Genomic DNA, 107,098 nt, shown 5'->3' on the forward strand with positions numbered 1-107,098 from the left:
TAACCAAGGAGACATTTTAATGAGGGACAAACAGCTGAAAAAGGTTCTTGTAATAGATGTAGCGATCACAACAAGAATAATAAAGTCCATGAAAACCTGAAGCTCTATCATAGGTTGATAGAGAAAAGAAGGAAAAGTTGAAGGAAAGGGTTGATTGTAGTAATTTTAACATTTGAGGCCGTTACTCCTGAACAGGTAGAGCGAAACAGCACTAGTGATCACTGTTTAACAGAACACGTTACTATCAAAGAGCTGAGACACTAAGCAAGACAATCAAGTCACCAAGCCTCTGTAGAAGATACAAATGCGTGTATTTTTTTCCTGTTGATGGATTCAAACAAAACTGTTTTTGATTGCAATCTACTCACGTACCTTGATGGTCAAACTTTGGTCTGCAGTTCAATTGTGAATTTTCTTCCCTTGTGGCAAGGACAGGCAGCCATCAGGACTCAGGCTGTCACGTAATATAAGGCCACTACGGTGTCCAAACGGTTCTGGTAATGGAAAGAGCATACAATTAAGAAGCTAATCCTATAAAAGTGTTTCACCTCTCTTGAAGTCCTATTAATAGTTTGTATGATCCATCAGCTCTTTTAACCCTTGTGCTATCTTGGATGACCCCACCCTTACATTGACGTGTTCTCCCTACCATGACAAAGGTGGATAAAGGTGAAAAGATTTCATGTAATCCATGGACACCAGTGAAGATCACAAATCATTGAAGAATAGAGGTTCAGAACACTGTCTAGTGGGTCTAGATGACCCAACTCCCAATCTTAAAGTGCCAAGGATAGCACAAGGGTTTCGCATCTTTTCTGCTGTCTCTTTCATTTAGTGGGGAAAAAGATCATTCTTTTCCCAAAGTTACTTAAATTTTACAGTTTTGTTTCGTTCAAATTCTGGTATCAGTTTTTTCCCTGTCATTTTTCCTTCACATTGGGGATGATCAATGAAGGCTACATCTGTGTTGGCCTATGTGGAGACACATGTCCCTTCATCTTTGCCAAGAAGACACTGTGCGGGGGTGATGGTGATTAAAATTTAAACTTGGAATCATTTGTTGCCACGGTAACTCATTCACCTTGTAGGATTAGCAAGATAAATGACTGCCTGTGGGGCAAGGAAGAGTGCTTGGATAGATGCAAAAAAAGGGGGATTGCCTATATTGTGTGCATGAAATGCATCACAGGAAAAGGACTTTACTACTTTGTGAAATGTTTAGCAACATTTGTCCTCCAAGATGAGAAAAAATTGTGGCTTTACATGTCAGGAACATTTTAACTCTTCAGACAAGAGTTAGATTCGGCAGATGCTTCAGTTTATAGAGTCCAAATGAACCAGTTAAACTTTATAGTATTTTATTAGGTCACTCTGGAGTATAAGTTGCAGCAGCAAAAAAATCCACAATAAAGAAGAGAAAAAATCATATATAAGTTGCACTTTTGGGAGAAAATAATTGTAAAAAATACGGGAAAAAGAATTTACATTTTATCTTGAAAGGCAAATCGTTACGGAATAACAGTAAACTGAACATGTGCACGCTTCACTTTCGTAGCCATAATTGGTTTCATGAAAACACAGATGGAAACTATCATATTAGCTCATACTATAAGCAATGATCCAAATAGCATAGCATAAAAAACATGCTAACAAATCAGTTAAACTCTTTTTATCACAATCTGTTGAATTCCTCTTCTTCTGCGTTGCTGCCAGTGGCAAATAGTGACACACAAACCTACAGCGCCCTCTAGCAGTTGTTGCAATTAATTTTATTTTTTTTATTACATGAAAACTATACTCTAAAAAATACTTTATTTGAAAGTTCATGCAAAAGGTTTATTTAATAAATTAATACTTTATCTTCACAAGAACAATATAATTTTTGTTTTAAAATTGATTTTAAAAAACCTTCTCCTTGGCTGTAAAAAGGCTAATTTGATTTTAAAAAATGTTTTAAACTATTTTTCTAGGTGTTGATATTTTCCCATCATGTTTCCCTCTGCAGCAAACACAAGCATGTATTATATTTTGTCACTAGTTGGAGAAACAGCAGTCTTGCGAGAAATCAGAGAGAAGACAGCCACTGGGTTGCCAGGCAACAGCAGTCAGGCTATTCCCCGGACAGGTGGGTGGGGTCCATGGCTGAACATGGAGGGCCACACCTGATGCTTGACACACACACAAATACAGATATTCAATTATACCCTTAAGCAGACAGCACTGCCACTCCACCAAACACGCAAATACACTTATTTCAGCTCTGGTCCTGATGTGACCTACAGCAAACTATAGTTTTATGAATGGTTTTGAGGAAAAGGAAATGAAACTATATTCTAGACAACATGCAACATTTGAAACACTCTGGAAAGCTAATTTTATATAAATGTATCTCTTTGGCATGGGACAAAAAAATATTGCTAGGGGCTAAGAGCTTGTGGCTGTGAGTGAAACCTCAATGAAATCAGGGGATCTCTTCATCCGTTGTTAGCACAAAGGAAACGCAGCAGCTGCAAAGATGGCCTCCCACATAAGAACACCATTAGGAATCTGATCATTTGTGAAAACGGGATGTATTTAGTCAAACTGAATTAGCTATTTTGAGCTTTCAATGAAATGACTAATCCCTGTGAAAATCCCTACATAATCCCTTTTAGAGTTGCATTTGCCTTCTGTTTTCAGATTCATACATAAGAATGTTTTCTTGTTGGAAACACAAGAATCCTTTTTTATTTATTTCATTTTAGGTGGATATGGGTTTTAATAATTATGATTTTGAACGTGAAAACCTTTAACCTCTGTGTAAACTTTTTAACATCTCCCTGTATGGTTGACAGTCTATTTTAAGCTGCAGCTCCTCATAACTGTTGCTCTGTAAATACACTCTTCGAACCTACCCCCCACCCCCACCCCAACTCCATCCCTGCCTGGGAAGAGGTCCCAGCAGATCCACTTTAATGACTTACAGCAAAACCTGAGTCAGGGCACATAAACAGCCATTTGACCAATTGTGCTATTTGTGTGATTCACATAATTGTAAGTGAGCAGCACTTTGTCTTGCGTCCCCTCTGCAGCCCTCATTAGCGGCTGCACACATCTCTGCTTACATGAGCCTAAACAGACAAACAGGAAGTTCTTCTTAGGGATTTAGCTTTAACTGATGAGTTTTTGAGGAAACTAGCATTTTAGAAGAAGCTTTGAAAGTGAAACGGCTTTCTCTTGTGGTATTTACCTTGATTTCCAACGAATGGCAATGTCACTTCATATTCAGTTTGATTTTAACCTTGCAGCAAACAGAATTGGTTATAACGTTTCTGTATGAATGGAGACACGACCGTTGAAAATGAAAGAAAAACTCACTACAGGAACCAGAATAAAGAGCAATCCATAATAAAATAGGAATTTTGGAGCTTTCTTCAGGCTTGACTGGATAGGATACAAAGAGCTGTTATGGTCGACAAATGCTTTCAAGCAGCACTTGTGACCAGACATACCTGAACCTGATTCATCCAAGTTGCGCTCTGTTCTCTTTGTCAGGGATGCTAAATATGTCCTTACATAACTTCTTTGAACTGCTGCTTAGAAGAAAACATCTTTTATTTCCCTCTAAGACATTGTGTTTCCATGATCATATAAGTTAAAACCTAAGTTTGAATCTGTTGTCCCTCAGAATCAAATTGAACATTATAATTCTGATTTTATGTGTTCCAAAACCAATTTACATAATGTTAAGCAGTTTTTTTGTGTAGACTGTCACTTTTCTTCCTGGGAATGCAACTAACAAAAGGAGGTTCTAGGCCCCACTCCGTCTCTTAAAACGCCTTGAAAACTTTCCTCTTTGGACTAATGTGCTTTGTTTTAGAAAAAGAAGGTTTTGATTATTAATTGAGCAAGAAGTCTTACATCCTTCCATATTCTGCTGCTTTTCTGAAACTGTGTTGGAGGGTTATAGCAGTCTGAGCAAAGATACCCAGACCTCCCTCTCCACAGAGATTTCCTCCAGTTCAGCTAGCGGAACTCTAAAGTTCTTCCAGGTGAACCGAAGGACATTGTCCCAGGGTCTTCCCCAGAGCCTCTTCCTACTGAGACATTCTGCTTGATTCCTAAGTTCCTCACCCTAGTACCAAGCCACCCTGCAGGAGTAGATCATTTCAGCAGCTTGTAACTGAAATTGTATCCTGTCAGCTATGACCCAAATATCATGACCAAGGTGAAGGTGGGAACAAGGATTGGTCAGTAAATTGAGAGCTTTGCCTTCTGGCTCAGCTTCTTCTTCATTATGACAGATCGATAGCTGCTATCCACCTGTCAATCTCATGTTCTACTCTTTAAATCATGAAATTTAAACTCTTCCACTTGAACAGGAGCACTCCACCTATACAGATGGTGCACATGACCTTTTTTGGCCAAATTGGCCAAATCTCAAAACTGGACTTTCTCCGCCCCCTGAAGAGAGTATAAACCACAATGTTTACTAATGAAGTAGAAATGTGGTAATCAGTTAAATCAATAAAAGATCTAATGGTTTGTAGTTTTTTCCCAAAAAAAAAGTTCTACTTTGGAGGAAGTCCAACTGTAAAAGAGTTGGCCTAATTGTTGCTGGCTGGAGAGAGGAGAGTGCCGGAAACTGATTTTCAAGTAGAACATGAAAATACACGCTGTAAAAAATGTCAACACAAAAAGATTTTTTAATGCAATTGAGCAATTAAAAACAATTTAACTTTAATGATAATTTCAAGAAAAAAAATCTATTGAAATTGTTTAATTGTCTTGGAAAAAACACTTGGGTAAAACATTTTTCCTGGTTAAAAAAAACAATATGGAAGCCAAATGACCCCCCCTCCTTTTTTTTTTTGTTTTTTGCAGTGTGCGGATCGGCATTCCTGCTGGCGGAGGGAAACATAAACGCGCCCTCCTTCCCTCCCCTTCCTCCGGTTGTTTGTGTGACACGCCGTAGATCTGCTCTAATAGCCTATCGCAGTTCCACAACCTTGACAGTTCCACGCAACACGCACACCCACACCAAAAAAAGCACACTCCCCAACTCCACCGGTTGGGGTGGGGAGGGGGACAGCAGCTGGATGAGATCTGTTTCCAAACGCGCACCGATGGCGGTGTGAGGCGGAGAAGTAGAGAGAAGTACGCTGTGGATTTCGTGGGCAGGTTTTTTTAGGGGGGTGGGGGACATCTTCTCCCATCCAGGACCGAGTTTTAGGGGACTTTTAACAATATGGATTACTCGGTCTGTGTGCTCCTTCTCTTGACAACCATCTCGTGTGCGTCGGCCGGACCATTCCCCACTGAGCAGACGTGAGTCCGTCTCCCAAACAGCCTGTTGGCTTCTGAAAGTCCTGACTGATGTTTCCAATCTGTGGTTCTTATGCTCACTTAAACAGTTAGTTCTAATTTTAGTGTTGAGTTGGAGACTTTTTGTGCGCACTTCTTCTAAGTGATGATGTTGGGCTGTCCTTTTGTTGTCCTGTCTGTCTGTCTGCAGCTGTGACATGTGGCTACAGTAAAGAATCACCTCTAAGGAACAAAAATAATAAAAAAAAAACTTTCTGAAAACTAAAGTGATCGAATTTGTGCCCCCCCCCCCCCCCCCCCCAATATTCCTAATAATAAGACAGCGCATTGAAGTTTAGAAGTGGCTCAGATGAATTATATTGGAACGTGATCCCTTATTTATTTATTTCATCATGGCATTACAACATGGCATTAACAGGAGTTTAAATATATATGGCAAGCCGAAAACAACGAAAACCCAGTTGAAGACCCACTCTAATGGAAGCCTGTTTTGGGTGTTTTTTTAACATGTTGTGACATTTTTTTCATGATGGAGGACATATGTATTAGGGAAAACATTTTTAATTTGAAGTTCTTAGTATTTCTTTATTGGAATTGTTGTGAATGAGGAACTGACACACATTTGATAATGGAAACACCTTAAATGTGTGACATACAAGTTCGGCAAGCCACAAGCTCACAGCTCCTCTCCATTCTTATGTATGTATCCACTTGTAGATGACTAGATTCATGTATGCCTTGTACTCTACAGACATTGGTTTATATTTTTTGGATTAGTAGACTAATCATAAATCCAGACTGGCAGTAGAGTGCCAGTTGAGACTTATTTTGTGTGTTACATGTTGTTAAAACATAAAAACTAAACTAAAAAAAAACTTTTTTGAAAGTGTGCCATAATATGATGTTTTTGTAATCTTTAACATGCAACAAAGCAGTTAAGCTTCACTCTGTCACTTATTCCAGGGGTCTTTGTAGGGCGTTTGCTTGCGCTGCAATGTTAATTTGGGACATGAGCCCCTCTCTAAAGTAGGGCTGTCACTGGTGCAGTTGCTCTGTCTAATTTTGACTCAAGTCCTCTCATATCTGCAGTGCAATATTAGCAGAGGTACAAATGACACACCCAGAGCTGCAGGATTGCCTTTCTCCAAATGAAATAAATGTTCCTGTTGATTCTAATTAACAAGTTTGAAATACTTATTCAGAATCCAACAGAGCCAAGGCTGGAGGGGTTTAAATTTGAATGCAGCCCAAGTCTGGTTCCTAGAGAAGTGGTGAGCCACGATGGCACTTAGCCTAATGGCCGAGCACAATGATGTCAGACTAGCAGAAAGGCCTGCCCACTGCCTATATTTCATGGGCATTAAGTGGATTGATCTGTGGGTTGTGTACATGTTATTCACACAGCAGGCGGCACACCCTGAGGCTTTTTAGTGTCTAGAAATAATTTTAAAGAGAGTTTTGTTCTTGTGCTGATTCATCCAGGAAACAATAATTATTATTATTTTTCTTTTGTTTTATTTATGTGCTGTTTTAGCAATCCTCTTTGACTAATTGTGATCTTGTGTGACAAGATCGGCATCGACCCCTCAAGGTGAATGTCATTGAAAAGAGAAACTAAGGAGAGAGGCCAAAGAGGCTGACCTGTACTTTTCTTTCTTTCCCTTCCCCAATCTCAATGCTTGAAGAGTGATTGGATCTGCAGACCTCTCTCATGCCAGCTCTTTACATCCTGGTCTTAGACCTCTTCCCCATCCCCCTTCTCCGCCTTAGCCTCTCCCTCATCCGCCTGTCCATCTTATTTCCATCCCGCTTCCATGTGTCTCTTTATCTCTCTTCTTCTTTGTTGCCCAAAGGCAGATGATTAACATCATCAAATCCAAAATCCGAAGTCTGATGTCAGAGACCTCTCTAGAGATCTCTGCACCATCTAGCACTCGCAAAGATCAGAGGAGATAAAAAAAAAAACATGATAGAGAAGAATAAAGAGACGGCATAAATGTCGGCCCCTCTCCGTCTAAATTGTGTGACCTTTATCAAAAACTGTCCTTTTCTTACTTTATACTATCACATTGGGGCTAAATTCAGCCACCTGAGCCATTTCCTTGACCTGGATCAATCACAGATTTACATTGCATCTGACGGTTTCCTTGTCCCTCAGTTCCTGCCACTCTGCTCTGTTTCTCCCACTCCCACTTGCTCTTTTTAGCTAACTAGATTTCATGCTTAACCAGCTTGAGGGTTGTGCTTCTTGTGTCTGCAGCATCATCTCTGGCAGCAAGTGGGCATAATGTGGGGAAGTTCTTCCCCAGGACAGAGCTTACCATGTGTGGCTAAAAATGCTGGGGAGGTGGTTCTTGATGATAAAAAACAAAATAAACAAGGATATGTTCTCTGAAGTTCAACTTAGAGGATAAAATAAATATTTTGGTGTGAATGAACAAAATGGCAAATCAAAAGAAAAATACTAATGTAATTTCAGCAAACATTTGATTTTAAGATACTTTCTGACTAAATGACATCCATTGTCGGAGCTTTTAGATAAATGCTCTATTGACTTTACTTTTTAATGATGTAGCACTTCAGCAACTAGTATAAAGTCAGGCTTTTTAAAAACCTGTGTTGTTTTTAAGGAAATAGTTTCTGAAGAGCGGCAGGCGTTCAACAGAAATTCACCTCTGATTTGTGGGCAGGACCGTTGGCTGAGAGCTCTCTGTTTACACTTTCTCCCACTAGCTTGCAGCCCCTCACAGCCCCCAACCTAACATTAGTGGTGCAGCAAAAATGGCTGAGCTATCCAGCCATAAAGTATTGGGGCAGATGGTAGCTCGGACGAGTCAAAACAAAGGTTCAAGTCGTCTACAAGTGGATGCATCAGAATGGACCTGAGTAGGGAGGTTGTGGCCTGCACAGTGTATTTTCTACATAATAAATATGCTTGCCTTCAAACGACATTTTCACGTCTGCTCCTAATTCACAACAATTTGAATAAAGAAATCTTCAAAAATGGAATTTTGAGCTTAATTTTCCATTGTTAGAAAAATGTTAAAAAAGACGAACCGTTTTCATCTGAGTGGATCTTTAATGGAAAATCCACCAATGACCAATACTTTGTTTTATGTTTTTTGGTGTCTAAGGATGTTTCTAAATGATCCGTCGTATAGCAAAGTGATCCCACGCCATCTCTCACTTGTATTTTTTCACTTGTTTTTTGGCGGCAACTTCCTTCATTATGTTCCAGCTCATATTTGTAACTACGTAGAGGATTCCAGCGACCTCCTGACACAGCATCTTCATAAATTGTTCTTGAACTTCTTTTTAAGCATGCTTTTTGTAATGTGTACACTTTTTCTTTTCTTATTTTATGGTCAGATTTTGTCTAGATCCAACATAATTGGTCTAACCACAACTGAATTGTTTCATCATAAAACGTGAGATGATGTAACAAATAGAAATTCAAATGCGCAGACTTTAATCTGCTATGGGGCAGTTTCAGAACTAAGTGCCCGAGTCATTATTATAAACTTGTTAATGCTTTCACATTTGCATTTGTTTTGTGTAATCATTGTAAGGAAGATTTGATCCAGAAAAATTGTCCACATTCCTGGAAAACAATGCTTGCTCCTCTTTCTGTGCAGCAAATTTATTCTTTTCGTAAATGTGTATTTATCTTTGGTAAATACACTAGTAGTTCATGGGTGAATACCAGATTCTGAAGCTGTGTGTTTGGCAGAGAATGAGGGATGTTTCTCATAAAAACAAACAAAAGGTTTCTGTAAATTGGATTTCCCTTGTGCTTCATGTCCATAGAAAAATGTAACCCAGAGAGTAGTGCCGCTAATGCAGGCAGATTTGGGCTGAATGACTCAAATATTACAAGAAACAGATGGAAATCATCACCCCACGGCTGATTAGGGTTTCCCTGGCTGCGATTTGTAACCTTCGGCTATAAGAAAGTTGAGGCAAGCAGGTACAGTATGTTATAGAAAGCGTCCCTTGGATTGGAGCAGCTGACAGGTTGTACAGGATCTGTTTCATAAACCAGTGACCCTGGAATACAATTTGGCCATAATCACTCCTTATTTACTTTCATCCACTCTGTTTACGCCCCCCCCCTCCCCCCCACAACCACACACACACACACACACACATGAATTTCCTTCTACTATTTCTGCAGAATCCTTTTTACTCCTTTTTATTTATTTCCTCCAACTCTTTCCCCTTTTCCCAAGTCTTAGCTGGCTATTTTTAGACCTCTGTCTTTGGGAAAGAGCATCAAGTGTCCTGAGTCACATGCAGGAAAGGCTACATGACAGAGGAATGTTGCATGGCAAACGGCTTCTATAAATCCCCCCTCCGCTCAGTCATAATTGGTCTGTTTCTTGCTAGTCAGGGTAGTTTTAGTCTTCAGTTTAGGTTTCCCATCAAGGTCTTTAGGTGAAAAAGAAGCTACACATGCAGGGGTGGCATTTTTGCTCCCTAAGTCGTTTGCCACATGGAAGTTGTCAAGAATTTTCCATTGCACTGTTTTCCTGGAATTCTTGTGAATAGTTACCAGCTGTTTAGTTGGGACACAGAAAAACACGGAACACAACCTCTGAACAAAAAAAGCCATGAGTATTAAAAAACAGGAAGAAAACAAGAAAAAGGATGAAAAGGTGTGTTTTGAAGTGGTCTACGGTTGCTCTTTAAAAATATTTCTTGCTACTTGATAAAAATCATTGCTGGCTGTAAAGATATGTTTATTTGTTTTTTAAAAAAAGATATACAATACAATCAAAAAGCATTAAAGTAGTTATAGTAAAAAGCCTTGAATGGAAGCCAGTTTGGAGCTCTGCACGCAGTCCCCACAAACAAAGTTAAAACAAAGCTTGTTGCTGTGCAGTAATGAGCACACACTGCTAGTACACAGCTGGGGTGCTTTCTATACACTGAGTGTTGTACCAGTTGGTTATTAAGTAGCTCAAATCATGTGGTTGAAGTGGTTCCTGTATGCTCACCTCCAGCTAAGCAGACAGAAAAGGGTCGTCTATGGCAGGCACACAATGTCAGAAACTTGCTTTAAATATTCGTTGAGTCATAAATCCCTATTGGTTTCATTGATCACTGCTCTTTTAGGGTCATGGCTTCTAAAACACTTTTCTTCCCTTTAAACTAAACTGCTGTACATTACTCTGAGAGATATTTTTGTCAGGGGAGAAAAAGGACAGAACTGAATATATGGCTTTGTTTAAAAATGTTATTCAAAGGGTAACCATTTCACCTTCCATTTTTTTGTAAAACAGTAATTTCATTCATGGGACTTAAGATATTATTACATAGAAGGAAATAAAAATGCAAATATATTGCAATTCATGTATACCGCTTTTTCCGCACTATAGGGCCCACAAAATTATAAGGCTCACCATCAATGCTTTAGAAACCTAGGGGTTTAATTTAACCAGGATTTATCATGTAACCCTTCTGCTATCCTAGGCATTTTGACATTGGGAGTGGGGTCATCCACCCCCAGTGCGTTATAAACCTTTTTTCTTCAATGATTTGTGATCTTCACTGGTGTCCATGGATTACATAAGATCCTCTTCACTTTTGTCCACCTGTGTCATGCTACACTGTAAACCCAAACAAGTTACCAAAACCTAAGACAAATTAAGGCAATACGTTTTTTTGAGTTGATCAACTTCTGTTTATTAAAGTCTGAGTTTTCCACAACATAAAATATTTAATTGTGTGCTACTTGTATTTTCTTGATAACAGTTAATTTGAAAGCGTTAATTTGTGCAGTCAAATATTGGCAGTAAATATAACTTATATTTTCCTGTTAGGACAACTTGATTGTCATCAGTTACTAGGACTCACCAGTTTCGAGTATTAAAGCCACAGGAATAAGTTTGCATAACTTAAAAAAATAAGTACACAACAACATAGTTTTATCTTAACAGAAATCAATATTTATTAATTACCTTATTTTCCTCAAAACCATGCATTTCAAAACGTTTTTTTCCGTAATCCGTTTTCAGCCTAGTGTTTTTAGCTTATTTTAGCCATTACCTTTTTAATTCTATGATTTCATGTTCTTTATGATTTCATGTTTATCAGACAACTACCGGTATGAAACCCATTGAGACGACTATTATGGTAATATTGGGTTAAATTTATATTTTATTTTATTAATATTGGGTTTAATTATAGTAGTATGGAGAATACGGCAACCAAATTTTTGCAAAATAAAAACAGTAAAAGCTGTAAATGTTTCTTTAAAATCAAAATCAATAGTCTGAAAGATGCAATCAGACTAATACTTGCACAACACAGATTTATAAAATACACAAACATTGAGGTTTTCCTTTTGATATGAGTGTGGTTCTAATTTTGAAGTTTTAAGGCCAGACAGTTTCTCTTCTGGGAGACCACATGACCTCTTTTGTGGTATATTTTGAAAGATGCTCATGAAAAAAAGGGATCTATAATAGCCTTTAATTACATCTCTTGTGTCCAATAATGGATAACACCGAGACATAACAGCTGTTAATGCCAGTGTTGAGACTACACTGGACATGGTGTGAAGCACTCCTCTGTGGAGGATGGACAGAAGTTTGCTTGAATTGGCGACTAGATCAACGTTAATTGGGTATTTTGTCTGACAGTGGGGTGTGTTGGGTGGGAGGTTGTACTTTTACAGTATACATGGAGGGGAGCAGTGATGTATGGCTGGTTTGTTTGTGTCGAGGTGAGAAGGATGAGAGGGTTTATTCACTATAAAAGATGATGTGGGCACTTGAAAGGGTCACAATGAAGTGAGAGTAAACGGTGAAACCGTTGTGTTACGATCGGTTGGTTTTGTACATTTCCGCTGGTCATGTCAAATTTCCCTTTACCTCTTAACTTTGAATTTCTAAAGGCTTGTTTGTTGGAGCTGGCTCTTTAAAGTCAATCTGTCACACTTTTGAAATCCGAAAATGCACAATTTCTGAGTAATCGTTGTCAGTCGGTTGCTTTAGTGTAGACCAGGAATATTGTCAACCAGAAGGACCACAGACTGCTGTAGGTTTTGTTCCGTTTCATTCCATTTCGTTCTGTTTCATCTGTTCAGACTCCTGCAGGGAGAGGTGAGACACCAGGAGCTGTTAGTTCTGCAAGGACATGTATGTCATTTTAAATGAATGCAGACTGGGTGTTAGAGGGACAGTGAGTCTGTCCCAGTTAATCGTTGGGCCAGAGTGTGAGGTCAAACGTGGCAACAGAGAGACAAATAAATCCAAGTTCACAGCATCTGTGATGTTCCCATGGAGATTTCCACACTGTAGAGATGCTCTGTCGGTGAATAAACAAATAAAATGACAGTAAACTGACAACAGGTTAAAGGAATCACAAATTTTGATGATTGCCAAGATGGCCGCCAAGGTGCAAACACACAGGCTGGCAGGTCCTGTGTGTTTGTCACAAAAAAGGCCTAAAAAAATCAAAACGCCCTGGAGTCTCCCATTAATACGTCTATCTATAGTTTTTATGGCATTTTATCTTTTCTGGAATCTGGTGTGTCCACGAAAAATGGATAATAACACAACTCTTTATTCAACAAAAAGGAGTCAACAGCTTCTGTTTGAAAGGGTTCTGGATTTTGGACATGCAAGGCCACCCCCAGGTAAACATGAACAAGTAAAATCAACAAGGCCCCTCCAGGGGCTCATCAACCTTCTGATGATACTCATTTTGGCTGGTGATATTGAGATAAATCCTGGACCTGTTCTGAGCTCTGACTTGGATGGACTACAGCCAGCAACACAGCTAACCAGGCTACCACTACATCAGGCTTGGCTATCACCCCAACAACACAGATTCCCTCATCAGCCACAGCTAAGTGGGCTCTCACCTCGGCTCCCTGGGCTGCAGCTGCAGCTAACCAGGCCTCCTCCACCTCAGCTCCCTGGGCTACAGCTGCACCTAACCAGGCCTCCTCCACCTCAGCTCCCTGGGCTACAGCTGCAGCCAACCAGGCCTCCTCCACCTCAGCTCCCTGGGCTACAGCTGCAGCTAACCAGGCCTCCTCCACCTCAGCTCCCTGGGCTACAGCTGCAGCTAACCAGGCCTCCTCCACCTCAGCTCCCTGGGCTGCAGCTGCAGCTAACCAGGCCTCCTCCACCTCAGCTCCCTGGGCTACAGCTGCAGCTAACCAGGCCTCCTCCACCTCAGCTCCCTGGGCTACAGCTGCAGCTAACCAGGCCTCCTCCACCTCAGCTCCCTGGGCTACAGCTGCAGCTAACCAGGCCTCCTCCACCTCAGCTCCCTGGGCTACAGCTGCACCTAACCAGGCCTCCTCCACCTCAGTTACCTGGGCTACAGCTGCAGCTAACCAGGCCTCCTCCACCTCAGCTCCCTGGGCTACAGCTGCAGCTAACCAGGCCTCCTCCACCTCAGCTCCCTGGGCTACAGCTGCAGCTAACCAGGCCTCCTCCACCTCAGCTCCCTGGGCTACAGCTGCAGCTAACCAGGCCTCCTCCACCTCAGCTCCCTGGGCTACAGCTGCAGCTAACCAGGCCTCCTCCACCTCAGTTACCTGGGCTACAGTTGCAAGTAACCAGGCCTCCTCCACCTCAGCTCCCTGGGCTACAGCTGCAGCTAACCAGGCCTCCTCCACCTCAGCTCCCTGGGCTACAGCTGCAGCTAACCAGGCCTCCTCCACCTCAGCTCCCTGGGCTACAGCTGCAGCTAACCAGGCCTCCTCCACCTCAGCTCCCTGGGCTACAGCTGCAGCTAACCAGGCCTCCTCCACCTCAGCTCCCTGGGCTACAGCTGCAGCTAACCAGGCCTCCTCCACCTCAGCTCCCTGGGCTACAGCTGCACCTAACCAGGCCTCCTCCACCTCAGTTACCTGGGCTACAGTTGCAAGTAACCAGGCCTCCTCCACCTCAGCTCCCCAGGACACAATTATTGGATACAGGTATACCGCAATTAACAATGTTAAACACAAAGGAACATTGTTTCACAAGTTCTTCATTAATAACAGACGCAAAAACCTTTTCCTCAACTGCAAAGATCATCAATGCTGCAATAAAAAAACAACAGAAAATGCGATTTTTCCAAACACTCAATAATGCAAAAGTTATTTGGGATTCCAGGTCAAAACCAAAAGGAATTCTACTTGGCCACATCAATGTTCGCAGTATTGTTAATAAAAGCGAGCAAATTGAACATCTTCTAAGTGAATCCAATATTGATATGCTAGGAATATCTGAAAGTTGGCTGACTTCGACTTCACCTACAGCTGCCATCACTATCCCAGGATACAAATTATTCAGAAAAGATAGAGAAACAGGAAGAGGAGGGGGGGTTTTGATTTATATCAAAGATCATTTTAAATGTGAGTTAATTAGTTGGCCAGAGGAAACAGGAATTGAATGTATAGGTCTAAATGTAACACTTCATTCTACAATGTCTTTTACTGTGATTTGTGTGTACAGGCCTCCTTCTGCCAAGGACATCTTTTATGATCAGTTTGAGTCTATTTTAAATCACTGTAATCCTTCAAGAGAGATTATTGTTATGGGTGATCTAAACATCAATTGGGATAATATACCAGACAGGAAGAAATTAGAACAGCTTGTTGTTAAACACACATTGACACAGATCATAAATGGTCCAACAAGAGTAACAACTTTGTCCAAAACTAAAATTGATTTAATATTTACTAACAAACCCGATAGAATTACCAAGACATTTAATTTTCTGTCTGGTCTCTCTGACCACAACTTCATTTTCTGTGTGAGAAAAATCAGGAACCAGCGTTCAACACGATCAGTCAGAGGGATACCTTACACTTTTATTCCTAAAAATAGGCAACAGCATTTAAAAAATGATCTTGAACATCTCAATTGGACAAATGTAGTTGAAAACAATAACATCGAAGAAAGCTCTAATCTCTTTATACGAATGATCAATGACACACTGGCTCATTTCTCAAAGAAAGGAGTATCCAAACAATTTAAAGAAAACCTACCATGGATTAATAATGATATTAGAAAATTAATGAGAGAGAGAGACAGTGCATTGAAAAAATCCCTAAAAACCAAAACTACAAGTGACCGTCAGATATTTACATCTCTTAGAAACAAGGTTATTAACCACATGCGTAAAGCAAAGGCAAACTTTTTCATTAATTCAATTATTAAAGCAAATGGAAATGGAAAGATTGTATGGAAGCACCTAAATAAGCTATTAGGACGCATAAAAGAGCATAACACCAGAGAGCTCCAGCTTAAGATAAATGGTGCATTAACGGACAATTTGGATATTATTGTCAACAGTTTTAATAACTTTTTTATTAGTTCAATTGAAGATTTAACGCGACAACTAAAATGTCCAGATATCCCATGGAAATCTGTAGACAATAGTAAGCCAATATTTCATATTAAGGAAATTTCTGCTCCTGATGTTCTAAAAATAATCTCATCCCTCAAAAGCTCCAAAGCTAGAGATGCATATGGTTTCTCTAGTCATTTTATTAAGCAACATAAAGATGTTCTCGCACACCCAATAGTACATCTGATTAATCTGTCCATTAACCACAGCATAGTGCCAACAACATGGAAAATTGCTAGGATTATACCTGTTTTTAAGTCTGGGGACAAAACAAAACCTGAGAACTACCGTCCAATAAGCATTCTACCAATTATTTCAAAAATTTTAGAAAAATGGGTCACAACACAACTAACTATACATCTCAACAACAGTCAAACCTCTCTCCATCCAATGCAGTTTGGCTTCAGAAAATATCACTCCACTGATACAGCCACTTGTTATTTCCTTGAAAATGTGAAACAGCTGCTTGACAAGGGAGGCTTTGTGGGTGCTGTATTCCTTGATCTGAAACGTGCTTTTGATACTATTAATCATGATTTTCTCCTTGCAAAGTTATCATATTTTAATTTCTCGAACAGTGCCCTCTGCTGGATGAAATCATATCTCCATGACAGAAAACAAGCTGTACAAATTGAAAATTCACAGTCATCGTTTCTTAGTTGTTCAGATGGAGTTCCTCAAGGCTCAGTATTGGGGCCACTTTTATTCAGCTTGTATGTGAACAACCTGCCAGATGTATGCAACAAAACAAAAATACAATTATATGCAGACGATACAGTTCTATATGCTCATGCCAAAACAAAAGCTGAAGCAGCTGCAGTTCTGTCTGGAGCCATGGTTCCAATCTTTCAGTGGCTCCAAAGGTCAAGCTTACATCTCAATACTAAAAAGACTGTATGTATGTTTTTTTCACGTCAGCCAACGAGGGAAGAACAACCATCTGTAGTGGTCAATGGGGAGCGATTGGAAGTTGTAGAAAAATTTAAGTATCTTGGCGTAATCTTTGATTCAAATTTAACTTTTAAAGATCATGTAAAGAAAATATCCAATATTGTTAAATTTAATCTGTCAAATTTTAAACAAATAAGGTCTTCTCTAACTACTGAGGCTGCAAAGGTTTACATGCATTCATTGATTTTTAGTCATATAACTTATTGTCTTACTACATGGTCCCAGACAAACGAAAGCACTTTGAAACCCCTCAAGTCTCTGTTTAAGAGAACCCTGAAAGTTTTAGACAAAAAGCCTCTGCGTTATCATTACTGTGACATTCTAACCAAGTATGGCATGATGGACTTTGAAAGTTATAAAATGTACATGGATGCCTGTCTCATTTTTAAAGTTTTGAATGGGCTGGCCCCTCCCCCCTTGTTAGATTTTATAAGTAAAAAAACAAATGTTGGAATAGGCACCAGGGCTTTAACTCGAGGGGACTGTAATGTTCAAAGGCGCAGGACTAAATTCAGCCAAACAGTGGTCTCAATTAGAGGCACACAGCTATGGAATACGCTGCCACAGCACATTAGGAACTGGGAAAACTACCCTACCTTCCAAACAGCTCTTAAACGATGGTTAAAAACAAACCAGTCCTGCAAACATTAGTTATTGTTGTTTTTCTGTGACTGTCTTGGAATTTTTAGACTTGCTTTTTATTGTAATAACCTTTGTAAATATTTTTACCTCTAATATTGTGCTATTTCATTGTGTTGTAAATGTAAGTGTTGATATTTTTATCCTGTCCTAGGACAACAGATGAAATTTAGCTCCTGTGCTAACTCTGGCATATTTATGTTAAAGCAGCTGCTGAAACATTGTTTAATATGCATTGTCCTAATTCAAATAAATAAAATAAATAAATAAATAAAATTACATTGATAATCCTGGATAGAAAAAAAAAAGTTTATGATTATGGAATAATGCTACTTGCTCAACCCTTTTACACCGGAGCTTTAGCTGCAGAGACTACGTTCTTTGAATTACTAAACCCCAAGATGAGAAAAAGTGTTGACTGTGCACCTAAATAATCTGCATCCAATATAAGAAAACAGTCTGCACAGAGCCCATATGCAAACAAAATTATCCATCATAATACCTCTGCCCCCATGCTTAACAGTCTGTGAGCTGTTTCTGCCAGTTACCAAATGTGCTCCCATGCTTTTAAAAAATATATTTTTTGTTTGGACTAATCACTTTTTTGGGATTTTATCTCACTGAAGCTGTTTTTGTAAAAAATACATTTCTTTGTTGTTCCCAAGAAACTTCCTTAAATACTCACTAAGATGAAAATCCTCTTTTTAAGATGTTTGTGTGGCATTCTTCTGATGATGAACATATATAAAGAAAATTATGGGTAAAACTGCATTTGTGAGTATTTCCTAATTGTTGTGATTCGGGAGCAGAAGAAAACATGCTTTTTGAAAAAGAGTGTATTTATGACATAGAAAAAAATGACAGGTGTATTGATTTTGGATAAAAGTTGCATTATAATAATTAAAAAACCAATGGCAACTCATTTAAAATACCTCAAAAGATGATCGGAGTCGGTCTGTAAGTAAAATGAATTGAAACTAAAAAAATCTATCGATGATCAAGGTACTCAGATAAATAATAAAAATACTATCATCTAAGCTTTAGTTGGCTCTTTGTAATATTAAAGATGAAAGAGTGTGAAAAGGACAGCAGGTAGGAAAGGAGAAGGTAGCTGTTCACCTTTTTACAATCCTCAGCTCTTGGCTTCCGTTTCCTCACAGTCGGAGCTTCTATTTGCTTTTGTCAAGTCGATTATATCCATGCCAAAGTCCTCAAACATCCTTATCTTCTCTTTTTTTCCATCCCCGGTTCCTGATACTGGCGTCAGGCTTGTTTCTCTGTAGATCATATTAGAAGTGATTTACTGTAATTAGAGCAGAATTCCCATTTTTTTGTTACGTGAAAATGGCCCCCGGCTCTTGAGCTGCTTTGGGGATTTTACTTTTCACAGCTCAAACAAGAAACAACAGATTAAATGCATGAAAAGAAAACACAAGTTTTAAAAAAGATATTGTATTGATGAGAAAACTGTTTTTTTATATTGTATTCTTGTGTTTGCCTGCACATGTTGTCATAGGACAACATAACCCTGTCAGACAGTGTGACTATTAGACTGATTCTTCACTTAAGATGTTAGAAACAATTTAAGGGATATCCGAAGTGTTATCTGTGTTTACATGGTTTAGGGTTTATTTATCTTTTGTCCACTTAGGTCAAATAGTACATTAGTACATTTCCTCATTATCATTTCAGACACGCTGCAAAAAAATTATTCGATTAGCTTTAAACATACAATTGGAAGGCAGTGTGAGTTTGTTACACATTTTTTTTCCAATCTCTAGTCCTCTACATCCCAGATAGATTTGTTTTGAACCTTCTTTACTGCAGCGCATTTAGTCATATTTAAAGATTGTTTTGCGAATTTTTTTACATTTGTTTTACAAATCCTAAATAGTAATACATGAGTCGTAAAGAGCTTTTATGCAAGAATAAGAAAACAAGTGGATTTTTTTAAGCTAATGTAATAAAAAATATTAACCATGGTATTTAGCCGCATCTTTAGGGATGAAGCCAGACTGTTTTATATGGGGGTGGGCAGAAGACTTTGGAAGGGTGGCAATTGAGAACAACAGAATGGATCCGGACATTACTAATAAAAGGTTAAAAATAGATTTCAGACAGTATTATAGTTGCAGTTATATTATTGAACTTGGAAAATACGATCAATTTTGATTTTTAATTGGAGAAAAGTAAAGAAAGTGACTATGCGCACATCATTCACTAAATACGTGGAGCCACTGCTGAACTGTGTCGCCACCATAAACTTCCATCTGTTTTCTTTTTTTTTTTTTGCCTAGTTGCACGTAAATATGTGCAAATAACATAAACCAAAAGTAAAAGAAAAAAAGTTTACATTCTTGTAAAATTTTGTTACCTGTTTAATCAAATGCTTTAGTCTTTTATATACAGTTTTTTATTTTTAAAAATATGTATAAATCGTAAAAAAATTGAATAAATATTATTGTTTACCTTTTTGATTACTTGCATGGAATTGCCACTGTATTTTAGTTTATTTTGGGGACTGCATAGAACTTTAAGAACACCACTGAGGTTGTTTTAAATAACCTCAATACACTGAGCGATTGGTTTAAATACTTTAAGGGTTAAGTTTGTAAAATATAAAGAAGAGGACCTCTTTCTATATATAAATAAAATTATCTTTTTTTTTTACAGAAAGCATTTTGAACATCTCTACATTGATTTCAGTAAATCCTGTCCAAAGTGAACAAATGATAAACGAGAGCTTAAAGCACAAATGATGATACTTTATTCTGAAGAGCTTTGATAACACTTTATTATTGCAAAACTATCAACTAGTGCAAAATATTTTAGAATAAGACCGAATCATTGAAATAATAAATTTAGCTGTTGTTCAGAATAAAAGCAGGAACAAATAAAGATTAACCATATTTATTAAAAAGGTAAAGACATTTTTCTGATGGATATTGATTGAACAGCAATACAGGTGATTGCTTCAAAGTTTGGGGTTTAGAAACGTGGGGAAGGACTTCATGTGGTCAGAAATGAGACAGCAGTGCTCTTGTGCTGAGTCATAATCCCTATTCTGGGATTGTGTCCACTTTTCCTCGTTCACTCTTGGGAGCTTGATGGCTGAGCGAAATGATTTGGTCTTTTATTAAGTTTGTGTAAGGTGTGAGTCAGACCTTTGGGAATCACGATACAAGTTCAAAATTTTATAAAAAAAACAAAACAAGAAGTTGTAGAAAAACAAGTTCCACTGTTGCACAGACCATCTCTTTTTGAGATCAGAATTGATTTTCTGTCAACACTTTAATTACATGCTGGCAAGAAGCGAAGGACATAGCAACAGTTCATTTCTTGATTTACGGAGTTCAGTTTTGTATGTTTTGATAAGTTGTAGTTTAAAAATGCAACATCCGATAAAAAAAATGGGTTTCTCCATTACTCACAAAAAGCGTAAAACACCAAAAAAAAACTGTAGGACATAAAACATTAGTAAAAATTGGAGTAAGACATGCAGTTTTCACGGTCTTAAATCTATTTATTGCAATAATGAAAGTTGTCAATTACAACAATATGCAGTATTTTGGACCTGGAAAATGGAAAACAGCAACTGTTTGAAAGAGCTTCATGTTGTTATCATGTGGCAGTGGTTTTAACATGGCTAGTTGTGTTGATCTGTTTAGCCAGGATGGTGGTGTTGCTCTAACGTTTTATTCTCTGTGACTCATGTTGCATAAAACTGCTAAACGTGTAGAAACCTGTATGTTTCAGTGATGTATTGTGTTCTTTCTCTCATAATGTCAAAGGAAGTTTATTTATTTTTAAAGAAGAGAGACCACTCAACCTTAAACCATCATCTTTGTGGACTGGTATTGATTGGTTCTGCTTTGTCTCTTTGAGATGCTTTCAGCCCCAAATGAAGTTAAAAGTTTAACCGAGCTACATGGAGGATCATCAATGCAATCATGTTTTCTGTTGAGCGGAATTTGGGATTTAACGTTGTATTTTCAAAATCCACAATTTTAAAAAAGCAATCTGCATTGTCTATGCAGTTTTTTTTTTAAACTCTTTTCTTCAACAAATAACCTTCTGGATTGTATAATTGCTGTATTTGTTGGGAGCCTTTCGTGCAGCTTTCTGGGTGCATGACATCGTAGTCCATCTATGCCACACACTGTAATGATGATTTATGGACAGCAGCAAAATGCTTTAATATTGATCATTCCATTTTTCTCTATTGCTACAATCAACAGTATGACATTTATGACATTTTTTTATCTAAATATCCTTCAAGCAATGGTTTGTGGATTCCCCTGCTCTTATTTACTAAAGCAACAATATCAGACATCTGATAAAATGTTTGCATACATCACATTACTAAAACCTAGTAAAGCAATTATTTATTCTAGTAAAATAGTCACATTTTTATCATTAATCATTTTAGACCTATACAGCTCTAAATGCAACCTTTGACCTCTAACTTCCTCACCTTTAAAACCGCTACGATTTTGCATTAGGTTAATACTGGCTGTTGCAGAAAAGCAACACATTAGTGGTCAAGACAAAAAAACAACTCAAAGTAGACCAACTGAATTATGATCCACTTGAGGGGCATGCAAATTAAAGGGGAAAAAAAAGTAGAGCAGTATTGATTGTAGATTTCTGCATCTCCTTTGGGGCTTTTCAGCCAAATAAATTAATTATTCCATCAGAGAAAAAGTGGCTTTGGCTCTGAACTGCATGGCAAGAAATCATAATCCTGAACTGCCAAAGGAAGAGGAAAACTTGGACTACAATTTATACAGAAGGTCTATATCCGTGCTCCTTTTTCAGAATGTCGTCTCACTACTTAGTAAATTAAAGTTTCATGTTGCATTTAGACTTAAAAACCTTTGTGCACTTTATGGCTCATACACCAACCATTTGGCTGACTTTTTCTTTTAAGCTTATAAAAAAAAAAAGTAATCTGTCTGTCGATTAATTTAGTATTTTTTTCTGTTTCACACTTTCTTCTTGTGCACTTTGGTTCTCTTTAATATGGTGGCCTGAAGTGCAAATCACATCAACAAACCACACAATGCAAAATAAACCTGAAACATCACATCAATGAAAAAAAAAAGCTAAGAAAATGCATTTAAAGACATCAAAGCAAAATTCCATACACCAAAACATAACCATAAGAAAAAAAAATAAAAGGGAAATGTTTTTAAAAAAAAAAGTGATTTTAGTAAAGAAATCAAGCTGAAATAATAAAAAATGAAATTGGAAAAGGTAGGAAATAATGGGAAATTACTGATTGCATGGCAAAACAACCTTCTACTTTCCCTCTTCTTCAAATTTCAAACGTCATCATACATTAGCAATATCTCATAGTTACAACCTCTTCTGGTTCATTATTTTGGTTCCTTTTTTTTTACATTTAATGCTGATTTTGTTAAATTAATGTTTTCGGCATTTTCTATTATATTCTGGGTTCTGGAATTCTTTGATTCCTAAAATGTATTGCTTTTTATTATTTATTTCACGTTAAATTGTCATTTTGAACTTTATTATGTTTTTTTTCATTGAGTGATTTGGAGATGGTATTTGCACTTCAGGGCCACGGTCTTTATACTTAAAAAAACAACATAAAAATGTAGCTTTTGTGCTAAGTTGCTTAAAGAGGGTAGCAGTAGCTGTGAATCATTTGCTCTTCCACTCTGTTTTTTTTTTACTTTTAAATAGTAAAACAATGCACTTTAGGAGACAGAATAAACAATAAAAACACGTTTTTCTGTTACTCGCACAGCTATTGAACCTACCACTCAACTTTTGGAAAACATTCGTGAACAACCAAATACTGCTAATAATTATTAATGTGTATTTTTAGTGTTATTTATTATATATCTGCTGTTTTTAATAGCGCTATGGTAACAAGGCAATTTCCCCCTTATGGGATCGAAAAAGTTTTATTCTACTCTATTTTAGCTGGCGGGTTGATTGACATTTCAGATAAATCATGCATTTTGTGTTACAAGCACCAAATTTGGTGTGGATGTACCCTGTACAAGAATTATTTTTGTTAGCCATAAGAAAAATAAAAAAGTGTAGCCATTTTTAAATATGGGCTGTACATGCACAAAACGCATGCATATACCGTATTTTCCGGACTATAAGTCGCACCGGAGTATAAGTCGCACCAGCCCAAAAATGCATTATAAAGTAGAAAAAAACACAGATAAGTCGCACTGGACTATAAGTCGCATTTTAACTTTCACAACCTTATATGACACAATCAAAGCAGACTGTTTATCTAATAATTTCACAGTAATTCTTTCTCAAACTTATTTATTTATTCTTTTCATGAAGCATCATTGGCTAACTAATACTCTGTTTTCATCCTGTATTTGTAGAAACAGTTTTCACTTTTATTGCATTTCTGAATCTATGAAATCATTGGAAAATAGAATATTATGTTGTTAGCCTTCAAGATCTTAGTGTAAAAAAAAGTTTGCTGATTCTCTGAGTCACTTAACATCCTCTTAACACTTAACATACCTCATACATCAAATTGACCCAGGAACATCATCTCTGTTCCTCACAAATGAACATAACAGGAGGGTTAACAATGTATTTATTTCAATTTATTTCTAATATAAGTCGCTGCGGAGTATAAGTCGCACCCCTTGCCAAACTATGAAAAAAAGGGCGACTTATAGTCCGGAAAATACGGTATTATTGTTATTTTGTATTTTCTTAAAGGGGTTTCTAAAGTACATTCATGTCAAATTTGGTGCTTGTACCACAAAATGCACGATCATTTTTAACTACCTGCTCCACTATTTAGGCTATGGCTTCAGTCATTGGCCCCAAAAAAGTATAGATATAGTTGACTTATGACGAACAAAAGCTGTGATTTAACAAAACACAAAAGTCTTGTTCTTCTGTTAATTGTCTCTTTCTGTTTAGGAAAGTTAGAGAAGATGAAAATCATCTGCAAGGCCATGATGACTCACTGTAATTGGCAAACTGGGGTTTGGTGTGGAAAATTAGTACCTTTAATTTTATTATCATAGAAAAATTGATACAAAAAAACTGCACAGTGGTTGTGTGGCTTTTCTGTCTGAGTGCAATCATCGTCATTGTGATGGTTATGTCTGCTGGAGTAAAGTTTATTGTCATCGGGCTTGATGAGATGAAGCAGAATTGGATGCACACAGAGCTTTATTACTTAACAATGTACTAAACCCTCTTTAGTCTATCAAGATTTCACAAAAAGCAAGCAAAAATCTCAAACGACAGCTGGTTAAAGCGGCAACAGAATGTAGAAAGGAGTGAAACTGGCTTTCATTAAAACAGTCTGCTTCATAAATGGGGACATTTGAATTACTCGTTGTGAGGGGAAAATGGCTTACAGTGCCACAGGGTCTCACACTTGACTAATGTTCTGATGTTTTTCTTATTTTACAGCAACATGCTCCACAACCACATAGACTGCATGGCTCACAAGCCATTTTCGATGTTTTCTTATGTCTCATCTCCCTAATCCTACAACCCAGCTCTTCCCCCATTTCCCCAAGAAAAATGCTCGAGTGAGTGACATAGATTAGAATGAATGGCCTGAAAATCCTCGCCATCATAAGGTCCTGTGATCTAAATTTTCCGCATACTGCTCCAATTTCTCTTCATTAATGTTTCTGCTCAATTCCCTGAAAAAGCCCTCCTTGTTACTGGTTTTGCAAAAGGGATATTCTTCTTTGTGTAAGAGGAAATAAAAAAAAAAATCAGTGTTTTATCAGAATGGATACCAGAATGGATTACTGAGCTTCTTGTTGTTGGCCAAGAAATCTCTTTCTAAGAAGATTGAACACTATAGGCAATACATAGACTGAGTTATCAGCAGTAGGATTTATTTACCATCTATAGATCAGCTCAGATGAGCTGCTATAAATCGGTGATTTTCAACCTTTTTTGAGCAAAGGTACACTTTTTCCTTGACAAAAATCCTGTGGCCCGCCAGCAACCAGAAATAAAAATAGGCAATCTCTAAAGTCAGTCTCTCCTTGATCTTGTATGCATTTCTTGCAATATTTGAGGCACAAAACATTTGAAGTTGAAGCTGTTTTCTGAAAAGTTCTATTGTTTTCAATAATGACTTTCAACTAAAGTAGTTGAAAGTTTGCCTATGTAATTTTTTCCCCTCCAGTTTATTAAAATGAAATTTGATGTAACCACACTAAAACCAAATAAAATGCCATTCTTTCTGAAGATTAATTTATTTTTTATTTTTATTTTTTTATCTTCGTGCAAGAGAAAATTTTTGATCAAGTATATAATCATAGCATGTTTGATACATTTTAGACAAAAAAGAAAGACATTATATTAATGTTTATAAGTTTAATTGTAACTACACAAAATAGTGAACACGCTGAAATTTTATTAGTTTATCTTTTGTCCAAAATTGTAACTTTAACAAAAATGTTGTATTTATATTTGAGTGATTAAATAGTTTTATTTTAGTTAAAAGTGTCTGTTGGTTACTTCACCTTAAATGCTGTTTCTTTTATTTTGTTTTTACTTATATTTAAACTTAGTTTCAAGTTTTTCAAAAGTAAATGGAGTCTTAAATTAAATTTGTCCTCTAACCGAGACATTATTAGAAATCAGCTGTTTCTTTCTTAGAAAGATGAGTTTGACCAAACAATGGAATCTCTGACTCCCACATAAACTTTGGGGGAGAACTAAACAGTTTTCTTGACAGATGTTTGCGTTTGTTCTGCTTCATGACAGTTAACAGCAGCACAGTAAGAAATTCCTGCAGGTTGCTACTAGGGACTGATTTTTACAGATCAATAAGCAATAGTAATCCCCCCCCCCCCCCCCCCCCCAAATGACTTAATCTTACATCCACAAAAACCTTACATTTGCAAGTGCAAGGGCAGTGGGAGCATGTGTTGGAAAATAAACAAATAATGAAAGAAAACTGGACTCATGGAGCATAATCCTCACATATGGTCATCATTTTCCCATCAGGCACCTGTTGTGCTTCCCCTTACTTGGTTGAACTAAATGAGGCCCAGTGAAAAAGCTGAACACACACCTGATTGACACTGATGTCGAACCTTTCCTGGTCTCTAAGGGCAACTCCCAAAAATTAAAAAAAAAAACACCAAGGCCCTGTTTGCTGGAGTAAATTGCCCCATTTTCCCATCAAACTTGGAACAGGTCACGGGGAATTTTGGTGGTTATAATTCCGACACTGTAATAAGGGCTTATACAGTGACAGAAAGTTAATCCTATATCTGCCCTCGGCCACTTGCAGCTGTCTTTTAGACGGCTAAATATATTATGTGGCTGCTGTGCCGCACATTTCAAGTATGAGATAACCGGCTCACATTACACTGTATTTTCTAAATCAGATAATATACACAGCGCTCATATGTCAAAGGCCTCTTTGCAGAGTGGGAAGGGGGCAATTTTTGCACTCATGGAGGCATTCATACAGTTTAGACATATTTACAGTGTAAGTGCCCGCATAATTAGGGCAAGAGGGATAACAATTACAGCAAGGTTGACAGATGCATTGTGGGTGGATTCACCTGAAGGTAACTTTTTTATACAAGTTGGCTTTCGATAAAGAGTTCATGAACTCAAAGGAAGTGTTAATAAAATAACATGTTTGCATTTATGTCTATTTAAAGGACAATGATAATGAGTGTATTAGAACAGTTTCTGTGAGGTAAACAGTCACAATATTTGAGATCTTCTTGGTGGATATGAGGACATGAAGTATCTAGATATAAAACAAAACAATAAAGACAAAATCCTATGAATGTATCGTAAACACTGACTGCAGCTTTACTCCCAGTTTTACACACACAAAATAACAGTCAAAATCGTGCAAACGTATCAAAAATTACAATTGTATGCTAACATCTTTAGATTTCCAACAATGAAAAATCGGAAATTAATTTAAACATTTCTAAATTGAGATGTAAGAGAGGATCTTGATTGCTTTTTAATTTAATCAGAGCTCCCCTTTGATTTTGCAAATGCTAATATGAAGAAAATAATAAACCATTTCGGTTGTGCTGGTAATTATTTCGCATGTTGATCCTTTGACTTATCATTTTGCGATTTCTCTCCAACTTATTGTAAAAAAGAGGCAACTTTTACAGATTTTACAGTAAAGAAAAGGCAAAACCCAAATTTTTTTTTAACTGATTTGAGCAGGTATTGAAGCTTTATTCTGCTAATGACAATTTTGGAATTTAATGTTCTTTTTAAACAGTATCAACCGTTTAACCACCTTGATGTTAAACTGAGGTTGAAAAAAGTTTCCATCGGATTTATCCCTGTTCTAGATAATCAGATAATCAGATTTCTAAAATATTTGGACAGCACAAGTGATCAAAGGCTAAAATGAGGTTCAAATTTGTGATTAAGAAGGTATTTGTGCAACTTCCTATAGGCTGCCTGTAAAATCTTCTGCAATACGTTAAATTCGCTTTACATTTGTGTAGCAATGCTTGTAGATACGGACACACATCGTCATGCATATCTCACGCAGAGGTCACAGGAGAACACTAGTGGTGCTGATGTTAGAAAATACCATCTTAATGAATTCATTTCGATTTGATAAAGGAAGCTGCTCATTAAAAAATGGCCTGGCCTTCCTGGAATTGATAGTTCGACAAGACAAATGAATAAACATTTGCTTTTCTTTTCTCAGCTTGTGTGATTCGTTTTATTTTAATTTTTTTAAAGAGCATGTAGAATTAGTATGACCCAGAGGATGTGACACTGTTGGGGTGAAGGCTGAATATTTGCTGTATTAATGCTCACACTGCTCAGAGCAAAAACTGCAGAATTCATGAAGGACAGATAAAATTCTTGAATGCAGCTTTATCTCTATGACTGCATACTGATAAAGCCAGGAATGAAATATAGTTAATGTATAAAGACTGAAGCTCATTTATAAATGTGCACAAGACTGAACAGAAGTGCTTTTATGGCTGAGAAATGATTTGCTTCTTTTGGTGTCTTTTCAGGGTAAAAGAATGGGTGGACCAGATGCAAAAAGATTTGATCGCATTAACAGACACAGCCAGCGGTTTGGAGAATCTAATAAAGGTAAACAACTACTGCAGGGTCACTACAAAGTGCAAAGTAAAATAAAACATAATTTAATATTTGGGTTGATCCTTAATCTAAATATATATATATATATATATATATATATATATATATATATATATATTGTGCAAAGTTGTTTTTTGACTTAGCTTTTTTTTTTTTTCAGAAATAAGGGTAAAAGAAATCATCTTTTATTTGGAGCATAAAAAAAATGTAAAAGCCAATAATAAAATTTCACAATACTTATTTGTTCTTTCAGATACTTTTATTTTTTCTTTCCCCCAATTTTGGAGCTCAACCTTTTTTATTTGTATTTGCCAAACAAGTTTTAAAGAAAAGTCGCCTTTGGATTAGAAACCCGCAGCAACAATATCGTCTTTCAGTTCAGGCACAGAGATTTTCCAAATTCCACCAGGAAGTGACAACAAATCATCTAAAGTCAGGTCTCTAGACCCTGAAGACGGTCATGAGGCACTTTAAAACATTTGTGTATTTATTTATTTTCCCAGTTAAAACCTACAAATATATTGGAGAGGTTAAACCATACAAATGAAATCCAGGAGGACAATGAAATCTGCAAAATAAAACAGTAAAAAGAGAAAAAAAACACATTTGTATCATTTCAGACCATAGTTTTCATTTTATGTCATCTTTGGACATAGCTAAGCAAAAAAAAAAGAAAATAGAGAAAAATAAAATTGTGCTTTGAGTCACGTGCTTCTCTTAGTCTAATTAACCCCCCCTACTTGACTTGAGCTGTCACAACACATCACTCCTCTATATATAGTAGCTTGTCATTAAGCATAACGCAGCATCATTTCATTCTGCCAGCACAGTGTACACACTCAGACAAGATCAGGATTACAAAAGACTGTCCACACACTCATATGCTTGTGTGCAGACTCACTTACATTGAACGGGATGCATTCTTCATGTATATTGATTGGCAGCATACATCTGGTACTTCAGAACCCTCTGAGGGGAAAATCCAACATGTTTAAGTCATAGAAAGATATCCGTTTTTTTTTCTGGATGTTGCGTACATGATTTGCAACAAGAAGTGAGAATTTGAATTTTGATTTTTTGCTAAATGCATGAGAAAAATAGGAATTGTAGGAACTCTGGGATTTACTACAAAATAAAATGTCACATGTCTTTATTGCCTGTTTGTTCTCCCACATTCCCTTAAAGCTTAGAAACAATTGGAGGAAAACATTTTTAAACTATTTTAAACCATCTTAGGTTTAAAAAATACATTGAGGAACACAGCTAACTTTTCTTAGTAGTATTTACAATGATCAAAGCAAGAACTATTATAAGGCTTGAGGATGAAGGCTTGTTCTTCTGCTCCTTGGTCCTAATGATGGACAATATAAAACCCCTTCAGGGTGTCAAATAATTGGTATTTTTTATCATTTGTTTGCTGTATTCCTGTTGCTGGAACAAACTCTGTTGTAGAGTAGATTTTATTCTTACGTAATCAGACACCACAATTCAATCATTGATGTGTCGTTGCCTATTTTTTCAGTTTATCAGTAAAAATCTGAGCAGTTTCTGATTGTGCAATGTCTCACCCTCATCTGTCCTCTTTGACTTTCTCAGATATATCATAAACACAAAACTCACTTCAGTGTGGAGTCCAACAATGCCAGGCAGCTGGTGGCTACAGCCTCAGGGAACATTGAGAAACTGCTGGATAACCGCTCCCAAGCCTTAAAGGTGAGTATAATGTCACTGTTATGTGGCGGCCCGGGTGCTTTTTTAGGAAATTAGCAAGTTGGCAGATGGATGTTGTGCTTTCTTTTCACTATTGTGGCTCATGAAGAGGCAGTTCTTGCTTAAAAAAAAGGGGGAAAACTCAAATCTTGTCTTTTTTTTGTGTGTACCTGTGTGTGGGCGTGTGTGGCTTGGTGGGTGTAATCCCAGGAAAGTCTTGTCTTTGTCACGTTGCAACACAAGCTGGAGCAGAGCCACTGGTTCAGGCTATGCACTGATCTGACATCATTAGACACATTACCTAATTCAGTGTTACCAGTCTGGGTGTCTTCACGCTAAAAGCCCCTTAATAAAATCTATCAGTGTGTTTATCCCACTTAGTGGTACCATGGTACCAAAGTCCCATGTTTTTTTATTTGTCACAGATGGAAAAACATCATTGCTTCTATAACAGACTATACAGGCTTCTAAAGTTTGCTCAAGCGTATCAATGCTGTCTTTTTTTCAGGATAGCTCATGGATATAAATTTTATTTTAGTTTTATTTTATTAAGTTAAGGAGTAACTAGATACAGAAAAAAAAAAAATATTTAGCCACAAATGGTGCAAGTTCTCCTACTTAAAAAGATGAGACAGGCCTGTATTTTTTATCTTACACAATTGTTGGCTGATCCTAACCCTAATTTAAAAGTGTTTAGACTTGAAAAAAAAAAAAAAAAACTTTTGATAAAAATCAAAACGAGAAAAACCAGAAATATTAACGCCTTTTTTTTAGCAATTTAGAGGATTTCTGCTTCTGGCTGTTCATGTCGGCAATGAGGTCCTCTTGTTGTGGTGCAAAGGCAGGTTAAAATGCAAGATGTTTACTCATGTATATTGTTTGTAGTTAGAAATTAAGTTTTCTGAAGACTTTTTAGGTTAAACTATAGTGTTAAATATATTGTTAAAAGCTTTTTATTTTAACAACTAAAAATGTGTAAAACATTGATGCAAAATTGACAGACATTTTATAAATCCAGTATTTAAAGTAGTGTAGATTTTTTTATACTTGTTTATCACTGATTTATAAGTCAAACACAGAATCTTGCCAATGCCAAATTTACATCCATAATCTAATCTATTGTTGTTATCAAATATTTATACAAACTTAAGTTATTCCTTTAAATATTTCTAAACCTTCACCTTGTAAAAAAATCCTTTCTTGTGTCACAGTTTCTATACCAGTTGAATAAGGCTTTTGCATTATTTTGTTATTATCTCACACTGTTCAGCTCAGCCTTTCTCTGTCACTTACTTTAACTGTATCAACTGAATAAAGATCTCAGGAGCAGATCCCAGTCCTGATCAATTCCATTCAGAAGACCAGAAATATCCAATTAAGGCCTGGCAGCCTGTTGCCATAGTTACATTCGCATTGATTGGCACATCCATCCAGTTATGTCTCCAAGTTATTGCCAAGGGATGAGGGACAATTAGTTTTCGGTGTTGTGTTGCACTTTAGGAGACTAACACAAATTCTCAGAAAAATCAATGGCGGCAAAATAATGATGTTAAACTGCACGCTCCTTTATTGCTTTCTATCAAAACCACCTGCTGTGCTCTTCACCTGTGCAAGTTAATGGCAGTTGTTCAGGGTTGTATTCAAAATGTCAAGTTTGTAGTAGTAATGCTGGTTTTGTGCAATGCTTTGTTCCTGAAAGCAAGTTCATGCATTTTTTTAGTGGATGGATGGATAAGTGAGTTGAATCCTTTTCTGTTTTTTCTTAAAACAAAATATCTCCTTTCATTACATTAAACCTAAGATGCATTTAAATCTAATTTTTCCCTCCCGGATGGCCTCTGTATTCCGGCTGTACCATCCAAGATTGCCGTAAATCACAGAAAGGGTGTTTTATCCCAGTTGATTCATAGCCGTTTTTCTCAGCTCCGAAGTCCCAATTTTCTCTAAACGGCCTCACCGAGCCATCAGTCAGTCAGATAGAACAGATGTCTGAGTGACAGGTAGACAGGGAGGTAGAGGGTGAAAAGAAGGTGCTCTAACAGGATGGACGCTGCTGCTATTTGTCTTAACCTCAGTACCGCCCTGAAAATCATAAAATGTTTAAACAATTTTCATCTTTTTTTATCCATCAAAGGTTTAATCATTTTCAGGAGTCTTTTAAAAAATATTTAATATTTTCTTGATATTGCAATAAATTGTGGCAAAAAGGGGTGGATTTTCTTATGATGAATAGTAGGTAGGTGGATCCTTGCTTGTAACTTTTGCACACTTTGGGAATCTAACCTTGTTTTCCTGTATGTTAGTCCTGCGCTTAACTACCGGTAACTGAGATATCCAGTTGCCCTACAAGATACAAAACATATCAACCTAAAAACAAAAAGCAGAACACTGCCAAAATATTTAAAAAAAATGATATCACATTCTCCCATTGTCCCATGTTCTGTCAAAGAGGTAAAATCTGTGTAGTTTGAGCAGAAACTGCAGAACTTGTTCCTACTGTTGTTGTGTTCATGTTTGTCTCTGAGGTCCTTTTTCTTGTTCCTGTCTTTATAAAAAAAAAAGATAAACCTTTTGATATAATTAAAGAAGATTTTTTTTATATAAAAAAAGGACATTTGTGACTAGAGAAACACAATACTGTGTTGCCCTCATGGAACGCAGTATTGGAACTGCTGCCATCTGTCCTTGTGGATGCGGATGCAAAACCTCCCTACTGAATCATTGCCTACACGAAAGCTTGCAGAGAATAGAGAGAGGAAAAAACTTGAATTGGAAAAAAAACAATAATTAATAGTTAACTAAATAGTTTACAGAGCAAAGCAGAAATGCCTTAGACTGCATTATCAATTTGGCAGGAGATTCGAATGACTTTGGCTAAAAGTTTAAAGTGTAATTGACAGGCACATTATAAACAAAATAAATGTAAAAAAAAAACAGAAAACGAGTTGGCATCAGTATTCAGAGACAGGTTTATGCCGAGCCTTAATTGCTCATAAAAAACCAAACGCCTTTGCTGCAGAGGAGCATTTATGCACAAAATGTTTCTGGCTTCCTGTGTTTTCCTCACATCGTAGCTTCTGCTCTCTGGAGTGCCATGAACTCTGGGAAAAAAAAACACTCTGGTTGCTAAGCTACATAGCATAATTAAAAAATGAATAAAAAGTCCCACTTCCAAAATGAATCATTTTCTCTTTCCTCTCTGTCTTTCTTATTTACCACATTAAACAATGAGCATAAAAATGGAGAGCTCTCCCACTTAAGCTCCAACCTGTGCATGCCTTTAACACTAAATTGCATCTTTTACAGCACCGATGTTCATTAAGACGTCTAGGAAGGTTGAGAGCGCTTTAATGGTGCTCTTCTAAGTGTTGTGTTCTGTGGTAGAGTGTAATTACAGTGAAGTCACTGATCTCCAGTGTCTGCATGTGTGTTATTAAAGCGCCACTGGATGACGAGCTGTGAGTCATTAGACAACTGTTAGAGCTCTGATCACAGAGCATACACACACACACAAACATGTGCAAAAAAGGGTTGTTGTTTTTTTTTTTAAACTCTGCTAAAAAGTGTTCTCTATTTTCTATGCGTTACCTATAAAGAATCCACATAAATGTCAGAGCAAAATAAAGACTAGTAATTTATGTAAATATGATCCAAAGAACAGTTTTTTTTCTTTTTGTTTGTCTTCTTTTAATGTTTTTTTTTTCAATTAGCTGATGTCTTAAAGGGGAAGAAAATTATTATGACGTCAAATTTTAAAATTTGTGATGATATAAATAACCAATGAAAATATAATTTTGAGTATTTACAAAATTCATGCAGTCAAAATTGCACTCCAATCATCTTTTGATCTATTTTCAAACCGTTCCCAGTGGTCTTTTGATTTTGATTATGCCGTTTTTAACCCAAATCTAAAAGCCTGTGTCCGAATCTAAAAACACAGTTGCTGCTAATCCTCATTAATTCATTTGTAATTTGCCTCTAAAATGTCAGCGGGACCGTTGGGGCAGAGTAAGCCTTCTCTCATTTCCCATCATCCATCTGTTTACACGCTGTCCCACTACGTTACGGTCCCTCATAACTCCAACCTAACATTAGCATTGTAATAAAATTGGCGAGCAATATTGGACCTATCCAGCCGTACAGTTTTGAGCCAAATGCTGGACTTGGCTCGTTTTTTAGTTGAGGAAACATGGAGACATTCATGGATCTATTTTCTGCAAGGGGATGCATCAAAATGATAACAAATGTGATTTTTTTCAAACAGCTGCTTTGCATCTGCCAATGACTTAAAAAGATTTTAAGAAATACTCAGAGCGGCAATTTTAAGCTCAATTTTCATTATATTTGACCTCCATCGTGAGAAAGAACATGCAAACAGCACATTTTCACCAGAGGAGTGGGTCTTTAAAGAAACAATTCTACTATTGTCCAATTTTTGTCCCTATTGTTTACTGTTAGATATTGTTTCCAATCAACCTCATAATTCCATAGATGTGTCTGTGCATTTTGGCTCTGGTTGTGATGATTCACCTCAGCTTCAATAACAATCGTACTAGATTTTAACAAATTCCTGCTGTGTTCTGACATGAGCTGTAATGTGCAGACTGCTGTGCTTTGAGTTAAAGCAGGCGCTTTCCTGTTCTGCATTTGGGAGTCAGCGGAGCACGAGGTCAGCTGTAATCAAAGACAAAAAGCCCTTTATAAAAACTGGGTTTTTTGCATGACGCAACATTGTGCAACAGTATTTAGTCCCTTTCACTAATAGATGTAATTGTTTAGTGCCTGGGATGTTGCACCCAGCAGTAAATGAGTGAGATGAAGAGTTCAAGAGGGAGGGAGTGCAGTCTGAGTGGGGACTGGCTGCGTCTGTGGACCCAGCTGTTGCGCTGCGTCTGTCTCCAGCTTTGGGTTTGTCATCTGTTTTCCGACATCAAGCTCATCAGGCTCGCTGTACATTTGATGTCTTGCTCATTAAAAGGCTGAGCTGTCACTTTTACTTCTGTTCAGGTGTAGATGTATCAGCGGGAGAACTCTACTTTGTTCTGTTCTTTGTCCGTTAGGAGTCTCAGCAACTGTAACGGGCAAATTCCTTTTCTCATTCTGCTGTTGCTTTAACAGTGTCTCAGCTCTGACACCATCCAGCTAATTAGTGCTTCGATCCTGTGAGACTGATCTAAAAAGCCAAACGGGAAAGTGACATCATTTTAGGCACAGTACAGTAAATCTGGGTCTGGATTTGGGCGTATGAAGCAGCCATAGCAACACTTTCGGGGAAATAGGGAGTTTTCTGTCAGCCAGCTGGCACACAAAAAAGCAGGATTCAGCATAATCAAAAGTCCTTAACAGTAAGTCAAAGATTTTTAGGCTGATGAGGGTCTGTTCCCCTCCAAATGAATTGAGGAGAGTTGTTACAGTTAAGGTCACAATGTGCGTGTCTCTCCTCCCTACAGGCTTAGCAGGATAGATCTGACTAAAGCGTTGCCAGTCACAACAGCAGATGCTCATGTTTCCTCTGCTCTTCTGCTTCTCCCCACACACCAGTGGGATGACAGGTGTGTGTGTGTGTTTTCAATCTTGGCCGCACTAGATGCTTCACTCAGGCTGCCAGGGAACGTGCATGACATCGTCAGAAAACATGTTCATTTTACGGCCGACAAACTGTAAGATCACAGGTGCTGCAGAGGACAAGCTTGAAGTTGTGGAGTTCAGAAGCAAGAGGTGGTTTGAGTTTTTTTCTTTTCTTTTAATTCGTTGCCTTTCCATAAAAACTGCATTTACAGGTGAGATTTGTTTTATTTTAGGTATATGATGGTGAATCAATGAGTTCCTGCATTTTCTAGGAACTAGATATTGAGAATACAATAGAATACAACTTTATTGATCCCACAAAGGAGACAAAATCTTGCTACCATAGCTCTATTAAAAATAGCAGATAGATAATAAATAACAATTAAAAAATCCATTTAAAGAATTAAAAACTGTCTTTTGTTGAATATTTACGAGGCTTTGTAGAGTTAGCTGGCAGGAAGAAAGATCTGTGAAAGCGATCCTTCCAACAGCGAGGTTTACTCAAAGAGCTCCTCAATGTAAACATGGTCTCGTGCAGAGGTTGATGATGATGATGAAAAGAATTGTGCATGATGGATTCCGGCTTCTGTAGCATCCTCTTTAAACCCACTGCAGTCACAGACTCTAGGATGTGACAGGAGATCACAGGCCATCAAAGATATATATGCACAAAAGATAAAAAATATCTAAATAATATATATAAAAGATACCTCGGTGAATCCTCATCACTTTGCCTTTGATGGCAAAGCGTATAAAAGGTTTCATATAAAAAAAATCAAGACCATTTAAAACATTATAATAAAAAAATCCAGCATGTACAAACTATTAGTGAAACAGGGGGTTTGTATTTCAAAATAAGATCAGTCAAATCCTTGCCAGACATAGAAATCTTGGGCATATTGTATGTTGGGTGTGAGTTTATTACTGTTACAGCAGAACAAAAAGACACAAAAAATTTTTTTCTTGGAGCGCAAACTATTCTGTCTTCCTTTTCTACCAGCGAGCACCGTGTGGGATTTGAAGGATTACAGACATGATTAGATTTTTCTCCACTATACCACTGCCATGTGTAAACAGTCTGTGTCACCCACAGAGGGGATTTGAAGGAGAAAGCAGTCACATGACCATCGTAATTAAGACTCCAGTTTGTTATTCTGCGATTTTATTTGTGTATTTTTTCATTTTTTTTGTCGTATATGCTGTACATACCCTAAAAAAATCAACACGTTGAATAAATCTGTTAAAAGCTAAAATAGATTATTATTCATGAATCCACAGTCCAAACTAGAAACTCATCATTATTCTCTCATATGACTCAATTTTGAAGAAGTTCTCTGGCTGTTCCTTTGAACTGTTTCCTTTTTCCTTACTTATAAAATTCTCCTTTTTACCTTGGGGTCCATTTGACTTTTTTGGAAAATGAAAACTCTGAATAGTAAAGCTAGAAAAATCAGGAGAAACTTCAACAGCTACTGACCTTTGACCCCCTCCCCCCTCCCCTTGGCTTTTTGATAAGCCTGCGAGCTCCCTGTGCATACATGAGGTTGGCTGTTTGTGGGCTGGGGTGTACCTGTGTGTTCAGGTGCTGGAAGTCTGAGCCGGCAGGTTTATCAGTATGTTTACTTTTTATTTATATTTTTATTTCCGGTGCCTCGCTCTGGGTCGGCTGCTGTTCATCCGCTGCGGCTTTAGATGGGGGCCTGTACCGCCACTGAGCTGTGGAGCTGGTCCACGCCTATGATGCTGCATTTGACTGGCTATGCAGCTGTTTTCGTGCTCAGCCTATTTCCTATTTCTTATTGCCTTACCCCATCAGTTAGAGGGTGGGAGGTGTGAAAGGCCTGGGGGGGTTGTATGTAGGTATGGGGACGGGATTCTTTTAATTTTCATGCTTGTTTTTTTATATTTTTTATTTCGTTTTGTTTTAATGTAAAGACGTTTCTGTTATGCGTTCATAGGAAAAGTTTTATATAAATAAAGTTTGATTTGATTTGATAAGGGTTGGAGGGGTCTGTTGTCACACCAATGAAATTTCTAAGTGTTCTTTGTGAAGAGGTAAGTGGGACAACAATACTGAGCAGATGGATAAATTGGTTGATTTTATTTTAGCAGATTTATGAGTCATTAAATTCATCAAAGAGTTTTAGTAGCTTCCCCTCCCAACCAGGTTGGCATCAAGTCTTACCTTGTAGTTTCTGGAATGAAGCTACAAGGTAAATACTTTATTAACCTGCCTGTTTCCCACATTTTTAGAATGATTCAGAGAACTGAGTGACCTGGCATCTCCAAAACAGGCTTCTGATCAGCTAAACCCTGTAGGTCACATGACTATCTTAATATAGTTAAAATCAGTTATCAGCAGATAACTTTGGATGAAGACACGTCATTTATTTCTAGTGTTCTCTGCATTTTTAAGCAATGCACCGGCAGATAGTTTCAAGGCTGCTTCCTTGTTGCTGCCCGCTGTTACATGCAGGGGTTTCTCACCTGTATGTTTGTGGACGTAACACCGCAGAGACGGGAGAGCAGTGGCAGCAGGGATCCATCTGCCTCCTGCTTGAGTTTTTGTCTTATTTTGTCATCATTCTCTTATTATCATCTCTTTTTTTCTTCTTTTGAAGAACAGGGATTATTTTATTTTTTTTGTTTTTTTTTACAACCAAATAAGAGGGATGTCTGCTGTTCATTTTTCCCCCCACTGGTGCATTTATTTGATCAGCCGTTCTCACCTCGCAATAAAAAATAAGTCAGGACATCGCTGTTATATTCTGTTTATTCTTAAATTAAAACAGCTATGGTTAACAAAATAATTTCCCTGTCAGGGGATCAATAACATTCTAACAAGGGTAATTCTGTCTTAGTTTAACAATGAGCTGCAAAGCAAATGCTCACTCGGTTGAGACAAGGTTTCAGGATTCAATGTATATGCCTTTGACCCCGTGACATATATTTGATAGTTTGTAAACCTGGGGAAATTTCGTATTCAAGAAAAGCAAGAGTGCTATTCAAAACAGACATACCAAATGTAAAATGAAGTTTTTAATTTTTTTTATTTTCTGTTTTTTTTTTTTTTTAATAGCGAACAAAGTATTAATTTGTGCACAATTTTGTTTTGTCAGTTATCCTACATAGTTAATGCTATTGAGGAGTTTTTTTCCTTAGTTAAACAGTAACTGTGCGGACTTTTCTTAAACTAACAAGAAGGTGACATTTTATTTTCCTCGAGTCACTTCTAGCTTACAAACTTTTGGCACAGAAATCTATGATATTATTAGGTGTCCACAATAGCTGTAAAAGTACCATCATAACCTCAACTGTCAAGAACTTACTGTATATTACTTAATAAGGTGTAAAAATTGTCTGTCAGGACACAGGATTCCCATTTATGGATTTACGAAAAGTGTGGGAGGAAGAGAGATGGGTATTAGAAACAAGATTGGAGGGGTAATATTGTTTTCCAGGTGACACAAATAGAGCTACAATGATGACACACATGAAAACACAACTTCTACCTTTTCCCAGAATTTAAGCCTGTGTGCCTATAGGTTTGGTTCAGATATTTCCAAATGTATTTCTTAGTTTTAGTTCCAAAAGGTTTGAAGCAAAAGCGGTGTCTACAGTTATTTTTTATTCCAGATGAATTAATAGGAACCCCCGTTTTCTCAAACTGTTTCAATCTTTACATTAGGGATATGGTTTCATTTAAATCTCTACCTTTATTTCTTGAATTTTCTTAAAAAGTAAAATGTTTTTATGGTTCTGGGGGGACATATATTTTTTTAGTCATCAAGAACACGTGACTCGAGTTTGGTTTACTCTAGGCTTCACGTTGAACACAAACCTGGCAACGATCCTCATTAAATGTGACTATCAGTTAGTCTTTAATTGCTTTGTTTGCATTCATGGCAAAATTTAATTTAACAATTCACTGAATAAACATCCCTTTGCCTTCATCTAATATATTAATTTACTCCAGATTTCCCCCTTTTTTTTTTACGATCCTGACTTGAAACCCTTAGAGTCATTACTGGAAGAGCTGATATTTCCCGAGGGAAATTAATAGTACAGTGCATTTCTGTACCAGGTACACATTAAAACTGTGCCCATTATAAACCCATTAACCTAGTCATTAGGATCAGTGAAAAGATGGAATAGGCCTGTGTCTAATTTTAGTACAGGACTGTCATCACAGGTCCTATTTTAAGCGTTCAGTCACTTAAACCCTTTTTTCCTTGAAAGCGCTGCTTTTGCTTCCATAATGACTAAAATTCTGATACTTGGATGCAAAAGTTTTCATTTGAATTTGTCAGGGTTTCATTAATAAATGACATCATACAGACATGTATTGCTGGAGTTTTTGAAATGAGCTCCACAATAAATCAATAATTGAAATGAAATGTTCTTTACAGTTGGTTTTGTTTTGTTTTGTTTTAGAGGCTGGCAACAGAAGCAGAAAAGTTTCAGAAGGAGCATCAGTGGACGGAAAAAAGTGAGGTGAGTGAGCATCAGCTAATGTGTCCAGTAACACTGACCATCAATCAACAGAGGGGCCAGGTGGATGTTCTGACAGGAATCATTGCTATACTTCTTACAGGGACTTTTCTGTTTTAATGGAGGTAGAAAAAAGTAGATAGAAAAAACGAGTCCTGAAAATATGACTAATTTTGTCGACAGAATTACATTTGTGACGCCATTTAGTATTAAACTGTTTAAAGTGAGCAAACTGGCGTCATGTCAGGAGAAATTTGTTTGGTCACTATTTGATAGGACTTTCCCAGTGTTTCTGAAAATATGATATAGTAAAACTATATTTTTTTCTATAATGTTTTCTCATTTTTCAAAAGCATGTATTGTTATATCTACTAGCTATAATTTTTGATTAAATTTTTTTTTTTGCCACTTTAGAAGTTGTTGAGTGGAGAGCGCGAGCGGAGACCGTGGTTCAAATCCCAGAGTTTGCATGTTCTCCCTTTGCACGCCTGGGTTTTCTCTGGGCACTCAAGTTTCCACCCACAGTCCAAAAACATGTTCATAGGTTAATTGGGATCTCTAAATGGCCCTTCGGTCTGTATGTTCCGAAAGGGAAGCAACCGGTTCTGAAGAAAGAGCGATAGAAGTTGTTGAGTTACTTCATCAGGTAACTTTAATTATTGCAGGAAGTGAGGCGGGAAATCTCTAGAGAATATTCCGTGGTTCCTGCAACATGCATGAATGGGATCCAGAAGTTGAAAAAAAGTTCCTCTACTAAAGTCCAGACATCAGGTTTAGGTTTTAAATACAGTTTTTTACATTTGGCTGCGTTTGGACATTAAGAACATTCAGAGACGAAATAATTACCATAATAGCTAAGGTTGTTTTTGAACAGATGCCAGAGTCTGACTCAGAGTCCCCACCTTTAAAACTTGTTTAGTGTTTATAAGAAAAAAGCAGTTTTGGGCCATTATAGATGTGTTTGGCAAAATGCTCAACTCAGCACTCTTGGAAATGAAAACAAAATATCTCCAAGCTCTTATAAAACCACTTTAAAAATGTCATTCACATGGATTTGTTTTTTTAAATTTCAAATAGACCAATTAAATGAATGCGACATTGGGCATGAAGTTTTGATTCTTGTGCCAATCTGACCATTATGTATGTTTGATCTGCATATAGGTTGACCTGAAACTGCTGCAGTGAGCAGTCATTAGCTTTCCTTTCTCTTTTTTTTAGATAACATTCATAAAAGGTTACATTGAATTTTACAGAAATTGAAATTCAGTGATCATTCAATATTTATTCATCACAGTAATCTTTCTATGGATTTCTTTGAATAAATGTTTACATAGAGTCATTTAACTATTGTGAGGACAACATGAGTGCTAAACAGCCTTCAACAGCCTGACACCGACCCCTTAAGCTAACATCAATAAAGTGGTAGCTGGAGGGAGTGAACCGTCTCTGCAGCTCCAGGACATCTTTATTTTATTTTTTTACAGCTAAGCTAGCTCGTTAACACCCTGCTGTCCTGCAGACTGACAGAAGGCCCAGCAGTGACCGTGTCAGGCACAGGTCTGTGGAATAAAACAACAGGTGCAATCACGAAGACGGTTTTCTCTGCACTAGGGGGCCACAGTTTTGAAAAAAAATAAATTGTACAGTGTTATTGACAACTCGCAAAAAACCTTGTTGCATGAGCTCAGTCTGAAATTGAACTTTGCCAAACAGATTTTAGCATTAATCTTAAAATTATTTTTTAAAATTAAGGGTGCATCCCCTTTTTATCCATAACTCTCCATATTTATTTGAAAATGAAATGTCTATAGCTGCAAGAAAAAGTACAAAAATAAAGTCATAAAACACAGTTTGTCACTTTGTGATGCACATAATACTTAAACTGAGAGTTTGCATCTAAAAACATTAAATAGAACAAAATATCTGCTCCTTTTTTATCTTTTTCTTTTTTTTTTTCAATTAGTTTATATCTGACAACAATTTGTAAGAAAAATCAACATTTTCTGTGGAAGCAATAAAAAAGAAAGATGCAAAAAAAGAGCTTTGTTTGCAGTTTACATGGTGTTTCATCAATGTAACATTTGAGCAAATGACATCCTCAGAGTGGAACCAAAGGGTTCATCATGTCAGAGAACTGCTGTTGTTCATCTTTTTCAAACGGGAGGAATTTCGCTTGCTAGGTTTTGCAGGCTTTTGCTTTTCGCTGACGATGCACACAGGTCAGCTCCAATACTGATCAGATATTGACAGCGGGCCGATGATAATTATGCCGTAGACCATGTAGTCTATACCTATGAAGATACATTTTTGCAAAAAAAGTGATGTATTTGGTCTACTGTCCACATCTTTGATCCATGTAAGACATAGACCTAATACATTGACAGTGGACCAACTATATCTCAACTGATGTTTGGCACAAATGGAACCCTATACAACATTGGTAGTGAATTAAATCTGTCTATGAGCTGCAATGTGGTGTGGACGTTACCACTCTCGTCTCACTGCAAGCAGGTTCAAATCCCAGCTGAGTCGTTTCTAAGCATGTTCTCCGGAGCATATGTGGGTTTCCTCAGGGCATTCTAGCTTCCAAAAATATACTTCAGAGGTTGATTGGTAGTTCTAAAATGTAAGTGTGTCGTCTGTCTTTGTGTCGCACTGCAATGGAGCGAACTGTAGGGTGGATAGGCTCCAGCTTCTTTGTCACTCTACAAATAAATGAGCAGGAGTTCAAGTTTGACAAATTTAGCTTTGGAAATAGTCGTTCCAGTAAAATTATTTCAACAAAATTCAGTTTTGACAGAAGCACTTTCCAATCTTTTCAGCGATTTTCTCTACAGTTTGAATTGTTTGATCAAAATGAGCAAAGAAGTGTCTTTTTTTACATAACATTTTTGAACGTTCACTTTTTACTTGGTTCTTTGGTGTGTGTTTTTTTTTATTTTGACACTCATTCTACTTTTTTGTGTTTCCCTACAGGATAATAAAATATTTTACTACAACGCCAAAGATGGAGTAAGTACAACTTTCTAACATTTCTCACAAACCTAATCTGCAGGGGCCAGTCACTCTTGCATGCATCCATGTCTTTATTAATAATTAATAACTAGTATTTACTTAAGCAGCAAGGTCATTTTTAGGTTTTATTGTTTAAAATACATCCCAACCTTCTGAGGTTTGATGTTATTTAAAGTAAACAATTACAGTGGATCACTGTGGATGGCTGCATTCTGCTATAGATGATATTTAAAGCCTCATACTGAAATACCCATGACTATTTGTGGTACGACGAATTCCTTTCACTCCCCTGAGATATCACCTGTCTCTTCTGATAAAGTAGGATCAGCATAATATTAACTTTATCTGTATCAATGAGGGAGAACCATAGTCACTGCACACTATGTCACTCTGCATTGTCCTGACAGACCGTTTGGATGCCTGCGCTTTTGCTGCCAAAAATGTATGCCTCTCCTATCTGTCATGACATTTCATTGAACAGTCATCACTGATATTTTCAGTAAAAAAATATTCTGCAAATAGTGTATAGGGTTTTCATAATGTATGCTGATGAATCTTGAAGAAAAAATTTGGGACATAGTTTAACCTGAAACTCTGCTTTTTATTGTTTCCTGTAGACAAACAAGACAGAATTTGAGGAAAAACAAAAAGGAGAAGACGGAGATGAGTTGAAAAACAGATTCATTCCGGATGATTTTACTAATGAGACGGACGAGAACTTTAAGCGAAGAGTTTCCTTCAACACCACTGCTGTCCACATCCCCACAGACATATATGAAGGCTGTAAGTTGGACATTTTCTGTACTTTTTCCAAGAAAATGTAATGTTCTTTCTGTTTATGATCAGTTGTTTTAGCTAAAAATGATCTGAAAAAGTGAGGAATTTTATCACACAACAGGCTGAGGTGCTGATTGGAAGGTTTAGGCCAGAGGTCTGCAACCGGCAGCCCCAGAGCGACATGTGGCTCTTTTACTCCTCCATTCTGGCTCTTTGGTTAAACAATAACTGTAAAGTAAAAAGTAAATAGGTAATAAAGTAAAAAAAAAAAAGGTAAAGTAAGCTAACTTCATTCAAATTATTCCCAAACAGTTGAGGATAATACACATAACAAGTAAAAATTTTCCACAGATTTTTGTGCACCACATACCACAGAAAATCAGTTGGACATCAGTTAGTACAACAAGAACTAAAGTGCACCAGATTAAAAGGCAGATATTCTATTTTTGAACAAATTCAAGGATTTTAAGATAAAAAATGCAGCAAGGGTTACTTAATTAGCTCTGATTAAATTTTGGCTTGTTAGATTTAAAAATTTACACATTTCTGAGATGCACCAACATCTGTAAAATTTCCTTTATTTTTATTTTGCCACTGGTGCCATTAGACTACCTATTATTAGATTTGTTGCATTGAGATGGTCCTATGTGACACACCGTGTCTTTTATTTTGAAAGGAAGTCATGTGAACCTCCGTCAACTATTTTGTATTTAGAAAAATATGCTATTCTCCGTTTGTTTTATTTATGCCAAAACTATTAGTTCATTTATACTTATACTAACATAGATACAACGTAGTGTCTTGTTTTTCTAAAGAGTGAAACAAGACTTTCCGGCTCCTGTCTGGTTGTTATCAAACCGAATAGTTCTTTAAGTGTTGCAGAGGCCTGATTTAAGCATTTTCAGGTTGATTTGAAACGTTTACAAAACCACACCGGAAGGCAGACGTGGGTATACGCAGTGTACAAGGCGAGTGTCTGATGTTTGCCAAAGTGACCTTTCTTCACAAAATCAGTCATGTGAAGTTAGTTGAGCCACAAAAGTCAAGTGTGTCATGTGACTCGTCATGCCTGATGGCCAACATTAGTCACTCAAGACTGAAGATAGCTTTGAAAGCTGTCTTCTGATCATCGACTTCCATGGGATGAAACAACAGTGCTGACTTGTGCAGCACTTCCTGCTGCAAAAAATCCCAGTCACTTTTTATTGGTTAAATATCTTAAACCTAGATATGTGCAATTGATTTGCACCATTCCAAATTGCAAATATTGTGCAATAAATACAACCAAATAAATATTCACAAGAAAAACCTGGCAATCTGCAATAGTACAGCAGCTGCATTCAAATAATATGAAAGCCAAAAAGAAGTAGTGAGCACAACAGCTGCACTGCCTGTTTTTACTCATCATGAATTATGTCATTGTCACTTTTATTCCAAAAGCCAGACCTATGTAAAAAAAATAACGTTTTTGGTGTGCTCTTATGCTACGTACACACAGGGCATGTGTGGCGCAGTCAAGTTTGTTTACACAGATCTGTCGCTACCAGATTGGAAAAGGTTTGGTGCACAAAATCGAAGCGGTGCAAATCTCGCCAATCTCGCCAATCTTGCTCAAGACTTTTTTTTTCCACAGCTATTTTCTGATATATGAAAGATTTGGTGTCATATAATTCCAGCTGGGCGCAAACCACAATTGTTAGTTTCTCCTTTATAACCAATTTTCAAACTGCTGGAGCTTCCATGTTTTGAAAAGGACGCTTCCCAAACGTCAAAGCACAACTGCAAGTCCCAGATTGGTCAAAGTTCAGCAGCTTAAAGTTTTAGCGTGCGTTCATTTGCCATGTGTTTTGTACGTTGAGTCTGAAAAAGGAGTTAAAAACTTCTGTAGCAACACGTGAATGCGAGAATACAGCATTACAGATTATGTCTGCCCCCTGAACTGATGTTAGACATTTATCCCAGGATTCTTCAGGAATATTAGTTGTAAATTTACCAGCAGGGATGAAACCACTTTTCTCTTCTCTTGATTATTACTCATTCCCCTCAAACAGTGGTGCATGCAAGTGATCTGGAAATGACAATATGTGGAAGGGGCACTTGTTTCTTTCGGTGATGACTGACCGTGCACGTTACGACTCCAACTCATCCTCTGGGTAATCAGATTGTTGTTTTCGGACGAAGATTAGTGGAGCACAAGGACACAAGAAGAAAGAAGTAGGTTGCAGGCATTTCACCCACATGAAGCACAGTCACAGAGTAGAAGTCATGTCCTTCCTTGGGGACACTCTTATTCACATTTACCCACACACATAGTATCGATTCAGCAATATAACACAAGCACAGCCTCAGATGATGAAGATGGCTGGCAGGGAAGCTTAAGATAGGAACAGCGGATCTGTTTTGATGTCAAGGAAAGCCAATATGTGCAGAGCGACAGGAGCCTTTTATAGTAACTGTTGCTCGCACACATTATTAAATGAGTACACCATCAGAGCAGTTCAGAAGGTTCCTTTTATGCCCAAATGAGATCAATTCTATTTTGACCGGGACTGCACGATCGCTATCGGTTTCAATGACAGGCGGCTAAATGTGGCAGACTCACTCACGTGACTTTAATGTCCCTCGACAGCGAGGGACTGCACATAAGCTGCATTAGAAGAGTGCATTGACGGGCCTCTGACTGTCATTGCCAAATGGCCAAATACGCCCGGTTATTTTTACAAGCCGCAGCTCTAATAATGAAAGTGTTGTGATTCATCCGTCTGTCCTTCACTCTTTCTTTACTCTTGTTCCTCTCTTTCAGTCTTCCTTTTGTTTTTGCGGCTTTACAGCTTTCATAATCTTTATTATGAAAGATTTGGACATATTTTGTTAGATTTTTGCTCTTGCTTTTCATTTTAGTGGTTAATATTCAGTATATTTGAATGCTTTGAGCTCCATTTTTTTCCTGCACACAGTAGAATATAAACTACCGTACTCTGAGTTTGATTTAAGACTTTATTTAAGATGACATATTTCACTCTAAACAGTTACTGTCAACAAATTGTCACTCCTAAGTGGCGTTCTCCTTCATATGTAGACTTTGATCATTCCTGTTCCTCCTGAGCTAATTCAAAAGTTGTCTACACAGCTTAATTCTTCCCAAAAAGTCCAATCAATCTGTTTAAAACCAAAAAGCTAGTCTCTTTCTTAAAGGCTCCTGAAGCACTGAGGACATTATAGTTGTTCTATGAAGGTTTCTATTGTAAAGCTTTGTAGCTTTTATCTCTACCTGCATAAAACTTAGTTTAGTCAGGAATACAAGAAAAACAAAAAAAAACAAAAATGACGAAAAGTAATAAGAAATATGTATGAAATATAGAGAAAATATTTATGAATATGTGCAATGAGAAAAAGTAGAAAAAGATCTTTCTTGTTGAACCGGCGCTTCGATTTCATTAAAATTTGCTAAGACAAAACCAAAAAAGGACATAAAAAAAACGATTTCACTGTTGCGATATATATAAACTAATTAATGTTCATCAAAGTTATCTTTTTAGCCCTATTGTAAAAAAACATATAGTTCATTTATGTTTGCTGGCCTTTGGAGTGAGCCACCTTGTGGTCAGTAGAGGAACTGCAACATTTGCTCCTTTTATCCTGGGTTCAAATGGAAAGTTGGATTTGGTTGCAACACGGTTTTGTATTTTGTTGTCAACTTTCACCAACCAATGTGTCTGTATTTTGCTGGTTCAGTGCAACCGTTTTTAAAAGCACACCACAAAAGGAGAGAGTGTAAAGATGGGAAGAAAAACCACTAGAAAGTAGCAAATTATCTGTCCATACAGCAAGTCATTTTGAATTAACAGAAATATTATAAGACAATGTCAAAAATCTGCAAACAAGGAGTTCAATAAATTGTTTAAAACTGAATGTCACAGCCAAATAATATGATTTTATTTTGCTAGTTCTAAGCAAACAGTTTGTATTTTTTGAGTTTTTATGAACCTAAATATAGTTTGTTTGATTACAATGACAGAAAGGTTGTGTAATAAGTAGAAATGGCTACAATTAAGCATCAGTAATACTTCAGTAATACTAAAAGTGGCTCTTTGTGACTTTTTTTTCTGTAAAAATCTTAACATTTGATAAACGCCTTGCCGTGGTTTTCAAAACAACTGGATGTTTAAAAACTGTGCCTCCTCCATGTTATGAAGTACTCCTGTTCAGTCAAATGAATTCAGATTTCATGTGAACATTTATTAAATCAAACAAATTAATTTTTCTTAGCCTTAAATGGAGTTTGCCAGTGTCGAGAGTATGGAGCAAAAGGATTTTGACTCATTTTGCTAATAATAATGTCCTTACTTACTAGTGCACCATTCACAAAACTGTCATAGAACAATAAAAGCTTTATTTTGAATAAATGAACTGTTGTGTACTCCTCTGTCTGAGCTCAATTGTTGCCTTTTAGCTGTAGTTGTGTGTTTGCTGTGTTGGATTTGGTCTTCATTACCTCAGCTGGTGTCAGTGTGGAGTAATAGTTACCGGAGTCGCAAAGGTTGTACAGGTGTTGTTGCTCTTGCTCAGCCTCATTAAAGACAGGCTGCTCCTCAGCTGCCTCTGCGGCAGGCCGCTTCATCAGCGTTGCCATGACGGCGCGTACATGCACCTCAGCGTACCGCGGCGTTCTGTTTTGTCTTTTCATGCTGAGGGAGCTGTAACTGGATTAGAGGACTTTGTCTAGACAAGTCTGATGTCCTTGTATCTTTTAGTTATCCTGAAGGAGAGATGCATCATCCACCTCTTTAACTGCACTGCACTCCCCCTCCTCCTGTCCTTTACCTTTTCTCTTCCTCAATTTTTTATTTATTTTTACTTTAAGCCATCTCCTTACTTCTTCCATATTAGGCAAATTGTTTAGTCCTCTACGTGGAGGCAGTTGTGCTGGCCTCTTTCTCCCCCGCATGATCGGAATCCATACTCCCCTGCAGATCCAGTGTGGGTGGTCAGACTGGGAAAATCATCATGTTGTATGCACACATGCCCCACATGAGGCAGGCCGCCTGTGCACAAGCCTTCGTTTAAGACGGAGATGGAAGGAAACGCTCAGCTTGTACCAAATGAGCCCCATCACATGCAGCCCCTGCACTGCATGTGGACCTCACGGCTGCATATGCATTAGGCCGGCGTGGATGCAACAAGAGTAGATGAGAGCGTTGGCAGGAGATCCAAGACTCCTCTGATGCCCGTTTGCATCAATGCTGTGTGGCACCTGTCAGGCTGGGACACACACACACGGTGACAGGCTGAGATACTGTGACACTGTGTCCATGTGTTATAGTCAGAGTCCCTTTGGTGAAGCCCACAGCGTTTAAACAGATTTTCTTTTCTATTTGCTCCCTTGTGTCACTTCATACACGTTCTGTTTCATTTCCAGAGGCTTGCAGCCAAACTCTGAGGTGTGCTCATATCCATCTCAGTCTCTGCGTTTTCATCCCCATCTTGCTTTCATTACGTGTGCGGCGACGTGTGTCCTTGCGAAGAGTTGGACGTGTTCCTGAGATGTTCTAATCAACTGAATGGACTTCACATTTACATGCAGGGAGGTTCCCAGACTGTTTCTTTGCATCAATCCCATTTCACCTTTTCATAAACCAAGACACTTGTGAGTGTGTTTGTGCACGCTACATTTATTATTATATTATATTATTATATTATATTATATATTTTTGAATTATCTCTAGTTGGTAAGTTACACAAATGCTTTACTTTAAAAGCGCACATCAATGTCATCATTAATTTTTGCGCAATTTTTTTCTTGTTACGTTTTTTATAAATATAAAAAAAAAACTTCTAAGTTCTAAATTATGTAATGCGAGGTTGGTTGAGGGTCACACCCTGATCATCTTTCATTCTCAAAGCATTCCCAGTGTTGTGGGTGGGACTGTTGGCACAGAGCAACCCCGCCCCCACTTCCCATCACCTCTCTGTTCACTCTCTCCCGCTAGCTTACAGTCCCTCATGCCCCCAACCTAACAGTAACAAAAACAATCTTTTTTTTAATTTTTCATCTGCTCCCGAATCACAGCATTAAATTAAAAAAAAACAGAGAAATGCACTTTAACGCTTAATTGTTTTAATATATGTCATCCATCGCGAGAAAAATGTCACAGGAACATGTTAAAAACACCAAATACTCAGTGAGAGGGACAGCACAGGCATAAGGACTTTATTGCACTTTCACTTTTATATTTTTTATATTTTTGTAGAATCTAGCAGCAGAAACTACATCCTGTAAAACAGCTTACTGTTTGCAGACATTGCCAGAGGAGGAATAGAAGAACAACCAATGAAGCAGATCTTCTCTGATACCCTGATCCATGCCTGTCGCTCTAAGTATGCAAACATTCAAACACGCGTGCCTTAACCCGTAAAGTCCCCCAGGAAACGATGCCAGAGCTGACAAATGAAGCCGACCGGAGTTTGCGTTTTCCTCATGACACCTCTCATTTCTTTTTCCCGTCACTATGACCTCGAGCAAGCAGCGGACGCACCACCTCACGGCCGGGTGTGTTTGCACTGGAAGTGCCATTTCTTCCAGTGTTGATATGAAATCAAGCAATGTCATGCTTTGCTGTGAAGCAAAAAAAATAAATAAAAACTGTCCTTCCCCTGCTCTTGTGTCCTCATTTTTTGGTCAGTTATTCTTTTTCTTCATGTTTTCACAAATGCACAAATCATGTAAAATCTTCCAGCAGGGTCAGCCGCAGAGAAAGAATGAGGCTCTGACTGAAACCTGCTGCGGCTTCTCGTATGAGGCCTTGTTAACCAGGGACTTCTTGTTAGCGATGTCACAAAAAACCAGCAGAACTAATCCATTAAAAGGCCTCCTCAGGGAGCGCGGAGATCCGCTTGGAACGAATGGCCAGCACTCATCAGTAGGATGCACTTTCTCCACAGGAGCACAGGGAGACTCCATCTTTATCCCACATTCGGAGAAAATGACCCTTATTAAAAGATCCAAAAGAATAAGAGGTTCTTGACTTTTTGACTGCAGATACCTCATTTGCTTTGCAAAACTCACATTTTTGTTCTGTTTTACTTATCGAATCAAATCAAACTTTATTTAAAAATAACTTTTTATGCCACAGCAATGCAAAGAGCTTTGTTTTTACCTAAAACAATTTCAAATAAAATGATGAATCTCACAGGATGGCCTCCCCCCTCCCGATCCTCATCAGGGCTCCATATTAATGAGCAATAAATTGCAAGGTTAAACAAATATCTAAAAGATGGACTCCTCTTAGTGCTTGTGCAGTCATTTAGCTTTTTTTTTTTTGCAGGTCTGTTAAAGTAAAGTAAGATCAATTCTGCCCCGAGCAGTCCACGGTCAACAAACTCTTCAGATCACAGTAGGAGAAATGAGCTTCCTTGCAGGATGGCTGGTCTCCCTTAGAGACAAGGTGCAAAGTTAAGCCATCTGCTAGGCTAGGAGCTTGGAATAGAGCTGCTACTCCTCCGCATTGAGAGGAGCCAAATGAGATGTTTTTGACATCTGCTAGAATGCCACCCAGAGGCCTTGTGACAGAACCCTGACACGCTGGTGGGATTTCTTTGACTGGCCGGGAAATACGGCTTCCATAGTCTCATGGAGGATCTGGTGGTCTGGTTGATGAGTGACAGATGATAGATGGTGGATTTAGTCAATCCAGTCTGTTTTCATGGGAAATTAAGTTAGTGTGAGCTTCACCAGGGATGTTACAGAGAAGGTAGAAGTATGATTATGGGGAGTTTTTCTAAACTTTTTTATTTTTATGAACACAGTTCATAAAAAAATAAATAAATCATTATGTTTTTAGAAGAGTTTATCTTATTTAAAAAGTACTGATATTATTTTTTCTGCTTTCTGCGAATTGTGAACCCAAAGCAGACTCAGTGTCAGCGTATGTTTGCATAGTTCAGTGAGCCCCACAGCCTGCTAAACCTCTTTCTTTCTGATTACTTTTTTGGATCCGTTTTCTGTTGCTTTAGAAAAGTCTGCCATGTTCATGCAACTCGCTCCACGTCTCCCCCTGTTTGTGTGTGCAGCCACGATCATCCTAAATGAGCTGAACTGGACCGATGCCTTAGAGGATGTCTTCCGGAAAAACAGGGAGGAAGATCCCTCGCTGCTCTGGCAGGTGTTTGGCTCTGCGACAGGACTGGCTCGTTATTATCCAGGTAAGCAGCCCAGCTTTTGATGAGGACTTCCCAAACACGCCGATGGAGGCTTTCGTGACCGCTGTACTTTATTAGTAATGTGGGCATAAATACTGGTTTCATATGAAGTCCCTTTGGTTCAGATCATGTGGGTGGTTAAAGTTTTTAGAGAGATATTTCAAACAAAGGGATCAGGCTTAAAGTAGTTTCTGATTTGACTATTGCCGCTCTGCAGAAACTATGTCCTATGCCGATTTTGTCTATAAACGGCTTTATTCTAATTAAAAGACCACTAGGAACGCTTTTACAACAAATCAAAAGATGATTGGAGTGGAACTTGTATGAACTTGAATGTAAGGTAAAACCTCTGTCATTTCCCAGCATCCCCCTGGACTGACTCGAGCAGTTCCCCTGACAAGATCGACCTGTACGACGTGCGCAGACGGCCATGGTGAGTGCAGCACCCATGCTGATCACGAGAAGCATTTCAAGTGCTTGTGCCTTTTGTATTCTTGTTTTGAATAATCATACCAGAGCATTGATTATTAAATAATTTCAGCTTTAAGGGCATGAATATATAAAAGTAAAATAAAAAGTCTACATTTTAAAAGTTATTTAAGTCTCCCTGGAGGCCGACTGAATTCACCCACTCACATGAACACTGACTGAACAATCTTTCAACAGCATAGAAATGTTTTTATTCAAAAACATAAGAAAACACTGCATAATGAATACATGTCCAATTGTATTTTATGTTTTTTTGTTCTTGTCTGTGCTGAATGTGTGTGTTTGCCGTTACTCATCAGGTACATTCAGGGCGCAGCGTCACCCAAGGACATGCTGATCCTGGTGGATGCGTGAGTGACGACCCTATGATTCATCCATTAAGGCCAGATTTGATTTTGTTTTGCGCGCCAGGAGGCCTTGATGCTAACTCCCTGGACAGCTTCATCCTGCTGGGCACTGCTGTGCTGTGCCACGCTGACTAACAGGAAGCAGACAGTGCGCCGGGCACCATTGCTGTTCACAGACCACTGGCTTCCATCTGGGATTTAGTCCATCATTCCAGTTTGGATCAATTCAATTCAGTTTTCATGTTTTCTGTCCTCCATTAAAAGTCATCAGTTCAAATCACTTTCAGAAAGTTGAAATTGTTTAGCTCTGTATTGAGACTGCATTTTTCTGCTTTTTTCTTTCTTCTCTTCATGCCCTATTTGGACAGCCTGTTAATATTATTGAATAGAGTGCAACTGGCAATTATTTATATACTTGTATTTTTTCTCATTCTGCTTCGTAATGGTCAAAAAGCACCTGAACTGTTTGTTTTGCTTGTCTGTGATTTTGTCTAATTGAAAACAAGAATAACATTTTCTTTTTTAAAGGGGCGGAGCTATTTTTATATTTTATGTACGTGTTTCGTACTTTTATTAAAACAGCAGTTCTTTTAGCTGAGCTGCTATTTCTAATGCTTAAAGAAGATTGGATTAGGATTTTTTTTTTGCTGGGGGAGCAGCAGCCCCCCTTTGCCCCCCCTGTAGCTCTGCCCCTTGTCAAAAATCAGATGCAAAAGCTCCCATTATTCAGAGGAATGTGAACAACACATGGAAATATAAAAACATATTTTTGTAGCAAACAAAGAAAATGATTGTAAATTATACTAATAGTGTTTTAGTCTGGATAAAGCAAGCTTCAGGTTAATATTAAATATTAATAAATAATTAATGTTAAGTAATATTATTAATTAATTATATATTAGAGAAATATTATTAGTAGAAGAATATTTGTGTGCTTGTTTATTAAAGTAGGCATCATTTCTCTAATCTGGAGAATTCAATTTTTTTTTTACTTTAACAAAAAAAAACTGTTTTTTTTTTTTGCATCTATCCTATAATTCCTTCAAATGTCAACATTTCTGTCAAAGACGTGTATTTTTTAATTTTTTTGTTGAGTTTTTTTAAAACTCTGTTTGCTTGCTGCAGGAGCGGAAGCGTGTCAGGTCTCACCCTGAAGCTCATCAAGACATCTGTGCACAAGATGCTGGAGACCCTCTCCGATGATGACTTTGTGAACGTGGTTTCTGTGAGTTTTCACGCAGCCGAAAACCTTTCCTGCTGTGTTTTCTAAAAGTTTTCTATGTGCACAAAGTTCATCATCCAGCTCACAGACAAGTCCATGTTTATGTGACTGAAAGGAAAAACACAACTTCCAGCCTGTAGACAGCAATGGAAAGATCTTTCTTGCCAAAATTAAGTCACTCATCTTCCTGGCGTCTGATAGTCCTAATCTATCATCAATTAAAGCTCCAGAACCTTCTTGGCAAAAACATTTTTTCTGCCTCCACATAATTTATAGAAAGTAAGAAATAATTGGATGTTTTTCCTCAATTAAAGGAACTTAAGTGTTCTTTACTAACTGGTGACAGTCCCACCAGATCTTGTCTTTTCTCTTTCATCTTTCATTTTGTGCTCTTTTATTTTTATTTTTCAATTTTGAACCTTTATTTAAACCTAGGAAGACACATTCAAAAGTGGAACAAAAGAACAAATTTTTAGTTGAAAAAAACTTAAACACCAGACTAAGAGAAGATAAAAAAAGGCATAGGAAGACAACACTAAACTGTTGTTGTGAACTAACTTTGCTTAAGTCAAGTATTGCATGTAATCTCATGATCTTAACATCAGTTTTTGCAATAGCAGAATATTTATACACAGAAGAAAATTGTTTTTGAGGATATTTTTTTATAAATATAGTGGAAGTTGCAAAATAATATTTATAAAGCAGTTCCCCTCTCATGCAAATAAAAACACAAATAAAATGATTGACATTTAAGTGTAACAATCAGATCAGGATCCCTGTGAACTGCTTCCTGTTGAAGTTACTTTAGTCTTTTAGAGTAGTTTCAGTCTGGAAGTCAAAATATGTTTTAATGCTGAATTGATTTCTGTTGCTCTCCTATGGCAATTTCTGTTCATTGTTTCAGCTTTCATGGTTCATCTCAGGGCATTTTAAATGTTCAAAGATTTTCATTTTTGTAAAGAAAAAAAAAAGGTTTACTGGAACTAACCATTTGAATATTATATTTGTGTTTTTTTTCATAAAGCAGCAAACAGATGCAAATGTTTTTATTGATTTCCATCTTTAATTTTATCTGTAGATGTCCGTCACAGCCTTTTTTCTTGAACTACAGTGAGAAGAAATAGTTTAGTTAAAAAAGAAACTTTTAAAAATAATAATGTAAGCATACATTAGAGCAAAAAATTGGATTTGAAATGTAATTAAAATTGATTTGACCTTTAAATGATGTTAGTTAAAAGCAGAAATGCATCCTCTACAGGAGTTTGCATGTTGTGAAGGAGTGCATGTTGTCACTCTGTGTTCCTGGATTGGAAAAAACCCCTGATTGGCTCCATACAGCTGCTGTTTCTGGCAGCAGATTTCTCTGATGAATGAACTTCTAAACTAACTTGGCACAAAGCAGATGACGTTTTGGATGTGAGTCAAGTCTGTTCAAACTCTGTTTTATCCTAAGTGCTTTTTCTCCAGTCTCTCCTGATGGCGGAGGACGTACATCACTTTGCTTTCTAATTTCTTTCCTATCTCTTTTTAAAATAAAATATTGTCTATTTGTTCAAAGATTTCAAATCCCTAAAATGAAACTGGAAAAGTGTGTAGATATGCACAGAGGTGCTGATATTTTTTGGTAGATTAGTGCTTTTTGATTTTTTTTAAAGTGCAGAACAAACATTTAAGCTCTAAACAGAGTTGTGAAACATGAAAATGCAGTTAAAAATGGCTTTTTTAAATTAAATTGTAACTAAACTGCTGCTTCATGATTTTTACTGAACAACTCCAGTAAAGTTATAATTTAAAAAAATACAATTATGTTTTGCCTCTAGGACTCACATTCTTTCAGTATCAGCAGATCAGATTTGAAGCCTATAAATTGTGGAGAAGCAGCTTTTTTTTGGTCTCATATGAGTTCATACGTTTTGCAAGAACCTATGATTTGTGTTCTTTGGTCATGATGAGGATTGCAAGTTGGCTGTGGGTGCCGTCCAGGTCAAAACAGATGCTGGTTTCTAATGATCCATGTCCCAGCCCTCCACAGGTGTGATTTGTGTGCCCATGCAGGTGTGTGCTGGGGTTCTCCATCTGTTACTGCAGCATAAACATATCAACGGAATTAGCAGGCAGAAGCTTTTTATATCAAACTCTGTAAAGTGATTTAAAAAAACAAATTCTGCTTAATCAATTTCTCTATTTTTCTTTTACCTCCTCATGCCACTATTTTCCATCCTTTCCTGCATAACTTCCAATCCTTTCCTCTGCTCCTGCAGCTCCCTTCGGTCTGTGCAGATTACATTTTTGTTTTTCATTTCACTCTTGTTAGTTGTTTTTTTATTGTTGAAAAATGTAAATGTTTGTACTTTTTTTTATTTAAATGTCTCTTGAGGCTTTCCCTTTTTAATTATTACTTTAAACGTTGAAGGAACACTGCATGACTCTGCAGCGAAGGGGAAAAAAGTCCACATATTTCAAATCAAATATGTGTGAGTGCCTTCCCTCCACTTTCCCGTCAATCCTCCTTCCCTTTTCCCTCCAGTTTAACAAAAGCGCCAGGCCTGTCGCGTGCTTTGAGCACCTTGTGCAGGCCAATGTGAGGAACAAGCGGGTCCTGAAAGATGCCGTGCAGAGGATCAAAGCCGAGGGGATCACCAACTACACCAGTGGCTTTGAGCTGGCATTTGCACAGCTTGCACAGGTAAAAGCACAGCTTCAGGAGTGCTTTATTAAAGTTATTCATGTTGGCTGACAGAAAGGTTTCATAATTATTGGGGAAATTTATGACCTTATGAAGCTGTTTCCTTTAAAATGTGCAAAGAAACACTAAGAAGTGAACCTAACTTGACATTAAAAAAATCAAATAAAAGTCAATTAATTTGTTGTAGAAACTGTTTGACACTTACAGAGTGATATGTCGCCCTCTTCTGGTGGTTTCTGGTAATTGTCTCATGTTTGTCTTTCTCGTGTTTTATTTCAGTTATTTCAGTCCAAGCTATTTTTTTTTCTTTATACATTTTACGTTCTGAACATGTTTCATTTTAAATGATGATACATGTGTGTCTTTTTAATTTGTACCTTTAATCCTAATCATTTAACTTCTTTTAATAATGCTGGTTTAATGATTTGAAGTGTTTCTCCTAAATAAGGATATTTCCTTCCAAAAAGTAGCCTTTGGTAGCAGTTAGTTCTTGGGTTTGATTGGCTTCAAAGTTGGTTTAACTGAATATATATTTTTTCTAAACTTATTTGCATGCGTTTCATTTTTTCAAGGGATTATTTATTTAAAGACCTGAGGTTTATTTCATTTTTGCAGGAAAACGGAATCTGTCTCTTGTTTTCAATATTTGTCCTGTTTTGTCCAGACGAATGTTTCCAGAGCCGACTGTAACAGGATTATAATGCTGTTCACTGATGGAGGAGAGGAAAAGGCAGAGGAAATATTGGAAAAACTCAACAAAAATCGAGAAGTAAGACTGCAATTGATTCGTTCAGAAGCAGTGTTTCTGTTTTCCAATATTCATCTTTAGTTTTTTTGTTCTGTTTAGGTGCGCATCTTTACATTTTCAGTAGGTCAGCACAGTTATGACAAAGGACCTGTACAGTGGATGGCTTGTACTAATAAAGGTACAAAGTAACATTTCATATTATTGTTGTTTTTAATATCATTCTCAAGTTGATTGTTTACTAAGTTTTAATATGAAATTAAAATAAACATTTGTTGTGTTGTAATAAAAGTATTGTAAAGGTCTTGAGCTGCTCCCTTTTTGTATGATTTTGCATCCATAAAATAACTTTTTCTAATCTTTTAGACGCTAAGGAACTATGTTGTAGACTTTTTGGATTTTTTTAATCCTTTTTTAAATTTTTATGATAACTTTTAAAAAAAAGTATGTTTTTTGATTATATTAAGACATCTAACAATAATATGATTTATTAGAAGAGTCCCTGTGGGAGACCTGCTGCACATTCCAGGCAGGTCTCCAGTCTAACACAGGGTCTTTGAGACCCGTACAACCCAGGACCCTTAAAACTCCTTCCTATAGTCAGTTTAGTGCAGTCAGTCAACCTAACTTGCATGTCTGTCAGATGACTGGAGGAAGTTTTTCCACCTGCAGATTCACAACACAAAGATCTAAGATGGCGTACGTGTACCACAGTTCTCCACTGTTCTGTTTAATCTGCCAATCGTTCAGTTTAAGAAAAGTCTTTGAATAAACTAAATATCATGCAGACCCATCCTAAAGTTTTTGGGACACACCTAGTCCTCTTATATTAGTTTCTATCAAGCGCTTCACTTCGTTTATGTTTAATAATGCAAAGTCAAACATTTTATTTCAATAAGCAGAGCAATATATTTGCTTATTTGTTGAGTTTGTACATTCAACTGAAAGAAAATATAGACAAATGCTATGCACCTTTTAAATTAGTTGATTTAATAATCTAAAAGCAACCACACTAAAAAACTTTATTTTTAATAAATTAAATGATTTATATTATCTTTCAGTGCTTTGTCTCATAATAAAACTGTTCCTTTGCCTCAGGATATTACTATGAGATCCCCTCTATTGGAGCCATTCGGCTTAACACTCAGGTAAACATTTAAAATTACCAGACCAGTCCTTTACTGCACTCTCCTTTCATGTTCTTTTGCAGGTAGCCCCCTCTTGTGGCGAAAAGGCTCATGTGCAGATCCGAATTTTTTTTTTTTTTTTTTAAATCGTCTTTTGTGCTTCTAACAGGAATACTTAGATGTTTTGGGAAGGCCGATGGTGAAGGCCGACAGAAAGGCCAAGCAGGTTCAGTGGACCAACGTGTACCTGGACGCACTGGTATGATGATGTCATTGACTCAAAAGCCTCTTTTTTCTTGACTTCTGTGAAAAAAAAAGTTACATGTTCGTTATCATTTTGAGCTGGGAACTGTAAAAAGTCTGTTTTTTATCATTAAAAGATAAGTATTTTTCAGTTTTCTGTCATGTCATCCTGCTTAACCCAAGAGCTGAAATACTGCTGCATGGAGCTGTTGTTTTTGGCTTCTGTTGAGATTTGTTTTCAGCAGCAGCAGATAAAAAAGAAAAACTGACGGATAAGATGTCTTTGTCTGTTGTAAGACGCTAATTTTTTTTAGCAGCTCGCTGGCTACCAAAATGTGACTCATTAGGCACAGACAATGAGAGTCTCTATTTCCTATTTTAAGTTGAAACCTGAAGAAATTTGTGTTCATTTTGTCAGGATCTTGGTCTGGTGATCACTGGAACTCTGCCCGTTTTTAACAAGACTGACTCGAAGGTAACCAAAGCTCTCTCCTAGTTCAATGCAAACTCTCTTTTTTTTTTAATAGATGAACCTCAGTTACAGTTTTTCAACCTTATGCTTTAGTCACAACTGCACTTACAGGTGGCACAGACTGTTTGTCGAGGAAAAATGGTCAAATCTGTACGGGGCACGCTGGTGGCCTGAATGAAATTTTAAAAATCGTAGACCAGAGCCAGTAGAGAAATGCAGTTTTTTTCTCTAAGGCCATGTTGTGGTCAACAGGTTGTAGGGGTGAGACAAATTTTTCTTTTCTTTTTAAACCCCCAACTCTTTTTACAGTGCTTGCTGCACATTTTTGTGTTTGTGTAAAGTGTCTCTAACTGCTGGTACGGGCATCAATAAGTCTTTACTTGGGAGGTGGGAGATTTCTTTGTCAAGCTGTGGCTTTTCCACACTTTCTCTGATGCAGAGGACCCCCAAAGCTCCAATTAGAGGGGGGGGCAAGAAATACAACAAGTGAGAAATTCCAACAGAGAGAATTCAGCAGATCAAAGTTAGCAATAATTGAATGGCAAAGGTGATTCTTAATGTCACAAAGGACTTTTTAAAATGAAGCTGGAAATTCTTTAGTGGTGATTCAGTGCTGCCAGAAAGCCTTTCAGAAACAAAGATGTCCAGATTTGTGTTGGAGCGTCATTCTTCCTTCCTTAACCGTTGTGGCTCATCGACAACAGAGGTCAAGAGAGGCCTCTTCTACCACGACCTCTGTTTTCTTTCAGAAATCTCCAAACCAGCTCATTTTGGGGGTTATGGCTATCGATGTTTCGCTCGAAGATATCAAGAGGCTGACTCCTCGCTTTACCGTAAGAAAAAACCGGATCAGTTACGGCAGCTGAAGTCTCCATGACTCCATCCAAGTTTTGATGTTTATTTTTCAGTTTGGACCAAATGGCTACTACTTTGCTATTGACCCAAATGGATATGTGTTGCTCCATCCTAATCTTCAACCAATGGTAAGTTAGAAGTTCAACTTTTAATTTGAAAAGACAGATTTTTCTTTTGCCTAAAATAATCCCTGCTCCCAAGGAGACTCCACTTTCACTGTAGCTGCCTGTCACAGAGTCTCGTTGCTTGCATAAGAAAGTGAAAGTAGCATTTCTTATTGAATAGAAAAAAAGGTTCAAATGTTGATCATCCGTGTTGAGCTTGATGTTCTTTACAGTATATGTCCTCCGTTATCAGAGAAATGCCTCAAGAACATGTTCAAATCATAAAAAACACCATTTGAAGCATTTGAGTTGCTCTTTCATTAGTTGTCAGCCCCTTTTTTTTTCCCTGCTGCCCGTGTTCGACAGGCTGTTTGTAGCATTTGGCAAACTGTAGGACCTTCCTCTGTTTCTTTCTAAACATCTTAATCATGCGGTTGCAGACCAATGCTTGCTTATAAGGTAAAATGGTTTTCCTAAACCTTCTTACGTTTGTTTTGGTCTTCTTTAATTCACGTAAGGCCAATCGATTCCAGATGATTAAGAATCCACAGACAGTTCATAATTGACTTGCTCTTTAAGAGAACTCAACACCGCGCTCTGCTTTTGAGAGCAGAGGATCAATAACTGATGCTTAACGGAAATTTGTTCCCCTTTTGTACACAACTGCCAGAAAAACCGGATTATTTATGGTGTGTGATGTCAACTTGATTGTTTGTGTTCCTGTGCAGACTGCCAGGTTTGATGAGCCTGTAACGCTGGATTTTCTGGATGCAGAGCTGGAGAATGACATCAAAGTGCAGGTTTGAAAAATAGGTTTCCTTAACTCCAGCCTAAAGCCTAACTGATGGTGTGATTTATGTACAGTAGCGAGCAGAAGTTTTTCATACAGTTAAGATCAAAACACATAAACTATTTTTTTTTCTTCTGACCATAAAGTCAAAGAACTTTTGGTCAGTCGAGCTATTTCAATCTCTTCCAGCCCATAACTTTAATAATGATCCTGCCTTTTTGGATTTAGACAATATCTTAAAAGGTTATTTCTCACACTAAAATGTGAGTGTGAGATCCTTCAAGAAAGAAAATACCCCAATCAGACGAATGCAACTTGCAGAGAATCACTGAACTTCTCAGTCATCTTTGCAGTTTTAAAATTTCCTCTTAATATAATGCAGTGAAATCACTATGTTCAACCCTACAATGGAAATGTAGGGTTGTCCAAAACAAGTAAAAAGTATTGAATATAAGGTAATTTTCTCTCCCATAAGTTAAATTAACTGTTAAAGGAACTGGTGAAACAGTCTTGGTAAGATTTCATAAAATAAGGTGTGATTTCATGCTCTTTTCAGACAAAGTAATCGTGTTATAATTTTTCTAATATGAACAGTCATTTAGAGATATAGCTCCAGTTATTGGAAATATTATGTATTAAAAATAAGCATGTATTGCTAAAAAACATTCTTTAATAAGTAGGCATATTGTTTGCTTTTTTTCTGCAAATACATCCTTTAAAAGCCTAGATTAGTCCTACTGTCTTTCTTTTTAGACCATAATCATCATAAAAACTAGAATTATACATTTCAAAATTAACTTCTCTTAAGGATTAGTCAAGTAAGTCAAATAAAACGTTGCAGTTTCTCTAAATCAAGGAAGTCTGCCTGAAAACCACCACTCACCTTCCACATGGTAATTTAAAAAATGATATTCAGTAAAATTGTAATATTAATATTAATATACAGTAATTCTGGAGCAATAAGTGACACAAACTTAACAGCTGTATGATATTTAAAAAAAATTGGTTAATTTTTTTATGTGCTATATTAATTAAAAAGAAAACATAATAAAACTTTATCAATTTCAGACAAATTGTTGGTGTGAAATTGAACCATCTGAAGAAAAACATGATTCTGGATCCAAAGTTGGAAGATTTATTTAATTATAATAACTATGTAAAAGAATTAGTACAATATTAAGCAAATAAATGAACCATTTTTGACAAACGTCACATTTATTGGATTCAGTGTATCATTTATTGTATGTATAAGTGCAAATATGTCTATTTATGATTAAGACTACCAGTAATTATAATGGCTCCATTTACATGTGCTCATGTGTATCTAAAGGGATAGATATTTATCCCTTTTTGTTTGTCTTCTTTAATATATTTTTGTTTCGATTGCTTGAAATAAACCAAATCCAAGCCAAACCATTAGGACTGAAGTAATCGTGTACCAGTTCACTTAGTGGTTAAACTGACCAACTTCCTTTTTATTTTTTTTCAATGTTCAAACACAATATTGGACATAAAAGGGGCTGCCTCAGGGATTTATCCGGTTCATTAAACACTTAAAATACTCTAATGCCCAGAATCAAATACTATTTTTTAAAAAAGGTGAACAATCATTGCCTAAAACCAAAATACCAAGTTTGCATACAAACAGTTTGATCAGCTTTACAGTCAAAAAAATGAGTGTATTTGCCCAACTTTGTTTTTCTTTTTAAACAGATAAGAAAAGAAATGATTGACAGATCAACAGGGGAATATACAGTAAACACACTGGTGAAATCTCAAGATGAGGTAATGTCATTTCTATGAAGTCATGCTTGTCACATCTATATGAACTAAAAACGCTTTGCTTTCTTAGCGTTACATAGACCAAGGTCAAAGGACGTACACTTTTGGACCGGTGAAGGGGACCGACTACAGGTACTCCACTACTTTCAACTGCATTTCAAAAGTTGTGTCCCTTTAAATTAACTTTAAAGGGAACAAAGATCCTCAGCTATAACGTCAGATCTGACTTTGATCTCATAAAAACTAAGCTTTGTCTCTCAATAGGACCTAAATGTGAGGAAGAAAACCACACAGCAGAAAGAATTTTCACTTTATAATCTATTATTTATAGGCAAATGTTGATGAGGAACAAAACATGTCAACTCATTGACAACACTGAGCATTTCAGCCGCTCATCCATCTCAAAACAGCAATTGCATCCTCCTGGGTGCTCTTAGAAGTGGCTTGTTGTCTTTCCACAGCTCAAATCTCCTGTTTAACAAAAGTCCACGACTCTCAAAAAGCCTGCTGAGTAGTCGGCTCATTATTTTGTCATCTCTGCTGCCTTCCCTTCCAAACCAGGAGGTGGGGTCCAGACCCACATGTGATGGAACATTGTCCTGCATAACAATCACAATCCCACTGAGAACTGCAAACCGCAGCGCGTGTCATTCTTTTATTACTGACTAGAAAACTGGAAAAAGGGCTTTAAAGGTCACCTGTACTGACAGAAACCCAAAAAAGAAAGTTTTTGAATGATGAGACCATAGTGACCCAGATAACGCTCACCCTTTTGCTTCATCAGCAATTAAAGTCTCACTCCAGTACTCTTTTGATCAGTGGACTTTTAATTGGGATCATGCTGTTTTTAGCCCAAACCAAAAAACCTGTCTCGTTTCCTAAGACATAGTTTATCAGAACTATGTGGACAGGACTGTTGGTGTTGGAGTAAGCCTGCTCTTATTTCCCATCATCATCAATGAAGTGGATTACAGAGCTCGTGGCCCACTCATTGTAGTTTGTATTAGAGGTAAGATCTTGAGCCCGAGTCAGAACCCAACCCGGCCCAAAATTCGGGTCGGGTCGGGGACTAAAATGACAATCATTACGTTCCGAACGCGCACACACACACACAGGTAGACCCCGCCCCCCAGTCACCAGCCCACCAATTATTGACATACACTGTGGTCCAGCAACTGGCAGAAAGAGGGGGGCGCCGGCCAACCGGAGCTCTGTCCAAACTCTGGGTCGTTACAATATGTTTAAAAAAATGTATACTAAAACGATGTGTGAATACTCAACTAAGGCATACTTGTTATAAATATATAATTTGGTTAAAACAGAGAAGGCGCTGTAAGGTCATTGCTATAGAACTACTACTAAACAGGAAGCGCAGACGCAGAGCCAGGGCACGCTTTGCGCACGTGTCGTGAATGTAATCTTCCCTCCGCAAGTCTGCATCTATTTTGTTTAGGTATCCCAGATATGGAGCAGCAAGAAGTCAAGGATAAACTTAAGACAGGGGAACTGAAAAGGCAAACACGCACCGCCACGGCTGCAGTATTTCTCCGCGTAATTAGCGAGTGCGCATCAAGATCTCTCTTTCACTCTCTTTGTCTGGCCTCTTATTCTGTGATCCAGCGTTATTTCGTTGGGAAAATGCATTTATCATGATCATAAAAATGTGTTGATTATTTTAACCTTAAGAAATCTTGTGTTTTTATCTGCCAAAAATACTATGGGAGAAAATTGAAATTTCGGGTTTGCTTCGGGCTCGGGCCTGCAAATCAAGTTAATTGGTCGGGCTCGGGCTGGGTTGGGCTTTAATGCCCGCAGGCCTGGGTCAGGTCGGGCTGGATTTTTTAGGCCCGATCTTACCTCTAATTTGTATATAACAACTACAATTTTTTCAGATTTTATTTTTTCGTCTGCTCCTGATTCACCACGATTTGAATAAAAAAATACTTAAAATCACAGTTTTAATCATAGTTTTCGTCATATTTTTCCTCCATCATTAGAAAAATTGTACAGGAACATGTTAAAAACACCATTTTCATTGGAGATGGTGTTTAAAGACTTTTTTCCATCAAGGACTTTTGGCCACATTTTTTTTTTTGTATGATACTTTATTTAGTGCCAACTTAGTGGCCATGTGGTACAGTGTCTGCCCTGAAATTGGTAGGTCATGCGTTCAAATATATAAAGTCATACCAAAGACTCTGAAACTGCCTCCCTGCTTTACACTTAGCATTAAGGGGTTGGATTGGGGGGCTTAAACCACCAAATGGTTCCCAAGTGTGGCTGTGTTTGCAGATCACCGCTCCCCCCAGGGGGACGAGTCAAATTAGGACAACCAATGTTAGACACAAAATGCCTAACGGCTTTCGCAAAATGAGGTCAAATCCCTCACCGTTGCTTTCTGATACGGGCGCCACCATGTTGAAACTAATCAACAGCGATTGGTCCGAGTCGCTCTAAGTCATCAAATATATGGCAACTACTGTCGCCAAACAGGAGTGAGCTTATTGAGTCCTCACCTCTTTCCACACCTCTACTTCTTGAATGCTGGGTTTCCATTGACCACGAAACTGCACACATTGGATTTGCGATAATAAATTTGCCTAATGGAAACACGTCGGTTTCTACAGTGTCACACACCCAGGTGTGTGAGAGCTAATGGGACTTTAGTGAAAGAAGATACCGACATCGATACCGATTCTGCTTTCCATAACTGTCCGATACGGAAATCCTTCCTACCCAACACAACTAAACTGTACAATGACTCACAGTGTAGGAGATGACTTTTGCACATTTTGCACATTGTTATCTGTTTACCTGTTTGTAAATAGTCTTTAAATTATACCGCCATATTTGTTTACATTTCTGCTACATTTCTGTTTTTTACATTACTGTTTTTTATGTATTATTCTATATTCTCTTATGTTTACTGCTATGGCAACGCACAAATTTCCAACGTGTGGGATCATTAAAGTACAGCCTGAACACCTCTAAAATCATATTTTGTTTCATTACACACATCAGCTGTGACTGACATTTCAAAATATGCACATAAGGCAATATATTAGAAGAAGCGACTATGTACAGATTGGATTCTTGACGAATTTCACTCCATTAGGTAGAAAAATTCCAGATACGTTTGCTGACACACTAAAGACATTGGGTTCTGTCGAGATCATGCTCCAACATTCAGGATTAAGTCCAGAAGCAATTTAAAGTGATCAGCGTTGAACCCTTGAGAGGTTCGTGTTCTCAACTAAAGTGTTCTGTTATGTTCTATTAAAATGTGTTCTGCAGGGCTTAAGTGCCACAATGCTCGATTGATGTCTCCCCCAATACCTAAAGGAAAATCTATATCTTATTTCTGTTTTTCCTCTCGCAGCTTGGCCCTGGTCCTCCCTGATTACAACAAGTATTACATCCGAGCCACCATTGGCGACACGATCACGCAAGCAAAATGTAAGTGTCTTCCAAGTCAGTCGCCTTTTTGATGGTTTCTCTTCTTCCTTTTACACAGACAGTAAACAAATGTGTGGAAAAAGACGTTACGTATGACTTGGCTGTCGTCCATCACTGGCGGTGATGTAAATGGTCGCCCGTATAGATCAAAAGCAGCGCCGTGAGCACTTGTCACTCGCTTTGTTGAAGATGTTCAAAGTTATTGTCTGCAGACAGACACGAGCGGCTCCAGGATCCGTTTTCACACATGACACTTTATGAATTTCCAAGTACCTCGCTCTTTCTCTGTTCATGTCTTCCCACTCGGTGCCGCCGGCTCAGAAAAGCCACATGCTTGTCATCGTCATCTCACGTCTCTTTTGGGCTCCATCTGTTGATTCAAATAAAAGATGTCATCTCCGTATGAAGACGTTTGCCGTCCCCGATCAGACTTTGTCTTTGAGGAGGATTGGGGGATTTATAGCCTGAGCTCCATGGTAAACTAGCATCTGTTTTAAAACAATGCGATTTAGACGTGTATGTGTGCTTTCATCAGTTGGCAAAGACTTGAAGCATGTTTGAAACTGGGCGGTCCACTGCTAAAAGTTTCACCATCTTTTTGTAGATATTTTTTTTATCTAGCGTCTTTGTGACCAGTTTGAATGTTTCTTTTATGGATTTCAGGGTTTTTTCCCCATCCGTAAAAAGATTTTTGCAGCACACAAAAAATAAAGTAAAAATAATAAGTATTTTGAGTCCAGAAAACGGTGAAGGTTTTTGTCAGACAGATGTATTTCTCCTAAATAATCCTAAATATATTAATCTTTAAAAGAAATTCGTGATTATTTTTTTTTTTTAACTGTTTGTCTTTTCAGGGCTTTTGCACTTATTTCTATCATAGAGTTGTGTTCTCTAAGGGTCCAAAAGTTTTATTATTTTAGCTCTATCCCTTTATCACAAAATGTCTTTTAGGGACAAATTTATTTTATTTAGTTTTGCATTTCTGGAAAATTTTTGATCTACATATTCTCTAATAACTTTTCCAGAAATTAATGGTCGTGCCCCCATTTTTTTGGACTCTTGAAGCTCTTTTTGTCCCAAACCAGCTGCTTCTATTCCAGTTGCACACATTCATATGTACATTTAAAAAGTTTGCCATGTGTTTAAATATCAGAACTAATGGGTTTGGTAAGGCAGAATGTGTTTTTGTGCATTACCTGTACGTTACACCTTTAGTTCTGAATGCAATATTCTTATTCAGGGTCTGTTTGAATAAAATATTGCTCCCTCGTCTTTCTTTTAACTTTTTTATCCTGGCTGTTTTGTCTTCCCTGACCTCTAACCTTTCCCTGCTGTGTTGGACCCTCTGCAGCATTTCTGGGCAAGTATTCCCCTCTTGTGCTTCACTTCAGCTCCTCTCACCATCACACCACCCACACAACTCAGACCGAGCTCCACTTCTGACACAAATCCCTCTGCGTGGAGCAGCAGACTCACAAACATAGAAGCATTTTGTTCTCATTCCATGTTTTTTCATCTATTACTGCCTCCTGATTAATAATGACAACTTAGCAGCTGTGAATCAAGGTGGCATTTGCTCTCAGGGGTAGCGCTTTGCATGCAACACTTTAACCCCCTGTGTGTCACAGACTTATGCTTATTTAGTGCATGCATGCATTTATGCACCCACCTGTTCAGATGGCCCCTTAGATGTGGTTTTGGCTCGTTCCCTCTGCAGCAGAGCAAGCAAAGGGACAGGATGTTTGCATTACTCAAAGGTGAAGCCATAAAGGAGAAAGCTGTGAGTCTGCAGCTCAGAAGAAACAAGTCGATGTGCGTCTCTGCTTTCTTCAGTTTTCTCCTTTTGACTCACTTTACAACCTTGTTAAATGACTCCTAATGAAAGACAGGACCTCTCTCGGCACACTGAGCAGTCCGTCCTCCTGTGTGCTTTGTCATCAGTTTCGTCTCATTTGTGGGCATTGACCCAAAAATCTCTGCAGAACCTCTTGAAGCTCTGTGGTTTATCTGAAATCCAAGACCAACTCGCGTCTGTTTCATTCCCCCTCCAAGGACGACTGTATTGTAAATGTCTATTTAAAATCTCAAACAAAGCTGAAAACATATCATGTCCAGATTCCTGTACATGTTTGTCATGCATTCATTAAGTCGCTGCAGGTTCCCACCTCGCATGTTGAATGTTTCTGTCCTGAAACATGTTTTCTTTTCAATCTACCTTCTATTTTGAGAAAGCAGAAAATAAATGATCCTGTCTCTGCCCATTTGTCCCTGCTATTAATCTTCACGATATACTTTTGCTTGGTTAGTAAAGGAGTGACCGCTTTTTAAAGGACAACCAAAAGGCTGCAATTATTCCCAACACTGACCACGAAAGAAAATAAGAAGTAGTCGGAATAGAATGTTTTGTAGTGGTTTGAAGACTCTTAAAAACAGCAGGGTTCATTTTTCCCGATGTAAAGCAAATGCATCGCAGAGATTTACCGTGGCATCAAAAGGATGCTAATGCAGATGTCCTTCAAGCACGGCCTCTCTGTTCACCATCGGCACCGTCTCCATCTACATCCAAAGACACAAAACCTTTTGTTCACAACGCAATATTTCTATTCAGGACTCGCTCTGTGAATAAAATATTGTCACTTTTGACCTCTGTGGTTTTACCCTGTCTTTTCTTTTTTCCCCCCTTTCTTTCCCCTCTTGTCTTTACCTCCCGGGGGATATTTCTTGTGTTCCCTCCCTTCTCTCCTCTGGGATTTTTCTACTCCAGGGAATAATGGCAAGTACTTTTTTTTTCCCTTTTGCTTTCATCTTTCTCTTCCTGATCTTGACTTCTGTCAGTGCTTTACTCGACAAGTCTAACCTGCCATGTTCTGGTAGCCATTTCTTTTACTCTTTTTTTTCTTTTTATCTGAATTTTAAACCTACAAATCTGTTTGTAGCCTTTTCTTTTTTGTGTTTCTATGTAGTTTTAAAATTTTATTGTGAAATTGGGCTTTTTGTAATATTTCAGACACGCACATAACAAGATTTACAACACTGATTCCATTTTATAACCTAATGGCACTCTAGTGCAAAAACGAGCGCTTCCCACACAAAACAATACGCATCATAAACTTTTAAAGCAAGAAAACAACTAAAAAGCCATAAAAAGAAGAATCACCAAACACAATAACTAATTTGACAATATAAAAAAATTACAGCAGAAAATAAATCTTGGTTTTATTGTGTTTTTAGTTTTTGAGTTTTATGACATTTAAAGTAAGTGTGTATGTAGCTCAGAGGTCTGCAACTGGCGGCTTCAGAGCCACACGTTTACCCCTCCATTGTGGCTTTCTCGCTAAAGAAAATTTAAAAGTTTTTTTAATTTTAAAAAGTAACTATAAAGTAAAAAGCAGAAAAATAGTAAATAGACAAAGGAAGCTATGTCTATTTATGATTAAGATTAATACTAGCATTATTTACGGCTGTATGTGAATTTTTGCGTGTTTTCCAACTGATTTTAAGACTAATTTTCCTAAGTTTAATATATTTCTGTATAGATATATATTTCTGCTTTTTGTCTTTTTTGTTATATTTTTGCATTGATTGATTGCTTGAAATAAACCATTTCCAAATCCAGGCTAACTCGAACTTTATTCAACTCTTTCACAAAGACATGAATGACAGATTTTTGTGCTCCGCGTACCACCGAAAATGACTAGAATTAAGGCTCACAGAATTATAATGCGGATTTTCTATTTTTGAACAAATTCAAGGATTTTAAGTGTGCCATATGGTTGGAAAGCTATAGTTAGGGTCTGATTTTATTTCAGTTTGTTAATTTAAACATTTCTGGCTGAAATGCACCAAAATCTATAGAAGAAACTGTTGGCAATACACTATACCTCTACATTTGCTGCATTGAGATGACTTTTTGTGTCAGGGTCTCTTATTTTGAAAGGAAATCAAATGAACGTCCGTCAAAAGTTATAAACTATTTAATATTTCGAAAAAAGACTATATTCTTTTTAGGTTTATGTTTTATTTATGCCAAAAACATCTGTTTTAATCATAATAGTAACATAAATAAAAAATCAGTGTCTTTTTTTATAAAGGGTGACTTTGTGGCTTCAACTGGAATATGGTCAGTGAGAAATCAACCTGAAAGGCTCTTTAAGTGTTGAAGGTTGCAAACCCCTGTAGCTAAAAAAGAAAAAACACACACATCTGTAGTCCCTAATCTTTGTCAGAGTTGTACGTCATTTTCTTTGCTTAATATGTTTTCTTTTTGTTATCTGTAATCAGTTTCTGAGACCCTGCTGGTGGACAAGTTTGACGAATACGGCTACACATTTATTGCACCAAGGTAAGGTGGCGGGAAAATGTTTAAGCTGCACTTTTGACATAAATATGAGGCTAACCATGTTTTCCCACAGGACGTACTGTAAGGACATGGAGCCCCTCAACAAGTACACAAACACAGAGTTCCTCGTGATGTTTAACGACTACATCGACAGAAGGACTCCAAACGACCCAGAGTGTGAGTATAAGCGTGTGCTTACACTTTACCTGCTGCACATTTGGATCGAATTATCACCTCTGATTCCTATTTACTTGTGAGAAAGCCGTAACAGCATTCGCTGCAGCATTTAGGGAATAAATTCAATCCATCTGGCTTACAGCATTAAGGTGTATGCTGAACATTTAATGGAAGACCGCCAGCCGGGCCCTATTCTCCGGCGCTCCGTCTTTCCAGCTCTGCCGGCGTGGTTCTGTGTGCATGACCAGGCAAAGCTTTGTAATGTGGGACCCCTGTGTTCGTGTTGCCCATTTGATGCTAACTCCAAAAGTCTGACCATCACATGCCTGGTTGCACATGTGTGAAGCACGTCGGCTTAGATGTGACACACACGCCGGCTCACACACAGCATTTACCCGTAACATGCCTTCCAGCACCTATAGCTGCTCGAGCCCATTCAATTACTGTGTGTTTGTGAGAAAGAGCAGGACACGTCAAGGCAAGAGCGCAATAAAACACAAATCCAGGTTCAGCGGACCTTCTCCCTGACATCTGACCAATGCATTAACATCCCTACTATTTTGTACACGCACTCATCGATATGAATCACTAAGGGTACTGGGCTAAGCAAAGGCTCCCTGGACATTTATAAAAGGGCTCCTTTATTGCGTTCCCTGCTTTAATTTGATGGTTTGCATTTAAGGGCTCACATCAAGCATCTCCACATGATCGATCCAGTAAAACTTTTCACCCGATTGAAATATTGCTTTCACCGTTATTAGGTGCTAGTTTAATGAAGTCCACAAAAAAGCTAGAGGAGGAGAAGGTGGAGGTGTGTGGAGCATTGGCGGCTCGAGCATCGTTACACGCCTTTCGTGGTTAAGCCACTGTAGTGGCGAAGAAGTACATTAGGAATTCCTGGGCTGCCCTCAATAAAGATTCTCTAATGAAAACCAGCGCTCCAAGAGGGAAGGTGGGTGAGGAGGGGACTCAAGTGTTACAGCAGCTGCCGTCTGATGTGTGTGGTGTGTCACACAGGCCGGAGAAGTTTGCTGAAGGTGGGGGGGTTTGACGAGCCTCGACATTAATGGACTGAAGCGAGTGCTCGGAGGGTTCAAAGAAGCGGGCATGGCTAAAAGAAAAAAAGAAAAAGGCACTTTTATCGCCTGTCATGCGGTCTTGTCGGCATCTGTAAAAGTGGTTTTTGCACCTGTATACCCCCTTCCCACTTACGTCAGTGAGTAGAACAGTCACTTTTTCCCTTTTTTAAGTCAAAAAGAAAATCTCACTTTGTTTTGTGTCTTTATGCATTTTTTTTAAATCTATTTAAAAGGGACCTTACCGTGTGAGCCTTTCTAATTTGAAATCTATTTCTGGCTCATGGGGTTCCACAGGGCTCAAGTTTGGGGCCGCTTTAATTTCTTTGTATCTCTTCCACTCCATGTTAAAAAAAAAAATTCACATTTTATGGGCTTGCAGGTTGCGCGGTGGTTAGCGCCCTCGCCCTACACCAAGAAACTCTTGGTTCAAATTCCAGCTGGGGCCTGTCTGTTTGGCGCTTGGATTTTGGGAGTTTCCTTCAGGCACTCCAGATTCCTCCCTCATTCCAAAAACATGCGTCATCGATAAATTGGCATCTCTAAATTGCCCCTAGGAGTGAATGTGGGTGTGGCCCTACAACAGACAGGTGACCTGTCCAGATTGAATGCCGTTGCCCAGTAGTAGCTGGGGTGGCTCCAGAAACCCTGTGACCTCGAAGAGAATTCAATGAGTTCTGAAGTTGGATAGATGGAATTTAAGGGCTGAATTTGTAAGTATCACTAATGTGGGGGTACATTACATCAAAGATTGGTTCCAAACTTTGTAAGCATCACAAAAAAGGTAAATGATGGTGTTTGTTTGAAATGAGATTTTGGTTCATTCAGCTCTGCGTGTGAAGCAGACCACGAAAAAATTGGTCTTGAAATGATCGCTGATTAGAAACTGGATGCGATCAGTTTAGTGTTCAGCTTTTACATGCCAGATAGTTAAGGTTAAACGAGTTTCATCAAAACAGCAGTTTGAAAGATTAATGTGTTCTTTCATCACATATCAACTGTGTTAGATGTATGATTTTGTCTGTTAAAGAACCTTATAAATAAAGTTGAGTTGATTCTAAACGTGCAAACCTGGACGTTGCAGCTCATTTAAATGTTTGTTTTGAGGATTCTAGCTCAAATTGAAACAGTTTTTTCTTGCCATCATTTTTCTGTCTCAATATATTTTCAATGTATTGTCTTTGACTAACTATTTTAGGGCAGCCTTAATACCATTTCAGACTCATCACAATCTTACTGAAATGGTTCTAAACCAGTGTGGTGTGTTGAGGGCTGCAATATGGTAAATGGCAAATGGCGTATGCTTATATAGCGCTTTCTACCTTCTTTCAAAGGCCCAAAGCGCTTTACAGTCACAGTCCCATTCACCCATGCACACACGCATTCACACACTGATGGCGGTCCCGCTGCCGAACACTGGCGCCAACCTCCCACCAGAGGACACTTCGACACATGGGCATGCAAGGCGGGAATCGAACCTGCAATATTAAGATCATGGGTCGACCGCCCCACAGGGCACGGTGCTCTCTCCCTTCCTGTTCACTTTGTACACCAGTGACTTCCAGTATAATTCAGAGTCATGCCATCCTAAGAAATTTTCTGACGACTCAGCGGTTGTCAGCTTCTTTAATGGTGGAACTTGTGGATAAATCCATGAGGTGGGCTGGAGTTAACCACCTGCTGCTCAATGTGGAAAAGACCAGAGAGATGGTGATGGACTTCAGGAAGAAACCACCAGCTTCCCAGCCTCTTGGCATCTTGGGCAAGGATGTGGCAGAGGTAGAGGAGTACACATACCTGGGAGTAACCATCGACAACAGACTGAGCTGGAAGAGCAACAGCACTGCTGTGTACAAGAAGGCCAGCAGCGGACTCTAATTCCTGAGGAAACTAAGGTCCTAAAACTGCACTAAGGAGATTTTCTACCAGTCTGTTGTGGCCAGCACTCTGTTCTTCCAGGTGGTCTGCTGGGGGGCGGCATAGCTGCCAGGGACACTAATAGACTGAACAAACTGATCAGAAGAGTTGGTTCTGTTATCGGATGTAAAATGGACACGTTGGAAGCTGTGATGGAGAGGAGGACTTTAAATAAGCTATCATGGATAATCCGGAGCAGCCTCTCCATCCTGTTCTTGACGGTCAGCGGAGCACCTTCTACCAGAGGCTTAGCCAGCTTCGCTGTCACACCAACCGCTACAGGAGATCTTTCCTACCTCACTCCATTAGACTCTATAACTTGTCATCCATTTGCAATCAATAAACTAATCTGAAGTCTGTCTGTTTTTCTTAAGAGCTGTCATGCAAACCAATTGTTTTTCACTGATGGTTCTTTTACTGATCTGTTGTTCTGTTTTCTATTGTCACCCATTGTTTGTGTGTTTGTGTCTTGAGCCTAACGCGGACGCTGCAACAATCCAATTTCCTAAGATGGGATCAATAAAGTATCTTTATTTTATCTTATATTTTGTAGGTAATGTGGAGCTGATGAACAGACTTCTCCTTGACGCTGGCATCACCGCTGATCTGATCAAGATCTGGAAAAAATCTGAGTTGCCGTGAGTCGAGCTGCATTGTTATTAAAATTATCAGCTGGTCACTTTTGTTGCAGATTTTTTATATCATTTTTCTTCACAGGAATGGAGTTAAAGCCGTTTTTGTTGCCACTGATGGAGGGATAACACGGGTGTACCCTGAAAGGTATTTATCCAAAGTAAAGGAACAGGAGTTACGTGACATGAAATAATAATAAAAAATAAGCATTAACTGCTGTGTGCAATCCGCATTTCGTTATGTTAAGTATTCCGAAACATTGCGTGAAATGAATCTTTGAGCCTTCCATCATCTTCTTGGTATATTACAGGTTACTTGAGAGTGCCCTTTCGTTGTTTTGACTTTTTTTTTCTATCATTAGATAAGAAAACAATTAATTCTATTCAGAGCAGAGCCCGGAGGTACATTTCAAAAGCAGAACAAAGAAGAATGAGTTGAGACCACATTTTAAACAGGCTTTTTGAGGCTTGTTTGGAAAACGTCCATGTTTCAAATTTAATGCAAGTAAAACACGAGAAGCTTTTGAACCAAATAGATTAAGTGATTTTTCTTTTCAAAGCAGGATGTTTGCTCCCCTGTAGTAGTTCTAACCGGAGCCTCTGTTTTGACAACAGCGCCTTGATTCACGTATCCATGCAGAATCTGGATTGGCAGTGTTTAATCTGAATAGCAGATGCTGCTGTAATCAACATACAAGTTTTGACATAAGGATCTTCTTTGCGTCTTTATCATTGGGAGGGGGGCTCGTTCCATGATTTTAAGAGCTGAAATGAGACAGGGTAGTTTGAAATGTTTACAGGACCTAACAGAGGTCAAAGACTTTTAAAGATATTTTTACTTCATTTGCAAGGTAGGGCTTTAAGATAAAGCATCCTTTCTTTTTTCTAACCCGCTGAATCCCTTTCGGGGTTGCTGGAGCCTATCCCAGCTACTGTTGGGCGAAGGCGGAGCTCACCCTGGAGAGGCAGTATATTAAAAACGCGGTCTTTAGGTGCCAAAGGTGTCTTTTTGTTTGTTTTTCTTGCATTGTCATCATCATTTCATTGTATCTGTGCATTTTATAGCGCTGGGATGGAGTGGAACGAAGAAGTAGAAACATACGAGTCGAGTTTTTACAAGAGGAGCTTGGAGAACGATCTTTATATCTTCACACCCAAACCTTACAACAAAAATCTGAGCAGCTCAGGTGATTTTTCTCAATATTTTAGGGAGTTTTCCTTTTAGTCCTTTTTTCCTTTAGTCCTCTTTCTTTTTCTTGCAGAAAGTGATGAGTCCATCCTTGCGAGTAAAGCAGTAGACCTCAAGATTGGTGAAGTATTACTCAAACCAGCTGGTAAGTGGAAGAATTACCTCACCATTTTGTTCGCCAATCCTCAACCAATGAAAAGGCTGTGCATCCACCTACATTGTGACCTTGAAACCTTAATATCCTCTGCATTTTTTCCACACACTGTCTCTGCCTATTATTTAATTAGAGACCCTCCTTTTTACCAATTTGTCGCTCACTTCCAGACATTAGCACACTAACACCCGTGCGCAGACCAAACATCACATTGTCCCTTTGCCTGTGATCTGGAGCCAAGTTTACATTTTCAGAGTTCAGAGTGTAAAGTTGACAGAAGGGTCCGATGTGATGGACGATGTCTGGCTTTTGTGTTGTGTCCCAGTGGTCGGTGTGAAGTTGGACATCAAGGCGTGGATGAATAGCTTGATGAACACCACAACCACGATTAATGTGAGCAGATTCTATCTGCATGAAATACACACGCATGGCTTGATCCATATTGAAACCTTTTATCAATCTGCTCTTCTATGTTTGAAGTGCAAAGATGAGATCTGCGGCTGTAGGATAAACAACGCGGTAAGTCCTCAAGTTCGTTTTAAAATTATGCACGTCAGCATGAATCTCTGCCTCATTTGTTTCTCTGTGATTTCAGTACATTGACTGCATCGTCCTGGATGATGGCGGCTTTCTCGTGATGTCCAATCAGGAGGAATACATCAAGGAGGTATGTTTAACATTTTAGGGACTGAACATGTTTGGGTTGCTGAAGGTGAGTTTGTTTCCCCCGATAATCTAGAACAAATTTTCAGCCTGAATGGACCCAAGCGGACCCTGGTCAGGCAGGAACTGCTCGCGGACCCCTTCTTTTGAGGTGGTCCCAGTTTGACCCCGGGTGAACTGAGCTATTAATTTTGAATAAGTGAACTATCCCGACAAGGATTGTAGTGCATAGGACTTCCAATATTCTTTCTTTTATTGCTTTGCCTCTCCCTCGTAATTCCTGTCCAATAATTTAAAAGGTCTTTAGTCACATGCTTTTGTTTACAAGCTTTGGTTCTTAACAGAAATGTAACAGAAATTAAGTGGATTCTGTCCAGACCAATCGACTTTTCCAGTCTGAATACACCCTTAACACCCAACTACATGATGACATGTAGGAACGTCATCCATAAAGTGTATTAAGGTGTGAGAGCAACTGTGCAAGGGGTGCGTAGCCACCAATCAAAGTCAAATACAGAAAATTCTTGTTGGATGCTATTAGACTAGAATTGATAAAACCAGTTTTTAGCTAATTAATGTAATATGACAGCTTTAAAAATGAGGGATTTTCAAGTAGTGGGGATGTGACATCACATTAGCATGACAAAAATCCACCTTTTCTTTTTTTTTTTTTTTAAGTGGAATACAAAAATAAAATCTGGAAATGTATTGATCAATCCTTGGATTTGTAAACAAAGAGTGCTGGGATATCAACGTAGGATTACTTCCACGCCAAGGGTCTGACATGAGCTACTGGTGTGCAGCAGAAAAAGTCTTAAAAACCACCCTGTTTTTTTTTTTATTTGCTAAAAGCGGCATAATTAAAAGACCACTGGGAACAATTGATAAAAAACATAGTTGGAGTGGGACTTTAAGTTTATTCATTGATACGGGTCTCTAACTACGGTTGAATTTGGGAAACTTTTTCCTTTTTTTTTTTATAAAACTGAAAAGATTCCCATTACTCTATTTTTACAGACTAAATTGAAACTAATTAAATGTATGTTACTATGCAAGAACTTGTGGAAAGTTGCTACAAAAGGTTTATCTGGTTCTCTAACCACCATTTGCTTTAGAAAATAAACCTTTATTCCTGTGAAACAGTGGAAATACCCCATTAAAAAGGGTCATTCGGTTCTTATTGTTCAAGTCAACGGGAGACGAATCAGTTATCATCATGCATCAGCTTTTGTTTTAATGAATCTTTTCTTAAACAAAAACTTAAATGACCTTGAAACCACTTTTAGGACCGTGCAAAACCAAAAATGACATAAAACACACCTACAGAACATTTTTTTTGTCATCACTCAGTTCAATACCGCTATGGATGTGATCTATAGAGCAACACCAATCCAATGAATACACTTCAACATCTAATTTGGCTTCAGCAGGACTTTGTGATGAAGATAAAGTATAGACCTGGGAGAATGGAAAAGTTCTGCATTTGCTTTCAGAGGAGGTAACGGCTATGACAGACCTCAGGTCAGCAGAGATCTGTGCACAGAGCAGGACCCTCACCGAACTTGGATCTCGTTCTGGTTACAGATGAAGTATTCCTGATGAACTGAGAGTCAAGGTTGGCCTGGTCTTACGCAGCTCAGTCCAGATGTGAATGCTGGATATTTTTGCTCCAATGTCCTGAGGTTATGAATCAACTGCTTCTATGTTTTGGAGGAAAATATGCTTTTTGTGTCGATGGATATTATATTTTAGACCTGTATGGAGATTGATTATAACAGATCAGTATTGTGGCACTTTGGAAAGAACATGTGGGGGGAAAATAGCTCAGAGAGGGAGTTGGAGGATGCAGTTTTTTTACTTTTTTCCAACAAAGATTTAACATTTCACAGCTCACGATTAAATGGCATAAAAATAGTTGCCACAATGACTATCTGCTCCTGAAAACAGCTTGTCAACCTGATGGTCTGCAGTCCTGATTGCAATGCAAGCCTCAGATCTGTTGGCTAATTTTCATCCCTTATGTTTCTTGTAAATCTTCATTCTTTCCCAATTTCCCCTTCCAAATATCATCTCACAAAAATGGAGCTAATGGAGCTTCTTAAGCACAATTTGACCCATCATTTCCTATTTCCTGCACACACAAACCCAACCACAGAAAACTTTCATGCCTCTGCCCCCTGCTTGTCCTGTTCTGTCCGCTAACGGTGGGCCCCCGATGCCTTCTCAGTAAATGTGTTTTCATGCAGCTCTGATTCTTACCTAATCATCGCTGGGTGTGCGCTAGATAAATCAGCTGCCCTCTGATGTTTGGCAGGAGCACTAAAACCCAGGAACCTTGTTTGGAAAAGGCTGCGCGCCCTCAATCATATTTCCTACAGGAGCAGAGTTTTCTCTCCCTCTGCAAGCTCCCCCCTTTACGTCTTTCTCTTTCCAGCTCATTCTTTTTCGTTCTCCGAAAACCTTCGGGGAGTCTGCAGCCAGCAGGGCTGTGACTGTTAATTCATTATTTGCGTTGCTGCGTATGGAAAGGGGAGAAGGCTCCTTTCTTACCTTATAGATGGGAAGATTTATACGTCCTTTGGCCAGAAATAGGAACGGGTATGCGGAGGGCCGCTTGTTAACGGTGACCTTACAAAGTGGAAGGAAAAGGATAGTTTGCATTTCCTAAAGTGCACACACATGCAGTGGAGTGCTCGTGCAACGTGATACCTACTGTACATGCATGCTCCCACCTGGATACACAAGTTCTCCGCAAGCACTCGGTCACGTCACACCTCTGAGATGCCGAGACAAAGCGCTTACTCTGAGCAGAAGTCTATGGCTCCCTGGTGTTAAAGATGATGAAAATTGTGTTTTGGGTGTTTTTAAACCTGTTCTTGTGGCATGTTTGTCATGATGGAGTTGATATATAGAGAAAATTAAACTCAGAATTGCATGTCTGAGTTTTTCTTTATTCAAAAAATGACTTTTGAAAAAAACTTGTAGTTGTGACAGAAAATATTGCGGGCGGGCCACAGGCTTCGACTATTCTTACAAGGCTTCTCAGAATTCCTTTCAATAAGGAAAGATCTTAGGAATGGGAATTAAGAAAGATTTATTTGTGATGCAAAAGATGTGCATAAAATCAATCCACGGTCTTTGGCGGTTAGGCTCTGGGCTGATGGCGTCCTGCATGCTGGTGGGACAAAGCTTGGACCATGGATGAATAAGCTCCAGAGCCTAGATGCTGGTGGTGGTTGAGGACCAAACCATGACAAAGCAATGTTTCAGGGGGAGGACATGGTGGAAAAGGATCAGCAAAACCATCAACATCCATTCATTTAAGACTAAAATTATGATTATGATTGGCTGAGATGAAAAAGCGGGGAATTTAACAATTTGGCTTAGAGCAGGGGGGTCAAACTCCAAACTTCGAGGGCGGGCCTCTAGCTGTCTCATCTGCTGCTGATTACATGGATTAGGTGTGTTAGGCCTATAAGGACCTTCAATTGGACAATATGTAGGACATCGGCCCTTGAGACCTGGATCTTGTGACCCCTGGTTTAGAGTGAAGGCTTAATTGAAAAGTGGCATGAAAGGTGAGTGACGTAAGAAACCCAGCTTACCTGGTAGATCTCTTTCTTACTGAAATTGCACCAAAGCTTAACAGCAATACATATCAATCCTAACCTTTTTTTCCACCTCTTCTTTTGTTCTAGATTGGGAATTTCTTTGGAGTCATCGACCCCACGATAATGAGAGCTCTAGTCAACGACTCCCTGTACACCTCGAAGAGTACCTACGACTACCAGTCACTGTGTGACCCTAAACGGACGAGCAAGAAGGCTGCAGGTCCTCGATCCGTCTACGTGGTGAGTTCCGCAGAGCGCCGGGGTCGTGTTCTGTTCTGGTCCTAAGCCTCCACGAATGCCACTGCAGCTTTTCTGAGTCATACCTGCTCTCTCGCACACTTCCAAACGGTCACACACACACAGAGCGTCGCCCACCAGGGAGCTGTAAATCTGGGATGGAGCAGATGAGAAGGAAAGCAGAGGGGATGGTGAAAGCGTTAGAGTGGGAGTCGCAGCAACAGCAACAAGGATTAGCTGGTCTCATGAGCTGAAAGAGTGCATGGAGGGATGAGGAAACGCACTGGTCTTCATCACTTACAAGAGCTTTGAGTAGAATGGTGGAGATTGTCTGAAGATATTTACAGTTAGAGTGATAAATGTCTCTTGACTTTGCAGAAAAGTGTTCAGAAGCATTTGCATAAAGTTTACCTCGCTGATAGACAAACTGAGCTGCACGATTTTCCAAGTCCAGCTTCAGTGTGTACAAAAACGCAGAGTCACCAAGGTGGGATGAAAGACGCTGTTGTGCTCAGATCAAAGAGGCGCTGAACAGACGGTGATGCCTCTGACACGCTCAGTAAAAACTCCTTGATGACTCAGGCCGCAATCAACTGTGGAGCAAGAATACGCCGCTGATTCTCCAAAACAAGGGCCTCGCATGCTAGCCATAATCAAAGCCGCATGTTTGGCCTTTTATTCAAACCGTGTGCTACTTTGTCTTCTCACTGCTTTTTTGTTTACATATTTACTCTTGTGTCTGTGGAGAAGGACTGTGTTCTAATTTCCTCAGAGAAGGAAAATCAAATATTTTTCTGTTTTATTTTTTTGTGCCTGGCAGAAGTGATCCGTCTGCAGCCACTGTAAACACAAACAGGATGTGCAGACCGGCTCAGCTGGCTCAAGTCAATTTGTTAAACCATTTTCTGCTTTACTGATTTTTATTCTTCTTTTCTTTGACCCTGCCAGCCCACAATAGCCGATATTCTGAATCTGGGATGGTGGGCGACTGCCGCAGCCTGGTAAGTCTTTTTTAGTTTTTGCTCTTTTCCTCCGTCATGGTCAACAGCCCCCCCCAACAATAAAGAATACATTTTTGCATTATTAAAGTTAGCCTTTTAAATCATTTAGCCTAGTTTCTAATGGAAAGCAGGCAGGGATTTGTTCCCCTGAATGGATGGCGGCTATAGCATCTGTTTAATAGCTAAATTGTTCCCTTGACAGTTAAAATTCCAGAAAGTCTTCTCTTGATTTATGCTCAGTCTCACTGCCTTGATGTCATCAACAGCTTGTATTACAACAAGGCCATTAAATATGGAATTTAAGGCCAATAATAGTGTGGTTCTATTGACACAAATCCACATGAATGAATTCCTCATTTAAAGAAGATGCAGTTCTGCTTTTAGGCACCTCACATGTTGTCATCATTTTTGTTCTTAGGTCCGTATTGCAGCAGTTAATGGTCAGCATCACGTACCCCAGCTTTCTGGATGCAGGTGAGCTTCCATCACTTCCACACAAGCAAAACAAAAGTGCTTGTAAATACTTGGTATCGGACTTCTGCGCACTTCAGATGTCCTCCTTATAGAGCTTAAATCGTAATAAGATGTTGCTCTACAGCGCTCCCTGTAGCGATTTTGGAATGGAACCCTCACCTCATATGTTCCACATGTGCCTGCTTCACATGTGGAACTTTTGTAGATCTTCTGAGGACTCAGATGAGGTATTAGAAGATACACATCACCAACAGGTCCAGAACAAAGCCAAATAACAGACCTGCCTTGTGATGAAGATGTTCCCTTTTAAATTCGACCCTTTTCCTCCATATGGATGTGGTTTGGCTTTATTAGGATTTTGAAATGGCGTGGATTTGTGCTCCATCCAACGATTGAATTAATCATCCTATGAAATTGCCACTATTTGTGTGGAAGCAGAAATGATTGTTTATGCAGCAATAATTCTCCTGGGCAGCGAAAAACCACAAATCAAATTACCATCTTCAGGATCTCTTTTCAACAGCTTGCTTTGATCCCATATCCCGGAAATCTTCTAGCTTTTATAAAGCGACTTCAAAGCAACAGAGGAGGTCCTTGCAACAATGTAAACATTTAGAATTATTTCCTTTTTAAAATCAGATTTTTTTAATGAAAATTTTTAAAAACAGATAAATATGTTACAACTGTGGCTGGGAGAGCTATGTAAACCTGTTTAGAGTTCTCTTTTTAATCATATGCAGTGGATTTTACGTTACAACGTCCTGTTGAGATTTAGCTCAAAATGAAGGATATTCGAGCGAAACGTCAACTAAAGTAGAGCTGGAAGAAAACAACAAAAAACCCTCAAATATAAGCAAACGATTAACATTAATCAGTAATGCAAACAAGGGCTGAGGAACTAAAGAGGAAAAAGCTAATATGAAGGATCTGGCAAAGATTATCTGAAACCAAGACGATTGTTTGATGAGTGAACAATAACCAAGCAGACATTCATGATGCAAGAACGGACATAGAGAACAAAAGTTTGGATTTTTAAAGTTGAAGTTGAAAACCTTTTTTTGTGCAATGGCGAAAACTGCAGCAGATTCCAATTTTGAGTTCCATTTTTTTATTTTTAAGAACTACTTTTGGTTACATTTTACTTTATTTTAAAAGTAATTTCCAAAATAAATGAAAGTGTAATTTACAGTAGAAGACAAGTCTGTTCTGGTTCTTTCTATGAGTTCCTCTGCTGTTGAAAGCAAGGAGGCGCTAAGAGGTCACCCTGGGTTCATTTTTGACTTTTATATATATCTTGCTCATGGTTAGATCTTTGTTGGTCAACCATCTCTAGGGAGGTCCTTCACCACCTTCCATTTGTACACAGACTGTCAAACTGGGAGTGGATAGAGTCCAAGCTCTGTGGAGCTTGAGCATAAACAGATAATACTTTCAGACTTTAAAACAAATCTGTCTTGTTCACGTAATAATGATCTTCCACAAACAGTTAGGGATCAGACTGGTAGATTCTTACATTAAACAGGGCATTTTCTCACTTCTTGTTGTTTTATTTGACTTATGTTTCAGCTCTACATTGAGTCACTTAGATATGATAAGTTATATTTATATTCCACTTAGCATGACTGAAAGGTTTTGTGTTTCAATGCCTTGACCAACAATTATAAAATAGTTTAACTCTGGGTAAAACGTTGATATGAAGGAGGTCGGGGCAATGGGTTTCTGTTTGCCTTAGGGGTGTGACGATTCATTTGAACAGCGATTCAATATTTGTGGTTGCTGATTCAATTCACTGACCTAAGATCTATCCAGGACATCTTTAGCCAAAAACCAATATCAATATAATTTAGTTTAAAACAATATTATAATGGTATAGGTAGATTCGATTAACAACTTGCCTCAGACAGATCTACCTGGTTAGATCGTATGTAAATTGATGAAGTCTAATTTGTGGTCATTTCAGTGTTATTGTGTCAATGAAGCAACAAATTGATGTCCTTCTGCAGTTGATGTGGAGGATAAAATGCCAGATTCCATGACTAAGGAGGTCTGCATCACGGAGCAAACTCAGTACTACTTTGAAAACAAGAGATCAACCTTCTCTGGCTCAGTCGACTGTGGGAACTGCAGCAGGTAAAAGAATTCTCCCAGAAAAGGGACAACTCGTTGCATATCCTTTTATCCAAGCTGAAGTTTTCAGATCCATCACGAAGGTCAGCTAATGCAGCAAGGTGGACGGTGAGAGCGTCTCCGATTGCCTTGAAGTCGAGCAGCTACCCCGGACCGCCGTCTTGGCCCGTTCATGTGTGTGATATATGCACATGTGGGAGTGTGTGTGGTGTTTTAAGGCCCCCTCGTGCCGGCTAATGGAGTGCTTGTCCGCAGGCCGCGCGGCGTTCCTGCACATTAGCCCCACACACGTTTCCTTTTAACGACCACTATAAAAAGACAGAAAATCATTTGTGCAGCAAATACAGTTTCAGTGTAACTGCTGGAGGACAGTGGGGTATCGCTGAATCATTGTCGAATGGTAAATAACTACTTATTAATTTCAGTAGAGAGAAAAAAACTAATTCCAACAGTAATCTGAAATCCAAGTGTCCTCCCTTCGCTGCTTTCTGGTTAAATATTCAACCTACCACATCTGCTGCGAGCATGTTTCAGTGAAACTGTATCTTTCCTGGACCCCAGCCCACGTGTCAACAAACTGCTTCTGTGTCTCTGGTGTGTCTGCTGCTCTCCAGGCTCTTCCTCGCTGAAAAGCTGCCCAAGACGAACCTGGTCTTTATCATTGCTGATGCAAAAGGCACCTGCTCGTCATGTGTATCAAGCAAATTAATACAGGAGGAACAGCAATGTATCCTTTTCACTCCGCTCACCTGGCAAGAAATGCGTGGTTCTGATTCAGCAGGCAGATGTTTTGATAGTTAACGCTTTTGACGAGATCATCAGAGGTGTGGTTAGATGACATAAAACCGTTTTTTTCTTTCATAGTTTTTCTGACATGTTTGTAGCTGTGCTCAAATCTTCCACATGCAGAGGTGTCTGTACAGCACATGGCGGTGTCTGCTGATTAGCATACAAACAAATGTATGATGTCCCTTCAAACATGGACGACTGCGGCCAATCAAAAAACCACCTCAGTTGAAAACAACACTCCTTCATCCATCGAAGGGGCGTGAAGCAACCTGCTTTAGTCTCTAAAGGAAACTCTGGAGGATTTATTTTCCTCCCAAATGAAACTAAAAATGTTGATTTGTTTTTTTTTTGTTGTTGTTTTTTTTTAGCTGTGAGGGTGTGATGTAGTCTTGAATCGTGTTATGCTCCTGAACTCTTTCCTCCAGCTGACGGGCCCAATCCCTGTGAAATGGCTCTCAGTCCTCGTTACAGGAAAGGACCTGCTTGTTTTGATAAGAATCAACCTGTAAGTTGTATTCATTATGCCTCAATCGCTTCCACTTAAAAACACTGGGAGATGCTTGCTTTATCGCAAAGCTGTTCTTCAGAAGCTGTCCAAAAAACAAAACGGAAAATAGAGGACTAACAATGTTTGCAACTTATATACGAGTTTTCTCCTGTCTATACATTTAAAGCAAATATAAGTGCAACAACAGTTTGTACATAAAAGGTTTGAAGTGTCTGATGTACTAAGATTGTGAAAATTTTACTGTCTATTTAAGCCAAGGGGCTGCAACCTTTCACAATAAGAGGTTCATTTGGATAATCTTAACCACATTTTTAACACATTTTAAACAAAACCCTGAAAGCTACAAATATCCCAGTTCATGTTTAGAAAAATACGCTTTATTTAAGTTTTAGAGGCCGTTAAGCCACTCATTTATGTGTTGCTTTTAACATTTGCAATAATTGAATTATAACACGGTTGTACTTTTCTACAGATAACAGCTTTAATTCAATTCAATTCAATTCAATTCAATTCAATTCAATTCAATTCAATTCAATTTTATCTGTATAGCCCAAAATCACAACAACAGTCGTCTCGATGGGCTTCGAAGTAAAACATGAACTCAAAAGGATCACGAATACAAAGAGTTCAATAGGAAAATACTAAAATGAACTAACAAACTGACTAAGCTATACTGGCATCCCTGCCCTTAGACCCCACTTCGCGGGAGGTCTAAGCATGTCTAAGCAAGTCTTTAACATGCATGCATCCACGTTTTGGGCTTCCGCAGTCAAAATTTCTGCGTTCACACAAAAGACCGTTTTGGTTGAACTTTGACCCATCAGAGACTGAGCTTTGGTGGTGACGCATGGATAACATCCTTGGAAGGGCCAACTATTTGTATATTGATCATGAAGGAGAAATTAACAATTGCGGTTCATGCCCGGGCGGATTTATATGACACTTCTCCAACTGTAAGTGCATGCACTTGCATCGGGTAGAGACAGTCCAGTATGAACACCGTATTCTTAAAGGCGCGTTTAAGAACCTGCATTCAGCGCGTTCTTTAACACGCATCACATGCCAGGTGTTTATGTAGCATAATGCACCATCATTGAGCCATGATTAAAAAAAATATATATATGTTTTAATTTCAAGCCAAAAATGTATGAATATTCAATTAAAAAAATCAGACATGAAAATATAAAAGTATTAAACACTGAAATAAAAGACAAACTTGGAACATATTTGACATATTTGGGTCATATAATCAATGCCATTTTCTCTATTTTGAAAGTTATTTTTCATATGATATATCCAATGGAGAGCGATGAAGGAAGACCTGGACTTCTCTTTTAAGTCCTGGCAAAAGGCTGAAACCTTTGAGTGCCTTTTCCTGAACACAAAGCATGGTCTTAGAGAGGAAATCCTGCCTGTGGCACTTTTCCATCATTAATATCTTCATGTAGAGTACGTCACTTCTTTTTGTTTCCCCTCAAAAGGCTGTCCAAGCGGCTTCCCAGGCTAAGACACACAGCCGACTGCTCCTGAACTTTTGAAGCCAAACAAACACTTTTATGAGCTGCACAGAATCTTTGCGTGTGGAACTTCAGGCTGGACTTGAATGCATTGTTTGTTTTCATTTTATCATCTTTTTTTTCCCCCCCTCCAGAGTCAAAGGTTGCCCGCCTCACACTCACGCAAACACCCCCACCTCTCCACCCCACGCACTAACTCGCTACATGTCACCAGTTGAACGCCTTCTGCTGCTTCCTGTCCTCTCCCGCCGATTTATGCAATTTGTTCTCTAACCTGTGAACTCACAAGTGGACTTTTTTGCCGCATGATTCTCACTTTTTCTGTTTTCTCTACCTCCTGCCCTGTGATTGGTTGTTGCTGGTTGGGATGAGGCCATGTGTCGAAGGAGCACAGGCTCCCCACTGGCCTCCTCTCTGCTCATGCTGGTGCTGCCACTGTTCATGTGCTGTCTCGGTCGGGTTAGTCCCGTAATACTTGCCCTCTGTCTCCTGTTGACTTTTCATGGTTATCTTGCCCTCAATCTAACAGTCTGCAGCTTTTGAGTCTGTTCTCGTTTTGTTTTCCTCACTTTATCTCCTCCCATGTTTGTACGTCCCTCCTTTGTTCCATTACTTCATGTCTTCTTCCATTCTTCTCCTCATCATCTGCCACTCTCCTGTATTATGTCAGCGTCTGACTTCACCTCCTCGTCTCTGTCTGCCTCCCATCAACGTTTTCTCCATCTCACCTGACTTTGAACTTGGACCCATGCTCTTTGTATCTTTCCCCATCTATCATCATCACTATCTCGCTACAGTGGTCTCCAGCGACCACTGATGGATCTCGGCTCGAGCGAAAACAGATCTCCTGTCTCTCATTTGCATCCAGATTTTCATATGTCTGCTGCAATGTTCCTCAACTTTATTATTCTTCTCCCCCCACATGCTGAGCATACATCAGACTGATTTTTGGGCATATATGATGGTTTTACAATTGTCCATTGAAATATTTAAAAGTCAGTTAGAACCTTTTTTTTTTCATTTTCTCCTGTGTGATCCCTACACTCTTCCATTTGCTAAGCCTCACTGCTCCTCAGGCTGCCAACTCGACTCTTTCACACAGCCTATTATACAGCAAATACCTATGAGCTACATATTAAATCAGGCAAAGCTGGGAATTTGCATGGAATGCATTTTAAAATATAAAAGAATTCAGTTTAATTCATGCAAAGAAAAAAAAACATGCCGTTTTTGCCCTCAGAGAATTTTCCTTTTTTTGCTTTTTGTTAAATAGACTAGGAATACATGTAATACATCTAAAGGAGAGGAATACCTGTGTAAATCTCATCATTTCAGCCTCTTCTTCCTCTCTGCCTTGTTGGAAAATTTTATGGAGTTTAGGAGAGGTGATAGGAAAAATCCATGAGGATTTTGGAAAAGATTAGAGTTAATCTGAATCTATTTTTTTCACTGAGCTGTATTGATTTAAAGCATGTTCAACTATCTGTGCAATTCCTCATTTTCTAGAGAAGATATGGAAAGAAGCCTTGTAGCTACTGTAGACGTTACATTCATGTCACCCAGGAAGAGTCACTTTTATGCCAAAATTCAAGTCATACTTTGGTGAATATTAAAAAGACTATTGCATGTAACACTTTTTTTTCTTATTGGAATATATTTCTCAGGCAAGTGTAGCATCTTCAAAAAAGAACAGCAGCAACTCAAAATTCATTCCAGAGATGCAAAAGCTTTTGCAGAAAACCTAAAAAACAAAGAAAAATAAAGCCTTTTTAAAATGAAAAAAATAAAATAAAAGCAAATATGGTGCAGAGAGAACTACATTCACATCCATCACCACTCAATGACCCCGATGATGCAGCATTATTCCTATATAAAACGCTACAAGCAAAAATGGACCAAAAAGTGAAGCACTTGGTTGTTGGTTCTATCTCAGGTGGAAGAAAAAACAAATAATTAAAAGTGCTGTAGGATTCAAATGAAGGTGCATGGTTTCAATATGCTGCAGTCTGAATAAAACTACTTTTAAATTTCCCCTCATGTTCTGCTAGGAGCATTTTGTTCTCCTTTAAGCCCACTGCAGCATGACTTCTCTCTGTTCTGGTCTGTCACTGTCCTCAGTTATCACGTTTTGCGCATTTGGAACATGAAAGCGGTGCTGGGTAATTTTTCACAGCTATGGTTTCAGCCAATTCTCTTAAAGAAGCACATTAAATCTCTAACCGTGCCTTCAGGCAACCCTCGACATTCATGAGATGCTCCTTGTAGTTTTAACTGACAGGTCCAAGTAATTACACTCAATTGAACATGAAATCTTTAACGCAAAGCCTGCTGGGCAGGATTGGTTGAGCTGACTGACTCTTCTTCCCTCTCTGGTTGGTGTCAGGAGAAGGACGCAGACTGTGGCGGGGTTTCTGGCCTGAGTTCGTCTCTGTGGCTTACGGTGGCCCTGCAGATGTTGCTGCTCTGGATTGGGACTGACTGCCGGCTCCACACCGTTCCATCGTGACCAGTGAAGATCCCTGCTCTGTTTCTCGGCCACCTCCAGATCAACGCCTACCAGCATGTGGCGCTGCAGAATGAAGTCCCCCCCAAAAAAAGACGAGAAAAAAACAAACATATTCCTCAGTATGCCAAGTTTCTCCTTAAATTTGTTTACTTTCAGAAGAAGTGCTTCACAGGAGCAAGATCTGAATGATAGCAAAGCCCTCTGTCTCTGACTATCTTCTGTTGCTTCAACAGTCCCAGCTATCAGAGATTACAGCAATCAGATTGAAAGCTGAGTGGACTTTGTCTACATGTCTATGATGAAAAAAATTGGACTGCCATTTAAAAGCCAGAGGCTCGAATGGGGATGAGGGACTTGTTGTTGATTACAGATAAAGATTTCCAGCACTGCCAGAAAAAGCCCTTTGAAAGGGCAGATTTTTGTTTGAAGCGGCATTGAAGGCATCTTTTTTTCCCCCGCTTGGTTGAGGTTTTGACAACGGTTTTGCAGAAGAGATGCCAAACCTTCATATCACACCCTCTTTATCTTAATTCGCCTCAGCTGGGTTACATTGTTGTCACTGTCTGATTTACAGATATTGTTACCCAGAACATTATTCACCCTATCTCTGAGTGCATTATCTTCTCTAAGATCAGCTGTTCTTTCATGTAGATTCACTATTTGCAGTGTGGAAGTCATGTTCCTTGTGATGTTTATGCACAAAAGCCAACCCTTGTGCTGCCACAGTGCTTGTTTATGACTGAATTTCATGCTCTGAGCTGAGGATCTAAACAGTCAGCTCTGGTCTGGAGCGGATCATTTTTGGCTTTGTTTTTTATTTTAATTTTTTGATTTAAAGAACCCTCCAAAAAAAAGAATCCCTTAGTGTTTACTGACCTTTTTTCTTATTTGTTGTTTGACTGATGTGTCAGGAAAGGATTCGACTATTCAATTTCTTCCAAATACTTGGGGAGGACGAAAGAAGATGCTGCACTTCTTAAAACGACTTTAGTTAATTTAGGCCAAAAGGTTTGAAAAACAGCTTTGAAACTTCAGTTTATATCCCAGTTTCCAAAAATCAAAGGTACAACAGTTGAGGTTTTAACAAATTAGTATTTGCTAATGCAGGAAAGTCTTCAAAAAAGTTGATTAAAAGCATTCAACTTTAATTAAAATTGTTGCTTCATACAGGTTGCAGGACAGCGTCTAAACACCAGCCTAAATTGTTTGTTTTTTGTCTCTTTTCTCCCAGCCCAGTAGCAGTTTTTAGTTTCACTGAACACATGCACACACCCAGACAAACAAATCACTCACATTTCATATTTTGTTTAATTCCTAGGGTGCACACTTTGTTTTAAACAGAATCTTACTCAACAATGATGCGACCCCGTCGCAATTTCTGGAAGACACTCGGCAGTGTTTTACAGGTTACACCCCTAGGGCGGTCAGTTAAATAACTCACCTGCTCAGCGTCCTATTTAAGTCAGGTGCGCAGTTGTTCATTCTCTTTCTTACCTTCAGCGCTCATTCGTCGCCCCTCCCTCCTCCACGGCTTCCACCTGTGGGCTCCGTTAAGGGGGTTTTTGCTACCCGAACGTTTATGGAAAATGATCTCATGGAATTGAACGGAGCCTTATGCCAAAACGAAAAAGATGTGAATGCCAACTTAAAGAATGTGAATATTAAGTATGTGGAATAAATATATCTTACTGCAAGAGTTGTCTAACAGAAATGTAAGTTTCCCTCAACAAACAGCCAAACCAGAGCATTGTACACATCAGCATACACATCCACAGGAAACAGGAAGTGACTTCACATGTCAGAATTGCTTTTCTTTACTTTGTTCCCCTTTATGTCTAATTTATTTTGTTTCAAACCTATTTCTGTATTTCAATTGACACTATTTTTTTTTCTGCTAAATATCTGTACTTTTGGAGTTATATTTGAGAATCCTCCAGGAATTTGTTTTAAGGAAGTGTTTTGTTAATTGGCCTGTGGGAGGGGCTAAGCCGTTATAATGAGTGAACTTTTCCCAGTTGGGAGAGAGCGGTCTTGGTTGCAGGGGTGGCAACAGGCTCTCCTAGAAACTTTTTATTCTTCCTTTGATTATTGTTCTGGGATCAATAAAATCCCATTTTGAAATTTGGAGTCTGCTGGCTTGGTCATCCTATTTTACAGTGATTTATTTATGCACTGCTAAGAACTACCCAGTCACATACTGTTTTATGATTAATTTTGAATTAATTATTGCAAAAACAAATACATTTGTCAAAGATTCCTACGCTGAACTCTTTGCAAAAGACAAAAATGACAGTTTTGCTTCAGTGTCTGTGCAAAACACTCCAAATCAATGTTGCCTGATTTTGATCTTTAGGCCTCAGCATCGCATACTTAATTCTGTCGTGGAAGTGGTTGCATGATCTCACAAACCTGTCTGCAATCGTTTCCAGCGAAAACGGCTGCACCCATAATTCCAAATGAAAACGTCAACGACAAAACAAATAAATAAATAAAAAAGTAACAGGATCCAGAAACCGTACTGCCTTAGGCTTGGCTAGGCTCATTTATGATTAACATTGATGAAATCTTCGCTTTGGTCTGGTGATTAAAAATAAATGTATCTTTAATTTCAGAAATCAAGGGGGCAATCCAAAATAAAAACCATCCAATTCATCAGTATGCACTTCAAAAAGGCAGCATGTTTGACGACATGGGGCCATCTTTGATGATGCTCTTGCACGCTACATGACTAACTTGAGAATGCTGAAACAAAACTATATCATGAAATATAACATGTGGACAAAGAATGGTAAAATGTTTTGGTTGCATAAAACATCAGAACTTGATAATTTTAAAATATAGTTGTTGTTTTTTTTATTATTAAAGTATTTATGCATTGTGCTGTCACTGAAGCGACTGAATTTTTAGCTGGAGTTTTTCTTTTGTTGTAAGCTAAACATCCATGTAGTATAACTTATTTAATTTATTGAAAGATTTATTGAAGAGAAAGTGTGTTCATGCAACTGTAAAGGCCTTTAGTGTACTGCACATCAGTCAAACTGCTTTTTGAGACATCCATTTAAATGAAAAATAAGAACAAATAAAATGCCAAAAAAATGTCTTTTGGATTTTGGATCTGTAAAATGAGATAAATTATTGATTCATTTTCTAATTGTTTTATGCTTTTTATATAATTTGGAGTCGGCGTGAGTCAGAGAGACAGCTTGTTGGTTTGTATTTAAAAGCCGAGCTTTGAATCCTCCAGTTGAAAAGGACATTTGACTTAAACCAGCTGCGCTTGTTGGGTTGCCTCTGCTGTTAACTATTTGTTGCATAGGTTGATGATAATTTATGAGTGTGTTGAATTTCTGTTTTATGATGAATTCTCCTTTGAAAAGCCTCACATGTGTGCTCATTGCTTCAGTCAGAAGGCAGAAATGTGCTTGTTTGTGATACATAGGGGGATACACTCCATGGTTTCAGTGCCTAATAATGCCTCTAAATCACTAAAAAATGCTTCCAGTTTAGTTGCATATGCGGATGTTACCACATGCTGATCAAATAATCAATACTACATTTAAGAAATCAACTGTTTTCACTTTGACATGCCAAGACATGAGGTGTCACACCAACACTAAGCCTGGGAGTGCATCCATTTTTTGTTTTGTTTTTTGCAAACAGAAATGTTTTACGGAAACTGTCTGCATGGGGGAAAGAATCTGAGGTTACATGCATTTCTGATTCTTACCTCTAATTTCTTCTTCAAGACCTCACCATGCCGAAAAGTGGCAGTTGTAATGGTAGACGCATTCTTCTGAGTCACATTAACGAACATTAGCTTGCCAAGTTTCACCTTTGGCAAAGCTCCACCAATAATACGAAACCAAAACTTTAATGACTTCCCAGGTATTGTTAGGTGCACTTTTTTACTTTCACTGTTTTTTCTTGTGTCTTTCTAATCTAACAAAAAAAAAAAAAACTGTGTGGTGAAACTAACAGTCATGCTCCTTCCTATAATAATCTTCAAGAAGTGCCATAAACAGTTGGACTCTTCTCTTGTGGAGAAACTTATTATTGTAAAATAACTTTTATGCAATGTTCCTGAGGCACGATGTGACTCTCTTAGACCTGTGCTGCATGGTAATGGCTGATAATATATTAAATACAGTGTGTTCCTGCTTTTGTGTGTGATGTTTGGAAGCATAATATCCTGAAAGTAAAGCTCCCAGCTCACAGTGTAATAAGGTTTGATCAGCTGGCACTGCCGTCCCCTCGGGGAGACAGCATTTGGAATTATATGCTGCCGTAAAGGAAAAACTGATAATGTATGAATGCACTTTCTTAACTGTCTAACCTGTTTAAGCCATGTTTGCTTCAGTCATGTGTGCACTATACCAGTGATTAAACTCACTACAAATCATGAATACTCTGCAAAATAAATCCTTGTGACACTGTTGATATCAATGCAGTGTTTCAGCACCTCCTTGAACAACATTTGTAACATTTTAAGAAAATATGTATTCAGTTAGTGATGATCAAACAAGACTAAGGCCAAGTTGCACAATACATGAGTTAAATCGATTCACATCTCTGTGCCAAGTTGGCCAGGACACAATGTTCATGTCAACTTAATTTCAAAGCAACCTCTTTGCCCCCCTTACATTCACTTATAACTATTTTCCTCGTTCCTTAGTTCAAATATCTAATTATTGCGATTTTATAAGGACAATGATTATGTTTTGAGGGGGGTAACAAAGGCATTAAAGCCTTCTAAAGAGTCAGATGAGCGTAGCTGCATGCTACGATAGTCAGAAGCAACACAACAAACAAGCAAGAATAGAAGAAAAAATTGCAGCAGCAGTAGAAGAAAATCGGAAGTTTGCAATTTTTTGGAAATTAAGAGAAGCATTGATGGGAAATATGGATTTTTGCTTTTGTTGTAGTAATTATAACGATTGTGCAAGATCTGCTAAATTAATTAATTAAAAAACTCACACTGTTTTAATATCCAATGGCATGACATAGTCAGAAGTGGTTCCATTTTTGACTTTGAGGCGCCTGGTAAAGACAAAAGTTTTAACCCTAGACATGATTCTTTGGACAGTGAGACCACGACTCTTCCCGACCTCACTTGTTTGCACCCGCATTACCCTTAATGGCCTGGCTCCAGGCACCGATGGTACCCAATGCCTTCTTGCTTGACACACAGAACCAAAGTTTGGATGTTTCACAGGTGCAGTGGTAAATGCAGTCACAGACTCCTTCAGGGGATCAGTCAAATGGAAAGTTTCATATGATGGTAATAAGCACTCGTGACTAAATTGAAGACAAATTGAAAAATCTAAATGCACCTTTTACATTTTTATTATGGTTTATCTTGTGAAACAGAAAGCAGTTTAGGATTTAACTTATATTGAGGTTACACATGTCATGGACTGTTTCCCATTTTTAAATGATAGTTTTAGAGAGTTGTCCCCTTTAGCAGCCAGGTTGGTAAAAGGTTAGACTCCATTGAACCATATTCTGGTCCCCCTCATCAAGCAAAAAAGCTGCAAAACCTTTCTGTAAGGACTATCTGATTTAAAAAATACTTAATTGTTATTTGATGAGTTAGTTTTGTTCTTAAATGAGCTTCAATCTCAAGGCCAAAGGAGCTGCCTTTTGTCTTCAGTATCTGTCTTTTAGGATTCTTGTTTTTTTTATCATGTATCCTGGTTCTTAGTATGGAATGTTAGTCTTCTGTTTCTTGTTTTTTCCAACATGACTACAGCCATCACTTCTAAGTACAACGGTGTGAATTTTATGAAGCATCCTGAATCGAGTCGACTTCTTTAATGCATCGTTATTCATGTACAGATTAATAATAAATTTACCCAAATAAACATCTCTGTCAAGCTATGACTTAACTAAACATAAATGCATTTGCATACAGGAAGGTGCACCTGTCATCACTCTTTTCAGCTCTTCTCTAATGCATCCTGAAAGTGTTATTGTGAAATGGATCCGGGCCATCTCAGGAATGTAAAGAATACCATCTTAGGCACCCTGGCTGCATTGCGGTCTGTCATCTGACTTTTTCAGATCCTAACAACTCTGTGTATGGCCTTTGCTATACCTCTTTCCTGTTCAGACACTAGCAGTACAAGTTTATAGTTCACTCTGCTTTGGTGCCTTTTAAGAAAAAGCCTACATTAAAGTGATATTGCATTTCGATTTCCATTTCGTTGCTTTTCAGCATTAGCCATGGCCACTAATACAAGTGGTTTTTGTCACTACCAGCTTCAACCACTTTGCAGTGTGATCTCATACAATGATCAGCAATGTCATGTTCTGGGGGAAAAAAGGATAAAAGCCCATTAAAATGCACTAGGTTTCCATGAACATATATCTTGAAGTCCCACTCCGAGTTTCTGATCTATTGTAAAAGCGTAGTCAGTGATCTTTTATTAGGATTGTATCATTTTTAGCCTAAATCCAAAAATCTGTGTTGTTTTCTGCAAAGCGGTAGTAGTTTATTAGAAATTTGCCTCTGAGAGCTCTCCGTTTACCATCTCTCTCCCGCTAGCTTACAGCTCCTTACACCTCCAACTTTACACTACTGGTGCAAAAAAAATGGCTAGAAATATTAGAGTTATCAAGCCAAACAGTTTGGAGCCAAATACAGAGGAAAAAAACTAAAGACGGACATGGATCTAGTCATCTACGGGGGGGTGGAGCACAGAGCTTGTGGCCCGTCCATCTTATTTTCTATGTCACAAATAAGCTCTTTTTCAAACTGCATTTTTTTTGCCTGCTTGTCATTCACAACAGTTTGAATAAATAAATACTCAGAAATACTTAATTTTCTTTATACATGTCCCCCATCATCAGAAAAATGCCTAAAAAAACATTTCAAAAACACATTTTTTATTGGAATGGGTCTTTTAAAAACATTGCTGATGTACAAAACCCAAAGCAGTAATGTTAAAGTATTCATGATGTGTGGTTCTAATGCTACAAATCCTGGTATGGTCATTTGTGTCTTTTTTGAAAAAAGAGAATCTTGTAAATTGAGTGAAAATACAAATCATATCGTTTAGAAAATAAAAATAAAAAAGAACATGAGCTGAACAGTGATCCAGATTCTATACTAACAGCTAAAATTGGATCCTGTCACCTCAGGAATATATACTTTCAATACGATATGAAGTGTTTCCGATTCTGTTGGTGCTTATTTTGGTAACGATTATGTGGCTACCCTGTCATTTATGGGCTCCTTGGTGTTTTTTGTTTTTTTTTGTGTGTCTTTCCACTTGTTTCCACTTTGGCAAATTACTTACTAGATTCCAGCCAGTCTTTCTCTGCTTCTGGTTTTCTGGCTGGCTGTTGGCGTGAAGGTGTCCACCAGCTTGGTGAGAATTTAGGTGTGACTCTGTAATGCTGTGTTCACACCGAACGCGATTCGCACGTCAAGGGCTTCCAGTATCAATGTTAAGTCAAAGTACAGACGCGGTCTGAGGTTCTGCTGCGTGATTTGAGCACATCAGTCTGGCAGCAATGTATTTTGAGCGTCGCTGCGTCCAGAATTAGTTTTTTTGAACTTTGGTCGCTCTGCTTTGGGAAAGTGACGTTTTCAGTGACTCCATCAGCAGGTAGAAACAAATCCAATATGGCTCATTGATGCCAGGGTTCTTGTCCTGAACTTCTATCCATTTTCTGTTTCCCTTTTGGGGCTGCAGGGGTTGCCAGAGCCTGTCCTGGCAACTATTGGGCGGAGGTAGGGTACTTCCTAGATAGATCGCCAGTCGAAGGCCCCATGGTGGCTGGAGCGATTATGAACACGTTTTGGACAGGCATTGAGCAGCAAATTTGACGCATGTCAAAAGAGAGGCAATGACTTGTTTTGTGCGTTTTGTGTGAACGCAGGATGAGTTGCTCAGCTCTCCTTTAATTGTGGAACTTTATTTTTTAGAAATCAGTGTGTAACAAAAGTTAAAAAAAAGAAATGTTTAAAGGAAAATAATATTAGTCTTGAATGAAAAGGGGAAAAAATGTTTTTAAGATGAAGAGTGTGTGTTCATGTCAAATGAGGTGAATTCATAATAAACATTTTATAATAATGTTGTGCTGCTTTTCCCTTTTTTTTACCACAATAGATCAGCTTTTCAGCTTTTCTCATGTTGCCAGCACACATCTAAATATGTGTCAGAATGAGTAGGAAGAACCGCAAGACAGCTCTCCCATCATGGAGCCAACATCATAAAAACTGACATCCAGCCAAAGTCAACAATGTCCAGGAAAAGAAACGCAGCACTCAAAGGATCAGCCACATGACTCCACAATACAGTCTGCTTCAAGGACAGATCCATTAACAACTGCCTATAACGTCCCCCTCATGAATCTACTTTATACATATTTTCATAATTCAATGTTTAATAAATGGTAAGTTAATGCCATCCGTTTTTACACTTGTTAGGCTACAAAACTTTTCCTTACACCAGCTGCGCTTAATTCTGTGTGCCTATTGCTACTGTTCCTCCCAGCCCCCCAAAAAACAGGCTTATTTTTTCCATTTTATTGTGGGTGTTAAATCCAACCTCAGTTCTGCCCTGTGTTCATGCAGAATACTTAAAATCTTTCAGTTTCTATTATTTGTTCAAAAAGCCCTTGTGCTATCTTAGATGACCCCACCCTTACATTGACATGTTCTCCCTACCAAGACAAAGGTGGATAAAGGTGGAGAGGAGTTCATGTAATCCATGGGAACCAATGAAGATCACAAATCATTGAAGAAAAAAGGTTCAGCGCACTGTCTAGTGGGTCTAGATGACCCAACTCCCAATGTTAAAGTGCCTAAGATAGCACAAGGGTTAATAACTGCACTGAACCCAGTCTAGATTGAGATTTGTGACGGAATTTGATCACACCGTTAGCTATGACCATTTCTAGAATGAAATTAACAGTAATATTTTATTTACTAATATTATTCTTAGTTTTAATACGCTTTTTTAATGAAAATCACATGACAGATTAGGCTACTGTGACATCTTTTTTTTTTCCTCTCCCCAACTCATCCCCTCCAACAGTGTTATTTCTTGTCAGTCATGGAGGAGTTGCGATGTCAACAGCACACGGTGGATTTCCTGCTGGTGGCTCTGCATTTCACGTCTGGCAACAAGACGACCCATTGGTTTACACTGAGAGGTCATTCCTGCTCTACTTCTGATTGTTATTTTAAGTTTGTGGGCTTGTGTCCTTCTCTATCTTGCCTGGATTCCCCGGTGTAAACAGCCTCTTGAACAAATACGAAAAGTTTATTATGCAAGTAATTAGATTTGTAAGTATTAACTGTCTTCTCATTACACCGGTTGATTTGTTTTTTCAAAATGTGGTTTCCAAAGGCGGTGGAGACGGTGCATCAGAATGAAAGGTCCTATCAAAATGGGACCCAGGAAGGGTCACATACTGTAGCTCACCTCCAGGTTTTATACATGTCCACCTCTCCAAACCCCGTCCTTCTCTTTCCTCTCTTTACTGCTTATGCAAGCATTCCTTGACATTCCAGATGAAGAAGATATGGTTTCTTCATCCCCCTTCCCTTTTTCCATGAAGCAATCTTCCAAGGACGCCGGTTTAATGTTACAGAAGACTATGTGGCCCCAAACGGAACCGTCTTTTGTGCCCACAGACGATCCCACCTGACCATCACATCCCCATGAAGAACCCAGTAGGGACATTCTCAGTTGCTTTGAGCTTAAAATGAGATCAAAAAGTGGGAATAGAACCGTCACTGCATTGCTGAAGTTTTGTTTTGTTTCCACATTTTTTTCTTTCATCTCGTGTAATTAATTTGTTGTGATTGGAACTGGAGCTGTCTTAAGGTATCTGTTACCACCTCAGACCAAAATAAAGTTCATCACCTTCTCTTTAGAATTCACACACCTCGTACAGGCATTTCTTTGGCAAGAGTTCAAAACCCAATCATAACTGCTGCCACAAACCCTTTGTGATACTTGTGAGGCTCTTGGGAAACGAGTTTAAAGGAAGCTCAGATTGATATGTTTAGTGTAGTTTTCTCTTCCTCAAAGATTTCTTTTTGCTCCTCCCTTCATGCCTCTCTTATTCAGAAGGTCTATTCCCTCGGGGTCAACTCTCAACTACATCCAACTCTTCACATACTTCTTAGTTCTTTGGATATTAGATTACAATGATGGAGGCTACAGTTAAAGTAAAGTGTGTTTCGTTATGCATGAACAGCTCCTGACACTGTGTCGATTAAACCAACACAGTCTACTGCCACTGATTGATTTTGCTTTCTGTTCTCAATGACTCCCACATGGTATTGCAAGAATCTTTTTAAAATACATCGGATATGTGTATTTTATCAAGACTTTGAGTTGCTGCTATCAGCACAGTTGTACTTTTCTACTATCTTTTGTGCCAAATCTACCTTTACATAAAGCGTATATATAATTATGTATATATAATTTGAATGCAAGCTGTCCTTGTTCCACCCGTTGTGATCATGAGCTGAAGGCCAACTTGACAAGAGTATGCGCTAAAAGGAACAGGAAGCACAAGAAGTAATTAGGCTCAGTGGTTGTGTCTCTTGAGCGTGTTTCAGTTAGGCTTTTCCATTGACCACTAAACCAGCTCATTGACCTACTGTGAAGAGTGTCCACTCTGGGGCCAGAAGATGTTTTTCATGGTCAGGTCATAGGGTCATGCCAAAGTAGCAGCATGACCAAATACCTTCCTTGTTGGCTACCAGGATTAAAGACTGGATTAGGGGATTTGGAGCACATCCACTCCAGGGCTTCTTTTGCTTTGTTTCTTTCGATCACCCACTTTGGTTGGGCAGATCTGAAGGCCCGCCTAATCTCTAGAGCAGATCCTACAAGGAAACCTTGGTCCACCTGTACATTAGGGTCTTAGTTGGCTTACAAATTAACCCTGATGCGGTTTTCTGCAGTGGAAATTGATGGATTATCAGAAGACTAAAGAGATTGGTTAGAAATGTGCCGTGGGCATTTACAAGAATTATAGAAGCAATCATTCTGATCAGACGATTATAAATTTAAGTTAAGCAGGCAAAAATCTGTTTTTTGGTTTGGTTTTTACCCAGTCGGTTCTTGGCCGGAGTATTATGCCACCTTAACACCATATGACACGTGTTCAATGTCCATTGATCGCATAGTGTTCACATTGGACAAGCAGGGAGGGGACCTCCTTTTCTTTTTCCACTGTTTACTAGCGTATGTCCGTCATCTACATTTGGAAGAGACTTAATGCGAAATGTTGAAGCGGTGCAAATCTTCCTCCATGCTATTTCTTTCATAGTTCTATTGCAATGTATGAAAGACTTGGAGTTGTAGAATTCCGGCCGGGGATAAACCACAATTATTAATCTCTCCACCATAATCCATTTTCAAAAAGTTTCATGAATTATCTGGGACGTCATCCATACATCTCTACCAACTTAATTTAACTTTCAACGACTGCTTGTTTTGTTTGTGGAGACCAAAAACGGACTTAAAAACTTGTGTAGCTAGGCCTAAGCATGATCATTTTGAAGACAGAAGCCCAAACTGGCATTTGCGTGCATTTACAAAGACTTTTCATTAAAAGTGGATGCTTAAATGCATGGCACCAAGGTCAGTGTGAACATAGTTTTGTACTTAAAAAGAGCAGTTGTTTGAACTTCATGACCTTGTCAGGCAGCCATAGCTGTTGAAGAATGCAAGAAAAATAGAAATCTGACATTTATGAAGCATTTCCTGCTTAATCAAACAGAAAAGAGATTTCCATTCAACCTTCCATTTGAAATTCGTTTGTGTTTTATTTGCTGTGTGTGGGACCTGTTTTTGTGAGCAACAAGTGACCGTTTGATTGAAAATACTTGTTTTTGACAGGCAGCCTTGTTTTACACAGTTGGCTTCTCAAATTTAAAGCCTCCTTCTCATATTCCCAAAACAAACAACATGCCAAATAACCTCCACCTGCACTTTCCATCTACAAGGGTTTTGATCTCTGTTGGGAGTTGTGTTGTTTTGTGACTCATCTGCTGGTCATTAGCGTACTTGGATTGTCATAATTGTTGCAGTCTGGTAGCTTTTCTTGTGTCTTTCATGGTTTTTAGGGCATGGTGAAAGTGAAACTCTGGGGGAACCACGCAGCAACCAGCACCTGAGGCTCGATGTGGGGTTTTAAATCATCTGCATGGACAAAAGTTGTGTATGACGTTGTGCTGGACAGGAAATATGAGTGGCCCTTATCAGGGAAGAGGAGAGCGGAGCAGGAGAGAAAAACAGGAGCTCTTTTAAAGATCTGCAGACAGATGGGAGGTGTAAAAGAAAGGAGCTGTCAAAACGTTGCCTTTAAAAGATGGAGAGGCTTCTTGAAAGACCGGTGGAAAAAATATTTTAAAAGTTCAGCTAAAAATTTAGAATGAGGGGGGAAAAAATTGGCGAAATCGCCTTTTCAAAAATGTATCTAGATCTCGTAAGAATTTTGGCAACTTGTGAGAAGAATGGTCATTTCTTCTTCGGTAAGGGCCATATGTGAACAAAGCAATGATCCAGGATGAATCAATCATTCATCTCCCCTGTGGTGAATATTGTTTGACTGATTGTCTATCGGATGTCCGACAAGCAAATTCGTTTAGTGTCCAACAATGAGTCACTTGGCTAGACTTTTTGAGTTTTTGTTGAGGTGGCGGGGAGTTACAGCTGCACAGACAAACTCACAAACCACGACTCGGTTATATAACATGTGCCAAGGCCGACTCTTTTGGCTTTGCTCAGTGTGACTTATATCCTCTTCAGCGAGCTTAAGGTGTCTGATCATGACTGCAAGTCAGCGATTCTAACATGTGTAATAACACAGCGTGAAGGTCTGGTACAGAGAGGTAATTCTCTTAAAGATCTTCTGACACGCCACTGTGACTAAATCCCCCTACAGCTGCACCTCACAACTAGAGAAATGCACATGCTCCTTGAAAGCACACACACCCCCATGCGGTGTGTAAACAACAGGTAAACAAACTCATAAACCCCTCATAATTATTAATAATTATGATGGGCCGCTTATTTGCAGACTTTCACATTCCAGTTGGACTGCTAACGTAAACACACCTATGTCAGATGAGATTATAAACATATAAACTATAAGTGTGGAGCTGCTATAACCAGGAAAATCTGAAAGTTGGCTTGAAATCAGCCTGTGTGTGTGGCATTGGAATAATTTCATGAAAGTCCAAATATTTCTTGAGGAATCCACAACTATTAGGCTGAAAACACTGCGAAGATGCATGATTGGTGTTATACATCAGGGGTGGGTGTAACACCATTCATCAAATGGATCTAACATGCTAAACTGCAATAAATAAATGCACTTAAACAGAAATTCACAGTGACGTTTATATCCGAGCTAAAAGATTTCCTTTTAGTTGCGCAAAAAAAAAAAAAATGTGATGACAAGCCAGCTGTGAACTCTACAGAGAACTGATGAAAATATTTATTCTTCCAAGAATAACAACAGAAAACAGTGGCATGAAAAAAATCTGATTCAGGCCAAACTGATTACTGTCAGACGCTTGGTGACTTCAACGGCTCCTGAAAACACTTTTTTTTAAACATGTATTTTCACAATGGAATATCTAAATCATAAAGTAAAGTTAGAATTTTGAAAAATATGTTATACACCATATAAATAATGTTTTAATTTTATTTGCTGTCTGAAAGGATCTTAATCTTTAATGCTCACTTTCAATTTGATTTTTATCAGATTCCAATTAGATCTCACAAGCATCACTAAGAAAGAATTTTTTTTTTTTCTTGTCTTTGCAAAAAGCCTCTGGAACTTCCTGGTATTGCATTTCTTCCATTCTATCAACACAGTTTTGTCTGCAGTCAAAACACCTAACACAGTATTTCAGGTAGAACTTGCTCGTTAAGGTCAAGAGGTTCCAGTTAAATCTGAAGTTGTCTAAGTTTACAGAAAGTACATCTTTTAAAAGTATGTCTCAACTATTCCAACCAGTTCGGGCATGCTGGTAATGTTTAAACAAGATTAAACTGTTAAAGGTTTCGTACAAAGGGAGGAGGCTTGAATTTGTAAAGGGTGAATGTATGGTTGACTTAAGACTTAAGTGCATGCAGGTTGGTAAATCTGAAGAGTGTTGCAGGCTTGTGTCTTGAAGGGGGTGCATGTGTGTTGAAGTGAGGTCAAACCTCGGTCCGGGTAATTTGCCGCAGATGAAACCCGACTCTGTTCCAGGGTACCAGTGCAAGTAAACGTTTCAAAGCTGCAGGAAATCTATTAGCACCTGGTGGGACTCCCCACACGTCCTATTCCAGCCTCCCACAACCCCCTATCCCTGTCCCACCCGAGTTAATAAAGCCGTACAAGACCACCGCTCTCCTGCTGTGCCACTAAAGGCAGGGGATTAGTGAGTGTTTGTGCGAGCACGTGTGTCTGTCTGTGGCGTGTGGCGAGGTGTGCATTTACACATGCAGTGTGTGTACTTGGTGTGCAGAATGCTCTTGTGATAGATCTGTCATTTTCACACACGTGGAGCCAGTTAGCAGTGAATGAGGTGCCAGACAACCAAGCAAGCAGTCCTCTAGAAACAATGGCTCATGATCCAGTCGCAGTCAATGCAGAACGCTGACTCCAGGTCAGGTCATACATAGTGCTGATAATGCTGAGGTGACATTAGCTTCCGGGTCAACTGAACTGTGCTTTTAGTTGCTTTTAAAGGTTTTACACACTTTAAATCTATTCCTTAAAAGTTTCTGACACACTATATGTATTTGTTGAATACTGTATTTTCTGCACACCTGATTATAAGGTTCAGCGTCAATGAATGATACATTTTTGAACTTATGTCATTTGTAAGGCGCACCAAACTATAAGATATATTACGTGAGACGAGTGTCAGCGATAAGTCTGTGAGTCAGTCAGGCTTTAGCAACTGCTTGTGTCACGCTTTACGTTAGCGACGTGATATTTACAACACCTGTTACTCCCAGTCTTATTTGCAACACGCAAAAATACGGATTGCTTCAGCTAAAACAAACGTTGCTGTGACTATGTTAACTTCCAGCCTTGTAAGTAAAACACAGTCGAACATCACCACTCGATCAGCCATCGAATCATTCGTATCTAGAATGGAGCGGTCTGGTTCATAGCTGGTTTTGCTTGCGACCGTCTGCAATAACTGCTATGAATTTATATTTTCCAAGCAAAACGGTTGTCCTCTGCGTTTATTTTGAACATGAACGACATTTTGCCCAGACACTTGCTGTGTCTGCGAACTCCCAGGTACATGACGGAGAGGAAGAAGTGGTGTGTTCGTCAACTAAACTGAAGCAGTCAATAGAGCCTTGAAAAAAAAACAGGCGAGTTGCATTCTCTAATGCAAGACATGAGATAGAGGATATATCTATAAGATATATCTATTTGAGATTTATCTTTTTTAGTTAATATTTCATCACCGGCAGTGTTAAAAATACATTTTGTTGCTCTGAGTTGTGGAAGGAGGATCAAGCCCACCTCCACTTCGCATCACCCATCTGCTTACGCGTTTTCTCGCTAGCTAACAGCCTTTCACAACCTCAACCTAACATTACCGCTAAAACAAAGATGGCAATATCAGAGCAATCCAGTTGTACAGTTTTGAGCCAACTCAGACAAGGAAAACAAAAACGTACGTGGATCGAATTGTCTGCGAGCTTGTGGCCTCCAAATTGCAGATCTTGTGTAAAAATTACAAGCTTTGTCAAATGGCATTTTTTTTGTCTGCTCCCAATTTACAGGGATTTAAATAAAATACATACTCAAAATGCATTGAGCTCAATCTTTTTGATATATGTCCTCCATCATGAGAAAACCTTAAGAGCTTGTAAGCATGGAAAACAGAGTATTTTAATTAGTTAAATGATCACAAACACTAATTTAATATGCAGGTAGACTCTTGAATGCAACTCTTCATCTCATCAACCCTTAAGGTGCTTTATGCCTAAACCTTTGCCACTTATCTCCTCATAGATACCAGTTCCTTTTCAACCAATGAGTTTGTGCACATGCAAGTTTCAACTTTGACAACAACCTGTACTCGATTGATTGCTTGTGTTACTATTTTATTCATATTTTGTTTGCAACAGCTGGCAAAACCATTTCCTTGTAAACATCAAAAAGTCTGAAATTTTGGCTTGTTCTTCAAAAAATGTAATAGAAAATGTGTGCAACCAGGCATGTCAGCAACATTTCATGTCAACTGCAACATCTCTGTGGGTGACAATAAAGGAAAACAATCCCATTTGACATGTGAGCAATTCAACATGTGTGTGTCTGCAAGTGAAACCTAGAGCTTTTAAAAATCAAAGATGCCAATGGGACTGCTTCATTCTGAAAAGTGACAAATGCAGAAAAACAAAAATAAGAAAACTGCACAGTTTTCTAGTCTTAAAATCGATATCTTTCTAAAACTGCAGCTCCCATGTAGGTGTCCTCACAGCCCTTTGTACCATCAGGAAAATATATTGCAGCTGACTGTTTAGTCAGATGAGTCCCACAGGATTGTACTGAAGTTGTGCTGCCTTGAGATTGTTTCCTTGATGTACTCTTCATGCTTGGTTATTCCGTTTACACTGTTTCATTCCTGTGCAGCCAGTCAGGCGAACTGAAGCTTTTTTGGCTGGGCACTGAGTCCATCGGTCCAGTTTTTCCTTTTAAAACTCCTATTAGGCATAATCTCTGTCCATTTCTTGTGGGAGCTCCTCTCTCCACTGTGGTTTAGCTTATATATTTTTGGCTGTTAGGAAAAAGAAAAACGCTCACAGCAAAACACCAAGCTGTCAGAGTTTATCAATCACTGCAGCTTTGTAACCAGACAAATCCACATAGCTGAAAAATCCTACAATATTCAACTGGTTTGCTTAAATTCAATCGGCATAATAAAGTCTACATCTTCCTCTAACTGATTTGAGAAATTAGATTATTTAAATCAACTGTGACTTTCAAGCGTCCAGGCGGGCCTGCTTGGACCAGCTCACCAGCTAACTTGTGTTCAGAGTCCGACCTAATTGGATTTATGTGCGGGAATGTTTTCCAAAGCCACACTTGTGAAATACCTCCACATCTGCTGCCCATTAGCACTGGACATAACACACAACAGAGGGAGAGGAAAGCCCCCAACGCCTTGATTCATTGGACTGCAGCTCTGCTTTTATTGCTGCGCAAGAAAAAGGCTCACTGCAGTGTTTTAGCACGGTGATCGCTGCCTTATCTGTCTTCTTCCTCTCTGCTATCTCCTAATTTGTTTTTCTTTGATCATTTAATCCCTCAATTTACATGTTATCTCTGTGTCTGACCTCTTCCTCCCTAAAATCTGTCTGCTTTTCCACAGCTGTTGTCTTCTCCACTGAGGTGCAGCCGCATCGCCTTTGGAGGTTTCACTCACTTTCTTTCATCTCCGCTCTTTCACTTTTAAGTATTCTCTCGTTGAATCTTTCCGCCTTAATCCTTCCAACAGGTTGGACTTTCCATCTGCTCGCTCTTTTTGAAACTCCCCTCTCGTGCTCTCGTGCCCGGCGATCAGACGGCCATTTATCTATGTCAGCTCGCTTTCCAGCTCAAAAGCTTTTCCGTTGTCACTCCCTGAGGCAAGGACATCCTCCTGTTTCGTCCCTCAGTAGGCAGGAGAAGAAACTAGCAAGGGGGTCTGACAACCCCCTGACCCTCCATCTGTCATCTGTGAGGGGAAAAGCACCCTTCTAATTGGGGGG

The 107,098-nt window shown here is 38.5% G+C and overlaps 1 protein-coding gene across 3 annotated transcripts; it reads left to right on the top strand.

The window, feature by feature from the left end:
* The first annotated feature begins 4,945 nt into the window (after positions 1 to 4,945).
* On the top strand, positions 4,946 to 95,356 carry LOC101156213 (voltage-dependent calcium channel subunit alpha-2/delta-1). Of its 3 annotated transcripts, XM_023952496.1 has the most exons (40): positions 4,947 to 5,307; positions 28,266 to 28,347; positions 29,953 to 30,069; positions 40,069 to 40,128; positions 43,102 to 43,137; positions 43,758 to 43,923; positions 51,988 to 52,119; positions 52,480 to 52,549; positions 52,905 to 52,955; positions 54,078 to 54,177; positions 56,702 to 56,860; positions 57,525 to 57,629; positions 57,708 to 57,786; positions 58,704 to 58,753; positions 58,902 to 58,991; positions 59,394 to 59,450; positions 60,197 to 60,280; positions 60,356 to 60,430; positions 61,135 to 61,206; positions 62,910 to 62,981; positions 63,049 to 63,110; positions 66,358 to 66,434; positions 67,786 to 67,794; positions 69,199 to 69,207; positions 70,716 to 70,776; positions 70,847 to 70,950; positions 74,497 to 74,581; positions 74,661 to 74,723; positions 75,641 to 75,762; positions 75,838 to 75,909; positions 76,244 to 76,311; positions 76,399 to 76,437; positions 76,514 to 76,585; positions 80,280 to 80,432; positions 81,378 to 81,430; positions 81,849 to 81,904; positions 83,908 to 84,034; positions 84,646 to 84,758; positions 85,246 to 85,325; positions 89,229 to 95,356. In XM_023952496.1, the coding sequence occupies exons 1-40, from the start codon at positions 5,228 to 5,230 to the stop codon at positions 89,349 to 89,351; spliced, it is 3,285 nt and encodes a 1,094-aa protein (XP_023808264.1). In that variant the 5' UTR covers positions 4,947 to 5,227; the 3' UTR covers positions 89,352 to 95,356. The 3 variants fall into 3 exon arrangements, with proteins under 3 accessions (XP_023808266.1, XP_023808264.1, XP_023808265.1); XM_023952497.1 differs by lacking the exon at positions 67,786 to 67,794; XM_023952498.1 differs by lacking the exons at positions 67,786 to 67,794; positions 69,199 to 69,207 and having other exon boundaries at positions 4,946 to 5,307.
* Positions 95,357 to 107,098: the final 11,742 nt, after the last annotated feature.

Source organism: Oryzias latipes, chromosome 23 (assembly GCF_002234675.1).
Source record: "Oryzias latipes chromosome 23, ASM223467v1".
Classification (NCBI taxonomy): Eukaryota; Metazoa; Chordata; class Actinopteri; order Beloniformes; family Adrianichthyidae; genus Oryzias; species Oryzias latipes.

Bases quoted from the DNA above. Each gene is read 5' to 3' on its own strand.
- LOC101156213 (XM_023952496.1), top strand. From the start codon at position 5,228: ATGGATTACTCGGTCTGTGTGCTCCTTCTCTTGACAACCATCTCGTGT. The intron at 43,924-51,987 runs GTAAGTTGGACA...TTGTGTGTGCAG, and splicing joins CACAGACATATATGAAGGCT to CCACGATCATCCTAAATGAG. The intron at 63,111-66,357 runs GTACTCCACTAC...TTCCTCTCGCAG, and splicing joins GTGAAGGGGACCGACTACAG to CTTGGCCCTGGTCCTCCCTG.